Consider the following 143,134-nt stretch of genomic DNA (forward strand, 5'->3'; position numbering starts at 1 on the left):
TTGCTTCCTTTCTATTAATCTTGAGAGGATTTTCTAAAGAGTTCCCGGTTTGGTCAGGTGGCTTGGCCCTTCTTAATCACATTGCCTTTACATGCAACCTCTTCCTGAGCACTTTAATTAAGACATCGTATTAGAAGCTCCTTGAATTTTAGTTACATTCTGTTCATGAAGCCTCATCCTTTTGCAGATTGTGAACCTGAACCTAGCCAATCGGAGCAAAGGGACAGGGCCTGATGGGTTATGGATTAAAAAGGGAGCAGCCTGTGCACTCTGTGAGCCTGCTTGCCAGATTATTAGCGGATGGAGCACCCTTTCCACAGAAGTAAACTTTGCCTTGCTGAGTCTCTGGAGTTGGTGCCCTTATTTCTGTGCAACACCCCAACATCCTGAGCTATTTTTAACAGAGGCTCAAATAGTAGAGTGCCAGACTTGAGCCAAAAAAAAAAAAAAAAAAAGCTCAGGGACAACAGCACTTAGGCCCTGAGTTCGAGCCCCAGGAAGAGTACACACATCCTGCAGTCCTGAGTCTCATGGGAGCTGGCATGACAGGAGTCCTTGGCTTCCATCCCACCCTGCCAAATCAACTGTTACGCTAAGCTGCATGGGGGACAGTGAGCTGAAGCTGTGATCCGCTAGCCACATGTCACAATAGTTTCAGGAAGTGGCCAGGGCAGGCTGAAGCATCCCCGAAGTGCCCACAACTGACCCAGTTTCAGGCAGAAGGAAGTGTACCTCCTTGGTTCTACACATACAAACGATCGGGTTGCAAGCGCAGTCCCCATTCACCTCTTCCTCCGCAAAGAAGAATCAAAGTAAGCGATGTGTAGCAGCTGTGTGGTGAAAGGTTCCTCACCCTAACACCTGGCTATGGTCAAATAAAATGCAAAAGAACGGACAGGAACATAATCGAATAGGAAGATCATCAACCAAGAAGAACCACTGGGAGAGGCTGAAAAATAAAGTGAATCTCAGCAGGTCTTCTTGAAGCTGAACCAGAAATAACAACAGCTCTTCCTTCAGAGAACTGGGCTTTTCAGTACTGTTACATGCATCAGACCAGTAACAGTTAACTGAGACTCTTCCCCTCACACCTCCATTTTTTTTTCTTTTTTGTCTGTGTGTGTCAGTCCTGAGATTTGAACTCAGGGCCTGGGCATTATCCCTATGCTTTTTTGCTCACGGCTAGTATTCTACCACTTGAGCCACCACTCCATTTGTGTGATTAGAGATAAGAGTTTCACCGACTTTCCTTTCTAGGCTGGCTTGGAACCTCTATCCTCAGATCTTCCTCAGGTAAGAATCCAGACATGAGCCACTGGCACCCGGCCCATAGATCTCTTGATGATATTCCCGGCATTTATTATGCTAGAACAGAATAGAATAATATACTAGAATATGTCGTGTATTTTCCTCATATTTGTCTAAAACACATGTTTTCATCATTTCTTTGGACTTCTTTCTATGGCAAAGATCCTCATGAACAATATTTTTTTAATGAATGGAATTTACATACTATTCTTCATTAACTAGATTGTGTATTAGATCAGTTCCTAAATACAACCCAAAAACCCATGAAGAGTTAAGGGCTGCTAATGGGATGTCTCTCACGTGCACCCGTGGTCTGCCTAAAGATCTTAGAAAAATCAGTTAGCCGGGCCTAGCTACTTGGGAAATTAAGGCCTGAAGATCTCAAGTTTGAGACCAGCCTGAGCTCCATAGTGTTAACTTGACTCAAAATAAACTAAGAGAAAAGGTCTGGGGTATAGTTCAGTTGTAAAACAGTTTCTATCATACGTGAGGCCCTGGGTTCAATACCTGGTACCACAGGATAAAGAGAAAAAGAAAAGAAAAAGGAAAGAAGGAAGGAAGGAAGGAAGGAAGGAAGGAAGGAAGGAAGGAAGGAAGGAAGGAAGGAAGGAAGGAAGGAAAAGCTAGACAATATGAAAGACTTAAGTTTCAAAAATATCGGGCATTAAAAATACCATTCACCATAGTTTGCTAGGAAGTGAAAAGCATTTCTGGAATCCAGGTTTCTAAAAATAGGAAGAGTCAGCATTAGAAAACTTCACGTGCAGGCTCCAAATTAGGTATTTAGGAATCTGAGTAATGGGATTTTAAGATGTTTAGAGCCTATAGTCCCAGCTACTCTGGAGGCTGAGGTAAGAAGATCATTTGAGCCCAGAAGTCTGAGGACAATCTATGGAACATAGTGGGGCCTGGGGTGGGGGTGGGGAGACAAGGAGGAGTGTCCAAAAGCATATAATAAAACATTAGAAAAGACATCTGTGTCAAGTGTTAGTGACTCACGCCTGTAATCCTAGCTACTCAGGAATCTGAGACCTAAGGATCCCAGTTTGTAGCCAGCCAAGATAGGAAATTCCATGAGACCTTAGCTCTGATTAAAAGCAAAAAGTCAGTAATGAAGCTGTGGTTAATTTCTCAGGCATCATATTGTATTTGATCACCTCGGTTTGCAGATTTTATTAACCTGTAGTCATTTTTTCCAAGTGAATTATTTTTCTCCTATTCCCTTTCGCCCTCTCCCCTTCACCCCTTCTTTCTCTTGGTACTGAAGATTAAACCCTGGGTCTGTTGATTGCTAGACAAATGCTCTAGCACTGAGCTACACCCCCAGCTCTGGATACTATGCTGAAGTGTTAGCTGTCTTAAAGCTTTGACCCATTACTGGTTCTTTAGCAAATATCTATTTTTTTTATATTACGGCTTGAACTCTGGGCTTGACCACTGTCCCTCAGCTCTTTAGCTCAAGGTTAGTGCTCTACCACTTGAGCCACAGCGCCACTTCCGGCTTTTTCTGCTTATGTGGTGCTGAGGAATCAAACCCAGGGCCTCATGCATGCAAGGCAAGCGCTCTACCACTGAGCCACCTTCCCAGCCCTAACAAATATTTTATGAGGAAAAAAAAAATCCTAGGCTCTGGAGGCTACCTCTCTCCCACACCACTAACCCCTCTCCATTCCCATCTGGGGCATAATTGGGAGATGAGGGTGTGTGGATGACCAGGCTGCAGGCACTGAACTTTCCCCCTTTCAAGGTCACTAGTCATGTCCTTCAGCACAAACCCTAGTGGGCATTACTGTTTTATTCCCTCCCTCCTCCCCCCACACACCTCATGTATTCTGCCCACTCCTGATGGATGGTATAAAAGCAAATGTGCTGTCATCACAAGCAACATCGTGATAAGACAATACGTTGACTTTAACCTCCCATCTCTGGAGCAATCTGGAAAGTTCTGGCTACCAGCTTAGGAGGCCAGGAGACCAGAAAAGGCCCTGCGCTGGCATTTTGTGCATCTCAGAACACTTCTCTGTTTGTTGTTTTAGTTTGCTGCTGCTGTGTGTGTGTGTGTGTGTTTGTGTGTGTGTGTGTAAAGCCTTGGGCCTGTGCCCTGACCACAGAGCCTCAGTGTTCATAAACAGACTTGAAACTTCAGGTTAAAAGCTAGTTGTGAGACCTCTAGGAACACCATCCTGAGGACTTTTAGAAAGCCATCTTTCCTCTTCCTCTCACTTAACCCAGGTCTACACAATCTATTTCCTACCACAACTTTCCCATCCCTCTATGCACTTACTTTTCTCCTCTTATAGAGACTGGGGTATCTCTGTGTTGCCCAGGCTAGCCTCAAACTCCTCTGACCATCAGTGATGGTTCTACCTCTGCTTCCTGATTAGCTGGGACGATAGGCAGCAACCACTCCAGAGGCTTTCCCCATTTTTTAGCCAGACATCATTTATTTCTGCTTATTCCAATGTCTTTCACTCCTACCAAATCCTCACTTGGTCTTTTTTCTCGGTTCTTCTTTTCGTGTTATTTTCTGTTACCTGTGTGCATGTTACATGTGCTTCTCTGCTTCTCAGCTTCCCATGTTTCTTGTCACACCTGTGGGCAACTGACTGTCTCCTGCTGAAGGCTTTCAAAAGATTTTGCATTCAAACAGCCTCCGTGTGGCACAGGAAAAGCTCAGTACACCAAACCATGTGGACAGGAAAAGCTCAGTACACCAAACCGTGTGGCACAGGAAAAGCTCAGTACACCAAACCCACCATGTACCGTAATGTCAGGTAGTGAGGAGGGCTTTGAAGACAGGCTACTTGGGGAGACTGCTAGAGATGGAGGATTGGCAGGAAAGAACCTTATGGCTAGAGCAGGAAAGGGGAGCCCAGAGCTCTCTAAGTTTCTTGTGTGAGTGTGAACAAAGGGGAAAGGTAAGGAATGACACCACAGAAACATCGGACAGTGACACATTCTGGGATCTCTATAAACAGTAAAGACTATAGAAAGGCAATACTGAAGCTAGGAATGTGGTTTAGTGGTAGAGTGCTTGCCTAGCATGCAGGAAGCCCTCAGTACCATATAAACAGAAGAAGCTGGAAGTGGTGCTATGGCTCAAGTGGTAGAGTGCTAGCCTTGAGCAAAAGAAGGTCAGGGACGGTGCCCAGGTCCTGAGTTCATACCCCAGTACTGGCAAAAAAAAAAAAAAAAAAAAAGGGAAAAAAGGGAGGGAGGGAGGGAAGGTGGGCAAGCAGGCAATATTGGACTGTGGTAGAATCAGGACTTGGGCCCTGTCTCTTAGCTTTATCATTTAAGACTAGCATGCTACCACTTGAGTCATAGCTCCACTTCTTAACTTTTTGCTGGTGATTTGGAGATGAGTGTCTCAGAGATTTTTCTGCCTGGGCTTGATCCTCAGATCTCAGCTTCCAAAGTAACTAGATTACAGGCATGAGCCAACAGTGGTAGCTGCAGATTGCTTTTTGAAAATATCTATGAGTTCCTTTCTCTTAGTATGCCAAGAGAGAGAAAGAGAGAGAGAGAGAGAGAGAGAGAGAGAGAGAGAGAGAGAGAGAGAGAGAGAGAGAGAGAGAGAGAGAGAGCGAGAGAGAGAGAGCATGTGTGCCTACAAGCACATACATCTGTATGAGAAATTAACTCAAGGCCTGTAGCTCTTGCTTGGCATTTTTGTTCAAGTCTGGTGCTCTTACCAGTTGAGTCATTTTCTCACTTCTAGCATTTTGGTGGTCAACTGAAGAGTTGACTTTTCTGCCTAGGGATGGCTTCTAACCAGAACCCTCAGATCTCAGCCTCCTGAGTAGCTGGGATTACAGGCCTGAGCCATTAGCACCCAGATTGCTGCAGATTAGCTGCAAATCACTTATTTATTTCTGTGACCCTATTTCAAGAGACACATACTGTTTTTTGCTTTGTTGTTGTTATTGTGATTGTTGTTATTGTCTGTTGTTTCCTGCTGCTACTAGGTTTGAACTCAGAGCCTCAAGCTCTTGGTTGGCTTTTTCTCTCCAGGTTGGTGCTCTACCACTTAAGCGAATCTCTCATGTCTGGTTTTGTGGTGGCTAATTGGAGATAAGAGTCTCACAGACTTTTCTGCCTGGGCTGGCTTTGAAGTTCGGATCTCAGCCTCCTGAGGAGCTAGGATTTCAGGCATGAACATGTGCCTACCTACATTTCTTCTTCTTTTAAAAAAAATTCCAAATGAAAATACCTTCCTTTTCTGCATTCAGATATGAGAAACATTTTATAGTTTGTAAATTTCAGATGTAAAACCAAAGATGGCTATGCCTAGCAATTAATACCACATCACTCATACTTGTGGCTTCTAAATACTATTTTCCACACTAGGCACTGGAACACTTTGGAGAACTGGTTTATTCTTGAGGGCACCATCAGAACCGCTTGTTCCCAAGGAGAAGAAGGAAGCCATCACACATCACTAGGATCCTGTCAAAAAGATCCAGAAGGTCAGACATGGTAGTGTACACCTATAAGCTCAGCACTCAGGAGCCTGAGCACTTGGAACACAAACCCTAGACGGAGGCTGATCTGGGATATGCAATAAGAACTTATCTCAAAATAAATAAGTGTTTTAAAAGACCCTCCCCCCAATAACAAAGAATTCTACTCACTAGCAATGGGCAACGAGAACATTTTCATGCTAGCTGCAATGGACAGAAAGGCCAGGTCAGGCTTCTCTATGCAGCCTCTGACAGACAGGTGAACAGATGTGCAGGTCCATAAAGCAGAATCCAGATGCACAATCACTTTGGGGGAAGTGATGCACAGAAGAAAACAGGGACGAGGGTCAGGGAGCAGCAGCAGGCAAAAGACAGTGTTGGTGTTTTGTGTGTGTTGGTGCATCCTAGTGTGTAAGTTCCAGGAAGCAAGAGTAAACCAGCCCTTCCCATGTAGTCATTAATTAAAAGCAGTAACGATGTGTTATTCCAAAGAACAGAGCCATACCTCTGAGGTTCTTGGTTTCCTTAAGCCAAGTAGACCAGCTCCTCCCTGGGAGAAGGCCAGGGAATTCAAGTTTCAGGGTGAAACAGAGCAATGAGACAGGTGAAGGTTGTCAAGATGGCGTCACAGTCAGGGGACAGGGGGCATCCATGAAAGGGATCTTGGTTTCCAACTGCTTTTTCAAATAATAGCAAGTATTGGGCTGGGAAGGTGGCTCAGTGGTAGAGTGCTGGCCTAGCATGCATGAAACCCTGGGTTCCATTCCTCAGTACCACATAAACAGAAAAAGCTGGAAGTGGCACTGTGGCTCAAGTGGTAGAGCACTAGCCTTGAGCCAAAGAAGCTCAGGGACAGTGCCCTGGCCCTGAGTTCAAGCCCCAGGACTAGCAAAAAAGGAAAGAAAGAAGGAAAGAAGGAAAGAAGGAAAGAAAGAAAGAAAGAAAGAAAGAAAGAAAGAAAGAAAGAAAGAAAGAAAGAAAGAAAGAAAGAGTTGAAAAGAAAAAAGAATAGCATGTATTTAGGTAAGTAGACACATCATCCATGTGCAGCTAAAGGACTGTCACAAACCACTCCCATTCCAGAAATAGAGCACTGCCAATACTCCAGAAAAAAATCACTGCAACCCATTGAGATGTCTTCTTCCCTTAAAGGCAGCCAGAAAAACAATGAGAAACATAGAAATCTTAATACACTCTGTCCAGTGATGGAGTCTGGAAAATCTCCCACAAAGTGGCCTTTGACCCTTTCCAGTGAGTCCTCATTCCTGCTCAAACCACCAGTGCTCAAAGGTGTGTGTGTGTGTGTGTGTGTGTGTGTGTGTGTGTGTGTGTGTGTGTGTGTGCGCACGTGTGTGTGTGTGTGTGTGTACTGGGCCTGAACTCAGGGTTTCAGGCTCTCAACTTGGCTTTTTCATTCCAAGCTGACACCCTACCACTTGAACCATGTCTCCACTTCTAGCTTTTGGCTGGTGAACTGGTGGAGAGAAGTCTCTCTCAGAGTTGTCTGTCCTGGCTGGCTTCAAACCACACTCCTCCTATCTCAGCTTTCTGAATTGTTAGGATGACATTGGTGAGCTACCAGCCTCTGACTTATAGTAAGATTTTAAAGAGGAGAAATATAATAGGTACACCATCTTTATAATGCTAACATGGGGAAGATCTTTCTAAAACCCAACAGAACCCAGAAGATACCGAAGACAAGATCGACTACATGAAAACACTGCTGTACTACAAAAGCCTGAAACACTAACATTTTAAAGAACATTTTAAGCCTTGTGACCATGGCTCCTGCCTGTAATCTTAGTACTGAGGAGGCTGAGATCTGAAGATTGCGGTTTGAAGGCAGCTGGAACAGGAAAGTTCATGAGCCTTTATCTCCAATTATCCACCAAAAAGCTGGAAGTAGAAGGGTAATTCCAGTCTTAAGAGTGTTAGACTTGACCAACAGACCTCAAAAGGACACGGCCCAGGTGCTGAATCTAATCCCCAGGAGTGGCACAAAACAAAACACACACATTTTAAGACAGATATATGATATAGCTATAATATGCAGAGCCTCATTGACTTTTCTGCCTAGCTTAGCACCGTACTTTGGTTTTCAGATCTCAGACACTTGAGCAGCCAGGATTATAGACATGAGCTACCAGGCCTGGCTCTCTGTGTTATCTCAATGTCATGTTATCATATATGTAGAATCATCTGATTCCATTTGCCAGCCCAAGGATGTTTTGCATTACCTACCTTTATTTATTTGGTTATTGTTGATAGTAGTAGGATTTTGAATTCAGGGCTTTGCCTTTGCAAAGCAGATGCTCTTCCACTTGAGCTAAGCCTCCAACCACTATCTACCATCTTCTAGCCACAGACACCTCCCTCCCTCTTTCTCTTATTCATCCTTAGATGGTACTTTGCTTTCCATCTAAATGATTTTGTTGCTTCATGAATGCTATGTCAATGGAATTATAAAATCTATTATTGTCTCTAGAGATTGACTTTCTTGCCACGTCTATAATCCTAGGTAATCAGGAGGCCTGGATCTGAAGATTTCAAAACCAGAGCAGGTAGACAAATTTGAGAAACATTGATCTCCAACTAACCAGCAAAAAGCCAAAAGTGGAAGTGTGGTTCAAGTGGTTAGAGCACGAGATACTTTTGAGTGGAAAAAAGCTAAGCGAGGGACTGGGAATGCGACTTAAGTGGTAGAGTGCTTGCTTAGCATGCATGAAGTCCTGGGTTCGAGTCCTCAGTATCACAAACAAAAAAAAAGCCAGACATGTAATTGTAACCCCTCTGTACAGTATGTTCACAAATAAAATTTTTTTAAAAAGCCAGAAATGATGCTGTGCCTCAAAATTGGTAGAGTGCTAGCCTTGAGCAAAAGAGACTCAGGGACAATGCCCAGGCCCTGAGTTCAAGCCCCCAGGACTGGCACCAAATAAATAAATAAATAAAGCTAGGCAAGAGCATAAGACCCTGAGTTCAAAATTCAGTGCCCATATACCCTGGTTTTCTTCTCTCAGCAACTTGAGATCCATCCAAGTTGCATGTCTCATCAGCTCATTTTATTTTTAATTGCTGGGTAATTAATTCCATGGCATAAATGCACCCTCCTTGTTTACCCATTCACCTGTTGGAGGTATGTGGTTTGTTTCCAATTTGGGGCTGCTATGAATAGATCTATTGTGCATAGATGTGCAAATTTTAATTTCTCTAAGATAATGCCCAGGAGTGTAATTTCTGTGGTATACAATAAGTACACGTGAGTTTTATGAGAAACAACATTACAGTAGATCATTAATAAGATTTTTCAGTATTATGAATGCTATATGAGCTGTATTAAAAAAAATAACAACGTACTGTATATTAGCTCTTGGAAATTACCTTTTCACTTCCTACTAGGTTTCTAAGAGTTCTTAATGCTGCCTTGTCTAGTTCATTGATTTTTCAATGCTGTAAAAATGTTTCACTATGGTACTGTGTCCAAACAATGGTGAAATAAATTGGAAACAAACTATAGCATTTAAGCCTGGTGCCTGTGGCTCACACCTGTAATCCTAGCTACTCAGGAGGCTGAGATCTAAGGATCAAGGTTCAAAGCCAGGAAAGTCCATGAGACTCTTATCTCCAATAAACCACTCAGAAAACCAGAAGTGGTGCTGTGCCCAAACAGTAGAGAGCTAGCTTTGAGCTGAAGAGCTGAGGGACAGCGCCCAGGCCCAGAGTTCAAGCCCCATGACTGACCAAAAAAAATACTTTTGGATATTTTCTTAGAAATCAGAATATTAAGTGGCCAGCCAGGTACTATTGGCTCATGCCTGTAATCATAGCTACTTGGGAGGCTGAGATCTGAGGCTCATGGTTCAAAGCCAGCCCAGGCAGGAAAGTGTGTGAGTGTCTTATCTCCAGTTAACCACCCCCAAACTGGAAGCGGAGCTGTGGCTCAAAGTGGTATAGAATGCTAACCTTGAGAGAGAAAGAGTTCAGGAACAATGCCTAGGCCATGAGTTCAATGCCCATGACCAACACCAAAAAAGAAAAAAAAAAGGGAATATTGAGTTTTGCATACTTTTTGAAATGCTTTTTGTGATTTTTTTCCTTGAATATTTTCTGCTAAAATTGACACCTTGTTCACCTGATGGATTTTCTAGTTGGCTACTATTGTGTTTATCTTTATCTTTATCTCCTCAGAACTGGCATTATTGAACACTTCCCTGATAAATGCCAAATGTTGCAAATAATGATACATTTTTACCTTTTGTTTTCTAATAGTTATTCCTTGTTCTATTATTATAAAGTAAAGGAGGGGGAAAAAAAAACAAACCTTGTAACTATCTGGATGCTGGTGAATCACACCTGTTATCCTAGCTAATCAGGAGACTGAGATCTGAGGATTGAGGCTCAAAGCCAGCCCAGGGCAGAAAAGTCCTTGAGACTCTTAGGTCCAATTAACCAGCAAAAGGACAAGGAGTGGAGGCATGACTCAAGTGGTAGAGAACCAGCCTTGAACAAAAAAGCCAAGCATGCGCTTGATTGAGTTCAAGCCTCAGCATCAGCACAAAAGTATATATGCAATAACATTTCCTCACAATTCCACTTTCCAGTTTTAATAGTTTTTTTTTTTTTTTACTAGTTCTATAGAATCCATCTTGACACTTTTTCCTATTCTATTATAAATAAAATGAAGAAATGAACTCTTGTTGGAAGTCAAAGACTTTATCAATGTTTCCCAGGGCCTGGTCAAGGAAAACGGTATTGTAGGAATATATTCCACTTTTTTGTTCTTTGTTTTGTTTTGTTTTTTTTTGGTCCAGTCGTGCGGCCCGAACTCTGGGCCTGGGTGCTGTCCCTCAGCTCTTCAGCTCAAGGCTAGCGCTCTACCACTTGAGCTACAGTGCCACTTCCGGCTTTTTTTTCCTTTTTGCTTATGTGGTGCTGAGGAATTGAACCCAGGGCCTCATGCATGTAAGGCAAGCGCTCTACCACTGAGCCACCTTCCCAGCCCTCCACTTTTTTGTTCTTGCTAGTCATTGTGGCTTGAACTCAGGGCCTGGGTGCTATCTATCTCTGAGCTTTTTCACTCAAGGCTAGTGCTCTACCACTTGAGCCCCAATGCCATTTCCGGTTTTCTGGTTGTTAATTGGAAATAAGAGTCTCACTGACTTTCCTGCCTGGGTAAGGGTTTGAACTCTGGTCCCCCGATCTCGGCCTGCTGAGTAGCTAGGATCACAGGGTGAGTGACTAGCACCCTGGCTTGTTTTGTTTCTGTTTGTTTTGTGTTTTCAAGACAGGGACTCTCTATGTGCCCCAGGCTGGCCTTGAATTCCTAATATTTCTGCCTACACTCCCAATTACTAGGATTACAGGTGTGTGTTCCAACACCCAGCTGGAGTTTATTTTATTTACTTATTCCTGAGTCATCTACATTAGTATTTATTTACTTAGTTATAGAAAGTAGGAAAGAAAACGCTACTGTATGCAGACACGTATTTTATGTTTATTATATAATCATGCTAGTACAGGTGGCAAGTGAAATATTTCTTTCTTCAATATAGGTGGTTGTCTCTCTGAGCCCTCCTGTGTGTGAAAATGAATTTAATGACCAAAACCATTGAACATCGACTTGCCTAATGGAATAAGCCTATATGTATGGTAAACTCATAAAAATGGTGTGGATGTTTGTAATGAAGGTGAATTCAGTTGGCTGTCTCTATCTGGAACTCCTTCATGCCTCGATTGAGCCAATGGTTGATTGAAAAGACACCGGGACATTTTTTTTAGCATCAGAGCTCAATGTGAGCAGACAATTTTTCTTGCCATTATTTCCCCAAACACTAGCGTATGTAAACTATTTGCATAGTATTTCTATTGCATCAGTAATATAATTAGAAGTGCAAATTGTGCATCACAGATTGAAGTCATTAAGGGTTGTTTTTTAAAAGTAAGTTTCCCACTGGGAGCCTGTGGCTCATGCCTGTAAACCCAGCTACTCAAGAGGCTGAGATCTGAGGATCAATATTCAAAGCCAGCCCAAGCAGGAAAGTCCATGAGATTTTTTTTTGGGGGGGAGTCCGGTCGTGGGGGCTGACCTTTTGCTGGTTGATGAGAGATGGAGTCTGGTGGACTTTTCTGGAGGAGGGGGAGGGAGTGGCTTTCAATTTCTATGCTCTTAGATCTCAGCCTCCTTGAGTAGCCGCTTGAGCCACAACACACACCTCCACTTCTGGCTCTTTGCTGATTCATGAAAGAGAAGAGTCTCACTTTCCACCAGGGCTGGCTTCAAACTGAGTTCCTCAGATCTCAGCCTCCTGAGTAGCTAGGATGACAGGCGGGAGCCATCCATGCCCCAGCTTCTGATTTCTTTGTTTACAAATCCCATCTTCTTACTACCAAAATAGTTATCCTTCCCGATCATCTACACGGCCAGTGCTTGGTGCAGGCCTGAACACGGTGCATGTGGTCAAGATAAAAAGAGTTATTTACTTAATAAGTGGTCATCACAGTGATCCTTACCACCTTACCAGGCCCAGCAGCCTGGCTATCCTTAAGAGTTTAGTGGCCGTTGGGGTTGGGAAGGTGGCTCAGTGGAAGAGTGCTTGCCTCACATGCATGAGGCCCTAGGTTCGATTCCTTAGCACCACATAAGCAGAAATAAAAGGAAGTGGTGCTGTGGCTCAAGTGCGCTAGCCTTGAGCTGAAGAACTGAGGGGCAGCGCCCAGGCCCAGAGTCCAAGCCCCATGACCACCCCCCCCCAAAAAAAGAGTTTAGTGGTCCAGATGATCAAGCTCCTCCCATAGCAATAGTCTCCCCCTTGGCCAGCAGAAAGCCTAGAGTCTGAGAATTAGACCAATAGATTAACATCCAAACTCAAAAACTCCAATGAGGTGCCACGGATCGATCACCTGGCTGGTGCGGAAATGTTCTGGAAAGATGAGTTGAGCTCAGCCCTACCAGAAGTCCTGGATGGAGATTGGTGGAAACATTCCAGACTTCAAGTGCTGTATGACTCACAGAATCTTGGAATCTTGGTGTGGAATTTAGGTGGCAAGAGCGAGGCCTGTTCCGAGAAGGGTAAGGAGAACTCCCCCTTTTTTTTGCCTTGGGGTGGGCTGGCACCAGCAAGTGGGTGTCAGTTGCCGCAGGGTCTCAAGGGACCTTGACCTAAGGAGTCCACTTTCGACGCTGTAAGCAACGGGGACTCCTAGAAGCTGCGGGGTAAGGACACGAAGAGGGTTAAATAATTACCTTGGCAACCTCGAAAGGCTGAGAAGGGTTAGTGGATCACGGTGAGGTTTTAAGACTGGAGACACAGCTGTGGAAATGGGGGTGGGGGGGACCGGCAGGCCTTGAGGCCCCACGGGCTTGGACGATGAAAGGAAAGCTAGGAAGGTGTCAGACGTCGGAAACCAGGGGACTGTGGTCAGGCATTTGCTGTTCATGCCCAGCTTGGGGTGGCACTGGTTCCCTGAAAGCTCTGATGTCTTTTCTGAATATGCACATCTCCTAGAGGTGGTGGAAACTTTCTCTGATCTGGGCCTTCTTCCCTCAGAGTTGGACTCCTGTGGCTAGGGGTGGAGGGTGGGTGAGAAGGAAAGACTTCCCATGTGTAGGCGCTTGCCTCTAGTTATTAACTGGCACCCTACTCTGTAGAAGGGTGATATCCTGGCCTGGTGGGATTGGGCTAAGCCAGGATGCACGAGGTAAGGGCTATGTCAACCAGGAGAGAGGAAATGAAGTGAGCAAAACTGTCAGAAGCAAAACCCCGCGCTGATGGCTCATGCTGGTAACCCTAGCTAGCTACTCAGGAGGCTGAGATCTGAGAGCATAGAAATTGAAAGCCACTTCCTCCCCCTCCTCCAGAAAAGTCCACCAGACTCCACCTCTCATCAACCAGCAAAAGGTCAGCCTGGAGAAGTAGCTCAGGGGGTAGAGCACCAGCCATGAGCGGCAACGCTGGGAGACCTAGGAGGGGGGACTGACCAGTAGAAAGATGACCCAGTCCCCAAATCCAAACAAACAGTACCTCCAAAGCACATTTCTCATTGCAGCCCCCACCCTTCACCCAGGTCTGGCCTCCCAGATCACAAATCTCAAGTTTCTCATCTCTTCTTCTTTGGGGGTGGGGGGGGATGGGACTTGAACTCAGGGCCTGGCCACTGTCCTGAGCTTCCTTTGCTCAAGGCTTTACCACTTGAGCCACAACACCAATTCTGGCTTTCTCTGTGTATGTGGTACTGAGGAATGGAACCCAGGGCTTCATGCATGCTAGGCAAGCACTCTACCACTAGACCACATTCCCAGCCCTCATATCTCTTTACTTCTAAAGAGACTCAAATGTGTGCAGATCACAGCTTGTCGGTTGCCAGAATGCAGGGCAAAGATTCTCCTCTGGAGAAAAGGGTGTGTGTGTGTGTGTGTGTGTGTGTGTGAGAGAGAGAGAGAGAGAGAGAGAGAGAGAGAGAGAGAGAGAGAGAGAGGAAGAAGAATGGGAGAGGGAGGGAGAGGGGAGTGGGAGGGAGGGAGAGAGAGAGAAATCCCTATTTGTGGGGGTGAAAGGAAAAAGTGAAGTTCACCCACACACTAACCCTGAAGGTAGGTGTGTATGTGGGCTGAGTAGTATGTATAGTAAGAGTTCCAGAGCTCACAGGCAGGGCGATTTCCTGGGGTGTGTATGGGGGGGGTGTCCAGAAGCTCCTATCCTTTCCAAAACAAGATGTGCAGATTGGAGAATGATTAAAGCCTGACGGGAGGAGAGGAGGGGGTGGTAGGTACCTCATTAACCCGGGCTCCCAGAGACCTCTCCCAGGTCTGTGTGTGTGTTGGGGAGACACTTGTACTTGTGGTTCTCATCTCTGGCGGGGGGAGGTCTATGGACCCCCTCTCCCCTCCCTTCCCGCGCTCTCTCCCTCACTGGAGAGGACTGTGGAGTTCTGTCTCTCTCTCTCTCTCTCTCTGGGTTCGCGCTGTGGCTCGCCCTCTCCTCTCTCAGTGGGGAGGACTCTTTCTCTTCTCTCTCTCTCCTCTCTGTGTCTCTCTCTCCTCTCTCTCTCTGTCTCTCTCCTCTCTCTCTGTCTCTCTCTCTCTCTTCCTCTCTCTCTCTCCTCTCTGTCTCTCTCTCCTCTCTCTCCTCTCTCTCTCTCTCTGTCTCTCTCTCTGTCTCTCTCTCTTCTCTCTCTCTGTCTCTCTCTGTGTCTCTCTCCTCTCTCTCTCTCTCCTCTCTCTCTCTCTCTCCTCTCTCTCTTCTTTCTGTCTCTCTCTCCTCTCTCTCTCTCTTCTCTCTCTCTGTCTCTCTCTCCTCTCTTTCTCTCTCTCTCCTCTCTCTCTCTGGGTTCGCGCTGTGGCCCGCCCTCTCCTCTCTCAGTGGGGAGGACCGTGGGGAGTCCTCCCCTCCCGTCGCCCCCTCCCCTCCTCCCGCCGTTTCCTCTCTCCTCCCGGGATGGCGGGGGGGGGTGGGGGGCTCGCTCGGGGACCCCAACAGCTGCCGCTGGGGAAACGAAAGTGAAGTCGGCTTCAGTTTCCCGCGCGGGCTTTCCACCATTTCTTTCCTGCCTTGATTTTAACCCTTTCATTCCACTTGATCCCCCCCATACACACACCCCCGTCTCCCCCGATCCGGGCGCGGGGCGAGCGCGGGACCCCCCCCCTACCCCCCAGTCCCCACCCCCGGGAGGGCGGAGGCCGCCCGGGCCCGGCGGGCTGGCGGGAGAAGCGGAGTTTGAACAGGGAGAACTGTGTGCGGGGCGGGCCGGGGCGGGGCGCGGAGGGCGGGCCGGGGCGCGCTGACCGCCCCCCTCCCGCCCTCCCCACCCCCCTCCTCCGGTGCGTCCCGCAGGCGGGGAGCCCCGCACGGCCGCGCCCGGGGCCCCGGCGGGCGATGATCACCTAAAGAGGCTGGCGCGAGCGGGCCCGGGCTGGACCGGCGGCGGCGACGGCGGCCACCGAGGCCATGGAGCGGGAAGCGGGGTCGTCCGAGGACTCGTCGGGATCCCCGGGGAAGCCGCGGAGGCGACGCCGGAGACGCCGGAGACGCCGGAGACGCCGGCGCTGGGACGGCAGGACGCGCGCCGTGCGCACCGTGCGCTCCAACCTGCTGCCGCCGGGCGCGCCGGGCGCGCCGGACGCGGCGGGCCGCGCCGAGGGCCTCCCCGGGCAGCGACCCCGACGGCCGCCCCGGCCCCGGCGCGCCTGCGCGCAGCACCTGGCCGACAATCGGCTCAACACCACCAAGTACACGCTGCTGTCCTTCCTGCCCAAGAACCTCTTCGAGCAGTTCCACCGCCTGGCCAACGTCTACTTCGTCTTCATCGCGCTGCTCAACTTCGTGCCGGCGGTGAACGCCTTCCAGCCCGGCCTGGCGCTGGCGCCCGTCCTCTTCATCCTGGCGGTCACGGCCATCAAGGACCTGTGGGAGGATTACAGCCGCCACCGCTCCGACCACGAGATCAACCACCTGGGCTGCCTGGTCTTCAGCAGGTGAGAGCCGGGCCCGGGGGGGCGCGCGTCTGTCTGTCTGTCTGTCTGTCTGTCCGTCCGTCCGTCCCTTCGCCCACTGGGCGTCATCATCCAAACGATCGCTTTCCGCCCACCGAAGTGCTGGGATGGGAGGGGGGGAGGCCAGGCTGTGGGTGGCATCAGGCATGGGAGTGAGGGGGGAGGTGATCTCCAGGGGCTGGGTACCCGAGTCTCCAGTTGGCACCACGTCTAAGGCAGAAGAAGGGAAGGGAGGTTGGGGTCTGGCCCACAGGGTGGGGTGGGGGTAGGTGGGCAGGCTCCAAGTTAAAGAGGGTTCCCGGGTCCCCTGTCCCTCCCCACCCCCACCTCGAGTCCCTGCCTCAGTTGCAGGAAACAGAAACAGTTCCAGAAACCGCAGGACACGATGTTTTCAGGACCAGGGGGGGGAATGGGGGGAAGGCAGCCCGGTGGCTCATGCCTGGTCATCCTAGCTACTTAGGAGGAGGCTGAGGTCTTCTGAGGATCCAGGTGTTCTAAGCCAGCCCCCACTCCCATCCCACCCCAGGGCAGGAAAGCCCGAGGGTCAGACCTCCCTCCCATCAACCACCAGAAAACTGGAAGTTGGAGCTGTGGTTGCCAGGCGTAGAGTGCTGTAAGCCTTGAGAAAACAGCCCAGGGACAGCAGCCAGGCCCTGAGTTCAAGCCCCAAAGTGGACTTAAAAATAGACGAAAAAGCCTCTGGGTCTGAAGTTAAAGCTGTCTGGAGACAGCAGAGAAAATTGTCCTCAGCGCGCCCCTGTGTAGCTCAGGTAGGGGTGATAGCCGGGATCCGTGCGGGCTGGCTCCATTTTCTTCCTGGGAACTTGCTTCTTGATGGAAAGAGACTTTGGGGCCTAGAGATTGTTCTTTCAAGTCTGGGTCTCCTACACGTAGGACACCCCCCCCCCAACCTCCAGGCTGAATCTGAAGCTGCATCTTTCCCCCAGGAATCTCTCACCAAGCCACCCAGGGGACTGGAAGTTCCAGGATCCCTACAGCCTTGAAGAAGGCCCAGGGCTCTGCCAGCACCCCAGGCTCAGCCCAGCCTGCTTGTCTTGTCTTAACCTTGCTAGACCTGTGGTGCGAGAACTTTTTCTTTCAATCACAGGGCCTTGAACTTGTCATTTACTGTTCCTGCTGTCATGAGTGCTCTACCGCTTGGAGCCACAGCTCCACTTCCAGTTGGTTCATGAGGGATAAAGAATCTCACAGGCTTTCTTGCCCAGGCTGGCTTCGAACCTCCATCCTCAGATCTCAGCCTCCTGAGTAGCTAGGATGACTGGCGTGAGCCCCTAGCACCCAGCTTGAGTACTTCTCATGCTCGGCAGCATTTCCAAACTGACTTTTCTCATAGATACAGGTTCAGAGAGGTTAAGTAACTTGGCCAAGGTCGCACAGCTGCCCGAGAGTGGTACCAGGACCCGATCCAGGTCTTGGAGACTGTGTTTCTTTACTAGGATTCCTGTGCTTGTGCCTCCCAAGCTTTGTATTATAATCATGGGAGGTCTGGGAGTGGGCCCTGGTGTATTTGACTAGCAGAGGTGAAACCTTTGAGTCTCACCGACTGTTAGCCCTCCAGAGATGCCAGGAGCCAATCACGGGGGGGGGGGGGGGGGGGGGGGGGGGGGGGGGGGGGGGAGATGGTTAGATCTGTGGAGGCTCGTTAGCGTGAGGGGAGGGGTTAGCAGGAACTTAAATGCCTCTCTGTCCTTCCGCCCTGGCCTCCAGGCAGACCCTGAAGAACTTGGGTGGGGCTTTAACAGGTTTAAAGCTGTCTGTCCTGGGGCTTAAACTCCTGGCCTCTGGTGCTGTCTTGGAGCTTTTGTGCTCAAGGACTTAGAGCCGCTTTAGGACTTCCAACTACTTTCCACCAGTTTTCTGGTGATTAGTTGTAGATAAGTCTTAGGGACTCTACTGCTTAGGCTGGCTTTGAACTTCGATCCTCAGATGTCAGCCTCCTGAGTAGCTACAATCACACTACCAGCACCCAACTCACAGATTCTACTTCCCAGCCCCCCAGGGGTGGTGCTTGAACTCAAGGCCTAGGCTTTGTCCCTGAGCCTCTCTGTGCTCAAGGCCAGCACTCTGCCACTTGAGCCACAGCACCACTCCTGGCTTTTTCTGTGTATGTGGTACTGAGGAATCGAACCAGGGCTTCATATATACTAAGCAAGCACTCTACTGAGCCACCTTCCCAGCCCTCAAGGATTCTTCCTTTCTAATATCACAGAGCAAAACAATCCCAGACCTTCCTTAGGCTTCAGAAAATAGTTCCTCTTCCTTTTTTCCTGTTTGTTTTTTTTTTTTTTTTAATGCCATTTCTGGGGCTTGAACTCTCTGCCTCACATTCTCCCTGGGCTTATTCACTGAAGGCTGGCGTCCCTACCAACAAAGCCACAGCTCTACTTCCCTATTATTTATTTATTTATTGCTGGTTAATGAGAGATTAGAGTCTCAAGGACTTACCTGCCTGGGGCTGACTTCCTACTCTCCATTCTCAGATCTCAGCTTCTTGAGTAGCTGTGATTACAGGTGTGAACCACCAGCCTCAGGGCCTGTTCTTTTTTTTTTTTTTTTTTTTATTTTATTTTATTTGAGAACATACTGTACAGGGGGGCTACAATTACATGGGCAGGATAATACATACATTTCTTACCAAGCATTGCAGCCTCCTCCTTTGTTTACCCTTCACTTCCCTTCCCCGCCTCCCCCCTCCCCCCACCCAATTATACCCCCCTCCCCCCCACACACCGACATTGTAAAGCTGGTTTTGACATGACATTTTGTACTTCTCATTGTTGCAACAGGTCCACCTGAATCCTTAAACATGTGGAGGAGATGGGGACAAACAAGTAGTTTCAGGGCCTGTTCTTAGAGTGAAGTCTTTAAGCTGACCTCTTGATTTCCCTTTGCCTAGTGTAATTGTGAAAGCTTTCACCCCTGTCTGAATTCACCACTGCTTCCTGAGCCTTCAGCAGTACTTTCTTTACTTTAGGCCAATCCTGTGGATGGCTTGCTTTCCCAAGTCCTTCCCTGCCCCTAGGCAAATTTCTTGAGTCCTTTTCTAGGGGAGAGAATGAACTTTGGGGGTGGAGGGTCAGGGAGAGGGTTGGGTGTGCTTGGTGGTGGGGACACCTGAGTGTGGAGAAAGGGTGAGTCTTGGTCTGTCCATTTGAGCTTCTTCTGAATTGCCTTCTCTCTCCCTGTCCAGCCTCCTCTCCGGGAGACCCAGCCTGGTGGCCTTGTCTATTGGCTATTCCCCTGCCAGGCCGGTCAGATGCGTTTGGTCCCAGAAGCTCTTGAGATGAAAGGAGAAGTCAGGGGCCCCGCCTGCCCTGGGCCAAGACCCTGGACTAGGGCTGGGGTGCAGGTTGCCTGTCCATAGAGGTGGCTGGAGGGTGGACAGCCATGGAAGACCACAGGAGTCAGGGGGACCAAGAGGGTGAGCAGGAAAGGGTCAGGAGTCCACTGACAGGGCTGGGGCCCTGAGACCAAGGATGGGTTATGGGGTGCGTAGGGTAAGAGGTGCGTGGGAAGCAGGGGATGGTGGGAAGCTGGTGCATCAAGCTACAGTGGTGCTCAGGACCTCTGGTTTACACAGCAGACTTGGGGTATGCCTCCTCAGAGCCTCTTTGCTTTAACCACTGGGCGAAGGAGGTGTCAGAGTCCCATCCCTACCCACCTCTCCCTTTCCTTTCCCTTACTCTTCCTTTTTTTTTTTTTTTTCTTGTGCTGGTACTGGGGCTTGAATACAAGGCCTTGTGCACTTGCTTGACTTTAAGCCAAGTGCTCTACCACTTGAATTACACCACCACTTCCGGTGAGTTGGAGCTAGCCTCACAGGCTTTCTTGTCCCAGGCTGGCTTAGAATACTCAGATCTTTAGATCTCAACCTCCTAACTAGCTAGGATTATAGGTATGAAGCCTGGCTTCAGTGTTTTGGATCCTCCTCCTCCTCCTCCTCTTCTTCTGTTGTTGTTTTTGAGACTGGGTCTTGGTATATTGTTCAGGGTTACCCTGATTGACTCCTTCCTGCAAGCGATCTTCCTGTTTCTGTCACCGGAGTAGCCGGGACTACAGGCAGGAATCACTGCCCTTTGCTCAGAACATACATACATGCAGCACATCAAGGAAGCTTTTCCTACAGATTCTGTTCCCGAGGGCGGCCTCTGACATGGTGCCTAAGGTGTTTGTTATTTCTGCGGTGCTTCCTAATAACTTGGTACTGGGCCGCCCTCCCTCCCCTGCCTCCCCGCCTCCCCACCTCAGATCTCTGCCAGTTCTGGGTCAGGAATGTGCCTTCCTCTGGCACGGAAGGTGAAGGCGCAATCCACCTGTCCAGGTCTTGAGCCCATCTTCTCCTCTCATGGACTTTGGATCCTTATTTAGGGGACCCCCACCCCAGCTACATTAATCAGCCAAGAGAGAACAGTGAAGGGCTGTTGCTTGGGGTCTCAGCCCTGTGGGGGTGAGGTCAGGAGTGGGGATCCTCTCTGATTGTTTCCACCTCCTGTATATACCTATATACCTGTGTCTATAGGGATCCCTAGCAAACCTTCAAGAAGGTTGTCTCAGCAGTTGCAGAAGGAACTTGGACTTACTTAGGTCAGCAGAGTGGCCTCAGGGTGGGTGCCTGGTGGGCAGAGCTGGGGGAGGAGACCAGATAAGCATCTGAGCGGCCCAGCGGGGCGGCAGCTGGGGTTCTGACTTTGGGAAAGCAGGGTACAGCGGCCCCCGGGTGTCGGTGGGAAATCCGTTCCCTGGCCCTGGTGAACCCCGGGGTCCAGGCTTGCAGGTCTGATCACAGCCCACTCACATTGGTCTGATCACAGCCCACTCACATGGTCTCATCCGTCTGGCGTGTCTAGATGCGCCTCGGTGGCCTAATACAAGGGAAATCCCTCCCCTCCTCCCCTGACCCCCCACCGGTCTAGCCCGAACACAGCAGTGAGGCAGAATTGTAATGTCTCCCTGAAGGATGGAGGAGGGGCGCCCTCTGACACCCCCCCCATCCTCATCTCCCTGTCTGCTGTTTCAGCCCAGCCTGGGGCCCTGTTGCAAATGGAGAGCACGGAGGCCGTGGGGAGGGGCACGCCTGGGTCTGGGGTTGGTTCTGGGGTGCCAGCTCTGTTCTTAACCCCGCCAGGGTTGGTCTGTATTTCTCTCTTTCATGATGACCCAGAAGAGGTATCCTCTTTATCTCTTTCTCTTTCTCTTTCTGTCTCTGTCTCTCTCTGTCTCTCTTAATTTATTTGTACTGGGGATGGAACTCAGGAATACATGCTAAGTCCATCTTCTGCCATCTCCTGAGCTCCTTAGTAACTCAGCCCTGATCCAATCATGTGTATCTATATTTATATTTATTACATTTATATATTTATTTACAAATATATTTTGCATTTATATTATATATTTATAAAATATTTATATAAATGTATAGATACAGATGCATATAATATCCAACTTACAATGTAATATGTAGAATAATATATTTTTGTATGTTTTTATTGTAAAAATGCTGTATAGAGGGGTTACAGTTAGAATAATATATTCTATCTATAGATGTGCACATATAGATCTACAGATAAACCCACATATCGATATGTATAGCTATATTTATATGTTGTATGGGAACTTGGGCGTAAGAAAACAGAGAAGCCACGTTTCGAGATGGCGGATCAGGAGTCTTTATTGGAGAGCCTGCAACTACAGGTAGACTCCAGTGTCAAAGACCTGCAGCCGAGAATCCGGAACGAGGCTTTTAAAGACAAAAACTGCATGATTGGGGTGGAGATCCAATTGCAGCAGAAGCAGAGCTTTCAGGAAAGTAACTCAGGGGTTAGCATAAACTCTAAGTAACCAGTCAAGGTTAAGCAGATCAGAAAGTTTAGGGAGATAATAACAAAGCTCTCCTGGAGCTAAAGGGCGGTGTGGTACCTCCCATTCAGTGAATGGTCTCTCTCCCCTCTAGGCTTTTCCGAGCTGGGTGGAAAGTCCCCTCCACCTAGCAAGGTGCAAGGATGGCTGTAAGGACAAGTCTTATTGCTTAGATGCAGTCTCCTTACTTTATATCTATCTGTCTGTCTGTCTGTCTGTCTATCTATCTATCTATCTATCTATCTATCTATCTATCTATCTATCTATCTATCTATCTATCTTTGCCCATCCTAGGCAAATATAACTCCTGGCCTGGGTGCTGTCCCTGATCTTTTGTGCTCAAGGCTAGTGTTCAGCTATTTGAGCTACAATTCCATTTCTGGCTTTTTGGTGCTTCGTCAGAGATAAGAGTCTCACAGACTTTTCAGCCTGGGCTGGTTTTGAGTCTGGATCCTCAGATCTCAGCCTCCTGAGTATCTGGGATGACACTGGATGACACTGGGCCACTGGTGGTGCCCACGCTTCCAGGTGCCTGACCCAGGTAGAATCTTATTGATGCGTTCCAGTCTCTGTGTTCAGTAGACTGAGCTGACCCCCTCCTCTCAATCTGCTTGAGTCTGTGCAAACCCTCCAGTGGAAGTGGGGGTGGGGGTCTTTCCATGATCTTTTGAGGGAAAGCCAGATGCTTTTGAGGTGCCCTATGCTGGTTTTAGAATCTCATTTATTTTCTATCTTCCCTGTCCCCTTGATCCATACTTCATCTTTCCAGTTTCCCAGATTGTCCAGCTGGGACAGCTGGACAATTCAGGGTTGTTACTAAAGACCCTGGGGGACGAGGTGATATTTTTTACCTAACTAAAGCCTCCCTTTTCTTTTATGCTGTGGGATTTTGTTTTTCTTGCCTCCCTTTGGCCTCCCAATTGTGTTTCCCCCCCCCCCGCCCCCCCTTTCCTGGTGAGCCGGCAGGCCTCTTCCTCTACAGATCTTTTAGACCTTGGGAGCCGATTCCTTCCTCCCCCATCCCCTCTTATTTCTTTTAGAAGCTGGTAGCAAAAGCACTGTGTCCCCCCACCCCCCATGTACACCCCCAAGGCCAGACCTTATTTGTTGTCATTAGGAGTAAAAGATTTACAAAAGTAGACACCAGGCTTCTTGGGAGTATAAAAGATTTGGAGCAAAAGATTTGCAAAAGAGATGACTTTCCATTAAGTCTAACACTAATGTTCCATATCAAATGGTCTCCTTTGGCTTTTTATTTAGGCCCTGTCCATATGTCTTAGGATAGGCCTGGTATTATTTATGCCTTCATTATCCTTCAGACTTTGTCATTTGTATCACAGTCAGTCCTGCTTATTAACAGTAATGTCCTCTAATTTTAGACTTATGTTGCTGTCCTGGCTAAAAGTGCTTAGATGAATCAATTAATAATAATATTTAAAAAGCCGGGTGCCGGTGGCTCACGCTTGTAATCCTAACTACTCAGGAGGCTGAGATCTGAGGGTCGCGGTTCAAAGCCAGCCTGGGCAAGAAAGTGTGAAACTCTTATCTCCAATAAACCACCAGAAAACCTGAAGTGGCACTGTGGGTCAAGTGGTAGAGTGCTAGCCTTGAGCTGAAGAGCATAGGGACAATGCCCAAGCCCAGAGTTCAAGCACCACGACTGACCCCCTCCCCACCAATAAAGCCCTGGGTAAGGCTGGATGGGACTGTTTTCAAACAATCTGTGTTTGTTTTTAAAATTAAAAAAATAATCTTTTTGGAATAAGTCACAATCATTTGGAGTAGAAGATTTGCAAAAGCAGATTTTGGAGGTAAGCTTAAGTGTGCTAGGGTAGGGACACTTGCATGGTTTTGGAACTAATTTTTCTAAACCAGGCCTCTGCTACTTGAACCATGCCTCCAGCCAATGAAAAATTTTGTCTTTCAACTTTTCCTCCTCCTCCCTCTTCTTCCTTCCCTTTTTCCTCCTCTCTCCCTCTTTTCACTCTTTCCCTCCTTTATTTTCTATACCTTTCTTTTCTTTGCTGTCTTGATTGATTTTTTTCCCCCCCAGTCCTGGGGCTTGAACTCTGGGCCTGGTCACTGTCCCTGAGCTTCTTTTGCTCAGGGCTAGTGTTCTGCCACTTGAACCACAGCGCCACTTCCAGGTTGTTTTTTCTTTTTTTTAAGTAATTCATTGGAGATAAGAGTCTTCATGAACTTTTCTGCTTGGGCTGACTTCAAACCACGATCCTCAGATCTCAGCCTCCTGAGTAGCTAGGATTAGAGGCTTGAGCCACCAGTGACTGACTGATAGTTCGACTTTTTTTGTTGTTGTTGTTAGTCATGGGACTTGAACTCTGGGCCTGGGCGCTGTCCCTGAGCTCCTCAGCTCAAGGCTAGTGTTCTACCACTTGAGCCACAGTGCTACTTCTGGCTTTTTCTGTTTATGTAGTGCTGAGGAATCGAACCCAGGGCCTCATGCATGTGAGGCAAGTACTCTACTACTGAGCCACCTTCCAGCCACTGACTGTTTGATTTTTGAGGCAATATTTTCCATCTAGCCCAGGGTAGCCTTGAACTTGTAGTCTCCTGTCTTACCCTCCCCAGTACTGGGAATATCAGTATGTACCTTTATATCCTGTGGTTATTTTCTTTTTAAATAAAAGTTACTCCATTTGTAAGGTTAGATTACTGATTTGAGATGCATGTCTTTTTGCTAATATAGATATTTACAACTATAACTCCCCAATAGAACTGCTTTAGCTGCATCTCTTAAGTTTGGGTGTGTTATGTTTTTATTTTTATTCACTTCAAATTTTATTAATTTCTAATTCCCCTTATGATTTCCTCTTTGATTACCCAGGAGTATCTTTAATTTTTGCTCACTCACTTATGAATTTTCCAGACTTTTTTTTTTTTTTTTTTTTACAGAATTCTACTTCTATTTCACTGCCATCTGGAAAATATATTTTGTAGTTGCCTGCCCTTTTAATTTATGAAAGGTTAATATAAGAGTCTGTTCTGAAGAATATTTCATTGGTGATTGGGAAAAATGTGTGTTGTGATTTTTTTTTTTTTTTGTCTCTTAGGTCTATTTGTTTCAAAGATCTGTTTCCATATTGATCTGCCTAGTTTGGGTCATTATTAAAAATAGTTTATTGAAGTGGCACAGTAGCTCAAAGTGGTAGAGTGCTAGCCTTAAGCAGAAGAAGCTCAGGGACAGTGCCCAGGCCCTGAGTTCAAACTCCAGAACTGGCAGAAAAAAAAAAGGATATTGATCTTTCTGATTATACGTGACTTGTTCTATTTCTTTCTTTAACTCTGTCTCTTTTTGTTTGTACTTGGGTGGAGTGTGGGTGATCTGTTGTTCCGTGTGTTTAAAATTGTTGTGTTTTCCTAATCCGGTGCTTATAGTTCACACTTGTAATCCTACCTACTCAGAAGGGTGAGATCTGATGATCACTCTTCAACACCAGCCTCAGCAGGCGAATCTAAGAGACTTGATACCAATTAAAAAGCCAGAAGTGGAGATGTGGGTCAAGTGGTAAAGGGCCATCTTTGAGAGAAAAAGCTAAGAATATGAGGCCCCAAGACCAAGATGAAATGATATAACCTAAAATACACTCCTTTATCACAATTTTTGTCTTAAAGCTGATTTTTGCCTAAAATGGATATAGTTAATCCAGCTCTCTCATGGTTACTGTCTAATTAATGTATCTTTTCTCATTCAAACCCTTATAGTGTGTGTGTGTTGTTTCTATTTTTCATTCCTTTATTTTGGTACTGGGGTGGGTTTGAACTCAGGACCTCGTACTTTCCTCTGATTTGGATGTTGGAATCAGGCACATGTTAGCTGGCAAAAGGCCTTATTACTGGTGATTTGTTTTTTTTTGGGGGGGGATGGTGCTGTGTCTGCTGGGGTTTTCCAGTTCTACATTATGGAGAGAGATACTTTGAGATTATGTTGCTATCCTGTTTCTTGTGGAAGTATTATTGCCCAGTGAAGTTAGGATCTTATTTTGCAAGATTCTTGCAATAGTATTTCAGTGATGGCTTACTCTTTCTCCTGTCTCTTCCGTGGGTAATAACATGCATTCCTAGAACAGCTGCCTTTTTTCTTCCCTGTTTATTTACTTACTTATGTCAGTGCAGGCAAATGGAAATTTAGTATCTTCTGGGGATTGTAATTGAGTGGTCTTGTCTTTTATCTTACTCACTTTTGTTCTGTCTCTGGGGGCCTTCCTCAGGTCAGCTAGGCTGAACTCTGGTTTTTTGTTTTGTTTTGTTTCTTTGTTTTTTTTGTGGGTTTTGTTTTTGGTCTATCTGGGGCTTGAACTCAGGGCCTGGGCATTAACCCCGAGCCTCTTTGTGCTCAAGGCGAGTTCCTTACCCCTTGTGCCACAGCACCACTTCTGAGTTTTGAGTGGCTAATTGGAGATAAGAGTCTCCTAGAGACATTTCTGCCCAAGCAGGCTTTGAACTGCGATCCTCACATCTCAGCCTCCTGAGTAGCTAGGATGACAGGTGTGAGCCACCAGGGCCTCGGGCTGTGTCTTGGTATTTTCAGTGCAATTCTTTCTGTAGGTCAGTGGTGTCTGAAGTCACCTCTGTGACTGCCAGGCTCTGTAAGCCAAAAGTGATGTCCTTGTCATTCTGGGGACGGGACGGTCCCATCCCATAGGCCAGTCAGGCCCTCAAAAGTGGAATCCACGCATCTGGATTCCTTGCCATGGGGCACACTGAGAAGAGGCTGTGTCGCCCGGCAGTGTCCTGCTCTTCCCAGCGCTGGGGCCCAGCTTCTTCCTGCCACAGGAGCCCACACTGTGCTTCACTGTAGGAGACCTGCCTTGCTATATATATAGCGGAATGGAAGGACTTACGGGGGGGGGAAATGGAGACTGCTATTTTGAATTGTACTGTTTTTAGAATTCTCTTAGCTTGGCTTTCCGTGTTGACTTGGTCTACGCTTTTTAAATTTTTTTCCTTCTGGAGTACAGTGTGTCTGTCTGTGCTGTCTGGGCGTACCCTCTGGTTTATTTTTCCCCTTGTGGCGACTGACGGTATTTTGGAATGCCTTAGTCCACTGTAAGCTAACCAGGGACAGTTAAAATCCACTCTGTGAAACGAAAGCCTGGACAAGCAGGCAGATGCTAGGCAAGATACTTTTCTCTTCAGACTTCATTTGAATGGAAGGCAGGGTATTACATCAGGGTATCACATTCACGCCCCCAGCATGCTGAGTGGAGGGGTACGTGATAGAAAAGTGGGGTGCAAGGCCCTACAGACAGGTGGGTATGTGGAAAAGTAATCTGATTTGTGGCTGTTCCCCTTACCACAGCTATAATTATGATAGTTAAGACTCAACCGGTGACTCACGCTTATAATCTTAGCTACTTAGGAGGCTGAGATCTGAGGATCGCGGTTCAAAGCCAGCCTTGAGCAGCAAAGTGTATGATAAACTCTGACCTCCAATTGACCACCAAAAAGCTGGAAGTGGAGGGATGGCTCAAGTGGTAGAGCGTTGACTTGAGCACAAAAGCTCAGGGACAATGCCGAGGCATTGAAGCCCCCAAAAATGCAAAAATAAAAATAAAGAATATTGCTAGGAAAAGCTATGGGGAAGTGGTAAAAATGAACTCATTGTTTGTTTAATAATAAAGAAGACAACATAGTATATGTAATTAGGTGGTTTGGGGAAGACTTGTGTTGGGGGGGGTGTCTATTTTAAAAATAGAAAATGAATTTAATTCACAGACCTATTTAATGGGATCTTGAAAATTGTCCTTTTTTTTTTTTTTGCTTATCAGCAAGAAGAAAACTTTAAAAGCCCTAAAAGAAGTCCTTGTTTTCTAAACCTAGACTAGCAATAGTGGCAAGTGGGGGGGGGGGGAGGGGGAAGTGTAGGTTGTACTGTAGGAATCCTCTCAAGCTGGACATTGGTGTCTCCTCGCTTACTCAGAAGGCTGAGACCTAGAGGATTGTTGTTCTGAAGCAGCCTCAGCAAGAAAGATCTGGGAGACTTTTTTTTTCAGGTAAGGGGAAGGTTTATTCAGTAGACCTGCTGGGACCAGGCAAGGTTGGCACTCCACGTGGCTGGGAAAGAGAGAGAGCAAGAAAAGAACAGAGAGAGAGCTAGAATAGAACAGAGAGAGCAAGAAAAGAGCAGCAAGAGCCTGGGAGACTCTTTAATTGGAGAATTAACCAGCAAAAAGCTGGACTCGAGGCAGGGCTCAAGGGGTAGAACATCAGCCGTGAGCAAGGAAAGCCAAGCGAGAGTTTGAGGCTCCGAGTTCACACCCTAGTACCAGCACACAGAAAATGAGAAAAATGTCTCAAAGGTGCCTAAGTGATTTCTCAGCAGACCTGTGACTTTAAAGGTAGTAGGGAATGTCCTGTCCATCCCAGACTGCTGTATGTATTTGTCCTCTGGCATCAGGCTTGTGGCTTGCAGGACTTACGGGCTCTGGATGGGAACAGACAAGAGGACTTGGCAAGTCTAGCCTCCCTCTGCTGGGCAGGGCCTCTAAGAGGTCCCCTCCCCAGTTGTTAGGTATGGCTTTTCCTCTGATAAGTGGAGCTCTACCACTTGAGCCACAGCACCACTTCCAGTTGTGTCTGAGTAGTTTTATTGGAGATGAGTCTCCTGGACTTAGCTGCCTGGGCTGGCTTTGAGCCATGATCTCCAGATCTCAGCCTCCTGAATAGCCAGGATTATAGACGTAAGCCACCTGCACATAGCTTTAAAAAACAAACAGAAAAAGCCTGATCCTCAGATCTCAGGTGCTTGGTCATTTTGAGGCATTCTGGTCACTCTGACTCCTTTGTGCTTGGCTACAGAAGAGATCTGATTGGCTCCCTCTGTAGCCAATCAGATCCAGGCAGGGTAGCCAAGCTGGCCCTAGGAGTCACCCCAGCCCTGACTGGACAGAAGGCACAGCTCTTGGGTCTGCCTCAGCTTAGAACCTGGCTCTCAGAATTTCAGTTCTTCTAAAACTGAAGCGAGAGCTTGATTGAGCATCCAGGGACCCTCAGGCGCCTGCCAACCGACTGTGTGGCCACATGTTGCCACGTGCTTTCTTTTTCTTTCTGGCCTTTTTCTCTCCAGGCTGGGTGGAGGTTAGGAGGCCTGACCTTGGTTGCTCCTTGCCAAGTTGGAATTCTCTTTTGCTTCAGTGACAGAGTCTAATCTCACTGTCTATCTTAGTCATCTCCATGTGGAATGGCTTGGCAGTCTACAGACTCGGAATGCCAGAATAATCTGAGGAAGAGCCGGCGCTATCAGGAGGGGGCTGTTCAATTACGTGTCTCTGTCTCTCTCTGCAGACATCAGGTTTTCAACATCCATCAGATGTGGAGTTTTTTTGTGGGGAGGGTGGGGATTATGGGGCTTGAACTCAGTGCCTAGGCACTGTCCCTGAGCTCTTTCGCTCAAGGCTAGCTATACCACTTTGAGCTACAGCACCACTTTGGGTTTTCAGGTGGGTAATTGTAGATGAGAGTCTCGTGTACTTTCCCTCCATCTGGCTTTGAACCCGAATCCTCAGATCTGAGCCTCTCGAGTAGCTAGAATGACAGGCATGAGCCACTGGTGCCAGCCAGATGTTCTGTTCTGTTCTTTCTTTCTTTCTTTCTTTCTTTCTTTCTTTCTTTCTTTCTTTCTTTCTTTCTTTCTTTCTTTCTTTTCTCTCTCTTTCTTTCTTTCTTTCTTTCTTTCTTTCTCTTTCTTTCTTTCTTTCTTTCTTTCTTTCTTTCTTTCTTTCTTTCTTTCTTTCTTTCTTTCTTTCTTTCTCTTTTGGGGGGGGGTCCAGTCATGGGGCCTGAACTCTGGGCCTGGGCGCTGTCCCTCAGCTCTTCAGCTCAAGGCTAGCGCTTTACCACTTGAGCCACAGCACCACTTCCAGCTTTTTTCTTTTTGCTTATGTGGTGCTCAGGAATCGAACCCAGGGCCTCAGGCATGCAAGGCAAGCGCTCTACCACTGAGCCACCTTCCCAGCCCCTTTCTTTCTTTCTTTCATCAGAATGTCTTATATAAATAATACATAGGGGAAGTAATTGTGGACCTTGCACAGGGCAGGATTTATTTTGGGTTATGACTCCAAAGCAGTAAAAACTGACAAATGGGATAACATCAAACAGACAACTAAAAAGCTTCTTCAATACCAGCAAAGAACAGTTCTCACAAAACAGAGTGAAAGACAGCTTACAGAATGGGAGGGAAATTTACATAATTGTTCTCCATTGAGCAGTCTCCAGAGATACATGGCATTTATTTCCTAAAAAAAGGCATTGAAAAAATTGAGCTGGGTAGTATTTCATTATGTCCTATCCCTCATCTCTCTCTTTTTTTTTTAAAGGTGGAAACATAAGTAGTAACATGTCATATTGTAACTGCTATCATTGCCTGGCCAGTATTTTTATTTATTCCTTTGGTTTTGACAGATTTGAGTCAAGTCCAATGTGAGAGCTGTACTGGACATTTCACTCATTAGGACATGCACTGTCACAGTTTCTATTTATAATGACTTCCGTGTGTCTGTGTGACTGTGTGTGTGTATGGGGGGGTGTACACACACACACTCACCTGTGTGTACATTGCAAGTACTAGGGATGGGTCTTAAGGCCTTACACTGACTGTATAAGCATTCTGTTCCTGAAATAGACAGACCTTCACTCCCCTCCCTCCCTCCATCCCTTCCTCCCCTCCTTCTCTTCCTACTTCCTTCCATCTTCTACCTGGCTTATTACAGCATTGCCTCCAAATGTTCTTTTACTCAGTGAAATGTATCTCTGTGTGTGTGTGTGTGTGTGTGTGTGTGTGTGTGTGTGTGTGTGTGTGTGTGTGTGTGTGTGTATAAACCCACTGTTATAGTTATTTATTTATGTATTTATTTAAAAATTTTTAAATTGTTAATTGTTGTTGTTGTTGTGGGTCGTGGGGCTTGAACTCTGGGCCTGGGCACTTCTGGTTTTCAGTGGTTCATTGGAGGGAAGGTTCTCACAGAGGTAAGGTTCTCCTGAGTAGGCTGGCTTTGAACTGCGATCCTCAGATCTCAGCCTCCTGAGTAGCTAGGATTACAGGTGTGAGCCACCAGTGTCTAGTTCATTATACAATTTTAAAGAACTCCAGACAGCTTCCAGCACCAAAAAACTCAAACCAAACCAGATGGGGAGTGGTTGAAGCCATCTATGTTTAAAACTATCTAGACTGCCTGTTCCTCCCGTTTGAGGGCTCCTAGGAAAACGGAAATTATTCTTAAAGGAAAATAGTTTGAATTATTTGATTCACTTTTGACTGTCTTGGATAATGGATATCTTATTTTAAAATATGTCATCATTAAAACTAATACAGTTGGACCATGGTCCTAAGTAGCAAAATCTCACTTTATTACCCTAAACAGGATCTTTGGTCTAGGAAGACCCATAAAATTTTCTTTTCCGTGCATCGTAATTTACCTTGAGCTCACAGTTTATGATACCTTCCTTTTATGATGGCTCAAAAGATGTGCTATGGAAAAAAAATCTTAGACATCTAATCTCAAAGTATTCCAGGGGTTTTTGTTTGTTTGTTTGTTTGTTTTGTCGGTGGTAGGGCTTTCACTCTGGGCCTGTGTGCTGTCCCTCAGGTCTTCAGCTCAAGGCTGGCATTCTACCACTTGAGCCACAGCTCCACTTCTGGTTTTCTGTGTGGTTTATTGGAAATAAGAATCTCCAGGACCCTCCTGCCCAGGTTGGCCTTGAACTGTGATCTTCAGATCTCAGCCTCCACGAGTAGCTAGGATTACAGGCGTGAGCCACTGGTGCCGGCTTGGGGATAGAATTATTAAAGAGATAGGGAGAGATTAAGAGAGGTTCTTGGGACAAGTGGAGTTGGAATTGTAGGAGAAATTGAAGGGAAGAAAAAGTGGGGTACAGAAGACACTCCCCCCATTTTACCCTTTACTGCAGGGAATAACTGAGACCCCATACTCCATGTTGATCTGATAACAGATGGTGTGTCCAGCAGGGCGGTGTCCTAGGCCAGCATCTCGGCGTCCAGTACGATGCGCTGGATCACGAGTGATTCATATCCTGGGGATAATGAATTGGGACGGTGTGAGATTTTATCCCATGACTCAGAATGACATGCGATCTACAACGTAACAGATTCTTTCTGGAAGTTTCCATGTCATAGCTTTGGATCACAGTTAACCTGGGCAATGGAAACCATTGAGGGTCAAACATAGGTGAAGACAGACTTTCCTCTGCCTGGGATGAGAAATAAAGGCTGTGCAGCTCCTGAAGCCAAGAAAATGTCTCTAGGTCAGGCCGAGTGGCCCAGCCCTGTGTCGCCGTGACAAGACAGGGAGCCACCCATGGGTCCTGTCATCCTTGTGGGTTTGGATAATCACAAGTCATGGGTTTTGGTTTTATTTATATAGTTTAGTTTGTTTGTTTGTTTTAAGGCTGGGCCCTAGTAACTCACACCTGTCAACCTAGCTACTCAGGAGGCTGAGATCTGAGGATCGAGGTTCAAAGCCAGCTCACGCAGGAAAGTCTGTAAGACAACCAGCAAAAAGCTGGAGAGAAAGTAGAGAAATGGTTCAGATGGTATGCTGCGAACCTAGAGGCAAAAAGCTGCATGACGGAGATGAGGTCCTGAGTTCAAACCCCAGCAAAAAAAGAGGAGGAGGAAGAGGGGGGAGGAGGAGGAGGTAGAAGCAAGATTTTTTGTTGTTTTTATTATTGTTGGTTGTGGGGTCTGAACTCTGGGCCTGGGCGCTGTCCCTCAGCTCTTCAGCTCAAGGCTAGCACTCTACCACTTGAGCCACAGCACCACTTCCAGCCTTTTCAGCTTATGTGGTGCTGAGGAATCGAACCCAGAGCCTCATGCATGCAAGGCAAGGGCTCTACCACTGGGCCACCTTCCCAGCCCAGAAGCAAGCTTTTTGAGACACAATTCACACAGTAGATAGCTTATCCATTGAAGTGTACATTCTGCTCCTAGAAGCATGCCAAAGGGTTACAAGCCTGTAATCCTAGCTCCTTTTGGGCTGTGCACGTTTATGTACAAGTTAGTGTGGAATATGTTTTCTTATTTCTTGTGTATTTATTGGGAATTGAACTCGGAGCTGGCACTTTACCCCTTGAGCCATAGCTCTACTTCTAGCTTGTTGTTAGTGGTTCATTGGACATAAGACTCACAGGCTTTCCTGCCCAGGCTGTCTTTGAACCTTGATCCTCAGATCTCAGCCTCTGGGGTAGCTGGGATGATAGGCATGAGCACCTGGCTTGCTTGGCTTTTTTGTTCATAGCTGGAATTCCAGGTGTGTACTACTGGCACTTGGCTTCTGTTCTTTTCTTATACAGACACTATTGGAGTAGGACCCAGCATGCTCCAATGTAACTTTTTCTTAATGAATCTTATCTGCAAAGACTCCATTTTCCAAAGAAATAATGAAAACAAGTAGAAAAGATAAAATAAAAAGACCTTTTTCTAACGAAGGTCATATTCTGAGGTTCTAGATAGGCATAGATTTTTTTTTGTGGGGGGGGACAGGGATACACACACACACACACACCAGTAGTGCATGTGTGTGTGTGTATATATCACAGTACAATTGTCTTAGGCTTGTGGGGTTTTTTTTGGGTTTTGGTTTTGTTTTGTTTTGTTTTTTTTTGTCATGGGGCTTGAACTCTGGGCCTGGGCGCTGTCCCTCAGCTCTTCAGCTCAAAGCTAGCGCTCTACCACTTGAGCCAAGGTCCCACTTCCTGTTTTCTGAGTGGTTCATTGGAGATAAGAGTCTCACGGACTTTCCTGCCTGGGCTGGCTTTGAACTGTGATCCTCAGCTCTCAGCTTCGTGAGTAGCTAGGATGACTGGTGTGAACCCCTGGTGCCCAGCTTGGGCTTGTTTTTAAGGACGTTTGTTTTGGTAAAATGACTGGCAGCACGGTTTGGATGGCCCTCTTGCGCCCGTGTGGCCATGCTGTGTCTTCTCCACCTGTTTACTTGGTTCGGTAGTGAGGTAGGAGCTGCATCTAGAACTTCTACCTCCAAGCGCAGACTTGCCATGCTGGCACGGCTCCTGGCTCATCATGGGAGCGCGTGGGCGTCCGTGGAGAATTGGTTCATGAAGACTGTTGTTGATGGCCAAGAATTTCGAGGATATTGCTAAATCGTCCCCAGTTGTTTAAACTGCATGAAAAAGCTTTCCTTAACCCGTGGGGCTTTTATAGAATTCCCCAACGAGGTGCCACACTAGGAATTCCCCTCCTACAGCCTCTCCCCTTCCACCCCTCCCACCTCCTACCCCTCCTCCTTTTCCTCCCTCCCTTCCTCCCTTTTTATTTTATTTTTTGGCCAGTGTTAGGAATTGGAACTCAGGGCCTTGTGCTCTCACTTGGCTTTTTTGCTAACTACTTGGAGTCAAAACTCCATTTCTGGCCTTTTTTTTTTTTTTTTTTTTGTCAGTCATGGGGCTTGAACTCTGGGCCTGGGCGCTGTCCCTCAGCTCTTCAGCTCAAGACAAGCACTCTACCACTTGAGCCACAGCGCCACTTCCAGTTTTCTGGTGGTTTGTTGGAGACAAGAGTCTCACAGACTTACTTGCCCGGGCTGGCTTTGAACCTTGATCCTCAGATCTCAGCCTCCTGAGTAGCTAGAATTACAGGCACCTGCCACTGGTGCCCAGCTCATTTCTGGCCTTTTTGTTGAAGCCACTGCTAGAACTTGAACCCAGGGCCTGGACACTGTCCCTGAGCTTTTTGTTTTTTGTTTTTTGGGTTTTTTTGGGGGGGGGGCGGTCAAGGCTACTGCTCTTATCACTTGACTCACAGCTCCACTTCTGGCTTTTGTTTTCGTTTTGCAGTTCTTTGGAGATAAGCGTCTCACAGACTTTCCTGCCCAGGCTGACTTTGAACTGGGATCCTCAGATCTCAGCCATCCTGGGTTAGCTAGGATGAAGGGTGTAAGCCACCAGTGCCTGGCTACAATTCAGCATTATGAGGAGAGGGTATAAACAACGCAGAACCTCTTAAGGGGATAGCAGTCATCCAATCATGTGCAAGGATACCTTGAAGAGCCATGGAAGGGCGGGGCCTGAGACCTCAGAACCACACATGGCGTTGGTAGGAACTGTGCTGTCTTTGGAGAGCGAGGGGCCAGGCAGGGTCATATCCAGAGGTCCAGACACAGGGCAGGCAGCGCTTCTGGGGTCCAGCCTTGTCTGATGAGGGCTAGGCAGGGTGTTGGTGAGGAGGCGGGGGTGGAGCCAGTAAGTGGCAGCTGGCAGGGTGGCTTGCATTTCTTGGTGGTAACATCACTCACCCCAAGAATCATTTTGCTTTTGAATAATGGAAAGAGCAGCAGAGGAGGGAGACATCTGGCATGCTTTGAAGCTGTGAAGTCCAGGAAGTAAAAGGAGCCAGGGCTGCCTGGGAGCAAGTAGCTCAAGAGACTGCTGTCTTGCTTTCCTTCGAAAGTCCAGGAAAGTGTGGCTGGGAAGGTGGCTCAGTGGTAGAGCGCTTGCCTTGCATGCCTGAGGCCCTGGGTTCGAAAGTCCAGGAAAGTGAAATTATGAACCTTTCCTTATATTTGCTTTTTTTTTTTTCTCTTTATCTTTTTTCCAGTCCTGGGGCTTGAACTCAGGGCCTGGACACTGTCTAAGCTTCATTTGCTCCAGGCTAGCACTCTACCACTTGAGCTACAGCGCCACTTCCAGCTTTTTCTGTGTATGTGGTACTGAGGAATCGAACCCAGGGCTTTATGCATGCTAGGCAAGCACTCTACCACTGAGCCACCTTCTCAGCCCTTTACGTTTTTCAATATGTTGGAACTAAACTAACAGGTCAACTAAAGCAAAAGAAGAGGACTCTCCCATTTAAAGCAAAAAGATCTCAAGCAGGTCAGCCAGTTTCTTCACGAAGTTAACCATTTCCCCTAAAATGACTACTAAAAGCCATCTTTTTGTTTAAACATATCCAACACTCTTTAAAGATTTTGTTCCAATTGCTCCATAAACTTCCATAAACTTACCATTTTCCCTAAGACGGCTAATAAATAAGAACAGTCTTTCGTTTAAAATAGCCAATACTTTTTCTTTCCTGCGGGGGGGGGGGGAAACACAAAGAATAGCATCATTTAAAATAAGCCTAATTAAAAAAAGATTTTATTTTTCAGAATTAATTCCTTTGTATTTGGGTTTGGCTTTTCCTCCCTCCTTCCTTCTTCCTCCCTCCCAGCCCCGCCCCCCTTCTTTGCTATGCAAATACTCTGCCACGGACTACATCTTCTACCTGTTTTCCAGCATTTTGTCATGGCAAGTACAAAAAGCTGGTGGGAATGGCAGAAGGGAAAAGAGGGCCAGAAAGTGTGTCCTTGAATATGCCCTCTGGTGGTGCCTGCACAGTGCCCCCTGGTGGTGGTCCTGAGTGACAGTAGAAACCAGCTCATCTGGAGAGATGGCTTTTCAGCCAGCAGAGTTGGCAGTGCTGGCTGCATTTCCTATTGAGGTTTTCATGTCTTTTGTATGTCTTTCCCCCCCTAGTTTTCACCACTGGTTGGCAGCTCAGCATTCCCCCCCTAGCCACCCCCCGCCACGGGACAGACTATTCCATGCTGTCTCGGAAGGGCTAGCAATAGAACCTGGAGACCATTGGGAGCCGCAGTGCCTCTTTTGCAGTGGGAAATCCATGTAGATAAAAGGAGAAACAGGCTTGGAGCATGTGTGGCCTGCCTGTAGTCTCATCCTGGGATTCTACAGGCGCTCGGTGGCCCTGAGACTTGTAGTCGTAATCATGTAGATTGCTATTTAACTAGCATGCATCTCTTTCTGGCTTTGTTTTTGTGGTGATAGAAAATAGCTGTCGGGTGCCATGCAATTGACCATCAGTGGTCAGCCTTCATTTCCCTCGTCTTTTGTTCAAAATCTATGTCTTGGATGGGGTAGCTCGCAGTACTTGGTGTTTAAATTCAGTAGCTTATTTTTCTTTTCTAGTTGGCTAATCTACTGGTCATTCTCAACTCCTAGATTTCTTCTTTGTTTGTTTGTTGTTGTTGCTCATCCTGGGACTTGAACTCAGAGCCTGGGCACTCTGTGAGCCTCTTTGTGCTTGAGGCTGTTGCGCTACCACTTGAAGCCACAGTGCCATTTCCAACCTTTTCTGAATAGTTTATTGGACAGAAGAGTCTCACAGACTTTCCTGCCTAGGCTGGCTTCAAACCATGATCCTCATATCTTAGCCTCCTGAGTATTTAGAATTACAGGTGTGAGCCACTGGCACCCAACTTTCAATTACTAGATTAAACAACAACAACAACAACAAAAAACCCCTCATATATTGTAGTTTTCAAATCTGCAAATTTGCTCTGGGTTTTTTTTATTTTTTATTATTTTTTGGGGGGGCGGTCCAGTCATGGGGCCTGAACTCTGAGCCTGGGCGCTGTCCCTCAGCTCTTCAGCTCAAGGCTAGTGCTCTACCTCTTGAGCCACAGCGCCACTTCTGGATTTTTTTTTGCTTATGTGGTGCTGAGGAATCAAACCCAGGGCCTCAGGCATGCAAGGCAAGCACTCTACCACTGAGCTACCTTCTCAGCCCCCCATGAGACTCTTATCTCCAGTGAACCACCAGAAAACTCGAAGTGGCGCTGTGGCTCAAAGTAGTAAAGCACTAGCCTTGAGATGAAGAGCTCAGGGACAGCACCCAGGCCCAGAGTTCAAACCCCATGTCTAGACCCCCCCACACACAAATATATATATATAAAAAAAACAAAAAGGAAGTAGGGCAGGTATAGCACTCACCTTGCCCCACAAAAGAGGATCATTGTCCTTTAGTTTCTGCTGTTTGAAAAACTATTTTTTAAAATGCATTTCTTAGCTGAGTGCTGGTGGCTTATGCCTATAATCCTAGCTACTCAGGAGCCTGAGGTCTGAGGATAGAGGTTCAGAGTCAGCCTGGGCAGGAAAATCTAGAAGACTCTTATCTCTAATTAACCATCTAAAAGTTGGAAATGAAGATGTGACTCAAATCATAGAGCATCAGTCTTGAGCAAAAAAGCTGAAGTACAGTGCCCAGGTCCTGAGTTCAAGCCCTAGTAGTGGCACAAAAAAAAAAAAAAAAGAAAGAAAGAATGTTTCTTTTTTATTTTGTGGAGGTGGATAAATCCTCCACTCTTAATTCCATCTTAACAGTGAAGCCATGCTTTGTGTGTTTTGCAAAAATCCAAAACAAAAAAATTACCAATAGGATGTGTGGCTGCTTTTTCATGGCCTAGAGAGAATAATCCAGCAATGTTTCAAAATAGTATATTCCCCTGTGTTAAAACACACACACACACACACACACACACACACACACACACAAATACAGCCTGTTTTAATTTAAACTGGAACAAAATGAGTATTTCCCCCCCTCTGTGTTTAAAGCAGGTTTGATCATAGATCAATTAAAGAACTTTGATATCACGAGTACAAACAGATTCTCACCGCCGCAGGAACAAATGTAAGTGTTCCTGGAAAAGGCTTCGTGGCTGAGTGGAGGGAGGGCCTTGTTATTTTCCCCCTACTTTGAATGAAAAAGGAAACTTATTTGTTTTGATAGCAGTTTTACCTCCAAGAGGTTGTGTGGCCTGTGTGGCCCTGAACACTTACCCTCGCTTACAAAGCAGAAACAAACAGAGCCTTGCCCTGGACTTGATAGCCAAGCCTCACAAGGGAGAATGGAATCCAGGTTCCTGACTTGTTCTTTTTAAGTGTGATGGATACCTTGGGCTTCACCGAAGAGTCAGAAACTAAGGGAGCAGTTGAGAGAGAGAGAAAGACAAAACCAGAGGCACTTAAAAACCCAGCCGGGTGCTGATGGCTCAGGCCTGTCATCCTAGCTACTCAGGAGGCTGAGATTAGAGGTTCATGGTTTGAAGCCAGTCCGAGGAAGGAAAGTCCGTGAGATTCTTACCTCCAATGAACCACCAGGTAACCGGAAGTGGCGCTGTGGCTCAAAGTGGTAGGGTGATGGCCTTGAATGAAAGAGCTCAGGGACAGCGTCAGGCGCTGAGTTCAAGTTCCACGATCAACAGAAAAAGAACCTCCCCGCGCCCCCCCCCCCTTTTTTTCTGTTTTAACTCCGGGCTTTTTTGTGTTGTAGAGGGTGCAACCCAGACCGCAGTGGTCAGCTGCTGTTATAAAATGTTCCTTGTGTGCTGATCTGGTTCACTGGAGCCACACAGAAACACATGGCGTGGGGGGCAGGGGGATCCTGGAAGCGTGTTGAGGGAGAATCCTATCAATGCTACATTGCCAGGGCTATGGCACTTGGTCTGCTCACAGCTCCTAGGAGCGTGCCTCAGTTTACTCTGGCCCCTGAGGCAGATCTCTGTGGTTGCCCTCCATCAGGCAGACATACCCAGACCTAGCCTTGACCCAGCCCATTCTCCTGGTTGCTTAGATCTCAGTCTCCTAAGAAGCTTGGATTACAGGCGTGAGCTGCTGTGGGTGTCAGGGCTGCTTCAGAACCTGGCTAGCCCTTGCGTCTTGGTGTTTGCTTCCAGTGCTGTGCTTGCTCTGTTTTCAGAGCAGAATATAAACATCTCTTGTTGACTTGGTGCCTATTATGGGAAGGTATGAGAAAAATGCATAACTTGGACTTATGATCTGAGCTTATATGGCTGTTGTTTTCTTTGGCTCGTTTTCACCAATGTGTACTCTTAACACGTGCAAGAGAGCCCGTATATCCGGAGTAGTGCTATGCTTTCAAAGCAAACAACATGGCCAGCACTGGTAGCTCACACCTGTAATCCTAGCTCCTCAGGAAGCTGAGATCTGCAGATTGCAGTTAGAGGCAGCCCCATGCCAGAAAGTTCCTGATGCTCATCTCCAGTTAACCAGCCCAAAGCTGAAGCTTGGCTCAATGTAGAACATTAGCCTTCGTGTATGTGTGTGTGGAGGGGGAAAGCTAATGGACAGCACCTAGACCCTGAGTTCATGTCCCATAAACACTCATTTTCCCTAGGACATCCTCAGATTGAAAGCAACTGTAGAACACTCAGGTATGAGCATGGGGCTGGAGCACACAGGGCAAGTGCTAAGTGGTGAGGGCACCCCAGACTTTAGTCAGGGTGGGAGGGTCTCCTGAGCTGCCCTGTCTGGGGGCGCCCCCACCCCCAGAACTCTTCTGTCAGTAGCAGCTGTGTGATGCCATAGCCAGGACTCTGAGAATCTTCTGGTGTGCGTGAGCAAGAGAATGATCCTCAGATCTCAGCCTCCTGTGTAGCTAGGATTACAGACGTGAGCCACCAGCACCTGGCGGCCTCTCTCTCTTACTTAGCTCTTACTGGAGCTTTGTACTCACGGCTAGCGCTCTACCACGTGAGCCACAGCACCACTTCCGGCTTTTTCTGTGTATGTGGTGCTGAGGAATCGAACCCAGGGCCACATGCATGCAAGGCAAGCGCTCTACCACTGAGCCACCTTCCCAGCCCCATAAATAAGAATCTTTCAGATTTGTCTCACAGATTGTTTTTCCTGCCCAAACTGGCATGCAATTGTGATCTTCAGATCTCATCTTCCTGAGTAACTAAGGGTTACAGATGTAAGCCATCGGCGCCTGTCAACGTTTTTTGTTTGTTAGTCACAGGGCTTGAACTCCAGTTCCTGGGTGCTGTCTCTCGGCTCCTTTTTCTCCAAGCCACCTTGAGCCACAGCACCAGTTTTCTGGTGATTCATTGGAGATGAGTCTCCTGGGTTTTCCTGCCCGGGCTTGGCTTTGAACCACGATCCTCAGATCTCAGCCTCCTGAGTAGCTGGGATTATAGGCGTGAGCCACCAGCACCCCGTGTTCTTGGCATCAGATCAGCCTGAACCCTTGCTTTGGGAATGAACGTAGTCATGTGTCAGTTGGAGTGGACAAAATCCCATGCATTTTGTCCCATTTCTGCTCTGGTCCAAGAAGAAAAAGCCTCCAGCATGGACAGTTCCCAAATCATCTTGGCTCCTAGTGACACATCGCTGACTTAATACAGCCAAAGAATGTAAAGGGTTTTTCTAGTGAACAGAGATGGCTTTGTAAGTTGTGTTGAACCCGAGGAGGCCACGTGCTCCCCCTCTTGCAGAACACATGTCCTGTGTCTGAGTCCAGGAGCGTGGATGCCATCGATGCCTTTGGAAATGCAGGGAGATGTCTGGCTTCCTACCTGACTGCTACCAGGTAGCTGTGCGTCCAGTCAGCAGAGGGACGCTTGCAGACTATGGCTTCCAAGGCTCATAAGGGCATTTTCTTTTTTTTGGTCAGTCATGGGGCTTGAACTTGGTGCCTAGGCGCTGTCCCTGAGCTCTTTGGCTCAAGGCTAGTGCTCTACCAATTGAGCCACAGCTCCACTTCTGGTTTTCCCTAGCGTCTCACTGGAGATAGGAGTCTCACAGACTTTCCTTCTCCAGTCTGGCTTTGAACTGCAGGATCTCAGCATCCTAGGATTGATTACAGGCGGGAGTCACCAGCACTTGCCTTAATATCGGAGATTCTCATCTCATTTTGTGCCAGTAGTGTAGAGTGAAGCCAGAGACAGCCCCTGAAGTTGTAAATGAAATTGTGTCCATGTGCTTTAGTGAGCTGGAAGGTAGGGTTTCCTTAAAACCAAGCTTATTAGACTGAACAATTTTACCTCCATTTTCTTTTATGGTGCCAGTCCTAGGGTTTAGGATTACAGGTGTGAGCCATTACCTTACACTGTGATCATCATTATTCTATTATTATTATTATTGCTATTATTATTATGTGTGTGTGTGTGTGTGTGTGTGTGTGTGTGTGTGTATGTGTGTGTGTGTGTGTGTGTGTATATGTGCCAACCTTGGCTTGCACTCAGGTCCTGGCCTCTGGCTATGAGCTTCTTTTGCTCAAGGCTAGCGCTCTACCACCTGAGCCTTTGGGCTTTTTCTGAGTAGTTCCTTGGAGATAAGGATCTCATTGACTTGACTTCCCCCCGGCAGTTCTCAATTCTCAGCCTCTTGAGAAGCCCAGATTTACCACGAGCCACCAGCGCCGGGCTGTGATTCCCTATTATTACCAACATGATACTATCTCCATGCCTGGAGGAATTCATCTCTAGACTGCCAGCAGATTCTGGCTTGAAAACTTGCAATTAAAAAAACAAACAAAAAATCACCAGGACTGCGTTCATCGCTGGCCCTGGTCGGGGTGAGATGTGTTTGTCAAGAACAGCTGTGTCCTTCAGGAGACTAAACAGTCTGGATGTGAAATGTGTGCCAGGGGTGATGGAGGGGGCCGTGGGGGAGACAGATGCATGCTGGGAATGTCTGGAGAGAGGACCCTCTCTGTCTCTGTGGGTGTGCCGCTGGACCTTACCACTTCCAGAAACTCAGAGAGAACGGTGTTTGCATGCACGCATCGCTGTGACTGTGTCTCCAGCCGTGTGCATTCACTTAGTACCTGCCCACTATGTTGGCCGTCTGAGGTTGGGCACCCTGGAGGCCTGTGCTCACTTTCCGACTGTCTGGATCCCAGGGATCCAGGATACCCTGCCCTCCCCTTGTCGCTGCCCCGTGTTTCTGCTGATTCTGCAGTCTCTCAGACCAAGTTCATTCTGATCTACCATCTCACTCCTGGTTGGGATTCCCGGTGTGTGCCACTATACCTGGCTTATTAGTTGAGATGAGGTCTTGCTAACATTTTGCACAGACAGACTTTGAGCCACCACCTTCCCCATCTCCAGAGCATTTTTGTCACCCCCTGGAAGTAAAGCAGTCACTCTGGTTTTGGCCTGCTGCCCACAGCAGCTACTAATCTACATTCTTATCTGGTAAGATTTTGTGACATGTGGGCTGTTCACATAAATGGAGTTAAGCAATATTTAGTTTTTTGCTTATTTTTTAAAATTTCATTATGGAAACTTTCAATAGATGCAAAAGTCAAGAGAATGGTTATATGGCCTTTCCTGAACTTCAGCTGTGTTAAAGCTCGTGTCAGAGCTGGGCGCCGGGGCTCACGCCCATCATCCTTGCTACTCAAGAAGGCTGAGATCTGAGGATCAGGGTTCAAAGCCCACCTGGGCAGGAAAGTCGCCCTGAGCCTCTTATCTCCAATGAACCACCAGAAAACCAAAGTGGAACTGTGGCTCAAAGTAGTAGAGCGCTAGCCTTGAGCAAAAGCAGCTCATGAATAGCACCCAGGCCTTGAGTTCAATCGCCAGGACGTGGGGTGTATGGTGTGTGTGTGTGTGTGTGTGTCTGTGTGTGTGTGTGTGTCTGTGTGTGTGTGTCTGTGTGTCTGTGTGTATGAAGGCTTTTATCAGTCCTGTTGACTGAAGTCTCTTTACCAGGGAAGAGAAGAAATACGTGAACCGATTCTGGAAAGAAATCCACGTGGGAGACTTCGTGCGGCTCCGCTGCAATGAGATCATCCCGGCGGACATCCTGCTGCTGTCCTCCAGCGACCCGGACGGCCTGTGCCACATCGAGACTGCCAATCTGGACGGCGAGACCAACCTCAAGAGGCGGCAGGTGGTCCGCGGCTTCTCAGAGCTCGTAAGGGACTGGCTGTTCACCTTTTCTTTTCCTTTTTGCCAGTCCTAGTGCTGGAACTCAGGGCCTGGGCACTGTCCCCTGAGCCTCTCTGTGCTCAAGGCTAACGCTCTACCACTTGAACCACAGCGCCACTTCCGGCTTTTTCTGTGTATGTGGTGCTGAGGAATCGAACCCAGGACCTCATGCATGCGAGGCAAAGCACTCGACCACTGAGCCACCTTCCCAGCCTCCACCAGTATTTGCCAAGCCATCGCGCTAGCTCACCCCCATTCACAGCAGCATTCGCAGAAGCAATGGCTCGTTTCTCAGTGGGCCGATGAGGAACAACTTTCTCCTCAAGGGAGCTTCTAAATTCCACCACAGGTCTTCCCTGGCTGAATTCTACCTCAGGCCATTTGCACAGGAGGTCAGGAGGCACACACACTACACACCAGTGAGCTAGAATTTCCAGCTCCCTAAGGGTTCCTCCCCTTGTGTCTTAATCCCATCTGCATCTCTGCCTTGGATGCATGGTGCATTTCCCCCCCCACATCAGGTGTAATTAAAGTAGCACCAGTTCTCAGAGACTACAGAGGAGCTGGGAAGAAAAGGGGCTGCCCTGCGCCTCCTCCTGACCTTCATCCTGGCCTAGATTCCTTGTCTGATTCATGCCTTGGGGTCAAACTACCAACCTGTATTAGGCTGGGACCGCTGGTGGCTCACGCCCTTAATCCCGGCTACTCAGGAGGCTGGAGATCTGAGGGTCACAATTCCAAGCCTGCGGCTGCAGGGAAGTCTATGAGACTCTTCTCTCGAACTAAATCACCAGAAAGTCAGATTGTGGAGCCGCTGGGGCTCAAGTGGTAAGAGCTGTAGCCTTGAGTGAGAAAGTTCAGGAACAACAGCGCCCAGGCCCTGAGCTCAAAGCCCCAGGAACTGGAACAACCCCAAAAATAGGCCGTTCCAGGAAGTGAGTCCCTGCATTTACAGGGGTGACATCATGTTGTGGCCTGGTGACGTCACGAGGAAGGCACTTGTTTTCTGCCTCTTCCTTGAGCTCTTTCTGCAGAGGGCTCTCCCGAAGCCTTTTACCCAGAATCCACTGGGCTCCACTGGGGCGACTTCAGCTGTTTTCTATATTAAGGCTCTTGAAGCTGTGTGCTGGTGGTATTCTGAGAAAAGCGTTAAGGTGGTTTGGGTACGAGCATCCCTGCCGGTACAGTGCCCCACCACGGGTTTGCCCTCCATGGCTGTCACAAGCACAGGCCCCTTGACTTAGTTCCAAAAGTCCAGGCTGAGCTGTGCACCCTGTGCTGTCTGGAGTTTCTGGACCTGACGTCAGCCCATGTGTAAGTGGGTCCCTTTCCAACAAGCCTTTGTATTATTGCGCTCTCTCATGGAGCAGTTGTGGTGGTGGGAGGAGGGAAGGTAGGGAAAAATCAAAGGAGGAGGCAACAATTCTCTTTCTACATTGCCACCACAAACCACCGTTTCCTAACTTCTCCTTTGAGAGACCTTCTGCTGGACCTATGTTTGTGGCGCTGTCTCCAAACGTAATATAAATCACAGCAGACGCAGAAATTAGGAGTGAGCTAGGTCTGGTGGGGGCTCACCTATCATCCTAGAAGGCAGAAATATGAAGTCAGTTCTGAGCAATGTAGAAAGAACACACACACACACACACACACACACACACACACACACACACACACACACACACACACACACACACACACACACACACACACAATTTGGCTAGATGGAGAGAGCTTATTCTAGATCCAAAGAACCCCATGAACAAGTTGGTTAGTCCTCTTCTCCCCAGAGGTCCTGTGATTGATTGACTTCCTCCATTTGGTAACAAATGTGGGGCCCCTAGCTAGAACACCCAGACTTATCTCTGCACTGCTGGCCATCTGGGGAGTAATTCAGCCTCACTTGGGCTTCTCTGGGCCAGCCTCAGTCTCCCAGAACCTGAAGCTTTTGCCTCTTGTCTCAGCAACAAGTGGATGGACTGAGTGAATTGCTCCTGGCAGTTGAAGGGGTACAGGTCTCTGTTCTCCTGACGTCACAAGGAGTTAGGAGGTGGCGGTGGTAGGATGCATGGGCTGTGGAAGGTGCTGCAAGAACTTTCTGTGCAAAGCTGGAGGGAACTCTCTGTGGGGTCCATTCTCAAGAATAGCTTCCTTAAAGCCAGGCACTGGTGGCCCATACCTGTAACCCTAACTACTCCGGAGGCTGAGATCTGAGGATCGTGGTTAGAAGCCAGCCCTGGGGCAAGATACGTCAGTGAGACTCCTAGGTCTAATTAACTGGCCAAGAGCGAGAAGTAGAGGTTTGGCTCAAGCGATCAGAGTGCCAGCCTTAAGCAGAAATAAGACAAGTAAGATTGTGAGGCACTGAGTTCAAGTCCCAGTACTGGAATGCGCGTGCGTGTGTGCACACATGTGCACGCGCGTCTCACACACACACAACTTCCTTATTCATATCTTCTGATCTTCAGCTTCTGACTTCAACCGTATCTGAAAACATCCCCACCCACTTACTCCCCATACAATAACTAGCACTTGGCAGTTCAGTGGCCCTTTGTATAAACAAGTCCTTTGTGGGTGGGATGTTTAAAATCCCAGGATGGCTGCCAACCAAGACACCCTCCTGATAGAGCCCTCCACAGAGATTTGAGGCTACACGGTGGCACACTGAAATAATTCTGTCTTTAAAAGTTAGCATCTTAGCAACATCAGACTCACATTATTGCTTGCTTGCTTGCTTGCTTGCTTCCTTCCTTCCTTTCTTCCCCTCCCTCCCTTTTTCTTTCTTTCTATCAATGTCTAAAAACATGCTTTCTGGTACTTGAATTCTTAGTTTATACATTATTATTCTGAAATTTGTGAACCACCACCTCCTGTAAAATAAAGGCAGTAAATCTCCAACAACTAAAAAATACCCCAAAAACAAAAATCAAGCTTATGATGACATCATTATAGTATCACGATCATTTGAGTGATTCTGTTAGTTAAGTGAGGTCTTGTAAAATACACTTTGCTACTCTCAGAAGATCTGGGCAGTGATTTGTGTCAACTCAAAGAAATACTTTATCTGCATGATTAATGGGCCACAGGACAGGGTGGGTTCTAAGACTACTTCGGCAGGATGGGAAGGAAGTTGAATCTCGTTATGAATGATAGTGAATTTTGGCATTAATGAACCACCTGGGTATGGCCTTCAGAGGCCAATCAGCACAGAAATGGTGTAGGATTTAGTCAGGGAAAGGAAAAGGAAAGGCTGGTGGGTGGGAAGATGAGTGTGTGTGTGTGTGTGTGTGTGTGTGTGTGTGTGTGTGTGTGTGTGTGTGTGTAGAGAGAGAGAGAGAGAGAGAGAGAGAGAGAGAGAGAGAGTAGGAGGGAGGAAGGGAGGGAGGGAGGGAGGGGGGATAAGATATGCTGGGGATGGAATCCAAGGCCTCCCTTGAGAGCTTTTTTTATTTTTTTAAGAAAAGAAACCAGGAGAAAGGAGTAGATGAATGAAGAGGAGAAATGGGTGTAGAGTAAGTCAAGAATTCAATGTAGCCAGGTACTGGTGGCTCACACTTGTAATCCTAGCTACTCAGGAGGCTGAGATCTGAGAATCATGGTTCAAAGCCAGCCCAAGCAGGAAAGTCCATGAGACTCTTATCTCTAATAAACCACTAGAAAACCAGAAGTGGCACTGTGGCTCAAGCAGTAGAGCGCTCGCCTTGAGCTGAAGAGCACAAGGGCAGCACCCAAGCCCAGAGTTCAAGCCCCACAACTGACAAAAAAATATAAAAGAATTCAGTGTATAGCCTACACATTGAGAAAGGTTGAGGGAAAGGTTGGCTTGGGAAGGATGGGTAAAAATGTGAGTGACATGGATTGTGTTCATCAACTGCTGTTAAATGGCAACGCCTTTGTACATCTCTTTAAAGATTAAAAAAAATAGTAATACTCTAAAACAAAAAGAGTTGGCAGAACACTTGCACAAATGCAAGGCTTTTAGTACAAACCCCAGGATTACAGGAAGCAAACAAACAAACAAAAACACAACAAGGGCTGGGAAGGTGGCTCAGTGGTAGAGCACTTGCCTTGCATGCCTGAGGCCCTGAGTTCGATACCTCAACACCACATAAGCAGAAAAAGCCGGAAGTGGCGCTGTGGCTCCAGTGGTAGAGCACTAGCCTTGAGTACAAGCTCTGTCACCTCCCTGGGTGTCTCCAGCAGCAGGCATGCCACCCTGACCTGAAGTCACATCCGGTCAGTCCCCTGTGTGGACTGTTCCTTTTTATTCACTCAAGGCCGGTGCTCTAGCACGTGAGCCACAGTTCTACTTCCAGCCTTTTGTTGGTTCGTTGGAAGTAAGAGTCTCAGCTCTGTCTCCTTGGGTTGGCTTTGAACTGCCATTTTTATTAGCTCTCAGCCTCCTGAGTTGCTAGGCCTAGGCTGCCAGTGCCCGGCCAAGACTTATTTGTTGCAAAGTATTATGCATTCACCAGATGCTTGTGAACCGTATAGGAGGCTTGGTGAACCGCTGTTTTAGATGCTGCTTTGGTCCCAGCTGGGAGCATCTTTTCCCCTCTGTTACTCACACCGCTCTGTCTGAATGAGCATGTGAGGTAGAAGTTGAAGGGGTACGGGAGGGCTTGGCCTAGGCCAGAAAGCAGAAGCAGAGCTGGGCGACCTCTGGTGGGCATTGGCATTGAAGAGGAGGAGGGTGGGGCTTCCCAGTAGAACCTAATCCCAGAAGCCCCATTCTGGTTGGGAAAGAGCTATCTATGGAGGTGACATCTGTGTGAGTTGAGTGACTGAGTAAAGTATGTTCCCTTGGTTTGCCTTTTGGGGGGATCTGGTTGGATTCTTGCTTTTGTTTTTGGGTTGGTTATAGGGCTTGAACTCAGGACCTGGGCACTGTCTCTGCACACTTTAGCTCCAGGCAAGCATGCTATCACTTGAGTCACAGCACCACTTCCAGCTTTTTCTGGTGCTGAGGAATCAAACCCAGGGCCTCAGGCATGCAAGGCAAACACTCTACCACTGAGCCACCTTCCCAGCCCCCCTGGTTGGATTCTTACACACACCCCGGGCTGCACATCCAGCTCTGCTTGGAGCAGCCATTGCAGGCTTGTCAGAAGAACTCTCCCCCAGTAACTCCTCCCAGGCAGGTGTGGATGCGTGTGCTCACGTGTGTGTGCATGTAGGTGCCACATCAGGGCGAACAAAACATGAAACAGTTATGCGGGGGGCAGTTAAGAAGCATGAGGTGGAAAAGGATTTACCTAGTATCTGGATCTGCTCAATTCTAGCTAAGTGACCTGGCTTCCTGTGTGGACATGACAGGAAGTTTCTAGTATTGGGGTAGGTTGAGGAAAAGCAGCTTTATTCATTAAAGAGTGACCACACAGAATTCAGAGAACACACTGTCTCTTTCTGCCTCTCTCTTTGTCTCTCTTTTTCTGTCTACTTTCAGTGTGTCTTTTTCTCTTTCTCTACTGTTAGCATGTTTGTCTCTTCCTGTCTGTGTGTCTGTTTTTGTCTGTCTTCCTCTTGGTGTCTCTGTCTCTGTGTGTATCTCTCCCTCCTTTTAGTGTCTTTGCCTCTCAGTGTCTTTCTTCCTCTTTTTCTCTGTCTTTATCTCTGTCTCTTTCTTACACATGTACACACACAGACACACACACACAACAGTAACCACCACCACTGTGTGCTTAGCATCATCTGATGCTCTGGGTTTCATTCCAGAGCAGAGTAAGCTAAACCAGAGCATCTCATTGGACTCTTTAGAAGTCTTTAGGTGAAAAGGAAACCACAGTGCTTTTTCACCTGAAATGACTTTTCAGCCATCCTACCTGCCATTGGCTGAAACCCCAGTGCTTTCGTGTACATGGTTAAGAAAATCAACTTCAAAGGCGTGCAGATCGAGGTTTGTTTTGGACGGAACTTCAAATAGTTGGTTTGGCCATCCGGCCTTTATCAAGTGTTTCAGAGCGTTGATTATCAGGCAGGAAGTCCTTTGAGGGCAGATTTGGGGGTGACGCCCCCACACCATCAAGGCCCCAGTGGGCCTGCGCCCTTCGCAGGAATTTGTTATGTGTTGCTAGAGTCAAAGGAGAGGAAAGTTCTTTTGATGCATGCATAGGTCGTCCGAAGCCGAGGTCAGCCTGCTGGGTCTCCAAGTAGCCAGGATAGAAGGTTCTGGGAGGTGATGGCTGCCTTCTGAGAGGAAGCCCTGCCTTTTCTGGGTGTTCAGAAGACAATACCCCCCCCTACACACACACATACACACTCCACAGAAGACACAACCCAGGGAACTGGAATGGGAGCAGCAGCTCACTCACCTGTGTTAGCTTTCCATGAATATAACAGGTAACGAGGGTCACAAGCTTAGGAGATGGAAAGGTTTATTAGGTTTCCAAGTTCTGGAGTTGGTTGGGCCTGTTGACTGTGGCCCATCATGGCGGGAAATGTGAGGCTGAGTCAAAACCACTCACCTTGTGACCCGGAAGCAAAAGAGAAAAGAGGGAGGGGCTGTAGTCCCACAGTTTCTGCCCCGTCCCCCCTCCAATGACTTCACTTTCTTCCCTTAGGCCCAACCTCTTAAGATTCCATCACTTCCCAACTGAGCCATGATGGAGACAAGGCCTTTGCTTTGTGGACTTAACCTTGGAGGGGAGGTTTAAGGTCCAAATTGCGGCACCTGTTGGTGCTCCCTGCCCCAGGTAACGGAGCTAAACTTCATTCAGTGATGTGCCTGGCCCTCTTCTGAACGTTCATATCCGTTACTCCATTGAAGTCTCCTGATCGCCGTGACCTAGATGCTGTGATTCTCACATCACAGAGGAGCTTATATCAACCAGTGGAGTGACATGGGCTGGTTTGAGGCAGACAGTGGGCTCCATGTCTGATGCGCATGCCCACTCACAACTTCCCTTTATAGAGCACTCACGCTCCACTTCTGGATTTTGAGATAAAGAGTCTCACAGATTTGCCTGCCTGGGCTGGCTTTGAACCTCGATCCTCCGATCTCAGCCTCCTGAGTAGCTAGGGTTGACAGGCATGATTCGCTGGCACCTGGACTAATGAGACTCTCTGAAATCCTTGGTTCCTGAAGATACTATTAGGGGATCTGTCTTCTCTGTCTTCACAGCCGTAGGGCTGGCACTCTGGTGCACACCTCCAGCCTTTTGCAGATTATTTTTTTAGATAGGGTCTCACTTTTTATGTCTGGACTATCCTGGAACCATAACTCTCCTGTCTATACTTCCTGTGTGACTGGGATTACAGATGTGTACCACTATGTCCGGCTTATTGGTTGAGATGGAAGTCTTTTAGCCTAGGCTAGCCTTAAACTTCTCAATCGCTGGGATTGTCCAAGTAGCTGGGATTTTAGGCATGCGCCACCACACCTGGCTCTTGTTTCTGGTTGTAGTCTGGAGTACTCTGTACAAGGGGGTCTAGATCCTGAGAGGCCCAGTGGCCTTCCTCCTCCTCTTCCTCCTCCTCCACTTCTCCTTTTCACCTTCTTTTCCCTCTCCCTTTATTTCCCTCTCCCCTCTTCTTCCTCCTCCTTCCTCCTTTTTTCTTCTTCTTTCTCCTCCTCCTCTTCCTTCTTTTTCCTCCTCCCCCTTCCTCCCTCTTTCTCTCTTCCCTTCTTCTATTCCTCATCTTCCATTTTTCCTCCTCTTTGCCTCCTCCCTCTCCCTTCCCCTCCCTCTCCCTCTTCTTCTCCCTCCCTCTCCCCCTTCCTCCTCCTATCTTCTCCTTCCTTCATTTCTTTTTCTTCCTTTCTTTTTCTTCTCATCTTCTTCCCCTCCTTCTCCTTCTTCTTTCTCCTCCTCCTCCTCTGCCTTTCTCCTCCTTTCCCTCTTCCCTCCCTCTCCTCCCCCTCATCTTTCTTCTTCCCCTCCCATGTTCCCTCCCTCTACCTTTCCTCCTCCTCCTCCTCTTCCTCCTCCTCCTCCTCCTCTTCCTCTTCCTCCTCTTTCTTTTAAACATTCAGAGAAGGGCCCTAAAGAGGAGTCCCCAAGTGGTTATTTGTAAATCATATCACAAACCCAGCCCTGGTGCTCCAGAGCTGGTTCCCATAGCTCTCTGCCCCCGCCCGCTGGTCTTTGCCCATCTACCCAGGTCTCTTTTCAGAGAGAGAGAGAACTGCACCCAGGACCTGGCCTGGCCACAGCTGTACCCTGCTGCAGCCCTGCCCCGTTCCCTGGGCAGTGTGGTCCATGTGGATGCACGGGTGTGTCGCATTCCTGCAGTCTCTGTCCGCACAGTCAGCCCAACTCGGCAGCTCCGGCTGCCAGACTGCTGTGCCAAATTGCATCTCTGACCTTGGCATTCTCTGGCTCACAAGCTACCCAAAGAGATGAAGCAGCACTTCGGGCCCCAGGGTGAAGGGGAAGGATGCCACCAGCCCAGCACAGGCAGACGTGATTTGGTCACTGTCCACAGATTGTACTGCAGTGCACTGTGCAGCCAGACGGCCTTAGCTAACCTAAGTGCCGATGCTAAGAAACCAAGTGAATGAGCATGCGCACTTGTCTGTGCACGGCAGTGTATACACACACAGTGTATATGGGCCCCATGGATATAGGGACCACTTAATTTTTATGGATGCTGGTCCTGGGGCTTGAACTGGGGACCTAGGTGCTGTCCCTAGGCTTTTTAATTTTTTTCTAAAGGCTAACACTCTACCACTTGAGCCACAGCTCCACTTCTGGCTTTTTTGGTGGCTAATTGGAGACAACAGTCTCAGAGATCTTTTCCTACCCAGGCTGGCTTTTGAACTGAGATCCTCAGCTCTCAGTCTCTTGGGTAGCTAGGATTACAGGAGGTGTGAACCCCCTGTACTGGGCTCAAAGTCTCCCCCTGCCCCCTCAGGCTGGACTCCTGATCTTCCTGTGTAGCTGAGATGATAGATCTGTGCCACCACACCCAGCCATGGGTTGAGATAGGGTCCCTTGAACCGTGACCATCCTGATGGTCTGCCTCTTGAGTCACTATGATGGCAGGTGTGAGCCGCCAGCACCTTGATCCACAGGTGTGATTTTAATTTTAAAGCTGCTTTATTTATATCGCTTATGAATGGATCCAAGTGGGAGGAGCTTATAGCTGATTGATTTTAAATTGAATGAAGGAGTTCTTTTTGTCCCAGCCTTTATTTCCTCCAAGCTTATGTTAGCTGGGGGTGCTCCACCATCAGTGCCTTGCTGTGTGCCGCGCACCTCAGCCCGTGTTCTACCCAACCTCCCCAAATAAAGATGAAGGACCGACACATGGAGCAGCAGCGATTAACCAGGGCGCGCCTCAGGTTGACTGCGTTTATCTGGTATCTGGGGATAAAGGCTTTGTTTCAACACAGCTCTGACACGTGGGGATCCAGGGTTCTCCTGGGTATTGTGGACATTCCCAGCCTCCAGACCCAGGAGTCCTAATACATTTTTCTTCCTTAGATAAACTACTCACTGTCCGTATGTTGTTTGGTCAGTAGAAGATAGGCTAAGCCAGCTCCCAGTATGCAAGACTGTGCTTCGCTGCTCTGGGTAGTGAGTGGCTGCGTGGGTATCCAGGGACCAGATGTTCTGCAGATGTTCTGATGGGCGGGAGATGGGGCAGAGGGGCGTGGGGGCCAGGCAAACTGAGCTGTGGATGATGGGACAGTTCAGAAGGAGGAGAGCGAGGGAGTGAGGTCTTCCGTGCTGGGCAGGACATGAGGAGAATTTCTGCCAGGAGAGGAAGAAGGGTAAGGCGATGGTGACTGGATCCTGGCACTCTCCTGTCTTCTAGAATGAGTCAGATTCACCAAAACAAGCAAGCAAGCAGATGTGAAAATAATGAGCTGCAATTAAAAGGACACCCAATCTGCTAAAAATAACCAATTTTTGAGAATTCTGCGGGCCAAGCCACTCAGGCTTTGTGGAAGCGAAGGCCTGGCGCTTGGCAGGTTAATTATGCTCCGCAGTGAGCCGCATGCAGGTGGAGAAGCCATTGTATTCTTAAAATAATAAATATCCCCTTTCTGGGAGACAAAAGAGCTCAGATCGGATCACAGTGTAGTTCCTGAAGAACAGGCAGTTCATTCGTGTTCGGTGGTTCTGTTAAAACCTCTCTTACAAAATACAAAGCTAAGGAAAGTTAAGGTGTCGTGAAAACAAAGAGAACACGGTTAGTCATCACTTGAAAATTCAGCTTGCCTCATTTTGGGGAGGAAGGGAGATGGGGGCTGGTACTGAGACTTGATCTCAGTCCCTAGTACCCTGCTTTGGCTTTCTTGTTTACGATGATGCTCTACCACTTGGAATCATTACCTTGAATCCTACTTTTTGGTTGCCAGTTGGAGATGTAATCTCGTGGGTTTTTGTGTCCAAGCTGGCTTCAAACTATGATCCTCCTCCTGAATAACTAAGATTACAGGCATGAGTTACCAACACACCTAACTTTACCATTCTTCTTTCTTCTTTCTGTTTTCTTCTTTCTTCTCTTCCTACTCTTCCTCCTCCCTTCTTCTTCTTCTTTTTCTTTTTGTGCCTTTCCTGGAACTTGAACTCAGGGCCCTGCGCATTGTCTCTGAGTTTTTGTGCTCAAGGCTTACCCCCCTACCAGCTCCACCATTAGAGCCACTGCCCAACCTCCAGCTTTTATGGTAGTTAATTGGAAATGAGTGTCTTGCAGACTTTGCGGCCCAGGCTGGTTTTGAACCATGATCCTCAGTTCTCAGCTTCCTAAATAGCTAGGATTATAAGCATGAGCCACCAGTGCCCAGCCTTTCATTTTTTAACCAGCTTTCTTTTTGAGATGTGGTTGGTACACAGTAAAGGGCATATAATTAAAGTGTCCAGTTTTATAATTAAAGTGTCCAATCAAATGGATGAGTTCATCTGTCCCCCCCTAAAAAAGTCTGTAATCTATCTCTCCAGCCCCTTCCTGAATTCCCCCCCCCAACAAAAACCATTGATCTTCTTTTAGTCATTCTAGATTATTTTGGACTTCTTAGAGATTTGTGTAAATAGAATCATATGGTATGTAAATTTTTGTTCTGTCTTCTTTCTCCTCAGTACAAATATTTTCAGATTCATCTAAGTTTTATATGTAAACACTTGCCTATTTCTTTTTTATTGCTAGTACTATTTGCTTGTTTAGCTGTGCCTCAAGCTATATATCTTGTCAATAAATTAATCTGTTGAGATGTAGGGTTTTGTGGGACCAAGGAGTTTCATTTCAGTTAGACAAAGGAAATAGCCAAAGCCTCAGATCCTATAGTATATGTTTAACTTTCTAAGAAGTTGCCAGATTTATAGCTAACAGTTTCAAGTTTTCCAAAGTGGCTGCACCCTTTCATTTTTTTATTTCCACCAGCAGTGAGGGAGTTCTGTTCTCCTTCTGCTCAGTAGGGCCCTGCATAGTGGTGGGTAAAATAGATATATAACATAACATTTTGCTAGCTTCTCATTTCAAATGTACAATTTAGTGTACATTTCCCACTACACACAATATTGTGTAATGATCATTATCATTTTCTTCCTCCAAACTTAGTATCTTCTCAAACAGAAAACTCTGGAAACAGCAGTAATTGTCCATTTCACCATTCTCCAGTCTCTCATAACTTCTTTCAGTCTCTATTTATTTATTCTAGGTATTTCGTGTTAAAGAGTAGGAGACAATACTGTTAACATTTTTCCTATTTCACTTAGCACAGTGTGTTCAAGGTGTTGCCATGATGCAGCATGTCAGACCTCTGTTGCTTTTTGTAGCTGAAGAATATTCCATTACAGGTGGATACTGCATTTTATTTATCTGTTGATGGACATTAGGGTGGTTTGTACCTTTTTGGTTATTGTGAAATTGATGTACAGGCATCGTGTGTGTGTGTGTGTGTGTGTGTGTGTGTGTGTGTGTGTGTGTGTGTGTGTGTGTGTGTGTGTGTGTATGCACGCAAATACTGCTTGAACTCAAGGCCTGAGTCACTTCCAGTTTTCTGGTGGTTAACTGGAGATAAGAGTCTCATGGACTTTTCTGCTTGGGCTGGCTTTGAACTATGGTCCTCAGTCAGCCTCCTGAGTAGCTAGGATTATAGGCATGAGCCACCAGCCAGCCCCTGGTTGACAAGTCTCTTGTATAAAAATCCAATTACTGAGCTAGTCTGGTTGTGATTTAAATTCACATGTCTGCTGCAGTTCTGTTCTGCAGCGGAGTGTAAGAAGTTCTTGAGCCAAGCTCCTCATTTTATACCCGAATTTTCTCAGTCATACTGTAGCCTAATTTTCTCCTAAAACTTACAAGATGGCCATTTTCAGCTTGAGGCCCTCCCTCCTCACCCTCTCTTTTCATGATTAGACACCTCTCAAGCTCCAGTTTTTCTCCACTGCTCCAGGGACAGAGCCCTTTTCTATCAATCCCGTGTGCCCATTGATCTGTAAGATATGGTGTGTGTGTGGGTCACATCCTATAGACCATCTTGGCTGGCCCTGTGGCTCCCGCCTGTCATGGCAGAAGAGGCTCCAGGTGGCCTGGGGCTGTGGAGCAGACAGACTGATCCATCCCCCGGCTATGCCGAGTAGCCCAGCCTCACCCCTGCAGACATGCTTCATGCAGCAGAATCATGTTGGACTAAGTCCAGATTCTTTGGAGTGGGCCATTGTGAAGAGCAGAGCTCTCAATGCTTGTGTCCAATGCACAGCCAGTCTTGATGCCTTCATACCTATTTGATCAAAGAAAATAGAGGGGGGGGAGAGGAGTCTGTTAACTGGCCTACCATGCTCATGGAGCACGAATTGTTTTGGCCCAAGAGGAAAAAAGAAAGATGTTTGATTGGAAGGAGGCGGTGGGAATTCAGGCTCAAACCCAACCCTCTGAGCCTTTGGATTTGGGCACCTTGTAAATGAAAGCTTGGAGGCCTTTTTTTTTTTTAAGCTGTGAAGTAACCAAGAGATAGAGGAACAAAGGATGCCAAGGCAACAAGAGAGGTCAGATATCAAGAGAGAAAAGCTGGCTTTCTGCTCTCAAACAAAGCCAAGACCACTTGATCTCTAATACTTGGGTTTATGACAAGAAAATTTGCAGTTCCAGGGTAGAAGTGGGGATAAAGTAGAATGTCAGACACCCCTTGGTGCGTTTATCCAAGAACTGGCAGAGATATTGAAGTGGCCGGAAGCCACTGTGGTGCGGACATGATGGAGTCACTCTTGAGGATGGACTATGAAGATCCTGAAATCAGCATCCCTGTTGCCATGGAGACAGTGAGCCATCTGGAAGGGACCTATCACACACACACACACACACACAGATCCTGTCACGAGTTGGGCTGTCTGCTTCATCCATCCACTGCCCTGTCAACCTGCTTATGCACAACTACGTGTAGAATTACCAAGGGCAACTAGATGATTGCTATTGTTGATTAAATTGTAATTTCAGGGGGACTGAAATCACTAGGAATGCTGAACCTAGGAAGCTGATTGGAAGAACAGTGACTTTGGTGTTTCTTCATCTGCTTGATACATTCTGCTCCCATCAAAACAATATGGGTGGTTTCGTTAGGACATTTGTTTATTGAACACACAGGATGGAGAGGTCAATGCCAGGGATCAGACGGGTATCTCTTTGTTTCTTCCAGCTTATGAATTGGAGATGTGGACATGGAATATGAGTGTAAATAAGTTCTTGCATTTACTTACTCCTTTGGTATAGACCAACTTTTTTTTTGGCCAGTCCTGGAGCTTGAACTCAGGGTATAGGTGCTGTCCTTGGGCTTGTTCACGCAAGGCTAGTGCTCTATCACTTTGAACTCAGCTCTGTTTCTGGTTTTCTGGTGGTTCGTTGGAGATGAGAGTCTCATGGTCTTCCCTGCCGGGGCTGGCTTCAAACTACAATCCTTAGATCTCAGCCTTTTCAACACCTAGGATTATAAGCTTGAGCCACTGGCACCTGGCTTAGACCAGTTTTGAAGTGAAAACTAAACCACAGATGTGTGTTTTCTCATGGTACCAGAGGCAAAAGTCCAAGTTGAAAGCAGCAGCATCTTCTCCCTGGGTCTCATAGCCAAGCCCCTGGATGTGTCTGTGTCCTGTTCTCTGCTCATAAGACACCAATTCTGTTGAGATAGCACTCACCTATTCCATATTGCTTCTATGAATGACCTGTCTCTGAATATGGACCTCTTTTGAGGTACTAGGTTAGGACTTGAATATTTGATTTGGATGGGGACCTATTTAGCTCATAGTAGTTTCTAGAAATCCTCCTTGTCTCCCCCTCCAGTTGCAAAGGAAAGCAGGCATCAGTGCCTTGGGCATACACAGCTCTCAATGTATATGATTATGACAATATTACTCTGCAGCTCTGAATTCCCAGAGACAGACTGCCCAACTGTTTCTGAACCATGTACAGTACATTTTTTTCTTAAGAGAGAAAGAATAATAAACAGAGACAGAATATTTTAAGTCCTGTTTTTTCTCATCTGCCAAGAATAATTGTGTTCTCCGGAGTCCACTGGCTTCTCAGCCATCTTGTACCCTGTATCTATCTTCTGGCTTCAAGAAAATTCACAAAGCTTTAAATAAACAAGGGGCTCTGATACATAGCCTTGCTCTGTAAATAGACAGTCCTTTCAGCCCAAGGAGGAGGGTGCAGAAACTTCCAGAAGAACCTTTTGAAAGTAGCATTCTTGGGGACTGGGAAGGTGGCTCAGTGGTAGAGTGCTTGCCTTGCATGCATGAGGCCCTGGGTTCAATCCCTCAGCACCACATAAGCAAAAAGAAAAAAGCCGGAAGTGGTGCTGTGGCTCAAGTGGTGGAGCGCTAGCCTTGAGCTGAAGAGCTGAGGGACAGCGCCCAGGCCCAGAGTTCAGGCCCCACAACTGGACCCCCCCACAAAAAAAAAATAAAAAAGAAAGTAGCATTCTTTGGGACAGGGCTATCGTTCAGTGGTAGAACATTTGCTTAGCATTCATGAGACCCTGGATTTGATCTCAGGTGCTACAAAATAAACTTGAAAAGAATAGCATTTTAATCTCAATTATTATCTCTAAGTCCTTTCATTATACTTGATGCATTGCGAACTAGGAGAGATTTGAGAACATATCTTGACAGCTTTGTTTTTGTGTAGGTTGTGGTGGTAGAATAGGGATTTTAAAACTTCAGTGTATATCCTCCAAAATGAAGAAAAGTGAGGGGACCGGGTAGATTGGAACTGGAGAGATAGATGAGAATGTGGAAAGGGGTGATAGGGATCAAGACACATTTCATTCATAAACTTTCATAAACTGCTTTGTTGAATGCCACCTCCTTTGTATAAGTACTTCAAGACATTTTTTTTTTTTTTTGCCAGTTCTGGAGTTTGAACTCAGGGCGTGAGCACTGTCCCTGAGCTTCTTTTGCTCAAGGCAAAAGAGCCACAGCGCCACTTCTGGCTTTTTCTGTTTATGTGGTACTAAGGAATCAAACCCAGGGTTGCAAGTATGTGAGGCTAGCTCTCTACCACTAAGCTATATTCCCAGCCCTAAAGACAAATTTTGAAACTTAAAAAAAAAAAGAATTTCCTAGAATGGTGTTAACAGTGTTTATGAACTTTCATGATCTAGCTCCCATACTTTTTTTCCCCTATGACGTATATGCGTGAAAAAGTTCACTTTTTTTGACCGTCATGGGGCTTGAACTCAGGACCTGGAAGCTGTACCTTCAGCTCAAGGCTAGTGTTGTACTATTTGAGCCACAACACCACTTCTGGTTTTCTGGTGGTTTATTGGAGATAAGAGTCTCACACACTTTCCTGCCTGGTCTGACTTTGAACTGTGATCCTCAGATCTCAGCCTTCTGAGTAGTGAGGATTACAGGCGTGGAACATTGTTGGTCAGCTCGGTTCAGTGTTTGACCATTGAAAGTTAGAATGGCAGTCTGTGGGCTGATTGAAAGAAAATCCTTTAGCCAAGCACTGGCGGCTCAAGCTTGTAATCCTAGCTACTCAGGAGGCTGAGATCTGAGGATTGAGGTTCGAAGCCAGCCTGGGCAGGAAAGGCTATGAGACCCTTATCTCCAATTAATCACAGACAAAGCCAGAAGTTCAGCTATGGCTCTAGTGGTAGAGTGCTAGCCTTGAGCAAAGGAGCTCAGGGAGAGCACCCAGGCCCTGAGTTCAAGCCCCATGATGGACCAAAAAAAAAAAATCCTTTAATTATACTCAGTTATGAATACTAAACCCGCAATGTGTTTCTTACATTTCTTTCCTTTCTTTGTCCTTAGCCTTCCCTCAGATCTGATTTCTTTATAAGGAGCAAAGCATCTATCAAAGACAAAACTACATTAATTTTTACTTTGAAGGTGCATCATGATCATTTTTTGTATCTTTACTGAGGCTCCAACTCAGAGCCTGGCACTGTCATTCAATTTTTGTTGTCTTTGCTGAAGGCTGGCATTCGGCCACTTGACTCAGAGCTCTCCTTGGGGCCTTTTGATGGTTCACTGGAGATAAGAGTCTCATAGACTTTCCTCCCTGGGCTGGCTTCAAACTGCGATCCTCACAGCTCAGCCCTCCTGAGCAGCTAGGATGACGGGCGTGAGCCACAGCACCTGGCATTACAAGTCTCTATTTGAACAGAACATCTTGAGCCCAGATTTGTTTCTCTAATGTACACATCCCATTATTCTAGGTCTCCGAATTCAATCCCTTGACCTTCACCAGTGTCATCGAGTGCGAGAAACCGAACAATGACCTAACTCGGTTCCGAGGTTGCATGTGAGTACTCTGCCTCATTCTGAAGAAAACACACACTTTATAAGATGGGCCTTTTGAATATTCTTGGCCATTGGGGTGGGGCAGGGTGAGCTGCTTGGACAGCTGAGCGATCTCAACTACTAAGGTTGACTGTTTAGTAAAAATCCATAATCAGCAGCCAGGCACTCGTGGTGGCTTATGCCTGCCATCCTAGCTACTCAGGAGGATCTAAGGATCATGGTCCGAAGCCAGCCCGGGCAGAACAGTCCCTGAGACTCTTACCTCCAATAAATTACTCTGAATTAGCCAGAAGTAGCACTGTGGTTCAAGTGATAGAGTGCTTGCCTTGAGCGCAAAGTGGCTCAAGCAGGGCCCGGGCCTTGAATTCAAGTCCCAGGACTGACCAAAAAAAAAAAAAAGTATCCAATCAGCAGATGACCTTAAGAGACCCACAAGGACAGATAGGGATTAGTAGCAGCTGAGTTATCACCATTAGGCTACTGGAGGGACATGTCAGGACACAGTTTGCCATTGTTCCTTTACAATAGGAAGCAGAGAATGAACTCCGTCACTTCTTGCACTCATCATTCTATTCCTCCAATGTCCTTCCCAACATTTCCATTGGATGGACTCAACCCAAAACCAAGGTCATGCGGCCCAAAGCCAAGTTCATGGCAATGTGCAGCATTCACTAGATGCAGAAAGACAACTCAGTGATGCACAATAGACTACAACACAAGGATCTCTAACTATAGGTCCTGGTACTTAGCTCAGAGATTATTCCTGAAGGCTGGTAAACTTTACTTCACCCTTGGAGGGTGGAGATTCCTCCCCCTCCCCCCCAGCCTGGGGTAAACCTGGCGTGACCGTGGCGTGTAGCTGGCTGGTACAGAAAGCTCTCCAGAGAGAGTTTACATAGGTGCTACCCAGTAGACTGAGCAAGCCAGAGGAATCAAGGGGCTAAGAATGCTTATAGGAGAACTTAACAAGGAAGAAGGATCTATAATTTCATTGGTTTTACCTTCATGACTTTTAGTCATGTCATGATGAAGCCTTAACTCTGAGCTTGGGCACTGTCCTTCAGCCCTTCAGCTCAAGGCTAGCACTCTATCACTTGAGCCACAGTGCCACTTCTGGCTTTTTCTGCTTATGTGGGGCAGAGGAATCAAACCCAGGACCTCATGCAGGCAAGGCAAGCACTCTACCACTGAGCCACCTTCCCAGTCCCGAGTCATGTCTTGCATAAGCCGGGACCTATTCCACTGTTGGCTTCAGACTCTCATGCTCAGAAATCCAAGATAGCCTTTGAGCTACTGAGGGCTGGATCCCTACTCCAAGCAGCCTTCCTTCTACTCCTGATTTTGGGAAGGGCTGCTCATATAGACGTACAGCCCCATTCCCCGTACCTGCTGCCAGTCCTTGAGACTGTGGTCCATCTAAGGGGTTGTCCATGAGCTTAGTGTAATGAGTAGAACCTGATATAGTTGGATGAGAAAAATCACAGTACAGGGATGGGGGTATGGTTCAGTGGTAGAGTGCTTGCCTAGCATTGATGAGGCCCTGGCTTAGATTCCAAGCATAGCAACACACGAATACACACTCACACCGAAACAGACAGAACTGTACCAGGTGCATTGGTTTTCAGGACCACTTACTGATACCAAGCCCTATAAATACTCAAATTCCTTATGTACAATGGTGTGGCATTTCCACACGGTCTCTACACACCCTTCTGTAATACTTTAAATGGTCTGTAGATGACTTACGATACCTAATGCAATGTAAATGCTATGTAAATATTTGTCACGCTCTCTTGCTTAGGGAATAAGGCCAAGAAAAAAATATAATGTACATATTCAGTACAGGTGAATTTTTTTTTTTTTGTCGGTCATGGGGCTTGAACTCTGGGCCTGGGCGCTGTCCCTCAGCTCTTCAGCTCAAGGCGAGCGCTCTACCACTTGAGCTACAGCGCCACTTCCCAGGTGAATTTTTTTTTTCTCCATGTATCTTCCATCTGGTAGATACAAAGGGCTGGCTGTAGCTACTTAAAAAAAAATTGTGCCAAAGACAGCTTAATCTGAAATGTTGGTCTTATTTCTGGTGAGTTCGTTGCTCCTGCTAAGGATGAGTGGAAACTGAGATGATTTGTGTGTGTGTGTGGGGGGGGGTTGTTGTTGTGGTTGAAGGTTTTTGTTTGTTTGTTTTGTCGGTTGTGGGGCTTGAACTCTGGGCCTGGGCACTGTCTCTCAGCCCTTAAGCCCAAGGCTAGTGCTCAACCACTTTGAGCCACAGCACCACTTGCAGTTTTCTAGGGGTTTATTGGAGATAAGAATTTCACAGACTTTCCTCCTGGGGCTGGCTTTGAACCGTGATCCTCAGATCTCAGCCTCCTAAGGAGCTAGGATTATAGGCGTGAGCCACCAGCGGCCAGCTGGTTGTGTTTTTTTATTTTTATTTTTTATTTTTTACTGCTGCAGAGAGATTTCTACTGAGAGAAATGTGACTGTCATGTCCTCTTACTTGAAAATGTGGAGCAGGACTTGGTGTCTAGCCATGTTTCTGACAGGCTGCTCTTTGATGCTTCACCTGGCAGTGAGGCTTTTCAGTCTTGAATCACTTTTTCAGGTCAAGCCTTACACTGTCTGGGAATTAATTGCCAGTGTCAACCATCCACACAATGCTGGCTGAGTGATCTCCTGCAGTTCCCTTTGCATTTGCTCTGCAGAAGACTGGCATTCTAGCCTCAATTTTATGATCAGCTTCTCCTCTACGCTGGAAAATAGGGTGATTTCTGTGGTCAGTGTGCAGGAGGCTAGGACCCGGCAGGAGGGAAATTCTTCAAAGGTCTCTGGTGAGCTTTCAAGAATAAGAATGACCGAGGGAGGAAGCATTTGGATGATGGGTTTGTGGGCAGGCAGGCACAAACAATCTGTCCATTCAGAGTTATGAAAAGAAGGCTTTTTGGAAGGTTCTTCTGTGGTAAGCACTGTTTGGGGAAGGTTAGGCCAGGCTCCTGCTGTGCTTCTGGAAGCTTCCAAGGCCTCTCCCTCTGTATGACCTGTGCAACTCAGACTGAGGCTCTCCTAATGTGTTCCTAGCACTGGGCTCTTGTGGCCAAGTGCATAAATTTGAGAATTTCTGGCTTCATTGCTGACTAACTTGTTAATCTACATACTAGTGAAACAATTTTTGAAATTATCTATTTTTTTTTGTTTTTCTTTTCTTTTTTTTTTTTTGGTGCTTGACCTAGAGCTTGAACTCAGGGCCTGGATGCTGTCCCTGAGCTTCTTTTTTGCTCAAGGCTAGTGCTCTACCACTTGAGCCACAGCTCCCTTTCAGGCTTCACACTTTCTGGTGCTTCATTGGAGTTAACAGTCTCCTTCACTCTCCTGCCCAGACTGGCTTTGTGGAGTGCGATCCTCAGATCTCAGCATCGTGAGTAGCTAGGAGTATAGGCCTGAGTCATTTTTATATTTTTACTATCGTTTTTATGATCGATTTTATGGCCTTTTTATTATTTTTAATTTCATCTTTAAATCCATTTTCAGTATCCCTAAGTAGTTGTACAAAGGGATTCCAATTCCACACTCCAGTTTGTGAGTGCAGTGCATTTGATCAGTGCCAGGGCCCTTCTCGTTTCCCCGCTCCGTGGGCACGTCCAGGGTCGGGCCTCGGTAACGGGATTGGTTCCTGGAAGGAGGAGGAGCCCTTGTCCCGGGCGCTGGTGGCTCGGGCCTGTAGCCCTCACCGCTCTGCTGGAGGCCGCGAGGTAGTGACTGCGTGGCTGCGTGACGTCACACGCACGGCCACGTGGCGCCGCGGTGGGTCACGTCGTGCGTGCCCCGTTCCTCCCCAGCATTCACGAGAACGGGAAGAAGGCCGGGCTGCATAAGGAGAACCTGTTGCTCCGAGGCTGCACCATCCGGAACACGGAGGCCGTGGCTGGCATCGTGGTCTACGCAGGTGGGTGCGGAGCCCAGGCCTCGTGTGCGCGTGATCACGTAAAGCTCACAGGATAGAAGTACATGTGATAGAGTGTATAATGTATAACGCATTGCACATGCTTCAGCAACATACTATTATATCATGTATAACAACATACTATTACATCATGTATAATGTATAATACAATACATTATAACAGACTATTATATCATGTGTAATAACATACTACTATATCATGTATAATGTATAATACAATACATTATAACAGATTATATCATGTGTAAATAACATACTATATCATGTATAACAACATACTATTACATCATGTATAATGTATAATACAATACATTATAACAGACTATTATATCATGTGTAATAACATACTATTATATCATGTGTAACATACTATTATATCATATAACATACTATTATATCATATATAACACTGTTATATCATGTATAATATACTATTATGTCATGTATAATAACATACTATTATATCATGTATAACATACCATTATATCATATATAACATACTATTATATCATGTATAACAACATACTATTATATAATGTATAACATGTATAATAACATACTATTATATGATATAGCATAACATACTATTATATCATGTATAATGTATAATATATAATACATTATAACATACTATTATATCATATAACATACTATTACATCATGTATAATAGCATACTATTATATCATATATAATAACATACTATTTTATCATGTATAACATACTATTATATCATGTATAATAACACTATTATATATAATAACATACTATTATATCATGTATAACATACTATTATATCATGTATAATAACAAACTATTATATCATGTATAATGTATAATATATAATACATTATAACCTTCTATTATATCATATATAATATATTATGTATAATACATTATAATACAGTATAACCTTCTATTATATCATGTATAATGTATTATATATTATACATTCTATTATATAGTAACATACTATTATATCATGTATAATGTATAATATATAATACATTATAACATACTATTATATCATGTATAATGTATAATATATTATACATTATAATACATTATAACATATACCATTATATCATGTATAATGTATTATATATTATACATTCTATTATATAATAACATACTATTATATACAGTAGATGTCAAAATTTTATAATATATAATGTAACTATAAAATTGGTATTACCTATTATAATATATACATAATATTTATATATTATACTGTATTCTCTAATAGTATGTAAATATAGTTACATAATATAGATGAGTATGAGATTATATAACTGCAAAATTACATAAATATAAAACATTTCTACATAAATTTATGTTTGTATGGATATGAGATTATACATATAAAATTATTTTATATAACAGAACTATACCCTATTATGCACTTATAGTTTATATGTGAAACTATTATATATAATCAGTTTATACTTGGCCAGATAGACTGAGTCTATCATGTAACTATAGCCAGACCACAGCATAATCGTTCACCTCATAGGACCCCCACCATTGGTCCTGTGTACGTGGGGGCATTGATTCACTGTGTGCCTCATCCTCCCCTCCCAGGACACGAAACTAAAGCTCTGTTGAATAACAGTGGGCCCCGCTACAAGCGCAGCCAGCTGGAGAGGCAGATGAACTGCGACGTGCTGTGGTGTGTCCTCCTCCTCGTTTGTATGTCTCTCTTTTCAGCAGTCGGTAAGTCTTCCAGACAGCTCATCAGCTGAGGGGCTGTGGCCGAATCACTTCCGGAGAGGCCAACCTGGCAGGCTGTCTCCACTCCCTCCACTCCAGCACCACCTCGACTCTAGAGTTTGAGTCCAGTAGCCATGTGGGAGATACCTTGATGAATGGGTTGCGTGTAGTTAGGTTATTTTCTGAACTGATGAAGACCTGGAAGGAAGAAGGGATTCATGGCCAAGGTAGTAATGAGCCCAGTGGAAGAAAGTTCAGGAAGCTGGAGATGAACTCATAGCAAGAGAAACATCAATGTTACCACTGGGAACTTCATGGAAAGACAAAACTAGTGGCTCCTAAAGAGGGGCGTATGTGCGTCTTGAAGGGGAAGGAGAGGGTAGAGACAATAGTGGATATGACCTTCACCTTGACCCTGAGCTGCTGTCCTCCAGAACCAGGCAAGTGTGATACGATTCTGATAAAACGATGTACTGAACATATAAATAAGACTTCTGTTCTTAGGTGCTAGACCCAATTCGTGAAATGGCATGCATTTCCATTGGCTTCTTATTCTGTGTGAGGATTGCTGGACCCTTGTGGTTCCTATCTACCTACTGGGGAGGCTGAGACCTGAGATTGGGATTTCAAAGCCTGCCTTGGGCAGAAAAGTTTGTGACACTCTTATCTCCACTTAACCAGCAAAAAGCCAGAAGTGAGGGCATAGCTCAAATGGTCAAGCACCAGGCTTGAGCAGAAAAAGCTAGGCAAGAAGAAACTACAGCCCTATGTTCAAGCCCCAGTCTAGACAGACTGATAGACAGACAGACACACAAACATACACACACACACACACACACACATAAAATGATTAAATTTCAAAATAATGATCAATGTTGCCCATTGAAAAACCTGTTGTTTTTACACTAAGCAGCTCACCAGCCTTTTTTGTTTTTGTGTTTGGTACTAGTCCTGGGTCTTGAACTTAGGCCCTGGGGCCTATCCCTGAGCATTTTTATACATGATGATTGCTCAACCATTTTGAACCACACCTTCACTTCCAGCTTTTTGGTATTGGGAGATAAAAGGTATTACTGACTTTCCTGTTTAGGCTGACTTTCTGAACCTTGATCCTCAGATCTCAACCTCCTGAGTAGCTAAGATTTCAGGTGTGAGCCCCCAGCACTGAGCTGAGACTGGTTTTTGTGGGGGAGTTTTGGTGAGATGTGCCCTGGCAAACACTTTACTAGCACACAGGCACTTCTGCCTTCTGACCAGTGGCGCCGTTCAGCACCTCCCGATGTGAGGAAAATGTCAAGTCCAAATTCCTCCATCAGTCTGATCGTGAGTGTCAAGAATTAGCTGTGCTTTTACTGTATTGCAGGAAAGGAAAGCTAAGAAACCAAAGCGCTGTGTCCCGTAACAAATTGTAGTTTTTAACCTTAATTTTAATACCAGCTGTGACCCCAGCTTTCACTCGGCTCAATAACCGTTGTCTTTGCATGTGGCTTCAGGACATGGATTGTGGGTTCGGAGGTATCAAGAGAAGAAAGCATTATTCGAGGTTCCCGAGTCTGATGGCAGCTCTCCCGCCCCAGTCACAGCGGCCGTGTATTCCTTTTTGACAATGATCATAGTTCTGCAGGTATGATCACTGCTTTAATTCTCCACAGAGAACTTCAGAGTCATTGTGCTCACCAAGGATTTCCAGTCACTGCTGTAGCCCGGAAGGTGCCAATGGTGTCTTTCTAGTGTGATGCTTCTTTAATTTCTTTCATTTATCTATAGTGTTTTTGCCTTAGGGGATGTTCATGTCAGAATTCTCTTTGAATAGTTGGATGTGGTTCTGGTCGCTGCTTTACTGATTTTCACATATGTTTGTAAAAAATTGGGGGTGCGTGGGGTGCGTGACAATGATGACGGAAGGTAGATCTTCATGCATGCTGTACAGGTGTCAGCGACCGCTTGCTTGCTCCGCTAACTTCAGCTGAACTTCATGCTGGGTGCCAGTGGCTCATGCCTGTAATTCTAGCTACTCAGAAGGCCGAAATCTGAGAATCGAGGAATGAAACTGAAAAAAGCCAAAAGTGGAGGTGGGGCTCAAGTGATAGAATGCTAGCTTTGAGTGGAAAAAGCTCAGAGTCAGTGCCCAGGCCCTGAGTTCAAGACCCACTATCGGCACACACTCACACTTACACACATACATACACACCAGTGGACCAATGGAACTGGGGCTATAAAAAGATAGTATATTACTCAAGTTTTGGTTTTGTTTTTTTTTTTGGTCGGTTGTGGAGCCTGAACTCTGGGCCTGGGCGCTGTCCCTCAGCTCCTCAGCTCTACCACTTGAGCCACAGCGCCACTTCCGGCATTTTTCTTTTTGCTTATGTGGTGCTGAGGAATGGAACCCAGGGCCTCATGCATGCAAGGCAAGCGCTCTACCACTGAGCCACCTTCCCAGCACCCCCTCCTTAGCTTTTTTCTGTCAAAGCTAAGGCTCTCCCATTTGAGCCACACCTCCACTTCCAGTTTTGGTGGGGGCGAGGGGAGTTTAACTAGAGAATTGGAGGTAAGAAAGAATCTCAGGAATTTCCAGCTCAGCCTTGCTTTGAACTGTGATTCTCAGATCTCAGCCTTCTGAGTAGTTAGGATTACATATGTGAGCCACCACCACCAGGCTGAGCATTGTTTTGTGTGTGTTTTTTTAAATTTTTTATCATTGTTTTACCACTAGTATTCATTCATATATGTTCCCCACCCCCAAAACAATATCCAGTCCCTGAGAACGTATGTCCCGAAGATTTGTTAGTGTAGGATCAGTTCAAGTGAGAAGAGGCAGGAAAGGTCACTAACCTTTTGGGAACACAATGGCCAGAAGGTGCACGCTTAGCCTCATCTAGAAGGAAAACCTCATTCTTTCTTACCATAGGTGTTTTATCCAACCAGAAATAGCTTTATTTCCAATTTCAAATTAGTTTTTGTTCTGTTTTTTTTGTTTTGTTTTGTTTTGTTTTCGTTAGCCATGGGACTTGAACTCAGAGCCTGGGCACATCCCTGAGCTTTTTGCTCAAGGCTAGTGCTCTACTACTTTGAGCCATAGCACCACTTTGGGTTTTCTGGTGGCTTATTGGAGATAAGAGTCTCACAGTCATTCCTGCCTGGTCTGGCTTCAAACTTCGATTGTCAGATCTCAGCCTCCTGAGTAGTTAGGATTACAGGCATGAGCCACCAGTGCCCGGCTAGTATTAGTTCAATATTGGAATGCTACAAAATGAAGTTTATGTTTTTCTCAAAGTCTTCCTCCCTTCGCTTTGGTTTTTAAACTGTATTTTTTTTTGGGGGGGGGTCTTTCCTTTCTTGGGAATTGAACCAAGGATGTTACACTGGCTAGGCAAGTTGCTTTGCCAGTGAGCTACATTTCAGCCCTCCCTTCGCTTTTTAATCATGCATCATGGTGGAAATAGGTCCTGTAGGATAAACTGGCCTCCTTTTGTGGCTGCTCTCTGAACTGTGGGGTTGTGTCTGCAAGTGACAGACAGCTTCTGTCACCCAGGGCCCAGGGAAAGCCTGGGGGTTGAATATTGCTGTGGTTTGAGATGACTTTGCTTTTACAAGGAGTCTGACGATGCTATGTTTTTCTCTTTTTTTTCTCTTTTCTCTCTTTTCTCTTCCTAGCCTCTCTCAAGCAAACCTTAGTAATACGAAAATGCTTGCTTCTCTCCAGACATTCCCAGACACCATAGTGGATTTCTACTCTCCAGGTGCACTTAGGCTCTTCCTAGTTTAAACTCTTTTTGCCAGTATTCTAATCCTTTTCTAATAGTGACTCTAAGCCAACCCATGTAAACGATTCAAGGTACAGTATAGTTCCTGTTCCTTGTGGTTTGTAGTCATTTGTCAGTGAAGTAGATTGGACTAATTCTGTGCTTTCTGGTCCTTGCCATCATTCATCCTGTGTGCTTTCTATCTTCTTCTAGGTTTTGATCCCCATTTCTTTATATGTTTCCATTGAAATTGTCAAAGTGTGCCAAGTGTACTTCATTAACCAGGACATAGACTTGTATGACGAAGAGACAGACTCACAGTTGCAGTGTCGAGCTCTGAACATCACCGAGGACTTAGGGCAGATACAATACATTTTCTCCGATAAAACTGGCACCTTAACTGAAAATAAGATGGTTTTCCGAAGATGCATTGTGTCTGGTGTTGAATATTCTCATGATGCCAATGGTGAGTCTGGCAGGGTGGGTGTTGGGGGTCTCCAGGATGGGCTGGACAGGAAGGCTGCTATGTCTAAAACTATATCCCCCCCCCCCCCGCCCACTGCACACACACCATCACCACCACCACCACAAGACTCAGAGAATCTGATCTTCACCTTGGGAGCCTGAAGCCCGGTGCTATTTATAGAACAGGCTGACATGGCCCAGCTCACTGCAGAGTCTTTGGAAATGATGGCCATCTATTTCCGCATTCATTTTCTGCCAGGCAGATGCAGCAGCCAGCCAGGGGTTTCACACCCCCGAGGAACTCATTTTCTGGGGCAAAGCAGTCGCTTTACTGTGCCACACCAAAGGGACAGAGAGATGTTCCCTTTGTCACTCATCCATCTTCCTGTTATCAGCTGAAATGCTCAGAAGGGCCGCCTTCTTTCCCTTGGAACACAATGTCCATGGGAGCTGGAGAGAAATGCAGTGCCTCACTTGTGATTATCTGGGTAGGCCCTCCTCCTCCCAGCTCTCTTCTTATCCTCGGCTGCCTCCTTCCTTGTTGAAGGAAGTTACTAGTTTCCTAAGCCCAAGGATGACTGGAACCAGCCATCCCCAACCCCGCCAGGAGAGGGCGCTATGGGGAACGTTCCCCCACTCAGGAGTGTTTCTGAGGGCGATTGTATGTCCAAAGAGGACTCCCTTTCTTTCCTGTATCAGCAACAGAGGACATCAAAAGCCATGCCCAGAAACAAACTCCTGAGTTATATAGCCCAAGCTCCCTAACACTTAACTGTCTTCCTTCACTGTACAGTTAAAGTAGCCTAACATGGCACGTCTTGTTTACTGTTTTTTCTGCCAGCCCAAGTAAACTGCCTGTGTCCCATGCAGCCATCCTCACTCTCCTTCTGGTATCATTCCTTTCCTCCTGCCTCATCCCCGGGCCTGCATTCCTTCCCTCTTCCCAAATGCCCAAACTTCATACAGAATAGCTTGTTCCCCAGACAAAATATTCCACAACAGCCTTTTAGAATTTCAACATTTCAAGAGAGTCAAGAAGAAGAGGTTTGAGACCTAAACAACGGATGGACTCGAGTCATGAATCTATATTTCAGATAAAGGCAAAGCCGGTTACTGGTGACTCATGCCTATAACCATAGCTTCTCAAGAGGCTGACTTCTGAGGATCCCAGTTAAAAGCCATCCCAGGCAGTCTCCATTGAATCAGCAAAATGCCAGAAGTAGAGGTGTGGCTCAAGTGGTAGGGTGTCAGCCTAGAGCAAAAAAAAACAAAAAAACAAAAAAGCTAAGCAAGCATATGAGGCCCTGAGTTCAAGTTCCAGAACTGACCTTCTGCCCCCCCCCCCACACACACACAATGAAAGATAGGCAGGTGAAGTGACAGATTCATTAGCTTGACTTAATCCTGCCACGTTATATATAGATATCAAATACTGATCCATTTTAGTAAAGGATCTGAGCCATGACCACATGGACCTCTAGGCTCTCATGGCGACTGCTGGCAGGATTGTTGAAGACAGACAGATCTCCCCTTCTGCGGGAGGAAGCTGAACTCCCAAATACACAAGGCTCAAGGACAGACACAATCTCACTGGTCTAGAATTTGCTCTTCCGTGCCATCCAGCTGTCATCAAATTGGGATTTAGGTCACAAGGCTGAACAAGGCCATGGACATTTTCAGCAGGCTTCCTGGTATTAGGGTACCTGGTGTTTCTACCCGGCACTCTGTTTGCACACAATGTTGGGATTACACGTTTGTTTTGAATTAGTAATCCTGACGAACAGTCCAATCACATCATGCTGATCCGTGATGCAATAGGCCCTGCTAACTGGGCAAATCCAGGAAAAGTTGTTCAGAATGGTAAGTTAGTAACAGCAGAGCAGGAGTACCACCATTCCCAGAAGGCCCCAGAGACTGCTCAGCAGTGCCTCCTATGGGCTCAACTGGACCATTGCTTCTTGGATTGAGTTTGACTGACTGGACCCAAACTCTGGATGCTTACAATCACACCATGTGATCACAGAAGGAATATCAGTGTTTTGTGTGTGTTGGTGGGTATTTACATGTAGATAGAGTGATATTTGTGCCAGTACTGGGGCTTGAATTCAGGGCCTGGGTGCTGTCACTTAGATTTTTTTGCTAAAGTCTAACAGTCCACCACTTGAGTCACAGCTCCATATTGGGTTTTCTTTCTTTCTTTTCTTTTCTTTTTGAGTCGTGGGCATGGGCACTATCTCAAGAATAGCTAGTGCTCTACCAGTTGAGCCACAGCTCCACTTCCAGCTTCTTTTGGTAATTTATTGTTAAGAGGTCTCACAGACTTTGCTGCCTGGGCTGGCTTTGAACTGTGATCTTCAGATCTCAGCCTTCTGATTAGCCAGGGTTATAGGCATGAACGACCAACACCTGGCAAGGATATTTTTTAGCCCTTTACTGGTAGAAACTCACTAAATGTGGTGGCCTTGTCATTGGGGAACAAAGATTGTGTGTGCTCTGGGGTATGGGAGTTGGTAAAGGCTCATGGAACATGGAGCACCCTACGTCAGCTCAACCTGCCCTCATGATGCCCTGCCCCGTGTCCCTCTCCCCACAGCCCAGCGTCTGGCCAGGTACCAGGAGGCTGACTCGGAAGAGGAGGAGACTGTGCCCAGGGCCAGCACGCTGTCCCAGCGTGGCAGCATTGGGAGCCACCAGAGCGTGCGGATCATGCACCGAACCCAGAGCACCAAGTCCCACCGGCGCACCAACAGCCGTGCAGAGGCAAAGAGGGCCAGCATGCTGTCCAGGCACACGGCGTTCAGCAGCCCCATGGTGAGTGCGGCCAGGGAGGGTGGATGGCCTTGTGGGAAGGCTACGCGTCTGCCTTCCTCCTGTCTTGGCTGGGAGCTGGTGGCTCATGCCTGTCATCCTAGCTACTCAGGAGGCTGCCATTCTGAGCATCATGGCTGGAAGCCAGCCCAGGGAAGGACCATCCATGAGACCCTTATTTCTAATGAACCACCAGAAAATTGGAAGAGGCGCTGTGCCTCAAAGTGGTAGAGTGCTAGCCTTGAATGAAAAAGCTCAGGGAGAGGGCCTGGGCCCTGAGTTCAAGCCCAGTGACCAACAACAACAAAAAAGTATGTCATATTTGATCAAACAGATAAGCCCCTGCTGGGTACTGTGGCTCTGATCAGTTTTCTGGCTGACAGCTTTTCTACTCCCATTGTCTCTTTTCCAAAGACTCAAAGCCCTCTGTGTCATGGTGCCTACGGGCCGGGTAGCTGCTGTGTAAGCTGTGTAAGCCACACGGAGAGAAAGCCTGGCCTGCCAAGTGAAATGAATAAAACATCAGAATAGCCAGGTGCTGGTGTCACGCCTGTAATCCTAGCTCCTCTTAGAAGGCTGAGATCCGAGGATCGTGGCTGCAAGCCAGCCTAGGTGGGAAACTTCAGGAGACTCTGATCTCCACCAGTACAAAGCCAGAAGTGAGAATATAGTCATAATTCTGGGTACACATTTGAAAATGCAGCAGGGAAGATGGAGTGGATGGGAGGAGGGGGAGCTGGAGAGATGAGGGAGGAGGAGCAAAGACATGACATTCATCAAAGTGCACGGGACTCATAAGCTGACAAGCTGTATTATAACCCCTTGGTACAACTACTTAAAGATCATCATAATTTTTTAAAAGCCAGAAGTAGAGCTGTAGCTCAGTTAATAAAGTGGCCAGCCTTGAGTGAAAAAGCTGAAGGAATAGCACCCAGCAGTGAATTCAGTACCGTCACAAAAAGAAAGAGAGACAGACAGAGACAGAGGAGACAGAGAGAGACAGAGAGACAGAGAGAGAGAGAAGGCAGGCAGGCAGGCAGGCAGAGAGGCAGGCAAAAAAAACCCAAAAATGTCAACTGCAAAAAAGGAGAGTGGGTCCCTCTCTTTACACATACACACACACACACACACACACACACACACACACACACACACACACACACACACACACACACACACACACACACACACACACAGTATTAATTAGGTAATCCTAAGTCCCATTAAAACCACTTCCTCCGCCTCATCTGCTGTTCATGTACTGCCACCAAAGAGGAAAATTTCCGGAAACGAGTGGAAATTTTCTGGGTGGCCTCGCTTGTCTAGATGTGTACAGAATCTGCCACTGAACTATGATGATCTAGAGTTATGGCCACAGGGCCCCTGGGAACGGGGGAGGGGAGGGGAGAAGGGCGGGGAGAGGGGGAGGTAACAGGCAGGTTACTGCATTGTAGGACATTCTCCTGAGGACCTTCTGTAGTGTGTGTGTGTGTGTGTGTGTGTGTGTGTGTGTGTGTGTGTGACAGATGTGTGAAAGGTCAGACTTCCTGACCTAGCAACTTCATGCTTCACAAATCGTCACACACAGGACTTTATCAGTATGGCAAGAGATACCTAAAGAGCCAAAAAAGAAGATGATGATGACCATCATAGATAAATCATGGGTACCTTCATCCATTTTGATAGGACTTTTTAATGTGTTTTTTTTTTGTCATTCGTGGGGCCTGAACTCTGGGCTTGGGCGCTGTCCTTCAGCTCTTCAGCTCAAGGGCAAGAGCTCTACCATTTGAGCCACAGCACCACTCCCTCGCAAACTTTTTTCACTGGGCCTGGCTTCCAACCACAATCCTCAAATCTCAGCCTCTTGAGTACTAGGATTACAGCTGTGAGCCACCAGCGCCTGGCTTATTATATCCATATTATTTTATAAGAAATGTTTTACTAGTTACTTGTAATAAGGAACATGCCTTTCTTCCCATATGTTTGACCTTCACTTGTACAGCTAAAATTATACACAGATGCCTTGAAAGATGACATGTGTGCCTGACATGCCTTTGTTGTCAACTGTAAGAAACCACATCAAGGCCCCTGAAGTCGTTGAGGATGAAAACATTTGCCGGGGTACTCAATCAGACCCAACTGGGGGGGCCCTCTATCTGTTTCCCCTAGGAGAAAGACATCACGCCAGACCCAAAGCTGTTGGAGAAGGTGAGCGAGTGTGACCGACGCCTGTCCATCGCCAGGCACCAGGAACGCCCCCTGGCCCACCTCTCGCCCGAGCTGTCCGACGTGTTCGACTTCTTCATTGCGCTCACCATCTGCAACACAGTGGTGGTCACCTCCCCGGATCAGCCACGACAAAAGGCAAGTGAAGTGCTCTGTCCTCGGTCTTCCCCGAAGGGACTCAGGCATGCGCCCTGCCTGCAGGGGGTGCCACTCAGCCTCAACAGCACCTCTCAAATGTGAAGGGTGGACAGGTGAGTTTGGGAGGTCTCAGCTTGCCTCAGTGTTTCCGGGACTCGGGCGGGGGCAGAAGGAAACTGCAATGATCCACTCAGCACTCAGCACCCCAGAGCCACACGGGAAGAGGGGGCGGGGGCAAGCTGGATTCCAATCCAGACTCTGGGATAAGGGGCTTGGGCGTTCTGACTTCATGTCTTTAGATATGTCTGTGCTTCTGGTACCTCACTGGGCCCTGGGGTGATGGGTGAAGATTTATGGAGAAGCTCAGAGTGCATGTCAGATGCATAGTAATGAGAATTCAGCGAGGCCCCTGTGGTGAAGTGGATGAGAATCAGTCAGGTTACCTAGGGGGAGAAACAGGAATCAAGTTGGTTTGGGTCTGGGCTCATATGAAGGCCCTTTCTGAAGAGAAGAAAGGTGTTTTTATTTGCTGATTTTTGTTTTTTTTTGGTCAGTCCTGGGGCTTGAACTCTGGGCCTGGGCACTGTCCCTCAGCTCTTCAGCTCAAGGCTAGCGCTCTACCGCTTGAGCCATAGTGCCACTTCCAGCTTTTTCTGCTTATGTGGTGCTGAGGAATCGAACCCATGGCCTCATGCACGTGAGACAAGCACTCTACCCCTGAGCCACCTTCCCTGCCTGTTTGTTTTTATGCTGGTACTGGGCTCACATTCATTGCCAGGGCACACTTACTGTGCTGTAGCTTTGTTGCCCAACACTGATGTTCTACCACGTGAGCCACCCCTCCACTCGTGACTTTTTGCTGGGAAACTGGAGATAAAAGTCTCACAGACTTTATTGCCCAAGCTGGCTTTGAATCCTGATCCTCACATCTCAGCTTCCTGAGTAGCCAGGATGACAGGCGTGAGCCATCGTTGCCCCAGGAGAAGGGAAGGTTTTATGTGTAACCCACAGGCTCCTCAGAAGGCCTGCAGGTGGGCCACGCATCACAAGGGCTGAACCTGTGGATGGGCCAGCAAGCCAGGCAGCCTGGCAGGGGGGAAGATGAGGGCATACAAGGACTCAATTGTGCCCCTACCTCCTCTTATTCTGGGCACAGCTGAACCTAGCTGAACCCAGTGAGCCTAGTGGATCCCAAGTAGACAGGGTTGGGCACTGAGAGGCTCTCATACTGCCTGTTCCAAGGAGGAGCTGTTTCTTGTGGCAGAACACAGATGCTCCTTTCTGGCCTGAATGCAGTAATTCTACCCACATTAAAGCTCACTGGCACATGCGTTGTGTAAGTCTCTGAGCTGTCTAGGTTGGCCGGCAGACACAACCAGTGTAGCAATTATGTGTATTATACATATTACCTATTATATATAACACATAAACATATAACCATATATTTAATATGATTTTAAATAACATAACCTGTTATATTATATAATTATATTATAATCATGTATAATTATATAATATATATTAAATACTAGTGTATAATTATATAATTACATAATATATGTACAGTATAGAACATGTCTAATTACATATTATGTTATAGTTCTATATACATATAGTATGTCATATACATATTTTATATATTTACTTTAATAGTTAATATATTGAATATTTTATAAGATATTTTATATAGCACAAAATTAACAACAATAATAATAGATAATTTACTAAGGAAGGTTCTTTGGGGTTTAGAAATGTGATTTTTTTTTAATTTAATTTTTTTTTAACAAAATGACACACTCTTTTGCAGCACGTTTTGATCAGGGGAAGGAAAGGCCCAGTTTTGTGCCTGGCCGTGGCGAATTGAGTCCCTCTCTGCAAAGTGGGCGCCCCCCCACGCCCCTCCCCGCCCCCCCCTCAGCGGCCCCAGGGTCCCCACTCGCTCCTGACTCCCGCTTCTCCCGCAGGTGCGGGTGAGGTTCGAGCTCAAGTCCCCCGTGAAGACCATCGAGGGCTTCCTGCGGAGGTTCACGCCCAGCCGCCTGGCCTCGGGCTGCAGCAGCGGGAGCCTGGCCACCAAGTTTAGCCAGAAGTCGGGGTCCAGCTTCCTGTCCAACCTGTCCCACGACAGCATCTTCGACCGGCTGGGCCAGCCGGCGCCGGCCCTGGCCAGCAACGGCTACAGCAGCCAGGCCAGCGGCACGGACGGCGCCGAGGGGCCCGAGGGCGCCGACGGCTGGAGCCCCGAGCGCGCGCAGGCCCCGGACCGCGCCGCCGCCGCCGCCGACCCCGAGCTGCGCTACGAGGCCGAGAGCCCCGACGAGGCGGCGCTGGTGTACGCGGCCCGCGCCTACAGCTGCCGGCTGGCCGACCGGCTGCACGACCAGGTGTCGGTGGAGCTGCCGCACCTGGGCCGCCTCACCTTCGAGCTGCTGCACACGCTGGGCTTCGACTCCATCCGCAAGCGCATGTCGGTGGTGATCCGCCACCCGCTCACCGACGAGATCAACGTCTACACCAAGGGCGCCGACTCCATGCTCATGGACCTGCTGCGGCCCTGCTCCCCAGGTGCGCGCCCGCCCCGCGCCGCCCGCCCCCCCCCCCCCCGGCTCCCCGCCGGCCCGGCCCTGCTCCCCGCGCGCCCGTCCCGCCCGCCGCGCCCCTGCTTCCCACCGGCCCGGCCCTGCTCCCCACGCGCCCCTGCTCCCCACGCGCCCCTGCTCCCCACGCGCCCCTGCTCCCCACACGCCCGCCCCGCGCACCGTGCCCCTGCTCCCCGCGCGCCCCTGCTCCCCGCGCGCCCCTGCTCCCCGCGCGCCCCTGCTCCCCGCGCGCCCCTGCTCCTCACACGCCCCTGCTCCCCACCGGCCCGGCCCTGCTGGAAGGGCCGAGAGAGTCTTACCTCCAAGTCCTCCCAGAAAATGCCAGAAGTGGTGCTGTCGAGCTCAAGTGGTAGTGTGCTAGCCTTGAGCCATAAAAGGATCCAAGGGGCTTTGGGACAGAGCCCAGAGTTCAAGCAAAACAAAAACCAAAGTCGCAGACTTTGCTGCCCAGGCTGGTTTCAGACCAGGATCCTCAGATCTCAGCCTCCCGAGTACCCAGGACTTGCAGGCCTGAGCCACCAAACCCCCTGTTTCAAACTAACAGCCAGCTTTGGACTTGGAACTCTGGGGAGGCGGGGTACCCTACTATTTCATAAAAGGAAGAAAAGGGCCCCCGGGAGAAAGAGGGTAGATCTGCAGCAGGACATCCTGGTTTGCCCTTTCCTACTCCTTCACCGTCGCCCGTTTGTCCTGCCCACCTAGACGATGCCAGGGGGAGACATCAAAAGAAGATCCGAAGCAAAACACAGAATTACCTCAACCAGTACGCGGGGGAAGGCCTGCGCACCCTGTGCATCGCCAAGAGGGTGAGTGGGGGCCGCCCCTCGAGGGCTCCCTCTGGTGGCCGCCCCGCCGCCCCGCTCACCTCCGCCTGGCCTTCAACCACAGGTTCTGAGCAAAGAAGAGTATGCCTGTTGGCTGCAAAGCCACCTGGAAGCCGAATCCGCCGTGGACAACCGCGAGGAGCTCCTCTTCCAGTCTGCCATCCGCCTGGAGACCAATCTGCATCTGCTGGGTAATTTATCCCTTCCAGCTGCCGGGTGGGGTTGGAAGGGAATTGAGCTTGCAGAGAGATTGGTGATCTGGAGCAGGTGGCCCTGCCCGGCTCTGGGCACGCTCTTGAGTTGGCTGAGCCTGGTTAGGGACTAGCTTGGGTCTGGCCCCATGGTAGCTTGTCTCCCAGGACCCAGAGAGAGTTCCAGGGGACTCATATGGCAAGTTCCAGGGGACTCATATGGCAAGCAGGTGTTCTGTCTACACGGCCACTCTGCCTGCCCTCTACCCAGCTTTTGACAAGTTCTTTTCTTTTGTGCCATACTGGGACTTGAACTCAGGTCCTTGTGCTTTGGGTTGGTTTTTTTCCGCCCAGGGCTCTTCCTCTACTACATTTGTACTTCGGGCTTTTTGCTACTTAATTGGAGATGACGCTGGGCTGGCTTCAAACCAGGATCCTCTCAGATCTCAGCCTCCTGAGTTATTAGCTAGGATTACAGGTGTGAACCACTAGGGCCCAACATCAAGCCAGCCTTTGGATAACTGATGGCTGATGTGTTTCATCCCTCAGACAAACCCAGGAGAACATTTATGCTCCAGAAACCGCTGATTTTTGCATTTTATAAATATTTCAGATTCACTTGGGATCTAAAGAAGACGGGCTCATTTTTATTGAAATGTGCAATTTCCTTCTGGGGGTGTTCCTATTTATATTTCATAAATACTGATCACTACTGGTAATAAATTGGGGCATTCATACTTTTGCACTTAATTTTAATATTGAATTTCAGCTTTGAGATATTTAATATAATATTTATTGACGTGGCAAAGGGATTTGTCAGTCTTTATATGCATGGGCTGCCAGCTCTGTCCTCACAGAGGAATTGGTGACAATATCAGACACTCCCTGCAACTTGGGGACCCTCCTCAGAACCCCCTACCCCCACTAGTCATACACAAAGCTCCAGAATTCTGTTGGGTTTTTTTGTTGTTGTTGTTGTTTTTCATTTAACAGAAAAGACTACCTTGTGTTTAGTTCCTTGGGCAGAAGAGTTGGGTGATCTACCATTTCTATATGTGCATATCTAATAGACACATATCTAAGTGAATAGCGATTAATATTTAATAGCATAATGTGTGGTAGACATAATGAATACACACGGGAACTTCCTGTAATGTCCACCATGAACTATTCAGAAAGCCCCAAGATCCGGAGGTCTGGTGACCTATTCCACACTGCATCCTTGAGTGCGAATTACAATGTACCTCTTCCTCTTAAAAAGACATTCTGCTTACTTGGATTGAAGGAACTGGGGTAGTCTTATGAGCATGGGCTTCTCCCCGGCCGGGTGTGGAGCCACATGCATATAGTCACAGCTACTCTGGAGTCTAAGCATGAGGAGAGATCATCCACGGATCCCAGGAGGATAAGGCCAGCCTGAGTAATATGGACAGACCTTATTTTCCAAAAAGCAAGCAACAAGGTCAGGGGTGATGTTGCATGCCTGTCATCCCAGCTACTTGGAAGGTGGAGATGGGAAGGATGAGGCTGGCGTAGACAAAAACTTGAGAACCTTATCTGATACACAAACCCAAAGCAAAAGCAGCCGAGGGTGTGGTTCAAGTGGCAGAGGGCTTGGAACCCTCTTCCAGTGGACAGTGATCCCACTGTTAGCAGTGCCATCTCCTCCCTGAGATTTGGGAAGGATGTGACTGTGAGATTTCAGGATGAATTCTTGTCTTGATCTGGGATCTGGGCTCGATTGTTCTGTCCTGGCTCAGCCGAGAACTCGTCATTACACTCTTGAGCAAGCAAGTGAGTCTTTTTTTTTTTTTTTTTCTTCTTGGTTTTCTTATGAGCCAAGAATAACAATGCCGATGTGCTCAGGGCCCTGGGAGGGCAAAAGGGATGTCCTGAAATCTTTGAGCATGGTTTAGGCCCAGGCCTCCTAAATGAGACCTCCCTGTTCCAGCCTCCTGGGATTATAGACAGGAGTCACCATGCACAGTTTATATGTATGGTGTTCGTTTGTCGGGGAAGGTGTTGGTGTTGGAGCTTGAATTCAGGGCCTAGGTTTTGTCCCTGAACTTTTTTACTCAGTGCCGACACTCTACCACTTGAGCTATACTTCCACTTCTTGCTTTTTGGTGGTTAATTAGAAATAAGAGTCTCATAGATTTTTCCCAACTGTGCTGGCTTTTGAACCATGATCCTCAAATCTCAGACTCCTGAGTATCTGGGGTTATAGGCGTGAGCCATTGGTGCCCAGCTGTATTTAGGTTTTAAATGGCAAGGCCTAAGCTAGAAAATAAAAGCGATCCTCACCACTATTTAGGACCATGGCTGGAGCCACGAATAGGCCATTTAGGGGTATATATAGTGTTGTTTTAACTCTTGAGCTTAATTTTTTGTTTTGGTCTGTCATGGGGCTTTAACTCTGGGCCTGGGCACTATCCCTCAGCTCTTCAGCTCAAGGAGAGCACTCTACCACTTGAGCCACAGCGCCACTTCCAGTTTTCTGGGTGTTTTGCTGGAGATAAGAGTCTCACAAAATTTCCTGCCTGGGCTGGCTTTGAACCGCGATCCTCCGATCTCAGCCTCCTGAGTAGCTAGGATGACAGGTGTGAGCCACCGGCGCCCAGCTAGCTTTATTTTTTTCATCTCTCTGAACCAAGTACCTAATTCTAAAGATCTTTTCATTTAGATCCTAGTGTTTCATAGCCTCGAGAGACCCACAAATAAATACCATCAGTGGAAAAGTTCCCCATCCACACCTTATCCTGGAAATTTTCTTTTCCTGCACATTCTGGCCAAAGACTCTAAATTCAGAGGAGAGTGTTCTATTTGTCTCCCTCCTTTTCCCCCCCTCCCCCCAGCACCTTTACCTCTGGCCATTTTCTTGCTAGTTCGTCTGGAGTGTCACCTGTAGCTCCACTACAGGGGACATCTTATCCTTTCCCATGGAAAAGCCACCTGGCACAGAGGTGGCATGGTGGCCCCAACCCAACTCTGAACTCTCCAATCTCCCATACTTTTAACACTCACAAATGCCAAGCCCTCCCCAGGGTCCCATGGGCATTTAGCCAGAGTTACATAAGTTATATCACATACAGCCACGTTGGGCGATGCGCTTCAGATCACTTAATAAAGGCCTTTTCTCTTTGAACACTGCCGTATTTCATGCTGAGGTCAGGTGAACCTTCCAGAATTCTAAGAGTTTCCTAGAATTCTGTGCCTGACCCAGACCCACAGGGTTTCTAGGTCAGGTTAACGGAGGGACCCAAGAGGGAGCTCATTGGCCAGTAACTCCTGAAATAAAGGAAGTTATAGGGTATTTTTGGTTGCTGTTGTTGTTTGGTTTAGGTTTTTGTTTTGTTTTGTTTTCTGTTATTTACATTTATTTTTTGTTAGTCGTGGGGTTGGAACTCAGGGCCTGGTGTGCTGTCCCTGAGCTCTTTCACTCAAGGCTAGCACTATACCACTTTGAGCCACAGCACCACTTCCGGTTCTCTGGTAGTTAATTGGAGATAAGAGTCTCATGGCCTTTCCTGTGTGGGCTGGCTTCGATCTATGATCCTCAGATCTCAGTCTCCTGAGTAGCCAGGATTACAGGTGTGAGCCACCAGCACCTGGCATTTCTGTTTTTCTTTTTGGCTGGGATTTGAACTCAGAGTCTCATGCTTGTTAAGTGGACACCCTGCCACGTAAACCATGCCCTCTGTCCCTTCTCTGCCTTTCGTGATTTTCTGTATAAGACCTCATGTTTTAGCCTGGGCTGGCTATGCATAAACAGGCTGTCTTCCTGTTGAGTCATCCTGTAGCTGGAATCACAGGCGTGCTCAGCATAGTAATTGTGATGGGGTCCTGCTAACTTTTTGTTTAGTTGGTCACAGTTTTCCCAATCAGGTTCTCTCTGAGAACCTGAGATGACAGGCATACCCAGCCTGGGAAGTTCCAGTTTTAAGGTGTTAGCAGCCGGTGACACCTGCCTGTAATCCTAGCTGCTCTGGAGGCTGAGCTCTGAGTATTGTAATTGGAAGCCTGCCCAGGAAGGAAAGTCTTTAGACTCTTATTTCCAGTTAACCACACAAAAAGCCAGAAGTGAAGGTATGTCTCGAGGTAGTTCATTATCATTAAGAAAATAATAAAGCACAGGGGACCATTCGGACCCTGAATTCAAGTTCTAGAACCAGCAAGTGTGCATACGACCACCCACCCACCCCTACACACATAAGCTAGAATTGGAAGTATGGCTCAAGTGATAAAAGCACCATCCTTGAGCAAAAAAAAAAAAAAAGCTAAATTAGGAGCCAGGCACCAGTGGCTCACCCTTGTCATCCTAGCTACTCAGGAGGATCAGGAGGATCAATCCGAGGATCAGGATTCAAAGCCAGCCCTGACAGGAAAGTCCATGGCATTCTTATCTCCAGTGAACCACCAGAGAACCAGAAGTGGCGCTGTGGCTCAAAGTGGTAGAGCGCCAACCTTGAGCACAAAAGCTCAGGTCCAGCGCCCAGGCCCTGAGTTCCAACTCTATGACCAACAAAAGAAATTGGGAGAAAAAAAAGGAGAAGAAGAAAAGAAATTAAGGCAACAGCGTCCAGGCCCTGAATTCAAGCCTCAGTCTTGACACTAAACAGATAATGTTGGTAGTGAATGGCACTGAGCAATGGTGGTGTTGGCAGAAACTTGCCAGAGGATACGTTAGATTTTAAATATGGCCCTTTGCGCCTCTGCCTCACAACTCATCTGTAAAGTTCTGAGTTCGCTGCCTAAAGCAGAAGGAACTCGAGGCCCTTGGAGTCTGCACACAGGGATGTTCAGTGACGCCAGCAGCTCCGCAGTGTTGAATCACGACCATTTTCCAAATGAGAAATGGCTTTGCCTGTGGGTAGCGCCCTCTGCAGGGTGCAGGCAGTCAGGGTGTATCTGATGTGTTCAGTGGAGCCCATGCAGGTGGGGAGGGGCTAACACACTACCGCTCCATGTGATCAGGGGCCACTGGGATTGAGGATCGCCTGCAAGATGGAGTCCCAGAAACCATCGCTAAATTTCGGCAAGCCGGCCTGCAGATCTGGGTCCTCACTGGAGACAAACAAGAGACGGCCATCAACATTGCGTACGCCTGCAAGCTCCTAGACCATGGCGAGGAAGTCATCACTCTCAATGCTGATTCCCAGGTAGCTTGGTTTCGGGGAGGCTCTGCCTCAGTGTCCCCATGTCCTGGGAGGAGGTAGGGGAGGGCTCATGGCAGGGCTCCTTTGGGGAAGCCATCTAGGAGCAGCTGTGGGAAGGTCCTTTGCTTCCTGAAACACCCCCCCCCCCCCCCCCGCTAGGTGCTGGAGCTCTGTCTCTGGGACTTTAGGATATGTTTGGAAGATGTGGAGGTTTTTCTTTTATAGTGCCAAAAGAATACACAGCTGGACTTGAGGATCACCAAGTTGGACCTTTTTATCCTTGACATACTATAGTATGGGAGAATTTGTTTTGCTCAGGAGGTCACGTGTGTGTGTGTGTGTGTGTGTGTGTGTGTGTGTGTGTGTGTGTGTGTGTGTGGCCAACTCTGGGCTCCATTTTGCATTGATTTCCTCTAGATCAGTAGCTGTCTTTGGGATACACCAACAGGGACCCAAGGATCTTTGCAGTCAAGTCACGTGTGTCCCTTAAATCCCCAAGAATGTAAGGAGCATGTAGCCTCACCTACTAGCCTCTGTGCCGGCTCTGAGCAAACTTCTGGAGCCAAGCATGAGCTCAACTCAGAATATGGCCTTGGGCCAGGCACGGGTGGCACACGCCTGCAATCTTTGCTACTCAGGAGGCTGAGATCTGAGGATCGAGGTTTGAAGCCAGCTTGGGCAGGAAAATCTGTAAGACTCTTATCTCCAATTCACCACCCAAAAGCCTGTAGTGGAGCTGTGGCTCCAGTGGTAGAGCACTAACCTTGGGCAAACAAAATAATAATAATAATAACTCAAGAACAGCCCTCAGGTCCTAAGTTCAAGTCCCAGAACTGGCCCACACAAATATATATATATATATTTGTTTTATGTATATGTAGTCTGGGGGCTGGTTCATAGATTCTCGATAGGGCAAATGATCAAAGCGATAAAAGCTTTTCTAAGGCTCAAAACCAGACTTGCTAATTCCTTCACAGTTTGACACCCAGACCCTGATTTTCAGACACTGTTACCTATTCATAATACCTCCTTCCCTTCCCCCTCCTCCCTCCCCCCCCCCCCCCCACTATACTACTGAAGCCAGCATTTGCTTATTTGCAGAGTCTCAAAGACTTTGCTGTCCCTGGTGGCTTCAAACTAAGATCCTCTGGATCTCAGCCTCCTAAGTAGCTAGGATTACAGGTATCAGCCACTGGTGCCAGCCTAAATCCTCTTTTTAACGTTTGAGGGACCTTCAATGATAGTCCTCCTTTTATTTTTTTAGTTTATTTAGTTATTTATGATATTGGTCATGTGAGCCTTCTCTTCTGGTCAGTTGTTGTTTTCTGTTACTAGGAGTTAAATTCAGGGCCTGGTGGTTGCTAGGCACGTACTGCTTTGCTGGAACCACACCCCTCCCCACTTCTGCTTCTACTGCAGTTCTTAAAGTCTTATTAACTCTCGCCTGGGCTGGCCTCAAAAGCATTTTCTTCTTCTGCCTTTGTGGCAGCTGAGATTATAGGCATGCACCAATACACCTGGCCCTTTTGGTCAGGTTTAATAGCAGTATACTAATTTCATCAATCTTTCAAAGAACAAGGTTTTAGTTGCTTTCTTTATTATTTTTTGTACAGGTAACTAGGGCTTGAACTCAGGATTGGGAGCTGTCTTTTAGCTTTTTCTGCTCCTACTACTTAGCCACAGCTCCATTAATTGGAAATAACAGTCTCACAGATTTTCCTGGCCCAGGCTGGCTTTGAAGGGTTGATCCTCTGATCTCAATTTTCTCAGTAGCTAGGATGACAGGTTCGAGCCACCAGTGCCTGGAAGATTTTGGTTTCACTGATGAACGTTTGTCCTTTATTTTTTTGTTTTCAATTTTATTGATATCTGCTGTTGCCTCTTTTGTGTTCGATTTCTTCTCCTAGTTTCTCAAAATACAGGCATGTGTTTCTGATCTGAGAATATTTTTCTGCTTCTCACGAGCACAATTTTGTGCTTTCATCTACATATACAGCTCAAGATCGTGTTTGGAATCGTTGCCCTGAAAATTCTTGTTTGAGCCTGAGTTTGTTTAGAAGGATTCACTTTCATTTTGAAGCATCTGAAGGTTTTTCCTGTGGTCTTTCTCTTATTGATTTCTAGTTTAATTCCACTATGGTATGAGAACCTGCATTTTAGAATTTCAGTTTGGTCTTTTTTTTTTATTTCTAATTTTAGTGTGTTGTAGCAGGACTGGAGCTTGAATTCAGGACATCTCCCTCTCCCTCTCAACTTTCTGGCTTACAGCTAGCGCTCTATCATTTGAGCCATGCCTCCAGTCCTATTTATTTACTTATTTAATTGACTTCTGTGCCAGTCCTGGGGCTTAAACTCTAAGCCTGGGCTCTGTCCCTGAGCTGCTTTGGCTCAAGACTAACACTTGAGCCACAGCACCACTTGGCTTTTTCTGAGTAGTTTTTTTTTTTTTTTTTTTGTCGGTCGTGGGGCTTGAACTCTGGGCCTGGGCGCTGTCCCTCAGCTCTTCAGCTCAAGGCCAGCGCTCTACCACTTGAGCTACAGCGCCACTTCCGGTTTTCTGGTGGTTTATTGGAGATAGGAGTCTCACGGTCTCTCCTGCCCGGGCTGGCTTTGAACCGCGATCCTCAGATCTCAGCCTCCTGAGTAGCTAGGATTACAGGCGTGAGCCACCAGCGCCCAGCTTTTCTGAGTAGTTTATTGGAGGTAAGAATCTCCCAGATTTTCCTGCCTGGGCTGGCCTAGAACTGCAATCCTTAAGCCTCAGCCTCCTGAGTAGCTAGGATTACAGGTGTGAGCCACCAGCACCCAGCTGTTGACTTATTGTTGACTTGGTGTTTGCTTCTTAGGCTTTTCTGTTGTAAACTTTTCTCTTTTTCTGCCCACACTATACTCATTCAAAGAAGTCACTAGACAGAGCTCATATTGAAGAAATATGGAGTTTGAGTTGCATGCTAGTGGCTCACACCAACGCATCACCCCATCCTAGCTACGCAGGAAGCTGAGATCCCGAGGATTGTGACTTGAGGTCAGCCTGGATAGAAAAGTCTCTGAGACTCAGTCTCCAAAATAACCAGCCTAAAAGCTGGGCTGGAGGCATAGCTCAAGTAGTAAAGGGCCAGCTACCTGAGGAGGCTGAAGGGGAACCCTGACTTAGATCCCAGTGCCAGGAGAGAGGCGGGGGAGGGAGGGCGAGGAGTAGGGAGAGAGAAAGAAAGAGAGGAGAGGCAGGGAGAAAGAGAGGAACGAAAGAGAAGGAAAGGGAGGAAGGGAAAGAAAGAAAAGAGAGAGGGAGAAGAGAGGCAGGGAGAAAGAGGAGAGAGAAGGAAGGGAGGGAAGGAAGGAAGGAAGGAAGGAAGGAAGGAAGGAAGGAAGGAAGGAAGGTAGGTAGGTTAGGGCCTCAGAACTAAGCCAATCATCTCACCTGGTGTGAGACATTTTACATTATAACATGATCCATCTTTCAAGCATCTACTGTTTTCTTCCTTTGCAGAAAGAAAGACCTCCCCCCCCCCTTCAGCTAAACTTTCTGGAGGTCATCCTCCCCTTCCCTCCCCCCCCCCCCCCAGGTCATGGGACCTGGCAGCCTGGGGCCCTGGAAAACAGTCAGCTCAGAGCTCCCAGCGCCACCGGGTGACCGGGGGAGTCCGTGGTGTGACCCCCGAGTGAACCGCACCGCCCTCTTCATGTCCTTTTCAGGAAGCGTGTGCAGCCCTCCTGGATCAGTGCCTGCAGTATGTGCAATCCAGGGGGCCCTACAGCGCCCCCGAGAACACGGAAAGCAATGTGAGCGTGGGGTTCTCCCCTCTCTACCCAGCCTCCACGTCCTCGGCCTCCGGCCCCAGCCCCAGCCTCGTGATCGACGGGAGAAGCCTAGCTTATGCCTTGGAGAAAAACCTGGAGGACAGATTTCTCTTCCTGGCCAAGCAGTGCCGCTCAGTCCTCTGCTGTCGGTCCACCCCTCTGCAGAAGAGCATGGTGGTGAAGCTGGTGCGAAGCAAGCTCAAGGCCATGACGCTGGCCATAGGCAAGTATCTGCCCAGAATCCATGGCTGTCTCATTCCGCCGCTTCCTCCCTTACAGCCTGGATGTTTGATCTCCTTCCACACAGCGCTGAAACAATTGTGGGGAGGGGGGGAATTCTTCACTGTTGGTTCCATTTGTAACACAGTTACTGAGGTGATAACTCGGGTGGCAAGTTCTAGACATGTCAAGCTTAACTGGAAGCTAGGCGCTGTTGGTTCACACCTGTAGTCCTAGCTACACGGGAGGCTGAGATCTGAGGACAGAGGGTTGAAGCCAACCCTGGCAGAAAAGTCTGTGAGAACCTTATCTCTGATAAAGCAGCAAAATGGTGGGAATGGAGGTGTGGTGCCAGCGATAAGAGCCTTGAAAGAAAGAAAGAAAGAAAGAAAGAAAGAAAGAAAGAAAGAAAGAAAGAAAGAAAGAAAGAAAGAAAGAAGAAAAGAAAAAGAGCGACGGGGGAGGGAGGGAGGAAGGAAGGGAGAGAGAGAGAGAGAGAAAAGAAAGCAAGCAAACAAGAATGAGGCCCTGAGTTCAAGCCCCCCTGTAGGTACACAAGCACGTCCACAGCATGTGCCTGTACACACACACACACACACACACACACAGAGAGAGAGAGAGAGAGAGAGAGAGAGAGCTTACTTGGATAGCCACAAAATATAGTAGTAGGTACACAGCAGTATTAAGAAGTCAATAACCCAGTGGTAATTTCAGAAGACAAGACAGATAAGGTATTGTCTGACCCAGATAGTCCTGGCTGCAGGAAGGTCCCGGGTGCCCAGCATTAGCCCAAGCTAAGAAAAAAACGCCCTCTATGAGGGCTTTGAGTTACTCTGTGTCTTTTGGGATCTGAGGCTATATCTTGTAGGGACCCAGAAACTGCAATGATCAAAATCCCTACTCTGTTTCTTTGCCTCTCTCCCTCCCTCCCTTCCTTCCTCCCCTCCTCCCCTCCCTCTCCCCCTCCTCTCTTCTCTCTTCTCTCTTCTCCTCTTCTCCTCTTCTCCCTCCCTCACCAGGCGTGGACTCATGTTCTCATTCGGCTTGCCTACCCACGGCACACTTCTAGCTCAGCATATTTGGCTGGTTCTTTGGAGATGGAGTCACACCAACTTTTCTACCTGTGCTGGCTTTGAACCTCAAATTGCCTCCAGATTGCAGCCTCCTGAGTAGTTAGGATTACAGGTGTAAGCAGCTGGCGCCTGGCCCCCTACATCTCTTGTGAGCTCAGCTTCACAAATGGTGTTAAGATGGACATCTTATAGAAACAACAAGATCTGAATAGCCATACAGTTTTATATCATATACAAACAACGAGATCTGAATAGCCATACAGTTTTATATAGAAACAACGAGATCTGAATAGCCATACAGTTTTATATCATATACAAACAACGAGATCTGAATAGCCATAGTTTTCCCTCATTAAGTAAACTTAAGGACGTGTATCTTTAAGCACTATTAGCTGAAGAACCTTCTAGGTTGCTCTCCAGTAGATTCCCCCAGGGGCAATTTCTCCTACTTGGGGGTCAAGCTGAGTCTCTAGCACCGGCTCAGGGACTCTGCAGTGCCACCTAGTGGTGAGAAAGCCAGAAAGGCGGAGTCTACCATGATAACCCATGGTCAACGTGTCCGCCAGAAATCACCCCTTGTAGAGGGAGGGTTGACATCCTGACCTCATGGGCACCTCATCAGGTAGGAGAAGGCTGATTTAAAGCCTTAAAGGTGGCGGGGTGGGGCGGCGGGGGGAGGGGGGAGAGGGTAAAGAGTGAGGTCCTTGATCAAAGCAGTTGTCAAGCAGACACAGCCTTTGCTCCCTTAACACGCTGGGATCCGTCTTTATCATCATGTACCTGGAGTGGCCCTCGGGGTTTCTTGGAGCAAGTGGGTGGTAAGAACAGTCGGTTACTGCCTAAACATGGGTTCCAGGCCACTCACTGCTCACCCACAGTCCTTGGTACTTCGGGACCCTCCGAGAGAACATGAGGACGAGTCTGCCTCAAAGCCTGGGGTGAGTGGGAAATGATGTTCTCACAGCCTGCTCAGCAGCCGACTCCGCCCACGAGTCACAAAGCAGAGGTCCAAGCCAAGGGCTGGTGGCTCATACCTGTAATCCCAGCCCACTCAGAAAGCTGAGCTCTGAGGACTGAGGTTTGAAGCCAAGCCCCAGGCAGGAAAACATGTGAGAGACTCTTGTCTCTAATTAACCAACAAAAAGCCAAAGTCAGCCAGGTGCAAGGAGCTCACGCCTACAGTCCCAGCCAGCCACTCAGGAGGTTGAGTTCTGAGGATTGCAGTTGGAAGCCAAGCTTGGGTAGGAAAGGCCGTGAGACTTCTTATCTCCAAGAAACTACTCAGAAAAAGTATTGTGGCTCAAGTGGTAAGAGTGCAAACCTTGAGCCAAAGAAACTCAGGGACAGAGCCAACAAGGCTCAAGAGTTCAAGTCCCAGAACAAGCACACACAGAAAAAGCCAGACGTGGAGCTCTGTGGCTCAAACGCTAGAGTGCTAGCCTTGAGTGATAAAGCTACGGGGCAGTGCCCAGCTTATGGCTACACTCTGCCTTCATTTATCTTCATGTTGTATCATTAGTGCACCTGTGACTTCTATGATTTGAGCTATTCTGCCACGAGCTCCCAGAATGCTCACTGCCCCTGAGGGCTAATGCTTTTTATATCTCTACTTTGCCTCTTCCTGAAGGTGGTGGGAACTCCTGTCCTTAGGATCTTAAAACCCGTTTTTGGCCAGTCGTTTCCACAGAATAAGCAGAAATCCTTATTCATCACGTCCTCAGAGAGACCAAAAGATATACACACTAAGTGCTAATCAGTGCGAAGGGGAAAAAAAAATCTCTGTAGTTGCTGGGCAGAATGAAAGCTCTTCCATGTAGGTGAGGGTAAACTGCTGGGGTGGGTCTGAACTGGAGCTGCCTGGCTGGAATAGCTGAGTTCTTGTAAACAAGAAAGGGGATGATGAGCGCATCCTTCATTATGCCAGACACCGAGGGCTGTGTCTGTACCAGAGCCAATACTGTAGAGGGAACATCGAATTAAAAGGTGACTCAGTGTGGAACTGCTTTGGGGAGCACTTCTTGATTAGCCAGATGGCAACCTCTAGTTTATTCAAACTGCTTACCTCTCCTCCCAGAGAAGGTGCTAGAATTGCTATTTTCTCTGATCTTCCCCATGATTCATTCACAAAACCCAATCTAGTGGGGACCTCATCTTAAGCCAATTTACTTCTGTGCTGCTCAGCTGGCTGCCAGTGGCTCACACCTATAATCTTAGCTACCCAGGAGGCTGCGATCTGAGGATCATGGTTCAAAGCCACTCTGGGCAGGAAAAGTCTTTGACTCTTATCTCTAGTTAGCCACCAAAGGTCAGAAGTGAAGCTGTGGCTCAAATAGAAAAGTGCTAACCTTGAGTGGGGGCAAAAAAAAAGGCTAAAGAATAGCATGTAGGCCCTGAGTTCAAGCCTCAAGACCAGCACACACACCACACACACACACTCCTTATTCTATACATCCCAAGTGACTCTTCCTGCCTTTGTTCTTTGTAGGTGATGGAGCCAATGATGTCAGCATGATCCAGGTGGCAGACGTGGGCGTGGGAATCTCAGGCCAAGAGGGCATGCAGGTACTGACCAATAGGGGCTGTCCGCTGGAACCAGTCTCATTGGCCTCTTGTCCTGTCATTCTTCAAGCTGTCTTAACTTTCCTCTGGGCACCTTCAGACAAAGCTAAGGAATTGGCCTTGAGGACTGGCCTTTTGCGAAGCTAGTAAGGAGCAGAAGACACGGTGGAATGTCAGTTGCTCTGTATTTACAAAGCAATGTGCAAGACCTGTGTCTGCCCATATCTATACACGTGTATTTTGGGGAGATCTGGTTTAGCAGGAGGCAAGGCGAGTTAGCACCAGCAAACCAGGTTAGCCCTGGGAAGCATTCTCTTATCTATTTTCTTTTTTTTTTTGGGTCCGGTTGTGGGGCCTGAACTCTGGGCCTGGATGCTGTCCCTCAGCTCTTCAGCTCAAGGCTAGCACTTTACCTCTTGAGCCACAGCGCCACTTCCGGCTTTTTTTCTTCTTTTTTTGCTTATGTGGTGCTGAGGAATCGAACCCAGGGCCTCATGCATGCAAGGCAAGCGCTCTGCCACTGAGCCACCTTCCCAGCCCCGCATTCTCTATTTTCTATTCCTAAACACTGGTAATACCCACGCGCGTGCGTGCTGGTCTTAGGGCTTGAACTCAGGGCCTTCGCTGTCTTGTTTAGCTTTCTCCATCAAGGTTGGTGCTCTACCACTTGAGCCATGCCTCCACTTCTTTTGGCTTTTTTGGTGGTTAACTGGAGATGAGTCCTATAGACTTTTCTGCCCATGCTGGCTTTTTGAACTATGATCCTCAGACTGCAGCCTCCTGAATAGCGAGGATTATAGATCTGAGCCAGTGGTGTCTGCTCCAATGGAGACTTTAGGGAACACTTAATTCAGTGTGTTTCTAAAAACTGGATGGTTGATCGCCACTTATTAATTAATGGAACTACTTACACATTCACTTGATCGGTGATTATTTATTTAAGCACTTTCTTATGGGTAGGAGGCCTGTACAGAGCTAGTTAATGTTTTCTTAATATTAAATAACTCAAGTAACAGATCCTCAGCTGGAGGCCTGGTGTAGCTATCCCTCAATATCTGTGGGGAACTGCCTCCAGGACCCTTGTAGACGCCCAAATCCAGAAATACATTTACATGAATTCATACAACGTTTGCAGATTACCCGCGTACATCCTCTAATATACATCTAATCATCTCTAGTTACTTCTAATGCAAATGCAGTATAAATGTTTGTGATACTGTTTAGGGACTAATAACAAGGAAGAAAATCTGTACATTTGCAGTACTTGTTTTCCAAGTTTGTTTCCAGCCACAGTTGTTGTTGTTTTCCATTTTTTTCTTTTTTATGTCTGAGACCAGAACTCGAACTCAGTCCCTGATGCTGTTGCTCCTTGGCTAGGATTCTAATGGAGCCAGGCTTCTCAATATGGTGGTTCAGATCAGTCCTAGCTTCTCAGCAGATGCAGAAGTGTTTTTCATTGTCCATCTCCCTGCATATAATGGCCTCTCTACCAAGCCTGGGTTGGCAAGCTCTCTTTTTTTTGGTAGGTCATGGGGCTTAAACTCTGGGTCTGGGCACTGTCAATGAGCTCTTCAGCTCAAGGCAAGCAAGCACTCTGCCACTTGAGCCACAGCATCACTTCTGGTTTTCTGACAGTTAATTGGAGATAAGAGTCTCACAGACAGGGCTGGGAAGGTGGCTCAGTGGTAGAGTGCTTGCCTTGCATGCCTGAGGCCCTGGGTTCAATTCCTCAGCACCACATAAGCAAAAAGAAAAAAGCTGGAAGTGGCGCTGTGGTTCAAGTGGTAGAGCTCTATCCTTGAGCTGAAGAGCTGAGGGACAGCACCCAGGCCCAGAGTTCAAGCCCCACGACCGGACCCCCCCCCCCAAAAAAAAAAAAAAAAAAAAAAACAAAGAGTCTCACAGACTTTACCACCCGGGCTGGCTTTGAACGGCGATCCTCAGATCTCAGTCTCCTGAGTAGCTAGGATTACAGGTGTGAACCACCAGCGCCTGGGATCAAACTCCTTTTTATCCTGGCTTTTTCTCAGTGGCGCAGCCCCTACCCCTGAGGTCCCAGCCACCACAGCAAAGGACTCACCACAGTGCCCCTTCACTCGACACCTAGACCTTAAAGAGGAGTTCAGCCAGGTGCTAGTGGTTCACGCCTATGATCCTAGCCACTCAGGAGGCTGAGATCTGAGGATTGTGGTTGGAACCAAGACAGGAAAGCCCGTGAGACTCTTATTGCCAGTGAATAGCCAAAAGAGCTGGAAGTGGAGCCGTGGCTCAAGCTTTAGAGTGCTAGCCTTGAACAAAATAGTTCAAGGACAGTGCCCAGGCCCTGAGTTCAAGCCCCAGAACCAGCACCAAAAAAAAAAAAACCCCACAAAAAACAAAAACCGACATTAAAACAAACAAAAAACAAGACCTTGCTACATCTACCCCATTACCTGTTGTTCATCCGCGGAAGCTTTAAGTAAGTCCTGTAAAGCATTCTCCCTGAGTGCCTATTGAGAATCATTTGGTTTTGATGGAAAGAGATGATGAGGGGGGGAAGAGGGCAAAGCCACACCTAACCCTGAGCTTGAAGCTGGGCGGGTTTTTTTGTTGATTTTCTTCCCACCATCCATCCATTGCCGTGCATTTGGGAATGGGGGCAGGGCTTATGACAAAGAGGCATCGCTGATAACCAAGTTTCCCCTCCCTCTCAAGGCAGTGATGGCCAGTGACTTTGCAGTGCCCAGATTCCGATACCTGGAGAAACTCCTCATTGTCCACGGCCATTGGTGCTACTCCCGCCTGGCGAACATGGTGCTGTACTTCTTCTACAAAAACACAGTACGTATTACACACCTGTCACCAAGAAGGTGACTGCGGTGTATGACCGGGTACCAGTGGTTCACATCTGGAGCCCTAGGTACTCAGGAGGCTGAGGTCTGAGGATCGTGGCTCAAAGCCACGCAAGGCAGAAATGTCCACGAGACCCTTCTCTCCAATTAACCAGCAAAAAGCTGAAAGGGGGGGGCCTGTGTCTCAAGTGGCAAGGCACCAACCTTTAGCAAGAACGAAAAAAAGAAAGGAGAGCATGAAGCCCCAAGTTCAAGCCCCAGAACAGCTTGAGTGAGAGAGAGAGAGAGTGGGGAGGGAAGTTTCGAGATGCTCTGCTGAGACGTTGCTTGGTTGTTTCTTGGGACTAAAGGAACCAATATAGGTACACTCTCAGGATAAATGATCTGTTATAGGCATCCCATAGAGGTAATTGTCTAGTCAAGATCATCCCATACTTTGCTGAAAAAGAAAAGTAAAATAAAAGGCGTATTTTTTTCTCATTTCATATGAAAATCTCCATGCTATCTCTAATCTGTCGCCTGTGTACCTCTTGTTCATGCTCTCAGTGGTTTGTGATGCCTACCGTTCTGTTCTCCACTTCTCCCACCCACTCTCTCTCATTTCATTTTCCAACATCTTCTAGCAAATGAGTACGGAGGCCCAGAACCCCCGTCAGGGTGTGTCTAATGGAAAGACTCGGCACGTGCACTGTTCCTCCCTTGGGAGTTCAGCCCTCCCGTCCTCACAACCCAGCACTGAGAAGCCTTAGCTGTAAACCCAGAGGCTCCTCCCCCTTCCCAGGAATCGACAGCCAATGGGAATGGTCAGGCTGGAATCCAGCCTTATTTCCTTCATTCTTTACAAGTGGAATCTGAAGCAAGTTCGAGGTGCACCTTGGCTTACTGTAGAGCTGTGTCGTCCTGATACTCATTACACATCAGTTATACGGCAAGCTGCAAATGCAGTAGCTACATGAGCTCCACCTAGCCTACCCGCCATCACACTTAACTACATGAGCGTATGGTAGGGTATTGGCTGTTTCCCCCCATGGTCTTGTGGTTGACTTGGAGCTGCTGCTCAAAGCCACGGCTGAGCATTTCAGAAGAAGACTGGACTGCGTATCCCCAGCCTTGGCAAAGTTGACATTCAGAGTTCAGAGGAAGGCACCAAGAAGCTGTTAAAAAGTCATGTTGAATTGTGATGGTCCACACTAGTCATTCCATCTGCTCCAGAGATGGGGAAAGGAGGATTGAGGATTGAGGCCAGCTGTTGCAAAGGTAGCACAAGACCCTACCTGAAAAACTAAAAGCAAAATTATTAGGCGGTATGGCTCAAATGGTAGAGTGCTCACCTTACATGTGCCAAGTTTCTGAGTTTAAATCCCAGTACCAGGAATTTAAAAAAAAGTAGAAAAAAATACCCTAAGTCAAATCATGGTAAGTTGAGGACCAGCTGTATTTACCTTCTTTGGATTTTTCTTTACCTAAAAAATAAAACCTGGGAATTGAGCTAACAACTCCGGTTGCAAGAATGATAACCTGGTATTGTTGGCTATATATCCTGGCTGTGCTCAGAAGACTGAGTTTGAAGCTAGCCTGGGCAGAAAGAGACTCTTATCTCCAATTAACTACCAAAAAAAAAAGGTGCTGGTGGCTCACACTTGTAATTGTAGCTGCTTATGAGACTGAGATCTGAGAATCATGGTTCATAGCCAGCCCAGGCAGTACAGTCTGAGACTCTTATCTCCAGTGAATCACCAGAAAACCAGAAGTAGCATTGTGATTCAAAGTAGTAGAGTGTTAGCCTTGAGCAAAAGAGCTCAGTGAAGTGCCCAGGCCCTGAGTTCAAGCCCTATAACTGACCAAAAAAAAAAAGACAAAAGGCATGGCTCAAGTGATAGAGTGAGATCCTTGAGCAAAGAACTTAAGGAACAACTCCAAACCCTGCATTCAAGCCCCAGAAAGAGCGCAGAAAAAGAGAGAGGAAAGAAAAACGGAAGGACGGGAGGAAAAAATGACATAAGCCAGTGCATTCAACATTGTAGATGCAAACTCACTAAGGTCAGGGTAGCACCGAGTTGGACACAGGCTCCAGCCTGCCATGATCTAAAGCTGTCTTTCCTTATTGGAGAACAAAAGGAGGGGAAAGGGTCGCCTGTTTTTAGTTCATAAAAGATGCAGGGCCTTGTTAACAAGCATCTCTCCACAGGAAGGGTTCAGGGATAATGGCTCCTAACACGATACGTTGGCCTTCCCTTCTAATAAAGAACAGAGTAGGACCGTTTCCATAGCAACAGTGGTTTGGGAACAAAGCTCTTTGGTACTACAGGAAAAAAGAAACTCAATTATCTGGGTATTTTTTTCTCCCCCTTTCCCTTGATTGCAGTCACTCACCAGTGACTCACAAGGCTGAGCCTGAGGGGTGGGGAAGTGTGGGGGGGACAAAGTGAGAAAGTCAGCCATGGGAAGTAGAAAGGGAAAGAAAGTCAGTGAGGAAAAGTTCAGCCAGGCGCCGGCGGCTTCCTGCCTGTCATCCTAGCTGCTGAGGAGGCTGAGATCTGAGGATCACCCAGTTCAAAGCCACCAGAGCAGGAAGGTCTGTGTGAGACTCTTTATCGCCAATGAACCACCAGGAAACTGGAAGTGGTGCTGTGGCTCAAAGTGGTAAAGCCCTAGCCTGCATGAAAGAGCTCAGGGACAGCACCCAGGCCCCATGACCAACAAAAAAAAGAAAAGTCCCAATTTGTCAGTTGTTGCTAGGGAGGGAAAAAATTGCATGTTAAGAGACTTAAATAATAGCTTGAAACATGCAGAGAGAGAACCAGCCATCCCTTCTGATCTCAACAAGCCTTTTTCAGGTCAAGAAGACAAATCTCAAAGAAATCAAAAAAGTTCAACAAGGTGTAGATAGTTATGATTTCAGAAACAAAACCCAGGCCAGGGAGTACTCAACAAAAAGCGTCCATTTACCCCTGCCTCATTCCCTTACCCCAGACCAAGAACCATTTGAGGTTGAACAAATTGGGTTACTCACATGATGATTATAGTCAAACCACTCAACATCTTGGAACCTCCCATTTCCTTTTCTGGGAACAGTAAGAAATCTGCCCCTGCTCAAAAAGAATATAATGATGTTATTTCACTTAACTAAGAACATGCCACAGAGAAGAACAGGAAGTTCCTAGCTTGTGCCAGGATCTCTGGCGAGTACTTTAAAAGCATTAGCTCCTTACTCCTCATAACCAGTACTTGGCAGAGAAGACTGCCATGAGCTATGCCACATTACACAACTAACTAATTTAAGGCTGTTTTGTGACTATAACAGAATACCTTAGATAAACAACTTACAAGGAGGAAACGTTTATTTGGGCTGGTAGTTCCTCGTTCAGTGGTTGTTCAGCCCTGTCCTGGCACATGAAAAGAGCAAAGCTGCCGCCCCCATGAACTAAGAAGTGAAAGACAGGGAGGGAACAACCTAGATGCCCCACCACAGATGAATGGATCCAAAAATTGTGGTATCTATACACAATGGAATATTATGCAGCCATTAGAAATGACAAAATAATGGCATTTGCAGGGAAATGGATGGAGCTAGAAGGAATCATGTTGAGCGAGGTAAGCCAAGAACGAAGAGACAAACAGTACATGGTCTCCCTGATAAGTGGATGATGAATCCAAAATGTTAGGTGATATGACAAAACTAACAGGACTTAAGAAACAAAGAACTCCCACTCATCTGGTTGAACCACTACTAAATATCCCCATGCTGCTGATCACATATATGGTATATAACATATGAGCACCGTTATATATTACAGACTGTGATAGACAATTTGCTCCAGGAAAGTTAGAATGAACTTGTGACTTTAAATGAGCATCATTATTCCACAATACTGTGAATTTCCGGAAATTAAGTAATCACTTAATCACGATCAAAAAAAAAAAAAAAAAAAGGAACCTTGGGGAAGGGAGGGAGGGAGGGGATGGTAGGGGGAAAACAATGGAGGGGGTAACAATGTTCAAGAGGAAGTGGAAGTGTACTCATTACCTCACTCATGTAACTGTAACCCTCTGTATAGTATCTCTACAATAAAAAAAATTAAAAAAAAAAAAAAAAGAAAGACAGGGAGGGGCTGTGCCCCCTTACACCAATGACCTAACTTCCTCCCACTAAGCCCCACCTCTATCCCTCCTGAAAACATCACCACCAGGGATCAAGCCTTTACCACGTGGGCGCATTTAAGATCCAGACTGCAGTGCGTAGCAACTGTTAGACTACCATGCCTTCCGCCCTACCCCGTATAAATGCACTCAGGGTGCCAGTCCACACTCAGGACCTGGTACTAGACTTGCTGTGCTCCCCCTCCTTCAGAGTTTGGGCTTGAGGAAGATGAAATTGTGTCCTCGGAAGAGAGCCCAGGATATAATCCCACTACGCTGTAATGTTCATACCATCGCTGCCTTTGCTTTTGTGCTTGTGGGCACTTTTCTCTTGAATGGGAGTTGATCCATTGTCCACTGCTCCTCATTAAAAACAAAAAACTAAAAAAAAAGTATGGGCTGGGCATGGTACTTACATGCCTGCAGTCCCATCAGGGAGGCTAAAGCAGGAAGACTTCAAGTTCAAGGCCAGCCTGGACTACCTAGAGACCATGTCACCAATGAAAAGTAAAAAGAGAAGGGTGATGGAGGAGGAATTCAGGATCAGGGATGTAGCCCAGGCAGGTTTTATTGAGGGCACAAAGAGGCTATCAGAGAAGAAGCCACCAAGTCCCTGTAAAATGTAAAGAGCCCTTGTCCCACTCAACCCTTGATTCTGTGTTCAATGAATTAATCATCACTAGCTTTTCAGGCACAGAACCTCATCCTGCCAGGGCTGCTCCTGGAAATTCCAAATTCCCATTGGCCAGTCCCCCTAGTGATGGGGACAAGGAAGGTTTGGAGAAGAGGAGAGAGGAAGAGCCTGTAGCAGGACTCCCTACAGGGCTGTCTTGAAAGAGATTGCTGCCTGTTGATGTGATTTACATTACAACTCCACAGGGATGCTGGTTCAATTGACTAGAATTCTACAGGGTCTTAGAACCTGGGCGGGACTTCCTTTGCAGGCAGAGCCCGGGCCCTCTGGCCTCACCCATCCTTTCTTGGTTGCAGATGTTCGTGTGCCTCCTGTTTTGGTTCCAGTTTTACTGTGGCTTCTCCGCATCTTCCATGATCGACCAGTGGTATCTGATCTTCTTTAATCTGCTCTTCTCGTCACTCCCCCAGCTTGTGACTGGGGTGCTGGACAAGGACGTGCCAGCCGACGTGCTGCTACGTGAGCCACAGCTCTACAGAAGTGGCCAGAATATGGAGGTGAGCACCTGCTGGTCTCTGCATCCCCCACATTCATCTGTTGGAAAAAGCACCAATCTCCAAGAGTCTACACACCACACACACACACACACACACACACACACACAAATCAGGAACTTCTCTCTGAATGACTAGGTGGAATGCCTACTGCAGAGAAAACTGCTCACATCAGGAGGCAGGAAACAAAGGAGGAAGAGACCCGAGTATCCCCATCCATTCATTGCCTGAAGGGCCCAAGGACCTAAAGATATCACCCCCCCCCTCCCTGAAGGTCCTACCACATCCAATAGGGTCACTCTGCCTCAGCCCACCATGAAACAGAGAATGCTGGGAGTTCATCCTGTGGAGAAAATTGACCAATAGGAGCGTAGCAGCTCTTCCCTGAAGTGGTAGTGAGTGGTCATTCTGCCCCTTTCACTAGAGCCTGGGCCAACTACTTGGGGTCTTGGTATGGTTAAATACAAATTTGGTCACCCTGGTCATGAAATCTCTGTTGACATCAGAGTCCGTTTTGCATGTAATTGTCTTAGTCTGTTTTGCATTACTATAATGAAATCCTGGAGGCAGCTACTCAATAAAGAGGGTTGTTTTTTTGTTTTTCTTTTTTTGTTTTTTTTGATTGGATGTTACAGAGGTGCAGAGGTCTAAGGTTGAAGAGCTGTATCTTTTTTTTTTTTTTTTGGTGCCAGTCCTGAGAACTTGAACTCAAGGCATGCATGTTGTCCCTGAGCTCTTTTGCTCAAGGCTAGCATTTGAGACATAGCGCCACTTCTGGCTTTTTTTGGTAACTCATGGGAGAGAAGTGTCTCATGGATTTTCCTGGCCTGCCTGGCTTTGTACCTTGATTCAGATCTCAGCCTCCTGAGTAGCTAGGATGACAGGGTTGAGCCACCAGCACCCAGCAAGCTGTTACCTTTTAACAGTTTTAAAGTACTGACTTCCCAGAAGCCGGCTGTGTTGTCACGTGGCAGGTGTGAGGCCTGAGTTCAGGTCTCTTCCTGTCCTTTACCGGACAGAATAGGAATTCAATCATGGGACTCCACCCTGAGGAATTTATTGAATCCTAATTACTTCCCCAAAGCTCCATCTCTAGATGCTCTAGTCAATTAACTTTACCTTCTTAATTGCTCACCATGGGCATTAAATTTCCACACGGAAAGCCGTGGGGAATGCTTTCAGACTATACCCAGATCGTAGCAATAACCTTTTGATTTTTAACATTAGGTCACAGCCGTCTTGTAATATTAGCATTTCAGGCCCCCTAAGAAATACCCAAGAGATCCAGCACTAAACCTAGAAGGTCTAAAAGGGCTCAAATGAGGGGCAGTTACCCAAGACTTCACATGATTTTTCCTACTTGGGAGAGATGGTCCCTACTTGGGAGAGATGCAGAGAGCGCTCTCCTCTTTCACTGATGAGGGACAGCCCTGACAGTTCACTGTCAACTCCGAGTGAGTGAGCATTTGCATGGTGGTTGATCTTTTTTTCTGGTTTCTGTTTTATTGTTATTATCAAGGTGATGTACAGAGGCGTTACAGTTGCATAAGTCAGGTAATTCCTGGTACATTTCCTTTTTGGATCATGTCACCCCTTCCCTAGCCCTCTCCCAGCTTTTCCCTCCCGTCCCCATCCACAAGTAGTGGAGTTCATTTTCCACGTAGTGTCCAGTGAGTGCCACTGCTGTGTTTTTTCTCCCTTTGTCCTTCCATTTCTGTATTCCTCCCCCCTTTTACCCTTCCAAAGACAGATTAAATAAGGCAAAAGGAAAAGAAAACAAAAACAGCAGCAAAGGAAAAATCACAAACCTCTAGTTTCCATTTCCTGGAGATCATTTGGATAAATACTCCTTGATATGAGCAGAGGCGCATAGCATTGCGCCTTTGTGTTCCTCTCCTAAGAATATTGTCCTTTGGTCTCGCCGTGCGTGGATGCCTGGGGTCCTGTATCAGTCGTCACGTCCCCATGTCATTTAGTTCTAGCTTCCACCGAGGAGAGAAAGCATGTGCCATTTGTCTCTCTGAATTTGGCTTACCTCACTTGAACATGACTTGTCCCAGGTCTGTCCATTTCCCTGCAAATGACATCATATGATTCTTTTCTAATGGCTGTGTAAAGTTCCCTTGTGTATAGGTTGGGTGATGGGGTTTTTCATCGGCTGTCCGGGGCTTCACCCTTCCCCAAATCCTGAAACAGCAAGCTTTGTCCTGGTGCGGGACCTGTGCACGAAGGCTGTCATGGTCACTGTGATCGTCCTGTTTCTCTTTGTGTCCCAGGAGTACCAGCCCCGTGCCTTCTGGTTAAACATGGTAGACGCTGCCTTCCAAAGCTTGGTGTGCTTTTTCATCCCTTACCTGGTGAGTAAAGCGCCCGGCCCAGGCTTCCGCGTCCACTGTGTCCGGGCACCCTCAGACACAGGACCTGGCTGTCTCTCCGCTGTCTTTTCAGGCCTACTACGACTCAGATGTGGACATGTTCACCTGGGGGACCCCCATCACGGCGATCGCACTGTTCACCTTCGTGCTGCACCTGGGTATTGAAACCAAAACCTGGGTGAGAGATGCTGGTCGGGTCACCGTGCCCCCCACCCCCCAACCAGAGGGCTCTGAGGCTATGGGCCCCACACTTCCCAACAGCAGGGTTCCTTGAGAACTTCGGGTTTTTACTTTTTGTAGCAGGCAGGACAGACTGCAAAGCTGGCCTTAGTTTCATGAGAAGGAAAATGATACCTAACTGGGCTCTGCCCAGCTTTTGGCTTCTTCACACCTGCTTTTCCTTTCTTTCTCCACTACCCAGTGGGGAGGGGAGGGTAAGAGGGGTTCCCTTTACTACTGTGTGGCCCTTACACCCCTGTTCCAGATTAGTCTCCCAAGCCCCACCACCCACCATGGACAAAGACTCCAGTTTGCCTGGTTACAGTGGCTCAAGCTTATAATCTCAGCTACTTGAGAGGTAGAGATCATTAGGAGGATGATAGCTCAAAGCCAGCTAGGGCAAAAAAAAGTTAGCAAAAACCCAATCTCAGGAATATAGTGGCACATAGCTGGTATCTTAGCTACTTGGGAAGCATAAGTAGGGGGAATTTATGGTGCAAAGCTGGCTGTGGGTAAAAGTGTGAGACCCTGTCTGAAAAATAACCTCAAAGAAAAAGAAAGGCTAGAGGTGTGACTCCAGTGGTAGAAGGCCCTGAGCTCCAAGCTCCAAACTATAGATAGATAGATAGATACTCAATTTTTATTAAGCCCCTAGAATGTCACTGAAGACTGATATGCTTTTGTGGTCATCATTGTTTCTACCTTTTTTTGTGTGCTGATAGTGGGGCTTGAACTTAGGGCCTGGGCTCTGTCTTAGCTTCTTTCCTCAAGGCTTTATCACTTGAGCCATAGCTCCACCTCTGGCTTTTTAGTGGTTAATTGGTGCTAAGAGTCTCACAGACTTTCCTGGCCAGGGTGGCTTTGAACCTTGATCCTCAGATCTCAGCCTTCTGAGTAGCTAAGGTGACAGGTATGAGCCACTGACAAAGACCTAAATTATTTTTAACTCAGCCCTAGAATATCACATCCAAATTCACTGATGACTGGTACACTTTTGTGGCCCTCATCATTGGCACTGTGTGTGTGTGTGTGAGAGAGAGAAGAGAGAGAGAGAGAGAGAGAGAGAGAGAGAGAGAGAGAATCCTAAGACTTGAACTAAGGGCCTGCATGCTGTCCCTGACCTTTTTTTTTTGCTCAAGGCAAAGGCTAGCACTCTACCACCTGAACCATAACTTCACTTTCAGCATCTTCTTCCTTTTTTTTTTTTTTAAAGTAGTTTAATGGAGTTAAGAGTCTCATGGACTTTCCAGGTTGGCTTGGACCTATGATCCTCAGATCTCAGCCTCCTGAGTAGCTAGGCTGACACGTGTGAGCCACTGACACCCGGCATCATCACCACCTTTATTAAGTTGACATAACAGCCCTCTTTCCGGTTCCCCCTACAGACCTGGCTCAACTGGATTGCTTGTGGCTTCAGTATCCTTCTGTTTTTCTCTGTGGCTTTGGTTTACAATGCCTCCTGCGCCACGTGCTACCCTCCCTCGAACCCCTACTGGAGCATGCAGACCTTGCTGGGAGACCCCGTGTTCTACTTGACTTGCTTCCTTGCGCCCATCACGGCCCTGCTGCCCAGGTGGGTGTTATGGGAGAGGCTGTCTCTCGCCCCCAGAGCACGCAGAGCGTCTCTGTGCTTGAGCCCCGAGTGAGCCTCCAAAAGTACACAAGCACCGCCCACCGCCGGTCTACAGTCTTTGACTTTTCATTTTTCTTTCCCCCCCTCCCTGTGCTTTTTCCAGATTGTTCTTCAGAGCCCTCCAGGGAAGCCTGTTCCCCACTCAGCTCCAATTGGGACGTCAGTCAGCCAAGAAATCCCCCAAGAAACTCAACACTCCCCAAGAAATCTTTGCTCAGGGACACCTCCCAGGAGACCCAAGAACTGAGCATTCCCAAGGGCGGACCCTGAATCCTTCCAGATCCCTGTCCAACAATTGTGCCTCCTGCTCCCCCGAGGCCAGGGGAGAGCCCAGTGCGGTGGACACCAGTGTGCCGTTGAGAGAGAACACCCTGGTGGAGGGGTTGGGGACCCAAGCCCCAGGACCCTCCCTGCTGGGAGAAGCTACTTCCCAAGACTGTCCTGGAGACTCGAAGAGGAAATCGACCAGTGCAGGCCGGGCAGCGCCCCTGGCCTCCCTCTTCAACCTCCCCAACTTCAGCTCCCTGAACTGGGCCTCCTCCTTGTCCCTGGTCAGTGGGCTGGGGAGTGTCTTACAGTTTTCCAGGAGTAGTTTACAGATGGATAAACAGGATGACGAGTTCCTGGCCAGTCCGCCGCCATCAGATCAGGACTTGCATGGCTTACAAGGACAAGTCTCTGACTATTTCTAGGGTCCTTTTTCTTTATAGAACATAGATGTTAATGTTATTTATGTTTATTATTTGCACAGGAGAGTTCTAGGGGAGATGTTATTTTTAAATGTTTCCAAGGCTTAATCCAGAGAAAGCAGAGGTACCAAAAGAAAAGTTTTATTTTTTAAAGTTCTAAATAGAGTATATTGATAAAGAAAAATAAGAGCTTTAACATATATATGTGTAAATATATATATAAAGTTTAAAGAAGAGCAACACGTGAACAGTGTGTTGAGATTTATTTTGTTTCTCATCTCATTGTGGAAGGGAAAAGGGCATGTTGCCTTCAGTATGGTTTCCAAGGTGGGGGTCTGAACCCCAGCCGTCAGGAGAGACGGCAGAGGGGAGGAGCATGTGGCTCCCATTGACAGATTTCTCCACTGGCTTCCACTGGCGGTGGCTTCTCTTCAGCCAGAAAAGGAAAAGTGAGACTTCAGGAAAACTTCATGTGTCAAGTGCGTTCCAGTGCTTGATTCTATCCAGGCATTTCAGAATGATCTCCTTGTAGGTTGAACAGCCCCCATGTAGTGATTTTGGCTGATAAAGATCTTCACGTGCAATAAAGAATCATCACTTTGCTAAGAAGGTGTCTGGTAACCACTGTTACACAGGATTGTTGATCAGGTGACTTATGTGAGGTTGTATTGGAATGGGTTAGTATTTAACTCTATGAGCCACTTCCTTATATGAAGCCTTTTGGATTCAGAAGAAAATGATATGATGATGTACAAGCCAGACTCTCTGCCCAGCCTGTTACCTCTCAAACCCAGCATTACGCTCTTGGTACCAACCAGACTGTACCCACCTAGAGGTAGATTATTTCCAGGCATTCATCTGATGAGCCATTATTTCTGTCCATCTAAAACAAAATAAAGAAGAAAATGATTGAAAGTATAAGCAAAGTGCTGCTGGCTCACACCTATAGTCCTAGCTACTCAGGAGGCTGAGATCTGAGGATCATGGTTCAAAGCCAGCCCAGGCAGGAAAGTCCATGAGACTCTTATCTCCAGTTAACTGCCAGAAAACCAGAAGTGGCTCTGTGGCTCAAGTAGTAGAGCACAGGGACAGCGCCCAAGCCCAGAATTCAAGCCCCACAACCAACAAAAAAAAAAAAAAACCCTATAAGCATGTACATAAACATATTATGAACATGTAAATATATGTGTCAGAGTCTGCCCAGCACCCAGATAACTCTGTACTCATTAGCTATGTCCCTCCCTCCCTCTTCCTTCTTTCCTTCCCTCCTCTTTTTCCTTCCTTCCTTCCTTCCTTCCTTCTTCCCTCTCTCCTTCCCTCTCCTCTCCCCTCTCCTCTCTCTCCTCTCCTCTCCTCTCCTCTTGTCCCTTCCTTCCTTCCTCACTCACCCCTCACATCTCTGTCTCACCCAGACACCATCTCAGCTTTTCCACTCCACGCTGGCACTCTACCACTTGAGCCACACCTCCACTTCCAGCTCTTTTGGTGGTTAATTGGAGATGAGTCTCATGAATTTTCTTGCCCACGCTGGCTTTAAACTGTGATCCTCAGATCTCAGCCTCCCAATAGCTAGGATGACAGATGCATGCCATCATTGCCTGGCTGTTATGTCTCTTTCTAAGGGACATCTTTCCTCCTGGGAAGGAGAAGCATCCGGGCAATGGCTTTTGGCCCGTTTAGAGAAATAAGCAGTGCAAATGGTAGTTAGCTGTTTTATAGGATGAAATTCATAGAAATAATCTCTCCCAACCAACAATTTAATCTCATAATTAATATGGGGATGAATTGCACAACTCTTATCAAAAAAGCACTAGCTATTACCAAACCATGATTTTCAAAATCAAATTTTTAACAATGATTATTGGAATGTTATAGATTAAGATGACCATTTATTAGATTCGATGTGTTCACATACCTAGGAGATCCAAAGGACTAAATTAAAAGGCTCTCAGAACAATAGGAGGAAATACAGAGCCACTGAAAGCTGGCTCTGCTTTTGGTGACACTGGGACTAGTTATCTCAACTTAAACTATGTGGCTACGTGGTTCAAACTGAAAAGCAAATAATCTAACGTTGTGGAGGGCAGATGCTGTAGTCAAATTTAGCGCTCAGTAAATGTTGGAGCTGTGGAAGAATGAATGGTAATCGTGAAAAGCATAGGCCTTCCTATTAAATGCAGAGGTTAAGAAAAATGCTTGTTGTAACTCATTACTATTTAATATTTTCCAGAACTTCTGGCTAATGCAATAAGATATGAATTTTTTAAAACTGATTATGTTAGAGGCTAAAAGTACCATGACATACATTCTAAGCTAAACCTAGAAAATCCAAATGAATCAATTAAAAAGCTCTAAAAGAACTAAAGAGGAAACAAATGGACATGCTTTTAAGGAACAAACATGACCACAACTTCTCATGAGAGCGAAGTTAACTATAAGGACACGCTAATGGTGATTGTGAAAGATCTCATTTGCCAAAACAATGCCAATGCTAGTGCAAATTAAAATGCTGAAAATAACTCCCGAAATAGAAGCAACTGGACCAACATTTGGGAAGAGGTTAAAGATCTAACCACAAAGATATGCTTCACTTCTAAATGTGCTATGTTCTAAAACAATGTTTAAAGCCTTTCTTGGGGGGTGGGGGTATGGTATTGATTGGGAGACTTGAACTCTGGGCCTGGCCACTGATCCTGAGTTCTTTTTTGCTCAAGGCTAGTGCTCTACCACTTTGAGTCACAGTGCCACTTCCAGTTTTCTGGTGATTAATTGGAGAAAAGGATCTTATGGACTTTCCTGCCCAGTCTGATTTTGAACCATGATCCTCAGATCTCAGCCTCTTGAGTAGCTAGGATTACAGACATGTGCCACCAGCTCCCTGGCTTGCCCTTTTCTTTATTCATACTCTTGGTACTCGAAATATTCTCTTAATATCTCCTTATATTGGATGCTGAAACTCGGGATTCAAAACCCAGGACTTGAAACAGTTCCTTACATTTGGTGCTGAGATCCAGGACTCAAAATCCAGGACTGGAAATATTTCCTAACACACCAAGCCTAATTTAATATAATATCTCAAGGTCTATCTGGACCTTAGAGAAGAGATACCTCACTACAAGCTTGTGCTAAAATGGTCCCTGCAATTTTGAATTATTGCCTATAAGTATAAACTAAGATTCTCTTCATAATTTTTGGAAGCAGACACTATAATCTTCATCCTATGCTCCACCCCTAAGCAGACATATTTTCTGGCCTTGTACCACTCCATCATCACAAACCATACCGGCATAGGCCTCAAGAAACACCTGTCCAGGGGCCCTTTAACCTTGTCTCACCTTTTGTGTGGGATTTGAGCACAGGACCAGATCACTGTCCCTGAGCTGCTCTGGCCCAAGGCTAGTGCTCTACCATTTGAGACACAACACCACTTCTGGCTTTTTCTGAATAGTTCATTGCTGATACACATAGACTTTCCTGCCTGGGCTGGCTTCAAACTGCAATCCTCTGACCTCAGCCTGCTGAGTAGCTCCGATGCCAGGCATGAGCCACCAGTACCCAGCTTCTTTTCATCCTGAAGTGTAGTCTCACCTAATGGCACCCAGATACCCTGAGGCTTTGTTTTTGAGTTGTCTCACTTGATTCTTATATTTAAATGTTCCTGTCTCCTTCCTCTTCCCAGCATTCGCTTCTTGCGAGGAGAGTCTATAATTCTCCCGAGTGACTTGTTTAATAACTACCTAATGAATCATGGTTATCCCAAATTAGCTGGGCTGTCCATGCCATGCATCAGTGGAAGAATAAGTCACTCCTACTGACTTCAATTCGCTGTGGTCTGCTCCCCTCTCATTATATAATCTCGTGGCCGTCTTAGGCTGGAGATGGAGGTGTGCTGCGGTTGGGCTCTCTAACATCCCTCAAGTCATGTGTCAAAGGCCTGGTTCTCATGGTGATGCTAGTGGAAGAAGTGGAACTTTTAAGAGGTGGGGCCTAATGTGAAGTTGCTAAGCCATTGGAGGGCGGGGCTTGGTGTCTTTGAAGGGGATTGGATTATGAGCACGCACACCTCTCCTCCCCTCTCTCTTGCTTCTTGGCTCATGAGACAAGCTCCATCATGCGTTCCCCAGTGTTGCTATCCGGCCTCCTGCCTCCCCATCCCCACCCCAAAACCAGGGGCCCCTACGATGAGTCTTTCCAATTTTAGAATGGAATAAATGAGTGGAAGAAGGGGAAACAACTCTCATTCTCACCCTCCCTCCCTGAGCAGATGGATTTCTCTGCTGCTGTGTGCCCGTGGACATCAGACTCCAGGCCCTGCAGCTATTGAAGGAGGATTTGTGTCCATGGCTCTCAAAGGGGCTCCCGGGCCTTCAGCCTCTGACTTGGGGCTGCATCATTTCGTCCTGCTTGTTCTGAGGCTTCTAGCTCCTCAGGCTGAACAACGACCGACTCTCCTGGCTTTCCAGGCTGTAGAGAGCCATTGTGGACCTTGTAAGCCTCTCTGACCCTGTGGGCCAGTCTAAGAAAACCCCTCTCGTACATAGATTCCATTCGTTCTGTTTCTTTGGAGAATCCTGACTAATATTGAAGGACATCAGCAAACCAGTTTGGCCAGTTTGCTCCCTCCTTCTCCAGTGGCCGGCTCCCAGGGAAAGGTCCAGCCATAACACAAGCCAGCCTTTCTACAAGCTACCACCCAGGGGAGAGCCTTGGTTCTTGCCAAGGCCAAGGTCACAGGCCAAACCACCTCTCTTGGACCACTGCCCAGGAGACGGTCGGGCCTGTTTTAAACAGGCCAAGCACGAGCCACGTCCATCACTCCTGAGAAGGTCTGCCTGAGTCAAACAGACCAATCATCAGCGGACAGATTGCCTGGAGGGCGGAGACAAAGGGAGGGGGAGAGAGGCCACACCAAGCAGCAGGGGTGGGACAACCAGTCTCCAGGTCCCACTGCTGCTGTTGCTGCTGCTTCAGGGTGGGCTTCACTTCCTCTTTACTAAATAAACTCTTTAAAACCATGCTTGCCACCAGCGCCCGGCACCACTAGCTTTTTTCTCCTTTTGTTTCTCTCATAGACTGATAGCTTCTGGTCATCAGGGTCAGAATGGCCTCTTGCCTCCTTTCCAGCCCCTGTCATTTGATCTTATAGTGGAAACCAGCTCCATTAAGCCCTTCCTGCCTGGCAGGCACCGCTGGCTGACACCTGGACTCCTACCTAATTACTCAGGAGGCTGAGATCTGAGGATCACAGTTCAAAGCCAGCCCAGGCAGGAAAGTCCATAGGATGCTCATCTCCATTGAACCACCAGAAAACCAGAAGTGGTGCTGTGGCTCCAAGTGGCAGAGCACTAATCTCCAGTGAAAAAGCTCAGAGAGAGCTCCCCAGGCCCTGAGTTCAAGCCCCACGACTGACACCCCCCCAAAAAACAAAACAAAACTCTGTCATCCATGCACAGAATGGGTCTCTCTCTCTCTTGCACAGATAGTTATTGTACAAGTCCGGGGGGGGGTGTTCCAGCTCATTCTTGGGACCAATTTAGCCAGTTCAAACACCATGTTAATCAGATGTCTCCTATTGAAGGAATCCCTGCTGGTGTTTGTATACAAAAACTCTTTTGATCAATCTGAACTTAGTTTACAGCCAAGGCCAGTGCTTCCAATCAATAGAGGTGACAAGAGCGTATCAGGACATTTTCAGAGGTGTTGCTCTGCTCTGGTCTTCACTCATCAAAGCACAGTTGGAAAGGTTCTTTTTTTTTTTTTTTTTTTTTTTTTGCTGGAAAGTTGGTGACATGGTTCAGACACCAGATGGCAGAAATAAAAACCCTCCTTCACCAAACCCAGTCCCAACCGGTACATGCTGTGCCTGTAACTCTACCAGGAAAAACCATCTGCTACTTTCCTAAGTGACCAGAGCTGTGGGCCTACAGCCACTCACAGTGGGTGGAGATAGTTTAGTCACCGCTTCAACCCCTGGCGAATTTCAGGCCACTCCTGGCCACTCCTGTTGATTTTATCATTAAGCTTTTCAGTTTCTTCCCTCTGTGGTTGGACCAGCTCACAAGCCCTCCATTGTTCACTCAACCCAGATCCTTTCTGGCCCTGCCCTTCTCCACCCTTTCTGGCTAGAAGACCAACAGAATCTTGGCTTGGAAAGAGACAGAGCAAAAGGCTTCTCTCAGGGTGTGAAGGTGCCCTAATTTCTCTTCCATCTTTCCAGTAGGCCGCCTTCTAGAAGATCCTAAGAAAATAATTTTTTTAAAGCCACAGAAACTAAGAAAACGGCTCATCATCTTGTCTTGAAGAAGTCATCTTTCAGTTGTACAGATTTCAACACTACGTTTCCAAGTTAAATGACAAAAATGAATGAAAAATGCACACGATACCGTGCCTGCTCCAACAACTGATCTACGCTCAGAGAAATGCCAACAGACAGACAGACAAACAAAACTTCTAGGCAGCCAGGGCTGATCCCCTCCACATTTTTTTTTCTTTTGGTTGGTTGTGGGGCTTGAACGCTAGGCCTGGGTGCTGTCCCTGAGCTCTTCAGTTCAAGGTTAGCACTGGACCACTTGAGTCACAGTGCCACTTCTGGCCTTTTCTGTGTCTGTGGTGCTGAGGAATCCAACCCACGGGCTCATGCATGCGAGGCAAGCACTCTACGGCTGAGCCACCTTGCTAGCCCCCCTCCGCATCTTTTTGGAGCAATGCCATAAAATGTAAAGAGAGTTGCTCAGAGATACAACTACTAAATAAGACAAAGAAAGGGACTGTGGCTGATCAGTGGTGAGTCTAGCTGTCTGACTGGAGTTTTATTATTATAAACAGATGTCCACGCAGGGGCGGGTGGTCTATAGACATACTCCAGCTTCTCTCTCTTCTTAGGCCCCACCGTGAAGGTCACCCCACACACATGCCTTCTGGGTGCACTATGCAGTAGGTGCTCTGTCTAGAGGATCTTTGGAGTCCTCAAACATGTCAGGGATGTTATTTACCCACAATGCAAAGGAACGTTCTGGCTTGTCATCCAGTAACCATGAGGACACATCGTGCCCTTCCTCTTTCCCTTCCAGCTCTCCCAGCATACCCAGCAGGACCCTGAGGTTCGTGGCCCAGGGCACTGAGTAATGGCTCTGACAGAGAGGGTCTCAGGGATTCATGCTGACACTTGCCATCACCTCCTTTTTTTGTTTTCTTTCTTTTTTCCTCACCCTCTTTTCAACACCTAACGGGAATGACTTGTCTGTGTCTTCCATCAGACTCCTGAGCAACACTTTACAACAATAATAAAGTGCAGGGTGCTGTCAGAGGTGACAAGTCTCTATCTCAAGTGCCCAAAATGCCCCCATAATGTGGGCATCTGTGAGGGGGAAGAAAATCGTGTCTTTTCTATCAAAGTGTACTGCCCAAGAGCTGCTGCTTTGGCCTTAAAGAAAAGTGAGTGACTGCATTGGGATAAGGAAGGCTTTCTTTTTTGCTGAGATGTAATTTTTGTCTCAAGTGTTGCCCTTTTTTTTTTCAAGATGGCATGAAGACACACCTCAGAAGGCACACCTTAGATTGTTCAAGAAGCAGCAGAGGATATGGGTATGTTTTGAGATTTCTTTGTGCACTGTGAATGGTCCCCTTCTGTAAATACACCTTCCGGTATTCAAACTAGCCAATCGCCAGCAGATTGTGAACCTGAGCTCAGCCAATCCAAGCAGAGGGGGCGGGGCCTGCTGGGTTAGGGGTAAATAAGGGACAGTCTTGCGGGTTTGCTTGCTGGATTTTTTTTTTTTTTTTTGGTGAAAATTTGGCAAAGCTTTATTAACTCATGGCCAAAAGCCTTTTTAGAGTTCAATCATAACATGAATTCCCTTCAGTTCAATTCAGCACATATTTATTCACTGTTACCGTGTGTAACTTGCAAAGTACAGAAATAACAAAGATATGTTGAAGAGAAGCAGACCTTTTACTCATTCCTGGATCTTTGTTATTATTTAAGTTGTTATTGTTTAAGGGTAAATCACTTAAACCTCAGATTTTTAATATCAGAAATTGACAGGTTAAATCTCAACCTTCTAGAAAGGTACGAAAGAGACAGGACTGGTTTTGTGTTCACCATTTTGGTGGTCCTCCCCAAAACAATGAACTTTGGATCCATCCAAACAACAACCCCCTTTTGACCATCTCATAAAAATCTACAGCAGAAGGATGAAAGATTCTTTAAGAAGGTAGAGGTGCCAGCTACAAAGACACAATGGGAATATGGGTTGTTTTTCCTTATTTTAATAGGATTATTTTGTGTTGGACTTTTAAAGCAGGATATGTGCCAGGGCACTATTATAATTCAGTTTCAATTACAGTAACTGTTATGTGTAGTAGGCTAGCCAAAGGTTGGCAAAAACTTGCTGGATTTTTGACGGAGGTCATTCACACCCTTCTACAGAAGTAAATTTTGCCTTGCTGAGACAGTTCTTTATTTTCGTGTCGATGTTGTGATTCCAGTGGTTCTTGGAGAAGATGTTTACAACACCATCCAACACAACTGTCTCCCTAGGCACCTGCTCAGATAGGTGACTGTAGGAAAACTGAGGTCACACAAAGCAGTGAGGCAGCCAGCTCAGCTGCTGAGAAATGGCCAGAAATACTAATGTTCATCCTAATTTCACATGAAGACACCAAAGTAAAGTATTGCCAGACACTACTGGTTTTTGTTGTTCTTGTTGTCATTGCTTTTTTGGTTGTGGGGCTTGAACTCAGGGCTGGGGAAATGTCCATGAGCTCTGTTTTTGCTCAAGGCTAGCACCCTACCATGTTGAGCCACAGCTCCACTTCCAGTTTTCTGGTCGTTAATTGGAGATAAGAATCTCATGGGCTTTCCTGTCTGGACTGGCTTTGAACCCCAACCTTCAGCCTCCTGAGTAGCTAGAATTACAGGTGCTCTGTCAACTCTGATTCTTTAATCTAAGAAAAAGGTATCTCAATGTTTTACTGTTCTTAAGATGGTGCGTGTGTATATGTGTGTGTTGGGGGAGGGTTTGAGTGGGGCTTGAACTAAGGGCTCCTGCTATCACTCCACTTTCTTGCTTACAGATGGTGCTGTACCACTTGAGCTGTATCTCCAGTCCAGTTTCTTGCTGGTTAATTGGAAATAGAATCTGATAGACATGTCAATCTAAGCTAGCCTTAAATTTTAATCCTCCAGATCTCAATCTCCTGAGTAGCTAGGAATATAGGAGACTTTTAAATATGACAACCTCCCAAAGGAACCAACGTCAACAAGGAAAGACGTGCAAACTCTACTCTGGGTGTACCTGTCACAAAAAGCAAAGCAAGTCTTTCAACACCCCCTCCCATACTCTTCAATTCTGACCCCTTGTGTAGCTATAGCCACGGTGACATGAACTTTCCAGTGGTTGAGTCTTCTTGGGTGAATAGAAATAAGAAGGGATGTTAGGAATGTTGGAAACTAAAGAGAGCATAGAATGCTAAATGAAAAGAGCCCTGTCAGAAATGCACCCTTTCTCCTGCTGGCCCATTGGTTGACATACTGGAAGGGGAGTGGATAAATAAGATGGACACCCAGGAAACTCTTAGCCCCTTTCAGCTTCTGTCTGTAATTTTCCACTGAAAGCTTCTAGTAACACAGCATGAATCTCTCTGTTCACCGCTGACCAGTGAAGAGACTGGGAGAGATGGGTGTCCGATTCTTCTACTCTACCCACGTCCTGTTGCTAGACTCACCGACACCACAGCTCACTGTCAGATGGTCTGCAAGTCGATCTCCTAAAACAGACATGGCAGCAACATGTATCTGCTCTGACTGGGAAATTCTAAATCACTTCTTGGAACCCGGGTAGCTATAAATCTCTGTCCTGAGTGGTGGCTCACAGGAGCAGGAAACACATCAGACGTGAGCTGTTTAAGGGAAAGTCCTTCTGCTATTTTTAGCTGCTGTCCTCCCTCAGAGCAAACAAAAAACTGCTGGATTTGCAGGCTGGAAAGGAGACCTGTTCCAGGGTGGGGCCTGGGCAGCTGCTCAGGATTCCTCTACCAGACACCCAGCCCATAGGAACGCACCCACCGGCGCCCTTCCCCAACTCCAAGGCACACACCGGGCCATGTGTGAGCTTTATTCCCTGTATAGCCATTACCAGCTCATGATGTCATCTTGTTTATTGGGGGGGGGTGCTGGGAGCTTGGTATCTGTCTCCCCCTCTCCCTTCCCTTTCACGTTGAGGGAAGAAGTAGCCTTGAAAAAAATCCCAAGAGATAAAATGACAGAGGGAGAAGAGGGAGGGAGGGAGGGAGGAGAATCCAACACATGAGATTACAAATTTTCCTAGCTAATGGAGGGTGATTTTTATAACTGTCAAATGCCATTTTGATCTTTGATGTTAAAAATCCACACTCTAGAAAGGAGGACACAGATCAAGATGCATTGTCTATGTAAATGGCTTTGTTAAATGGCAAAAAAAAAAAAAAAAAAAATCAACCCATAGCCTAAAAATTAAGAAAAGTGAGGGAAGGGGTGGGGTGGGAGGGGTGGGTGAGAAAGTTGAAAGGGGTGAATGGATCAAAAGGCACTGTATCAAACTGCTTAGTTGAATGGCAACTCTTCTATACAACTACTTAAAGATAATAAAATTATTCCCCCAAAAAACTTTAAAAAATAAGCCTAATGGCACAAGACAGAGAACTGAGATACCCCCTGCGAATTTTGCCTTTTTGTTTTTTTACTTTGTTTTAAGAAATAAAGAAGCAGAAAATGCCCCTTTTCCCACACACATGCAATCAGATTGAGTACTTGCAAGCAGAGTCCATAAAAGAAGTTTCTCTGTGCTCTGTACCCTGAAATTTTGAACTTTGAAAAGATTAGCCTACAGCCTCTTCTTTTGGGGAGAGAGGAGTAGGAGGTGTCTCTTCTTACAGCTTCAGGCCCTGAAGGGAAAATATCACAAGTTTATTACTGACGATAACACACACACTTTTTTTTTCCTTCTTGTTGGTTGTGGTTGTTTTAAGGAAGTATACAATTACATTGCACGGTGTAAAAATAAGAGAGATAAATTCTTGGCTACACTTAACTATGCGGCTGCATAGTTATTCCTTAAAAGGGAGCGGGGTGCGGTGTGTTCTGAACCTAGAATCATGTTCAGGGGGTGGTAGGGGAAGTACAGGGAGCAAGAGGTCACCCACCTCAAACCCTTCCCTTTTGGAATGTTCCAGAGAGAGCCTGAGGCAGCTCCTCAGGACACACTCTAGATGGCATCAGCAAGGCAGTGGAGTTACAACGCACACGCTAGCATTTCCCAGTGCACAGATGAAGATAAACGGAAGTCTCTGATGGGCTGCACGGAGCCCTCTTTGGGCTAGATGAAACTCTCCTAGTTCCAGAGTGTGCTATTTTGGGCTTAGATTATTCACATGGGTGAGCCACATGGGGCTGCTGCTGGCTGCAGGGTCTCTGTCTCTGTCTCTCTGTCTCTCTGTCTCTCTGTCTCTCTCTGTCTCTCTGTCTCTGTCTGTCTGTCTGTCTGTCTGTCTCTGCTGGTGATCCTGAAAAGGCGATGAGGATTGTAGTCCCCACTCTGGGGTTTCCTTCCCTTGGCTCCCTCCACCCAGCTCAGACAGGGATTCCCAAATCTGGCCAGGCATCAGACATAGACACACACCACACACCCAGCCCTCAATCAGGGGTCTGGAAGGGTCTGTTTAAATAGGCCCATATGATCCAATATATATATATATATATATGTATATATATATATATATATATATATATTATATCAACCTATATTACAACAGCTTTGGAGACAACAAGCACTAGTGTTAGCTTTTACCATAAGCTTTTTAAAAATCCCATCTCCAAGACAGACAGACAGACAGACACACACACACACACACACACACACACAGAGGCAGATCGAAATAAGTGTTCTGTGTGTGCTATTAACTAATCTGTTTTTGGTGTGTGTGTGTTTGTGGGGGGGGGGTATGTGGTTGTTGTTGTTGTTGTTTGTCAGTGGTAGGGCTTGAACTCAGGGCCTGGGCACTGTCCCTGAGCTCTTTTTGCTCAAGGATAGTGTTCTACCAGTTGGAGCCACAGCACCACTTCTGGTTTAGAGGTGGTTAGTTGGAGATAAGAGTCTCATGGACTTTACTGCCCAGGCTGATTTTGAACCATGATCCTCAGATCTCAGCCTCCTGAGTAGCTGGGATGACAGCGGTGAGCCACCAGTGCCTGGCTAGCTAACTTGTTTTAAATGGAGATGATAATAACCAGGTCCTTTTGAAGAAGAAGTACAGGTTTCTCTTTCAGGAGTGTCAAGATCTCATACATGAAGAAGAGCTGTGTTTTTAGATCTAGGCGTATTTTATTTACAGTTTTCATTTCTGTCTACATTACAAGTATCCAGGTCCTTCAATGGAGCCATTAGGTCTACTCAGTATTGGTGGTTCACGCCTGTCATCCTAGCTACTCAGGAGACTGAAATCTGAGGACTGTGTTTTGAAGCCATCCCAAGCAGGAAAAGTCCATGGGACTCTTATCTTCAATAAACTACCCAAGAAGCCAGAAGCAGAGCTGTGGTTTAAGTGGCAGAGCAAAAAAGCTCAAGTTCTGAGTTCAAGCCCCAGGACCAGCATACACACAGAGACAGAGAAAAAGTAACAAATGACCTATTATTTGATCCACTATATCTCTCATTTAGGGATAAAATATCTTCAGAAAGGTAAAAATGGAGCCATTTGCTGGATCTTTGAAAACTGTAGCGAGTGATTTTAATTTCATGAATTAGGAACTTCAAAGACATGGTTAGTTTCTTGGGAAAGGATATATGCATAATGTCAATCAAGAATGAATACTTATGGGATCATTTCGGCAGAGCAAGTCGGGATCAGGAAGAAGCCATGATGCTGTTCTCTAGGCAATTGTGCACTAATGAAATCTGCTCCAGGCTCCTTTCCATAGGGAAGCGATGTCTTCGCGATTTATTTTCTTCTCATGGGCCTTCCTAAAATCTGAATCTGAAGCAGTTTTCATCATGCTTAATATGACTAATCTCCCCCTCCATGCCTTGCAAGCTTCACATTAAAAATAAAGAACCGGGGCTGGGAAGTGGCTCAGTGGTAGACTGCTTGCCTTGCATGCATGAGGCCCTGGGTTCGATTCCTCAGCATCACATAAATAGAAAAAGCCAGAAGTGGTGCTGTGGCTTGAGTGGTAGAGCACTTGCCTTGAGCTGAAGAGCTGAGGGGCAGTGCCCAAGCCCAGAGTTCAGGCCTCACAACTGACAAAAATAAATAAATAAAATAAAAATAAAAAAAATAATAAAGAACCATGCTAGGAATGGAGAAGGCTGACATTGGAAAGGCTATACTTAAAAAAATTTTTTTTAAAACAATAATTGCCTTCCCTGGATCAGCTTCCTGTGTACCATTGTTTTTCTTTTTCAAGCTCCCAATTAATTGAATATATGCAATATATCGGAGCCGTATATAAAAGGGAAGTTTTGTGAGTGAACAGGGCAGACAGCAGGCTCTCAAAGAAGCATGGAAGGTGCCCTGTTGATTTTATTTTTATTTTTTTTTGTCCATCCTGGGGCTTGAACTCAGGGCTTGGGCACTGTCCCTGAGCTGCTTTTTGCTCAAGTCTAGCACTCTACCTCTCGAGCCACAGTACCACTTCTGGCTTTTTCTGAATAGTTTGTTGGAGATAAGAGTCTCATGGACTTAACTTCCAGGGTTGGCTTTGAGCCACGATTCTCATATCTTAGCCTCTTGAGTAGCTTGGATTATAGGTGTGAGCCACCAGCACCTGAGTCCTGTTGAATCTTTTTTTTTTTTTTTTTTTGGTCGGTCATGGGGCTTAAACTCTGGGCCTGGGCGCTGTCCCTCAGCTCTTCAGCTCAAGGCGAGTGCTCTACCACTTGAGCTACAGCGCCACTTCCTCCTGTTGAATCTTAATGTGGGCAGGACACTTGGACCCAGTAACACACATGGCCTGAAAGGAGGGAGAAATCACTTTTGCCCTATTCTCAAACTCCCTTTGAGCTTACAGGTCTTATTCTTGGCTCCCTCATTGTTCCTGCCTCCAACCTCCATCTAATCCTTCCTCGGATCCTGCTATTGGGTTTTATTGTTTTCTGGGACTGCATACACCACCCATCAGCCCATGGAGAGACAGCAGCGTCTCTTAGACCTTCCCCTAAATGATGGGCGTGTTCCTACATTAAGGATCTGCTCCAGATGAAGGTGTTAGTGAGATCCTAGAGCCCTTGCAGATACTCCCCCTGTGTTTCATGGGACCCCTGAACACACAGCTGTCACCCATCTGCCCCACCTACTGCTCAACCTTGTCTCTTTTCCCTCAGAGCCAACAATACCTGCTAAACTCTATAATGAACAGTTCTGGTCTCTACTGTCTGCTGTGAAGTCAGGGTTCTATGTTTTGTTCAGTATATATTCCAGGGTCAAGTACAATGCCTGGCTTACAGAGGACAGTCAGTACCCACATGTGCAGAGAATGAGTGATTGGATGGATGGATGGATGGATGGATGGATGGATGGATGGATGGATGGATAGACTCCAGGCACCCCCTTCATTTGGGGGCTCTGCCGAGAGACTCAAGACTGGCTGTAATTCTCAGTGGTACCTCCCTCTCTGTTCTTACTGACTGGCTTTCTTTTCCTGTGTTCTCTTCTTACCCAACAGTTCTACTCATTGTTATACACCTTAATATAATTGACTAGGGTTCAAAAGGGAGCTAAAACAAATGTGGGTGTTTAAGCTGTTGTCTTTAACTAGAAGTGGATTTATCTGTCGTATTTCTGGACCTACTTGTCTTTCATTCTGTTCCTGATAGGAATTTTCCTATTCCTTTGCAAAAGAAATCCCTTTTTTCCCCTAGACGCTTCTTCTGGTACCTTAATCTCTCTCTCTCTCTCTCTCTCTCTCTCTCTCTCTCTCTCTCTCTCTCTCTCTCTCTCTCTCTCTCTCTCTCTCTCCTATTTTAATGTTGTAACTTTATTCTTTATGATTTTTTCTTCCTAATCTATATACATGTTCTCTCTGTACTTCTCCCTACTTAAAACTGATTGATTACCCCTCCAGGTCCTCCTGTCTCTTTCCTTCCATTAAGCTAAATCTCTAATCTTTCTTCTGAGACAGATACTAAGATTGCTGAAATAACTACAAGACATTTCTGATTCACAGCCCCACATGGAGCCATATAAGAAATTATCACAGGGAAAAAGTACATGGATAAAGGTAATGCTTTACTGAATAGCAACTGCAATTTCTCAGAAAATCACAACAAGAACTGGGGGAAAAAAATGGGTTCGCATTCAATTAAAAAGCTTCTGCACAGCAACCAATAACCAGAACGAAAAGAAAACTTTCACAGGGTGGGAAATCTTTGCCAGTTATTCATCAGAATATCCAGAATATATAAATATCCCTTCCAAAAATGGTCTAATTAATAAACAGGGAAATGGATTGGATAGTTTTCAAAAGAACAAATACAAATGGTGAATAAATACACAAAGAAATGTTCAACATCTTTAGCCATCATAACCATGCAAATCAAAACATCACTGGGACTCCATCTCGCTCCAGTGAGAATGACTATCATCAAGACAACAAACAACAAGGGGCTGGGAAGGTGGCTCCGTGGTAGAGTGCTTGCCTTGCATGCATGAGGCCCTGGGTTCAATTCCTCAGCCCCACATAAGCAAAAAGAAAAAAGCCGGTAGTGGCGCTGTGGCTCAAGTGGTAGAGTGCTAGCCTTGAGCTGAAGAGCTGAGAGACAGCGCCCAGGCCCAGAGTTCAGGCTCCATGACCAGAACCCCCGCCCCCCCCCAAAAAAAGAAAACAAACAACAACAAATGCTGGCAAGAAGGTAGGGAAGATGGGATGGGAAGGTGGCTCAGTGGTAGAGTGCTTGCCTTGCATGCATGAGGCCCTGGGTTCGATTCCTCAGCACCATATAAGCAAAAAGAAAAAAGCTGGAAGTGGCGCTGTGGCTCAAGTGGTAGAGCGCTAGCCTTGAGCTGAAGAGCTGAGAGACAGCGCCCAGGCCCAGAGTTCAGGCCCCACGACCAGACCCCCCCCCAAAAAAAAAAGAATGTAGGGAAGAGGCAACCACTACACATTGTGGCTGGGAATGTAAATTGGCACAGCTACTATGAATATCAGTATGGAGATTTCTCAAAAAGCTAAAGATAGAGCTATAGCAGAATACGATCCTTCAATACCTCTCCTGAGTATAGATTGGAAGCAGTGCAAATCAATATATATCCAAGATACCTTCACACACATAGTCAGAGTAGCACTACTCACAATATTCAAAATCTGGAATCAACGTCAGTGTCCATCGATTGAATAAATATAGAAAATGTAGTACTGTGTATACACATGGGATATTACTCAGCCATAAAAAATAAAATTATGTCACTTGCAGAAAAGTGAGTGGAGCTAGAGCTCATTATGTTGGTCAAATTGAGAAAGACAAATATGGCATGTGGAATCTAATCCTTAAAAATAAACAACAGGAGCTGGGCGCTAGTGGCTCACGCCTGTAATCCTAGCTCCTCCGGAGGCTGAGATCTGAGGATCAAAGTTCAAAGCCAGCTCAAGCAGGAAAAATCCATGAGAGTCTGATCTCCAGTGAACCACCAGAAAACTGGAAGTGGGGCTGTAGCTCAAAGTAGTAGAGCCCTCGCCTTGAGCAGAGATGCTCAGGGACTCAGGGGTGAGTTCAAAAGAACTCAGTGCTTCAGGAAAGCAAATACATTCTTTGGCTTTTCCTGAGTGAGCTATTTTCTATTTTAATCAAGGAGTATCTGTACAGGTTAGAATTTTTCCAAACTGACTTCTGTCCTCAAGGAAACTGAAATTTAAAGCTTTACTGGTTGTGGACTTTAAGGGAAAAGTAAAGAAAGAGTTAAGAAAAGAATGGAGCGGGTGTGCACCCTCTCCTTTCTGCTTTCCCTCCCTCCCTCCCCTCTTTCCTTCCTTCCTCCCTCCCTCCCTTCCTCTCTCTCTCTTCTTTCTTTCTTTCTTTCTTTCTCTCCCTTTCTTTCTTTCTTTTTTCTTTCTTTCTCTTTCTCTCCCTTTCTTTCTTCTTTCTTTCTTTCTCTCCCTTTCTTTCTTCTTTCTTTCTTTCTTTCTCCCCCTTTCTTTCTTCTTTCTTTTTCTTTCTTTCTCTCCCTTTCTTTCTTCTTTCTTTCTTTCTTTCTCTTTTTCTTTCTCTCCATTTCTTTCTTTCTTTCTTCCTTCCTTCCTTCTTTCTTTCTTTCTTTGTTTCTTTCTTTCTTTGTTCTTTCCTTCTACCAAAAGAGCACCAGGACATTATCACACAATCACTATTGCGGACCATAATAAGCTCAGCAATTTGCAAGCAGTTAAACCCACTGGGGTCTTATTATCTATTAATAAGGTCCTCTGTCCAGCTGTATTATAAAGCTGTCTTTGGTCCCTGTCTGTGCACCCCTGGGAATGGCTCACTGCAGGTACTTGGTTCTGCCGGAGGTGCTGGGTGCTTGGTGGGAGAGGCTTTTCTGGAAGCAGGGCACAGGCACACTGAATGCAGCCCTACTGCTGGACCATCATTTAAATAGAACTGAGGAAGGGGGGTGAGAAGAAGCCCCTCCCCCCACCCTTTCCTCATGTCTGGAAGCAGGGCTCTCTCCCTTCTCACGTGATCTCAGTCCTTGCTTTTCCCACTGCTGCCTACTGTATTCTAGTGTGTTTTCCAAGGACCCCAGGGCATTCACTCTTGAGGATATTCCTTCCCTTCCTCCTCAAAAATAGTCCTAGCCAGGCATGGTGGCTGTGATCCTAGCTACTCAGGAGACTGAGATCTGAGGATGGCAGTTTGAAGCCAGTCCGGGCAGGAAACATCTGCGAGACTCTTATCTCCAAATAACCATCTTTTAAAAAAATGGAGTAGAGCTGTGGCTCAAACTGGTAGTGCTAGCCTTGAGCAAGAAAGCTCAGGGACAGTGCCCCCACTCACCGGGTTCCCGTGCCTGCCACTTGTTGAAAAGAACCAGCTCGAACACCGCGCTGAGGGCTGTGACCACACATCTTCCTGCTGCCACCCACATGAGCCGACGTTCCTAAAGCCAACCCGCTCGAGAAAACCCAATGGCAGTGGGGCTGGGGTTCACACCTGCCATCCCAGCTACTCACGAGGCTGAGATCTGACGGTCACAGTTCAAAGTCAGTCTGAGCAGGAAAGTCTGTGAGACTCTTACGTCCAATTCACCAGCAAAAAGCTGGACGTGGAGATGTGGCTCAAGGTGGTAGAGTACCGCCTTGCACAAAAAATAAGCATATCAATATTGTGTGTATGTATGAAGAATACTATATTTCACAACCTGTATGCATTACCTAATGTTCAAATCGGAGTGAACATATCTCCACAGCATTTATTATTTCTTTTAATTGAGAACATTCAAACCCTTTCTTTTAATTTGCATGAGCCTGTGCCTGTGTGTGTGTGTGTGTGTGTGTGTGTGTGTGTGTGTGTGTGTGTGTGTGCGTGTGCGTGTGCACGTGCGTGTATTGGCCCCTTGTTCTGGCTCAGCTTTTTCCTGCGCACATGATTAGGGCTCTACCACTTGAGCCTCAGCCCCATGTCTGGCTTTTTACTGGTTAACTGGAGACAGGAGTCCCCAAGAATTTCCCACCCAGGGCTGGCACTGAACTGAGATCCTCAGATCTCTACCTCCTGAGTAGCCAGGAATACAGGTATGAGCCACCCAGATATAGTAGCTCAGGTTTTTTTTGAATGGATAGAACCAAGATTCATGTTTTGTATTCAGTTTTTGTAACTCCTTGTTAGTTTCTTTGAGTCTTGATGTTTAGAAGAATCCAGAACACTTATGACATGCCCAGATGGTTGATTTGTACGATGATATATTTAACTTGGGGGCTCCTTTTTCTATATTTCCTATAAACCAAAAGGTTGGGGTTGGGTTAAACATATCATATTCAAATATACATTATCTTGACCATCTGAAAGATTTCTCATGAGGTGCCGGTGGCTCATATCTGTGATCCTAGCTACTTAGGAGGCTGAGATTTGAGCATCATGGCTCAAAGCAACCCTGGGGGACATATTAAAGAGACTCTTATCTCCAATTAAGCAGCAGAAAGCTGGAAATGGAGGTGTGGGTCAAGTGGTAGAGCTGCAGCCTTGAGCAAAGAGAGCTAAGCAAGAGTGAGGCCTTGAGTTTAAGAGGTAGTACCAACACAGAAGGAGAAAAAGAAGAAGGAGAAGAGGAGGAAGAGGAGGGGGGAAGAGGAGAAGGGGGGAAGAGGAGGGGAAGGGGAAGAGAAATGGGAGGGAGAAAGGAAAAGAGAAGTCACTGACCAATGGAGCAGGAGCCCAAGATGCAGTTAGCTCTTCCATCCTAGTGCTGTGCCACCAACATTGGACTGCAAGAAAATGGAGGAAAATCCAGGGGTTCCCTGGGAAAACCACAAACCAGCTCAGCACTTGTCTCCACCCAGAGCAGATAAGTTATTCACACCAGAAACGAGGGCTGTTCTCAGGGACACAAAGGTTTCCCCAGCTTAGCACATGGTCTTGGAATCTGGAGTTCTGGAACCTTCTCTAGATAGAAGGATGGTGATGTGTTGCAGAGTTCTTTCGTCAAGTACCCTCAGGAACCAACACTGGCTGGCAATGAGGGTGCAGAAAGTGCGAAGCCCTGAAGGTCTCCCATGCCAAAAGCATCTGCCAGTCCACTGCCTAGCCTGAGCTGTGTGGATCGTAGCCGGAGGCTGGGTGGGGTGTGTGTGGGGGGATCCTGTCTGCACAGACAGCACAACCACAGGGCCATTTACACCCCATCTTTCCTGCCATATGGAATGAGCAAGAGAAACAGATGGGTCCCTTTGCCAACAAAATGACACATGCATTATCGGAAATATTCTGCCCTCTTCCACCCCCGGCCAGCTGGGGTCCCAGCAGCCTGGATGATTAGCTGGGCATGGAAGGCAGGACAGTAACCTGAGCAAGGATGCTGTCACACAGCTCGGATTTCATAGTGTTTCCTCCTCCTGGAGGAATGTCTTTTGACCATCTCTGCTGCCAGACCAAAGCCTTGAACCCTTACATTGTGCCAGCCACACGGATAGGGCTTTCTGCAGAGATCAATCTTGTGATCATGTGTCAGGTCATATAATTTCCTTTTTGATCATTTAATTTAATATGAGCCTATGCTAGAGCTGGAACTCAGAGCCTGGGCACTGGCCCTGAGCTCTCTTCTGCTCAAGGCTGGCGCTCTACCACTTGAGCCACAGCTCCACTTCTGACTATGGTAGTTCATTGTAGACAAGAGTCTCATGGACTTTGCTATCTGGGCTGGATTTGAACTGTGATCCTCAGTCCTGAGTCATTAGGAGTGCAGCAGGCCTGAGCCACCAGTGCCCACTCCTCCTTGATTTTATTATCTAGAATTCTAACATCTCCTGAAAAAATAAGTTTTTGTATAGAAAAAGAGGCCCATGACTGGACACATGATAATTAAATGGTCTTTGGATGGTATCTCAGCAGTCATTTAGGTCACAGTTCTTTAAAAATGCAGCACTGAGCTTCCTTTCCTTCCTCTTCCTCCTTCTCCTCCTCCTCCTCTTCTTCCTCCTCCTCCACTTCCTCCTCCTCTTCCTTTTCCTCCTCCTCCTTCTTTTTTGGTCAGTTGTGGGGCTTGAGCTCAACACCTGGGTGCTGTCATAGATATCCTTTTGCTCAAGGCTAGTACTCTACCACTTTGAGCCACAGCACCCCTTCCAGTTTTCTGGAAGGTTCATTGAAGATTAGAGGCTTTGCACCTCTATCCGCAGATCTCAGCCTCCTGAGTGGCTAGGATTACAGGTGCCCAGTTGCACTGAGCTTTCTATTCATCTCAGGCTTAGGAACAAGTGATTGCTGATCTTTTTCCTCATTTGTTCATTATTAAATTGATGTGTTTATCCACCCCCCTCACCATTCGATCACAGGACAGAGGACCATACACACTTTGAGCACAGGTATATGCTGTGATGGTTAGTAGCAATGATGAGAAGAGCTGAACTATGCAGGATGATTCATGTCTGATTGTGCTAGAGCAAGGATCCTTCAGGTCTCTGGTCCCATTCCAAGTTCTTGCCATCTATCTGGCTTCAGCAGCCCCCTTCCCCATCCTGGATGGCTAGAAGGTTATCTTCAGAAGACACACAACACATCCTGCACATCACAGTCAATCACCAATACCTTCTTACTGAGAGATCCATAAAGTCTATAACTCCCAAGGTGTCTGAACTTGTTGCTCTATTAGAAAGACTATTATTCAATTTGTGAAGAAGATATATGCTAAGATGATCTATTCATTGGTCCAGAAATCCGTGAGTCAGATTCTGATCTTCCAGATAAACCCAGTTGTCTCTCAATTACTTGGGTAATTGGGACCAACTTCTGCTCCAAGAAAAATTATATATATATATATATATATATATATATATATATATATATATATATATATATATCCGAATGATGTTGGAATCGATCACTTTAAAAAAGCATCCCAAAGCTAACAACAGAGTGAAGAATCACCACAGCACACAGGGAAGGAGATCCAGGAAAAGTAAACTGCAATCTCAAAGCTAATTTTGCGCGTGCGCGCGCACACACACACACACACACACACACACACACACACACACACACACACACACGAATTTCACTATAAAGAAGGAAGCAGCAGGTAAACTGAAATCAGGTTAGCTGGAATCACAGTCAAACAGCCAGGCCTCCTGGTGTGTAGCTACTGGCAAATGGTGCACACATCAAGCTGGTCGCCTAAAAGCTGATCCATTCTCAGGGTCTAGGGTAAAGAGAGCATGAAACACTGTGCCCACATCTGCAGTCTGGCTTTGAGTAATCTGTGTGGCCCTGATAGAGCCCTCAGGCTTTGCATTTGGATGTAAACTGTCATAACAGTGTGGTTGCTATGTTTTAGATATGAACTAGCACCCTGCATTGAAGCCTTCATTACCAATACAACATTCATTGTTGAGGAGAGGGGAGGGGCAGGTCATTGGGAGGTGATTGGATCATGAGAGCCAGGATCTCCTTGGTGGGTTAATCCATTGATGGATCCATTCACAGGCTCTGGTTAGGAGGCGGGGCCTAGTTGGAGGATAGAGCATTAAGAGCAGGCCCAGCACCATCCTCTCCTTCTTGCTGTTTCCCAGTTGCCCTGCTGTGAGCAAAGGTGAGACCTTTGCTCTGTACTCCCCACCATGAAGTTCTGTCTCTTTTCTCTGTTGTTTCTACAAGCCCAGAACCAACAGAGCCGTGTGACGATGGACTGAAACCCATGAGCCAATGTACATCTTTACTGCTTTAAATTGGGTTTTCTCAGCTATTTTGCCCTAGGGATGGGACCAGCCCAGTGTTGTGCCATCTTTTTTCTATACAGATGCCATTCTTTGGATGTCTAAGATTCCCCCCCCAAAGGCCATGTGTCCCCAGGGTGTAACTATAGAGAGTGGTTGTCAACTTGGAGCGGTGAGGCTTCATGCAAAGTCCTGGATGTTAGGAAAATGGAGGAGAAAGGAAAGGAACAGGCTGGAATCTCCATCTCGACAGGTGAGGCTCGGCAGTGAGGTGCAGCAGCCTTCCCTTGGGAGTGGACGTGGTGTAGGGAGGGAGGTTGGGGTTGGGCTTTTAAGGGGTCTGAACAAGGAAGACAGAGGTTATGGAAAAGGCTACTAGGGCTGAGGAGGCGGGGAGCCCTTGGTCAGGCCCATAACAGAATAATGCCTGCCTGTCAATCATGTCCGTGCATACCTGGGGTTTTGCCTGGCATCTGTGTTCACCTGGGATAATGGGCGGGGGATGTCAATCCTTCATATTCAATCTTGGGATACACAAAAAGATAGGGCCAAGTAGGTAGAGATGAGTTGTTCATATAGGGCCTTTGGATAGAAAAAAAAAATCAGGCTGGAAGAGGAGACCGGGAAAGAGGTAAGAGGTCAGATTCTTCTTTGGAATTTCGTTTTCTAGTCCTGTTTAGGATTTATAGCAAAGAGTCCCAGGGGAAAGTGGGGGGTTATGGTAGGTATATCATCCTGACTCCAGTGGTCCTACACTTTTAGATAAGGCCCAGACCTGCACTCTCAGACGAGGTCAGGGGTGCAGTTTTCCTGAGAAGCAGGAGGGGTTCCCCGGGGAGGGTGGTCTGGGGGTCCATGGGAGCTAGGAGAACAAAGCGGATTCCTATCACTGAGGTCACTGGAATCATGCACCCAAAAAACATTCTAAGGGGCTGGGAAGGTGGTTCAGTGGTAGAGCGCTTGCCTCACATGCATGAGGCCCTGGGTTCCATTCCTCAGCACCACATAAGCAGAAAAAGCTGGAAGTGGTGCTGTGGCTCAAGTGGTAAGGTGCTAGCCTTGAGCTGAGGGACAGCACCCAGGCCCAGAGTTCAGGGCCCACAACTGTCAAAAAACAAACAAACAAACAAACAAACAAAACATTCTGAGACCCTGGCTCTTTCGTCACCCTCTTTTACTCTGTGGCCAGGAATGAGCATTTTTCTTTGCCAAAGACTTTCTGCCAGGTTGCCACAAATCCGAAGCAATGGGAGCAGTTGATAATGAATTAGAACTTGTAGAACTTGAAGTCAAAGCAAAACTTTTCTCTTGATAAGTGAATTATTTTGTTATTGTTACAGAAAGCCACTGTATACACTAGATTATGGTTTATTCACAAAGGGGAGAATAATACCAGGATTAAAAGGAATTCTACCAGAGAATGAACTTGGGGATATATTGTTAAGGGAGAAAGAAAAATGTTTGTAGTAGACCAACATTTATCAAAGTCAGATCAGATATATAAGAGCTAGGTAGACACATAGAAATGTAAGTGATAAATAGAAAAAAAAATCAGAAGTGGTGCTGTGGCTCTAGTGATAGAGTGCTAGGCTTGAGCAAAAGAAGCTTAGGGACAGTACCTAGGCCCTGAGTTCAAGCCCTAGGACTGGCAAAAAAAAAGGAAATGTAAGTGATAAGATGGATAGATACAGGTGACAGATGAGAGATAGAGATAGACAGCTCTAGTTCTTGTTCTTTATGGCCGTTATATTCTGTAAAGTTACTGAGAACTCTGAATTAGGATTATTGAACTATTGCTCCTAGAGGAAATACAGTATGAGTCATATGAGCTGTATCTCATAGCCTATCCATAGTTTGTTTCTGTTTAAAAGCACCTTATTTAACACCTTTTTCAATGTATGCTGTGTAAAAATTGAATTGCACAGCCATTCAGCAATTTAAAGCCAAGGACTCAAGAGGTCATTTGTGGTTCCTAGACTCACTTGCCTGCATCCACACATCAGAAGCCAGTCTCATCAGTGTCAAAACCCCTGCCTTTCTCATAACCTTTGTTTCCCACACAGCAGGTGTTTTACAAAGTCTCCTGTCACTTCCTAATCATCTTGGCTTGCCTCACATACGCTGCTGCAACTTGAACAGTTTGCATGTCAAGTTGCTCTTTGAAATGTTCAGCTTGCTTGAGCTCTTTGGGAAGAGGTTCATCATCTATAAATACCTTTGGATTTCAACTTCACAACGATCCTGTCCACTATGCTTGCTTTCTTCTTCCTCCTCCTCCTCCTCCTCCTCCTCCTCCTCCTCCTCCTCCTCCTCCTCCTCCTCCTCCTCCTCCTCCTTCTTCTTATTATTATTATTATTATTAGTGGTTGTGGGGCTTGAACTCAGGGCCTGGATGCTGTCCCTGAGCATTTCAGCTCAAGGCACACACTCTACCACTTCAGCCACAGTTCTACTTCTGATTTTCTGGAAGTTCATTGGAGATAAGAGTCTCATGGACTTTCCTGTTGGGGCTGACTTTGAACTGTGTGACCCTCAGATCTCAGCCTCCTGAGTAGCTGGGATTACAGGCGTGAGCCACCAGCGCCCAGCTAGCCTCAATTTATCACATGGCACCATTCACAATAGCCAAATTATAGAATTGGGGGGGGGAGTCCTCTCTGAACAGTCAAATCTGTGTTCTCAGCCACTCACTTGTTCTTCGGAACGGTAAGGGAATCTATCAACACGATGCTGGACCTGCATTTCTGGATTCATCTGCAGGTCACAGTGACAAGTTCCAAATAGAAATGGACAGCTCTGGCCATGAGAGCATGCTGTTTTTCCCAAAGCATTCTGAGATGGGTCTTGGTTGCGCCCACACTGGGCTATTCTGAGGGATGTTTTAAATAAGAGTTCTGGCACTGAGCCGCAGAGCTCCTGAAATCAAGCTCTTATTGGTCTTTCTGAACACTGTCAAATCGGTGCTCTTGGCAGTGTAGTTGTTCCTCAAATTATCTTTTGCGTGAGCCAAGAAGCTGAACTTTCTAAATAAAGATTTCAAAGGCTCCCCTCTTGAGGCAAGCCAAGTTCCCATGCAGCTGGTTTGAGTCTCTGCGCTCCTAAATGGTCCTGGAAATTCAACAGACACTTGGGAGCTAAGTGCCAGTGACTCACACCTGTCATCCTATCTACTCAGGAGGCTGAGAGCCGAGGATCACAATTTGAAGCCAACCCAGGCAGAAAAGACTGGGAGAGTCTTATCTCCCATTAACCAGAAAAAAAAAAGCTAGATGTGGCAGTGTGGCTCAAGTGGTCGAGTGCCAGCCTTGAATGAGAAAGCCAAGTGAGAGTTCAAGACCTGGAGTTCAAGCCCGAGTACTGGCACGAAAGTACAAAGAATAAAAAGAAAGGGACATCTGGAGGTAGTGCCTGCCTTTCATATATCCAGGTTCAAGTTCAGATCTGCACATGAACCTCAGAGACCAAGACTCCAAGCTTCTGTCTCCTCCAGAGAGGATGCTTTTGTTCCAACTAGGACACTTGTTTATTGCAGGCTTCTATTCTGTGAACATGTATTCAACAAGTGGTATGGAGAAACCACTTAGGGAATTCTCTAGCTTCAAAAATCTACCTACAAGCTGGGCATGGAGGAAAATGGACATAGGAGGAGACAGGAAAATGATATTTTATTTTATTTTACTTTATTTATTTATTGTTTTTGGTTGTAGGGCTTGAACTCTGGGCCTGGGCACTGTCCCTCAGCACTTCAGCTCACGGCTCATAACACTCTACCACTTGAGCCACAGCCCCACTTCTGGTTGTCTGGTGGTTTATTGGAGATAAGAGTCTCATGGACTTTCCTAGCCTGGCTGGCTTTGAACCATGATCCTCAGATCTCAGCCTCCTGAGTAGCTAGGATGACAGGCATGAGCCACCAGTGCCTGGCTATGATATTCTTTTGAACAAATATCAAAAAGGCCAGACTCCGAAGTAAAAAGCAGAAAGTAAACTGAAAAAGCAGATCACCCCTGCCACACTTATGTACTCCTTTTAAAATTATCTTAATATTAGGAGACCTGAAGGGCTTTCTAAATCTTCTTTTTTGGTTGGTTTGTTTTGTTCCTGTCCTAGGGTTTGAACTCCGAGCCTCGCTGCTGTCTCTTCGCTTTTTTTTTTTTTGCTCAAAGCTGACACTCCACTCCACTTGAGATCTAGCACCAATTCTGGATTTTTGTATTGTTTTGTTTTTGGTTGGTTCATTAGAGACAGGAATCTCATGGACTTTCCTGCTTGAGCTGGATTTGAACTGTGATCCTCAGATCTCAGCCTCCTGAGTAGCCAGGATCACAGGCATGAGCCACCAACAGATAGTTGCCTTCTTTGGGAATATGGGAAAAATCTAAGAACTGTCTGCAGATGAAAAAAGACCACAGGCTAGGAAAGGTGGCTCAGTGGTAGAGTGCTTGCCTCGCATGCATGAGGCCCTGAGTTCAATTCCTCAGCACCACATAAGCAGATAAAGCTGGGAGTGGCACTGTGGCTCAAGTGGTAGAGTACTAACCTTGAGCTGAAGAGCTCAGGGACAACATCCAGGCCCAGAGTTCAGGCCCCATGACCAAAAAAAAAAAAAAAAAGACCAAGAATGGCCAGCATGGCTAGCAAAAGGAAGTCCTGGTGGTGACATGAGTTTTGGGTGAGCCGGATCCATCTTACCCATCCTGTCTTAAGGATCAGGAGTCACTAGAATGCTAACCATTTGCATTCTCTAAGCTCAGAAAGGCTGCCAACAGCAGACAAAAGCTGCCCTGCTTTTACAGAAGCATATAATGTAATGGGAATGGAGTAGAATTTAAGACCAGGAAAATGATTCTTGTGTCTCCAATACTGTCCCTTTATTGTCCCTACAAGCCCACTGTCCCACATAGAGACCTGGGGATAGTGCCTGCAGGTACTTCTGTAGGTGCTCCTGCTGATCCCACTCAGATTCCCAATCACCCTCACTGCCAGTACCCTACAACAATCTGTCAAAGTAAATACCAAGCCAGGGCGCTGGTGGTTCACACCTGTAATCCTAGCTACTCAGGAGGCTGAGATCTGAGGATCATGGTTCAAAGCCAGCCTGGACAGGAAAGTCTATGAGTCTCTTATCTCCAATAAACTACTCACAAAAATCCAGAAGTGGTGCTGTAGCTCAAAGTGGTAGAGCACTAGTCATGAGCACAAAAGTTCAGGGACAGCACCCAGGCTATGAGTTCAAGCCCCATGACCAACAACAACAACAAAAAAAAGTCCAAGATATATTTGATGACAGAAATCTGTGCCTAAGAAGGAAAAGTTCAAAGCTTAACACAAAACCATTCCCTTGTGGGGAGCGCGAGCAATTCAGAAATTCCTTAAGGCAGTACCTAGCTCACAGGGACAGGCCTGAGATCTCTTCTCACATTTCTTTTCCTAGCTCTAATTGGGTCAGGGTTTAACAAGAGCGATTTCATCTTTTACACACTTCTGAGAGTCAGAAGCTGATAGCCCAGTCAGACCCAGTAGTCACTTCATTTCCATGTTGTCTTGTCTCTTCCAGGTTCAAGTTCAAGTCCTTGTAGAGATAGGCAGGGCTCTAAGACGTCTCTTGACAGCCATACTTCAGAGCTCAGGACCCTCCTTCTGTCTCCTCCCTTAATCACAGCAACCCAATCAATTCCTTGTGGGCTTGCTCACTAGGCCATTGGATATGTGTTTTCATCAAATTGAAATGAATTCCAATATGACTTTGTCTTTAGAAAAAGAGATTTGGGGCAGAGCACACACACACACACACACACACACACACACACACACACACACACACACACACACACACACACACACACACACACACACACACACACACACACACACACACACACACACACAGCAAATACCCTATGAGGACTTGGAGAAAATCACCACTACAGCTACCATGAGAGGCCCCAGAAGGATTGGACCATGCTGACCTCTTGATTTCATCTTCGAGAACTGCCAGACAGTGAGTTTCTGGGGTTTCCATCACCCATTTGGGAGTCTCAAAGAGGCAGTATTGTCAGCAAGATATTACCAGTGTCCTGTGCATCCTGGTGCCAGAGTTCGTTAAAGACAAGCATGTGTCTACAGAGAGTCCTTTGAGTTTGTTCCACTCACATAGTTTTCCAGAGTGCATATGCATTTTCCACACACTCCTGGTTGATCCCGTACAAATCCCAGATTTACCTGAGTGTATTTAACAAAGCAATGAAAAGTATTCGTTTTTCTGTGGCAATAAAATCCCTGAGGGATTGCATCTTCGCAGTTTCTACAGAGCCTTTTATCCCACTTCTTTCAGAGTTTTGCATTCAACCCATGCCCTACATTTGCCTGCCTGGGATCCCATGAATGGCTGTGTTACTCAGCTTTGTGTCACTGGGGGAAAAAAGCCTCAGGTGCTTGACTTAGAAGGAAGGAAAAGTTTATTTGGGCTCACAATTTGGGGTGGGATGTTACTGATTTGGGTTGATGATAACAACCTGGTTGGGTTATGAGGAAGAGGAAGTTACTCACCTCGCAGAGGTCAGGAAGCAAAGAGAGAAAAGGGAAGGGGCAGGAGAGGCCAATATCCCCTTCAAGGACACGCCCCAATGACCTAACTTCCTCCCGCTAGTCCCCGCCCCACTACCTCTCAATAGCATTAAATTGGTAAATGAAACTTTACCATAAGGGTCTTTGGGGAACACGTATCCAAGCCATAGTGATGAAAATGTGAATACTTTCCCTAATTTTTTGATACTTCAGAAATGCTTCAAGGACTCACAGTGTCCGTGTGCATACATGTGTACACACACACACACACACACACACACACACACACACACACACACACACACACACACAGAGATAAAAAGCCCAGTGATCCAGGTGACTCACCCCTGTAATCCTAGCTACTCAGGAGGCTAAGATCTGAGGACCATGGTTCAAAGCTAGCCCAGGCAGGAAAGTCCGTGAGACTCACCTCCAATTAACCACCAGAAAACTGGAAGTGGAGCTGTGGCTCAAAGTGGTAGAGCACTAGCCTTGAGTGAAAGAGCTTAAGGATAACGCCCAGGCCCTGAGTTCAACCCCCACAACCAACAACCACAATAACAACAACAACAACAAATCCTTTAATGACTTAAGATGATACAAATAATCCAGTAAAGAATGAGCCAAAAAAAAAAAGAAGAATGAGCCAAGACTGGACATAGAGTATATACCTATAAAGTCTCAGCTACTTGCAGGACATATATAGGAAGATAATGGTCCAAGACCAGTGTAGCAAAAGCACAAGATCCTATATGGAAAGTAAACAAAAAGAGCTAAAGACACGGTTCAACTGAGGCCCCAAGTTCAAACTCCAATTCCACCAAATAAATAAATAAAAACAAGTAAAATGTTTGCACAGATATTTCACGGGAGAAGATAGACAACTGACTAATGAGCACCCAAGATATCCTAAGCCCCTGAGAACATGGGAATAAAGCTCATAGTGAGGGGCTAGGAAGGTGGCTCAGTGGTAGAGCACTTGCCTTGCATGCATGAGGCCCTGGGTTTGATTCCTCAGCACCACATAAGCAAAAAGAAAAAAAGCCAGAAGTGGCACTGTGGCTCAAGTGGTAGAGCGCTAGCCTTGAGCTGAAGAGCTGAGGGACAGCACCTAGGCCAAGAGTTCAGGCCCCACGACCAGACCCAAAAAAATCAAGAAGAGAAATTCTGCCCATAACAAAGGGTGAGAAATGAGGTGAAGCTACCAGAACTTTCCTTACAAGGCTGATTGGAATGAAAAGAGAAGCCATTACTTTGGAGAATATTTTGAATATATGTTTTTTTTTTCTTTTTTGTCAGCCTTAGGGGCTTGAACTCCTGGCCTAGGCACTGTCCCTGAGCTCTTTTGCTCAAGGCTAGCACTCTACCACAGCTCTACTTCCTGTTTTCTGGTGCTTAATTGGAGATAAGAGTCTTTAAGGAGTTGCCTGCCCAGGCTGGCTTTGAACTGCAATCCTCAGATCTCAGCCTCTTAAGTAGCTAAGATTACAGGCATGAGCCACCGGTGCCCTGCACTATCAGTCAATATTGTTGACTACGCAGTAGCTCCTGCATTTATGCTGGGGATTAATGGAGACAAGCCACAAATCCACTAGCTTAGTGCATTGCTTGGCTTTCTCCTCTTCTTTCTCCTCTATTCCCTTCATCCCTTTTCTCCCCATATTAGAAACAAAACCAGCAACAAGAACAATGTGTTTCCCCTCCTCCCACATGGAACTGGACTGTGTACCCTGAACGCCACGGACATTTCATCAAACCTGAGCTCAGCTGTGTGGGGGAGTGTCTTCATTGGTTGATCAGCAGGCACGTCACAAGAAAAACATGGCTGTTCAGGGTTAGCCTTTCATCCAAGTGTTTTTAATTAAGTGGCATTCTGTCGTCCTTTTTCTCGGTGAATTCCTCTCTGCTTCTGCTGACTTGAGCATCTTTAACCCTTACCTTTATCTTTCTTTCCACATCTACACTGACTCTACCAGGTCCTGTTGGAAGTCTTCCAATCCTTTAAATCCCCTTACCCTTCATCTATGTTTTTTTTTTTTTCTGGGCATTCCACGGGATTTTTTTAGACAGATTGAAACATGCAGTTTTTACAAAAGAATATTAATGCGATTGGGCTGTGGTAGATCATGCCTGTAATACCAGCTACCAGGGAGATGAAGATAGGGAGGATCACAGGACAAGGCGAAGCACAGGTCAATGTGGTGCCTCACAATTGTTCCTCTTTAGAGAAAAAGGGGGAGGACTGGGTACAATTAATACATTAATACTACAATATTGGTCATTATAATTTGTTGTTAGTGAAGTATAATTAATTATATCATCAATACAATGGACACATTACTACAGTTAATACATTGACATATTAATACACAAAGACAATTACCCTTTTAACGGCCAAGGTAACTAATACAAACTGTCTGTCCTTGAAAACAGAAGTGGCATGTTCATCTCTGTATTCCCAAAAGCTAGTGAGAATGAAAAAAAAAAAAAAAGGAAAAAGCTAGTCAGGCCATATCTCAAAAAATAAACTGGGTACTCTGACACATACCAGTAATCCCATCTATCTAAGAAGTATAGGTAAGAACATCACAGACCCAGAGAGATCCAGGCAAAGAGTATGAATCTCTATGAAAAAAAATTAACCTAAAGCAAAAAAGAGGGGGAGGTATGGTAAAAGGAAATTAGCTCAAGTGGAAGAACATCTGCTTAACAATTTAAACCCCAGAGCAAAAAAAGAAAGACAGGAAGGAAGGAAGGAAGGAGGGAAGGAGGGAAGGAAGGAAGGGAAGAAGGAAGGAAGGAAGGAAGGAAGGAAGGAAGGAAGGAAGGAAGGGAGGAAGAAAGGAAGGAAGAAAGGAAGGAAGGAAGGAAGGAAGGAAGGAAGGAAGGAAGGAAGGGAGGGAGGGAGGAAGAAAGGAAGGAAGAAAGGAAGGAAGGAAGGAAAAAAACATGCCAACATTTTTTTCTTTGTTTTTGTTTTGTTTTGTTTTGTGGGGCCTGAACTCTGAGCTTGGGCACTACGCCTCAGCTCTTCAGCTAAAGGCTGAACTCTACCACTTGAGCCACAGCACCACTTCTGGCTTTTTCTGCTTATGTGGTGCTGAGGAATCGAACCCAGGGCCTCATGCATGCAAGGCCAGAGCTCTACCACGGAGCCACCTTCCCAGCCCCCAACGTTGTATGCACTGACTAAAAAGCGCTTTGGTGGTTATTCTTGTCTTTCCCTTAGATGCTGAGGATCAAATCCAAGGCCTCCTGCCCTTTACCACTTGGTTATATGCCCAGACCTAATAGCATTGTTTGGATAGTAAGGATTCATTACTCTTGCCTTCCAACTTTGCTCTTCCTTTCTGTTTCCCTCCCTGCCTTTTCTGGTGAATCATTACGTGAGTGTGTGGACAACGATGGGCTGGCGGGAGTGGGCGGAAGATGGTGACTCACTCGCCTATGAATAGTCAAGTTCTGAAAAAATCAGACGTCTGATAGACAGAAGGGCGAGTCCCTCCTCACGGCTGGACCAGGATTCTGCCCCATGAACTGGATTTGCTAGGCGGAGAACTCTGGTATAAAGACCGTGAACACAACTTTTCTGACCTTGAGAAATGTAATAGTATGTTCATGTCTGTATTCCTGGTCCCTGGTATCCAGGTTGGTATTTCAAGCAAGCCTACCCAGTCAATATTTTGTGAGGGAAGAGATGAATATATCCAGGAGCCCCCAACCATAACTACAGTTGTTTGATGTGTGTGTGTGTGTATGTGCGCACATGTGTGTGTGTGTGTGTGTGTGTGTGATGTTGCAGATGGAACCCAGAGCCTTGTATGTACTGGGCTAACACTCTTCCACTGAGCTACACCTCAGCCTCATGACTGTGATTTATTCCCATTCACGGTCCTTCCTGTGTTCATGGTGCTGGCCTAGGATGTATAACCTTTTGCTCTTTGCCCTCCTGTGTCCAAGGAGAAATTGACTGGATAAACTTTTGAGGTATTTGCCTATGTGTGCCCTTCTAAATTTCCTCTAAGATTCCTGAAGCGTAGCTGCCATTCTAAGGCACAAATGGAAGAAGAAACAAATGATGGGAAAAATAAAACCAAAGGGCCAGGGAAAGAAAGAGGGGCAGGAGAAAAGAGACAGGCGGGGGAGGGTGAGCAATGGTGGCTCACGCCTGTCATCCCGGCTACTCAGGAGGCTGAGATTTGAGGATCTCTGTCCAAAGCCAGCCCTGGCAGGAAAGTCTGTGAGACTCTTATCTCCAATGAACCACCAGAAAACCGGAAGTGGCGCTGTGGCCCAAGTGGTAGAGCGCTCGCCTTGAGCAAAAGAGCTCAGGGACAGCGCCCAGGCCCAGAGTTCAAGCCCCACAACCAACCTCCCCTCCCACCCAAGAAAGGAGGAAGCAGAAAAGATGGAGGTTGCAGTCTGACAAGTGTGGAGGGAGGGGGGGGAAGGTGGAGAAGAGACTTGGGGAGGGCTCTGTGGGTGAGTGGGGTACTGGGACACATCTGTCAGGTTAGAGCAGACTGGGGTCCTGCGTCTGCCCTATTTCAAAGGCTGGCAAGAGAGTAGACAAATGTCTTCTCTCTGCCCTAGATGCCATTTGCAGTCTGACCCAAATGAAACAGAGAAGAGAAATGAGACTCCTTCCTCGTCAGCTACATGTTACCAAACTCTGGCTCACAGCCCAGATCTTGGAAGTAGGCCATCTTTGATAAAGTAAGGCAGCCTGCAGATGAGGAACGCATCTGAGACTGTGCCCCCAGGGGCCCAAAACACAGGCCATAGGAGTCTGCGAAACATCATTTCCTTCAAATAGTTCAGAGCTCTCTGCTCTTAGGATGCATTCGGGGAGAAACTTTCTCCTTAACAAAACAAAAAAAGAAAAGGAACTTTTTTCACTGCTGGTGGGCGTGTAAATTAGGGCAGCCACTATGGAGAATAGTAAGGAGGGTTCCTCAAAAATCTAAAAATACAACTCCCCATATGTTCCTACTCCTTGACGTAGAACCAAAGGGATCGAAATCAGCATGCCGGGGAGACACCGGAACACTCACAGGTTGTTGTATTCTTTCTATTTGAGGCAACAGATAAATGGATAAAGGAAATGTGCTATGTAGCCACAATGGAATATTATTGAGCCATAAACAAGAATGAAATCTTGCGGGCAAATGGATGGACCCCAGAGACATTCTATTAATTCAAATAAGTTGGAGCCAGCCCCTGGTGGCTCACGCCTGTCATCCTAACTACTCAGGAGGCTGAGATTTGAGGATCGTGATTCAAAGCCAGCCACGGCAGGAAAGTGTGTGAGACTCTCTATCTCCAAGTAACCACCAGAAACACAGAAGTGGTGCTGTGGCTCAAGTGGTAGAGTGCCAGCCTTGAGCTGAAGAGCTCAGGGGTAGCGCCCAGGCCCAGGGTTCAAGCCCCAGGACCAAAATAAATAAATAAGATGGTCAGGGCTGGAAGACGGGCTGGGCAGTAAGAACACTTGCCTAACAAGCATGAGGCCCAAGTTCAAAGCTCAGTGTTGCCAAACATTTATCTGGACTGGAGACATGGCTCAAATGATAGAGCACACATGAATTGCAAGACCCCGAGTTCAAAGCCTGGTACTGGCAAACAAAAATTAACCAGCTAAAAGTCAGAAGTAGAGCTGTGGCTCAAGTGGTAGAGTGTCAATCTTGAATGAAGAAGAGCCAAGTGAGAGTATGAAGGCTTGAAGTTCAAGGCCCAGTAATGGCTCGGACATGCACGTGTGTGCGTGCGCGCGTGCGCGCACACACACACACACACACACACACACACACACAGCACAGCACACAGATACCCCATTCCTCAGGAAGACTTTACAAACACTTAAGATTTAGTGGGGTCAGTAATTGACCCACATCCAGTGGGTGACTTTATACAAGCGGATCACTGGTTCCTATTGTCTATTTTTTAATCCCATTTAAATGTCAAATGTAACAGGTTTTTTTTTAAATAAATCAAGTCAGATCAATAAGCATTTATTGACTTCCTTTGCCCAGGTATCAGTTTTGCTGGGGCTTTTCTGGAGCCATTACAGAGATAGATCCAAAACGCAATCCATTTCTCAGAGGATCAGGCTCACTGTGGTTTTGCTTTTGTTTTGTTTTATGTGGTTTTTTTTTTTTTTTTGGTCCAGTCGTGGGGCCTGAACTCTGGACCTGGGCGCTGTCCATCAGCTCTTCAGCTCAAGGCTAGCGCTCTACCACTTGAGCCATAGCACCACTTCCGGCTTTTTTTTTTGCTTATGTGGTGCTGAAGAATCGAACCCAGGGCCTCAGGCATGCAAGGCAAGCGCTCTACCACTGAGCCACCTTCCCAGCCCCGTTATGTGGTTTTTTTTTTAATATATTTTTAAAATTGGGGTTACAGTTACATGAATAAGGGAATGAGTACATTTCCTATCGAGCATTGTTACCTCCTCCTTTGTGTTTCCCCTTCCATCCCTTCCCTCCCCACCTCCCTACTACCTCCCCCCCATCCCAAGTTGTAAAGTTCGTTTTCAACATAGTGGCTTGTACATTTATTGTTACAATGGGTCAACCTGTATCCTTATTTCAGTATTTTGTTATTTCCCTTCTCCTCCCCAAATTAGAGAAATGTGTATACAAGATGCAGGGTGTGTGGTGTTTCTTCTTAAGATAGTATGTCACCTATGTGACCCAGGCTGGTCTCCTACTTGAGATCCTCCGGCCTCAGCTTCCCGGAGTGCTGGGATTACAGGAATGTACCACTATGCCTGGCACCTGGCTCTTTGTTCCAATGCAACTTTCCAATGGATTTAAAGTGTGCTTTAAAGAAAAGACCAAAGAAATGAGACAATCAGGCTTTTAATTTTCAACTTAATAAGAGAAAATAATTTAGAAGAATTGCCCCAAGCTACAAACCATACCCGTGAGGCATTCCAACATGGTGTTCTGCTGGAGCTCTGGCTTGAACCATGGGACTCATAACTTGAAGTGAACAGAGACTTGCCCAGCAGCTGGTGCTCTGTGACTTTTCTGGAAAGGTAACTTTTCTGGAAGAGGGGCTTGTTTACTTGCTGAAGGTATTCTGTGGAAAACATTCCTGCAAACAGAAGAATCTTGTTGATGCTAACCCTTACACACACACACACACACACACACACACACACACACACACACACACACACACACACACACACACACACACACACACACACACACACACACCACACTTTGTGCCGTCTCCCTTACAAGCTGAGAAGCCCGGAGTGTGGCAGCCGTTTTGTGATCGTGAGACTAAGGGGATTAATAAATACAAACTGCTACCTGGAGATGCTGAACCACTCTGAGTAACTATTTCCAGATTCCTTCATCACGGAGGAAAAGCTATTTGTGTGAGCGATTGTTATTTAAAGGCAATGTTGTGTGATCATTAAAAACTGCCTCTCTATTTTAGGAGAGAAAGAATAGTGGGGTTTGAACTCAGGGCCTTGTGTTTACAAGACAGGTTCTCTATTCTATGAACCATGTATTCAGCCCTCTTGGCTTGAGTTTTTTTTCTTTTTCAAATAACGCTTCATGTTTATGCTTGAATGGGCTTGGACTGGATTGCAATCTTCCTTCTGTATATGTGGGGGTGGAGGGGAAGTGCCATTCCTGGGGGTTTGAACTCAGGGCCTGGGCACTGTCCCTAAGCTCTTGTCCTCAAGGCTGAGGTGACCCCCCACACCCTCAAACTATGGCATCTGAGCTACTGTTCACTACCAGGAAGTCCTTCCTGCTGTCTGGTCACAGCCTCTCTTGCTGCAGGGAGCTTACTCTCTCCCCTGAGCCCTCTTCCTTTAGGATTGGAGGGGTGTGTGACATCAGAGCTTAGTAGTCCATAAGTCTGCAAGCTCCCAAGCATACCCCAAATTAATATCATCTGTCATTTTCCCATTTGAACAGCCAACACATACTGTAAGGAGAGGGGAAGCATTAAAGGCAGGATCTCTCTGTAGTGAGAAACTCCAGGTTAATTATTAAAGGAACTTCTCAGAAGTAGATTCAGAGAAAATCAGGGAGCTTGACAAGTTAAGGGTGGTAAATAACAGTGAAACTCAGAAAGAGCCAGGAACCTGAAGGCAGTTTGATTTTTGGAGGTGATAGGTAAGAAGTTTGGAGTGTGTTTTGGTAACTGTCAGCTAAATCCTGATTGGGAAGGAAACACAAGGGGGACCCTGGAAACATCACTTTTGCCTGGAGGACTTACTGCTTTGGTTATGGAAATTGTCATTGTTATTTGTGATCACTCACTGCTAGTTTTGCTTCTGTAAACCTGCTTACACAGCCACCTGTGTATGACCTGCTTGCCCCTTTAAAATCCTGCTGCAAGAGAGCTTGGATGCTGGTCTTCACTGTGTTGGTGTAGTGGAGGTCAGACACCACGGCGAATAAAGGTTCCTAGTCCAATTGACTGAACGTTGGGGACTTCTTTTCGTTGATCATGAGTTCGAGTCCCACCCACCAGCCCCAGGAAGTTGGGACATTTCAAAGGCTAGGGCCCTAGCACTTTGAGCCACAGCTCTACTTCTCATGTTCTTGAGGGACATTTCCAATCCAAGTCATTATACATATTATAAGCATTCCTATGAATATTGGATACAGTGAATTTATCCCATAAAGCCATTTAGAAGTCACTTAGAGTTATAATATTTTTAGTTATCATTGATACTGACTTCTTGTTTCTGCAACGATTTTAAATAATTAAATTATAATTTCTATTTTTATGTATTATTATATTTAATTATAATTCAGATCATAATTTAATAAAAATATAATTTAAGATAAATAACCTAACATTTAAGTTCAGCCCAAATTGATCTATGCAATCTCAGCAAACACACAAACACACAAAAGCCCAGGAAGGTGTTGGAGGCCTGCTACTAAAAAAAAAAAAAAAATACTATTCTGAAATTAAAATGGAAATCCAAAGAAAGAAGAACTGTGAAGATTCTGTTAAAGATCCACCAGGAAAAGATTTTTCTCCTCCACGTATCATGATTTATTATAAAGCTCCAGGAGTTCAGAGAGCACAATATTGTTCCAGGGTAGACCCCTAGATTAATGACAAGTGAAACGGACAGCCTTATCAGCAGGGAGAAAAAAAAAAAGTGTTTTTCCTCTGCTCACACACCACAACAATCAACGCTTTCCGGTGACCTCCTCACCAGCAAGCAATTGATTCTGCCAAGAACACCAGCCAGCAAGGTGTTCTGTACCTCAACTCAATTCTCTCTGATGCTGTCACTCCAGACTCAGCCTCAGATCCCACAG

General features: G+C 46.6%; 1 protein-coding gene and 1 long non-coding RNA gene across 4 annotated transcripts; one reads left to right on the forward strand and one right to left on the reverse strand.

Annotated features, from left to right (window-relative positions):
• Window positions 1-11,281: 11,281 nt before the first annotated feature.
• On the reverse strand, window positions 11,282-12,965 carry LOC138841990 (uncharacterized). Of its 2 annotated transcripts, none has more exons than XR_011376538.1 (3): window positions 12,672-12,965; window positions 11,858-12,002; window positions 11,282-11,345 (listed from the first exon to the last, which is right to left on the reverse strand). It is a non-coding gene; the product is annotated as an uncharacterized lncRNA (long non-coding RNA). The 2 variants fall into 2 exon arrangements; XR_011376537.1 differs by having other exon boundaries at window positions 11,858-12,084.
• A 2,644-nt stretch (window positions 12,966-15,609) lies between these two features.
• Atp10a (ATPase phospholipid transporting 10A (putative)) lies at window positions 15,610-105,126 on the forward strand. Of its 2 annotated transcripts, none has more exons than XM_070043072.1 (21): window positions 15,610-16,242; window positions 43,425-43,629; window positions 60,253-60,338; window positions 64,174-64,280; window positions 65,878-66,009; window positions 67,500-67,630; window positions 69,963-70,215; window positions 72,808-73,025; window positions 75,192-75,386; window positions 77,351-77,951; window positions 78,689-78,792; window positions 78,875-79,001; window positions 83,976-84,160; window positions 87,854-88,181; window positions 91,736-91,812; window positions 94,504-94,629; window positions 99,771-99,971; window positions 102,245-102,325; window positions 102,417-102,521; window positions 103,948-104,135; window positions 104,299-105,126. In XM_070043072.1, the coding sequence occupies exons 1-21, from the start codon at window positions 15,716-15,718 to the stop codon at window positions 104,885-104,887; spliced, it is 4,566 nt and encodes a 1,521-aa protein (XP_069899173.1). In that variant the 5' UTR covers window positions 15,610-15,715; the 3' UTR covers window positions 104,888-105,126. The 2 variants fall into 2 exon arrangements, with proteins under 2 accessions (XP_069899173.1, XP_069899174.1); XM_070043073.1 differs by having other exon boundaries at window positions 43,425-43,605.
• The last annotated feature ends 38,008 nt before the right edge of the window (window positions 105,127-143,134 follow it).

Source organism: Dipodomys merriami, unplaced genomic scaffold, assembly GCF_024711535.1.
Source record: "Dipodomys merriami isolate MVZ:Mamm:240054 unplaced genomic scaffold, mDipMer1.0.p SCAF_33, whole genome shotgun sequence".
Taxonomy (NCBI): domain Eukaryota; kingdom Metazoa; phylum Chordata; class Mammalia; order Rodentia; family Heteromyidae; genus Dipodomys; species Dipodomys merriami.

Bases quoted from the DNA above. Each gene is read 5' to 3' on its own strand.
- Atp10a (XM_070043072.1), top strand. From the start codon at position 15,716: ATGGAGCGGGAAGCGGGGTCGTCCGAGGACTCGTCGGGATCCCCGGGG. The intron at 84,161-87,853 runs GTAGCTTGGTTT...TGTCCTTTTCAG, and splicing joins CTCTCAATGCTGATTCCCAG to GAAGCGTGTGCAGCCCTCCT. The intron at 88,182-91,735 runs GCAAGTATCTGC...TGTTCTTTGTAG, and splicing joins GGCCATGACGCTGGCCATAG to GTGATGGAGCCAATGATGTC.